The following is a 143,433-nucleotide window of genomic DNA, read 5'->3' on the forward strand; positions in this document are numbered from 1 at the left end:
AACATACCACGATTTCTGATTTCGGCGGATCACTCCCAATTCATCACTTGAATATGACAATATTCTTTCCCTTTCACTTAACTTTTTCAAACCCAAATCTCATTAAAAAAACAACTAATTAAGATTTTCTTTTCTCTCGTGTATAAGTCTGAAAATCAGTTTAAGTATATCTAGTTAGACATTTTTAATATCTTTATGCTTTTGGCTAGCCACTGATACTAAATTAAAGTCTTTTTTTGAATTTCTTTATAATAATGTTTATTACTAAAAATAATAATACTAACTTTATTTTAAGGTAGGTAATAGATTAGTAAATCACAAAAATAAAATATTTCAGTTTAAAATTGCACAAATATATATCTTAAATTATATATTGGTAGTTTTTATATAAATCGAATCAAATATGCTATTTACATATAAATTAAATTAAATTAAGTTATTTTTGACTTGGAACACATTTATAATAAATCGAATCAAGTTATATGTAAACAACATAAATTGATTCTAACTCATTCTAATTTAAAATATGAAGTAGTTTTGTAATTTTAAGTTGGAATTATTTTATTTGTATGATTTACCCTATTAAAAATCCAAAATTAGAGTAACAAGATATAAATATAGTATAATAAAGAGAAACAACTCAAAAACAAATAATAATAATAATAATAATAATATAGTCTAGCTATTACAACTAAATATAAGGGAAAGTATGAGAAGCCAATGAAATATTTGTACAATGTGTATAATAGAAATTTAGGGAGTATTAGAGATATAACCATTAGTGTTACCTTTTTTATCAGCTGAAACTTTTGGGATGAGTAGTATCATAACATGGTATTAGAACTCTAAATTTAAAAGGTCAAGAGTTCGATCCTTGGTGAACCCAAAAATCAGTTTAAGTTTTTAGAAAGATGTTTATTATCCCTACTACTCGAATGGTTATTCTAGATAGTATGCTCATACAGCAAAAATAAGTCTTATAAATTATAACTTGAACTTGTAATTAATTAATGAGAGAGTATTACATGGATGAGTAGGGTGGAAAAAAAAAAGGCTCCATCAGCATCTGCTGTGCACCACTAATTGAAAAACAAAAGTGGTATACACAAAATGCACCTTACAAAAAAAAAAGGGCATCATCACTCCCATTGGGAAAAGAACAAACAACAACGATAACATATCATAAAAACAGCTTAATATACTAAACATGTATCATTATTATTATATTAGTTAATAACGTAGATCACCATCAAGACCGACCAAATTACTTGTGGTTCTAACAAAATCACCTTCTTCATATCATCTTATCTTATCTTTCTTTCTGAAAATGAAGTTCAATTGAGGCGTAGAGCACAACCAGTAGTTTTGGCTTTGCAACTTAGCTTTGAACTGATACAAAACTTTGGTAGTGGTAGGCTGCTAGGTGGGGGAGACAAAACATTACTTGAAAGCATGGCATGTCCAATAATATTGCATGTGGTTGGTGTTGAAGCCACAGGGAGAGGGGGAGTAGTGAGAGAGTGTGATGAGAAGGAGGAATAATAATGTGTTGGTCTCTTGTTGGATTCAACATTGTGAATCATTGTGGTACCTGGTTTTGGTAGCAAAGGGTAGTGAGCGTGTGTTGGAAGAGGAAGAAGAGGTGGTTGTTGAAGAGAATAATTGGAGATGGATTTGCTTCTTCTTATCATGCTTTTCTTTGGGTTGCTATTTCTTTTTTGCTTGTAATAATTCGGAGCAAGTGTTTGATCCATTGAATGAGAATGATGCAGTTAGAAGATGCAATTCAACAATAATTTACCTTCTAATAAATCAAATTAAATATCATTCTATCATAACAAGATGCTTGCATAGGGTATATATATATATAGCTGGTGCAATGCGGCAAACTCAAGTTGGAATATTCTACAATTAGTATTAAGATTATAATATTAAGTCCCGCTAGGGACCATCCGAGTACTAGAGATAATAAACATCTTCCCAAAAGCTTCGGATCTAGAGTTCTAATACCATATCATGATACCACTCATCCCAAAAACTTCAGCTGATGAAAAAAAGTAACATTAATGATTATATCTCTAATACTCCTTAAACTTTCATTGTACACATTATATAAATATTCCATTAGCTCCTCATACTTTCCCATATAATATATGCATGGATCAGAGATGGTATTGATAATTAAAATAAAAATAATAAAGAGGGGGGATGGGTCAAGATTTACTCGTAAATTAGCAAAAAGATGTGGTGGTCGGTTACTTCTAAGACTGGGCGGCAACCGCCGGAGTGATGGGAACCGTTGGATTATGGTTTTAGTAATAGCCGTTTAGAGGATCGTGACCAACGGTTCCAGTCTGACTTAGAAAATATTTCGGCAGCTAGGGCTAGGTGGATTTATTTATCTTTCATGGCTTTCCCTTTTTTCAAATCATAATGCACCATAGTTATAGTAACCACCATAAAATCTACTTTTCTTAATAATCACCCGTAATTTTTCCAAAAAATATATATAATTAAACAAGTATCATGTCTAATAGAATTTAGGTTTAATTACTCTATTTGTCTCTATAATTTCGCGAAATTTTTAATTAGGTCTTTATACTTTTTTTTTCCTTTCAATTTAGTCCTTATTAACGTTAAACGTCAAAAAAATGTTAGTGAATTGTGAAATTACTTGTATACTCTTAGGGACCCAATTGAAAAAAAAAGTATAGGAACCTAATTGAAAATTCGATAAAACTATAAATATTCAATGAAAGATATTCCTATAATCCATATTTAATGATTCTACAACAAAAAAGATATTCTTATAATCCTTTTTATTTTGTCACTATCATTCTTTTGCTTATTTATATATAAATTATACCAAAAATACTTTCTTTTTTTTTAACTTTCAAAATATCTTATCTTAAGAACATACTAAAAAAAATTGAATAAAATGAAACAGAAATAATAATAATAATAAATATATAAAATGAATTGTCAAAATTATCCCCCAAAATATAACAAATCAAATTTTATACAATACAACAAGATAAAGAATTTATTAACGTAACTTTTTCTAAAGAAAGAATTATATATCACACAGAAGAGTATATTCTCATTGCTTTGGACTCCACATGTTATTGATGCTTTAGCTCTTACTTTCTTCAAGTACCAGATACCTGCTCCAATTCTAAATATCCCAGCAACCGAAATGCTAGTTATTGTTCCTGCAGATACAACACATTACCCTCATTTTTAACTTGAAAAAGTTTGCTATGAACAATAATCAATACACCACTTCAATTGACAGTAACAACCTGCAATTATATGTGCCCTCGTATTGTGCTGTGCAACATTATAATCTGTAAAATAACATACAAAATTCAATTCATGATTATTACTTTACTAAAAGGGCAGAATTATATTATTGAGGTTGTAAGATACCTTTGCAATGAGTAGTGGAATTTCCATTCTCACAAAGGCACATGAAACTCTCTGTCTATATATCAAATCCACAAGTTCCACCTCCTTTGGAAGGATCCTGGCAAGACACTCATAGTGAAAGAACACTCCGGCATGGCAAGACACTCATATAAGATCTTAATTCTAGTTGTTATTAGTTAACAATAATGTATAGACTAAAATAAAAACTATTCTATTATATGATGATGAAAATATAACTAAAGATAAGGACATCAATCCACATAACACAATGGAAGGGCAATTAAATAGATAAACATAAGCATGAGTTCAGCAGTATATATCTCAACTTCAATGGCACTAAATCCGAATCCAAAATTCCCTTCAACTGCAACAAGTCAATCGGAACAAGCCACTGCAGCCGCAAATTTGCCTTGGAAATAGATAGACCAAGTATTACTCACTGCAGCAATAAACGCGGTTTTAGAACCACTGTCAAACGGAATAAACTGCAAATTTGTCTTGGAAATCTCTCACGACCTGGGCAGCAGGATAGGGACCATGATCTCTGAGAGTCCTGTATGCCTCTATGACAATGATCAATTAAACTCATAATCAATTAATAATAGATAAAATACATAATCAAAACTCATAATCAATTCAACTCTCTCAAAGGCATTTAATCAAACACCTTATCTCCAATCTCACCTCTTTTCTTATTTCTAACATAATCAATTAATTACTGATAAAATACATAATCAGAATTCATAATCAAAATTCTTTAACATAATCAAAACTAATTTTAGCAAACTAAACTTTACAATTAGATCAATTGGTTCTCCTTGTCATTCAGGATGCTGGTTACCTAATCAAATAAAGTCAAATTACATACGAACAGCAACAAAAAATAAGCATAAGTAAAATTAGAGGTATTTAACAATCAAGATTTCTCAACATTGTACCTGAAGCATTAGAATCGGGAGAGGATGCCGTTTGACTACTAGTTATTTTAAGCATAACATTTCTCCTGTTCTTAGTGTAGTGGGAAGAAGACATTATCGAGAAGAATTATTACCCAACACTGACAGAAACCCACATGTTCATTCTACTCCCGATCTTTGCAATTCAAACAAATGAAAGCCATCTGACTAGTTTCCTTCTCACATGCCACCTGGTCCCTTCATCTCCTCCGATCCAACAGTTGAAAAACTAAAACAAAATTCAATTATCACCTATTGTTGCAGAACCAATCCAGACAACAAAACGGAGTCGAGGAGCGGCAATTCGAGACAAGGCACCCGAGGCGCGGTGAGGCAAGGAGGATGCAATAGGCAAGGCGGACGAGCGGAGCAGAACAGAGCACCCGTGGGCGACGCAGAGGGACGACGACCACCCAGCGACGGACAACGACGACGCCATGAAAGACAGCAGTAGAATGCGACGGAGGAGAAATCCAATTGAGAACTTAGGAGAATAACTTAGGGGTAGTTAGAGTTCTCAGATTTTGGGGGACAAAATATAAAGGGTATTTTTGGTATTTCAAAAAAATAGAGATGTTTTTAATTAGGTTTTTTAACTAAATTATGAGAATATTCAATTTTTTGATGGAATATTCTGTTATTTCAAACGATTTTATGACGATAGGGACTAAATTGAAAAAAAATTAACGTATAGGAACCCAATTGAAAGGAAAAAAAGTATAGAGACCTAATTGAAAATTTCGCGAAACTATAGGGACCAATAGAATATTTATACAATGTGTACAATGGCCTATATGAGTTAAAAAATGAACATCACCCATACTATCCAGAATAACTATCCGGATACTAGAGATAATAAACATTTCATCCCAAAAACTTAAACTAATTTTGGGATTCACCAAGAATCGAACTTTTGACCTTTCGAATTTAGAGCTCTGATACCATGTCATGATACCACTCATCCCAAAAACTTCAGCTGATGAAAAAAGATAACACTAATGGTTATATCTCTAATACTTTCTTAAACCTCCATTGTACACATTATACAAATATTCCATTGGTTCCTATACTTTCTCTTTTGCTAAAATATTATAATCATTGCTGCACATCATTTTCTATATATGTCGTTTAGAGATGTGTAGGAGGAATCAATTTTTGTGTGCAATATTTTGGCTGTGTTGTGTTTGGACTGTTGCTTAAGACATTGCTGTCAAGCACTTTCAGGTGAAGGAAAGCCACACAAAAATCTTCGCCAATATCGCCACATGCAACAAATACTTTTTGGGATGGCCTTATCATCTCACTTCGGCCTTTAACTTTTAAATCTGTCCAATATTTAACACCGTCAAGAGCCCGTTCCATTATACCAAAAAAAAAGCCCGTTCTATTTTTTTGGCAAATATTAATTTGCCTAATTAAAAATTTGATTAAGAATCTCGCTTTGTCTATGCAGCAATTTATTTGTCAACAATAAATCTTTAGATAGAGTTTTGTTGAGCTTGGAAAACTAATATTCAATTAAAATAATGAACAAACATTATTAGAGTATTGTTAACTATTAAGTGTTTATTAAAATATGACCAATTGTTTGTGTGATGTATTTGGTGTAGTACTATGCAGCAAAGCAAATTAAATTTCATGTTGGTTCAATTAAACAAGCTCACTTATCAATAAACAAATTCAGCTTTATACCAAATTGATTCAAGACTAATGGCTGAAGAAAGAAAACAAAAAGGGCCCAAAGAAATAAACCAAGCCCAATCAGTAAAGTAACCTAAGCTTCATACGGTCATCGGAAGAGTTTTAAGTATATCGAGAATACTTATATTCTAGTTGTTTTAACTGTTGATCTGAATTATAAAAGATATATATAATATAATTAATTAAAATCAATAGTTAAAATAACTGGAACACCGGTGTTTTCCTTACACTTGAAATTTTTCTTACGGTTACCTACTTCCATGGTTCAAGCAACTTAATTCCCAAGTTTCAATTCACTTTAATTTCCTTGAAATTTCCATCGAAAGCCATCACTTTTCTCTCTTCTCACTCTTGCTTCGGTCACGTTAATCAAAGAAGAAGAAAGAAGAAAATGAAAACCACAGAAGAATGGTGAGGAAGAAAGGCAAAAAGAGCTTTGCTAAATCAAAACAAGAAAAAGAGTTTACAACCAAGTAATTAGTCTCACTCGGTCAAAGCACATCAAAAGTATCTTCCCTCATTTGTGCTACACCGAGGAACCAAGAAGAAAGCCACAAGGTCTCAAGTACAGAAGAAGCAACAATGAAAAATGTGAAGTCAACTTGGTTCAGAAGTTCATCAATGCTCAAAACCAAAACTTGGAGCCAAAGTCAAGCTCAACAGTCAAGATTGAAGAAGCTTGAAGAAAAAGGATGAGAGAGAATAGATGAGTTGCATGCAACAGATTCGAATTTCTCTCTCCTCTCTAATGAAGTCGCTGCTAGTATCTGATGTTGGAGAAGAAGACAGTGTTAGGGTTGAACCTGATTCAACCTTGAAACATTCATTCTTCTATATTAAGGGTGAACGGCCAAAGGTTGAAGGCAAAGAGAGTAAGTGAAAAGCACGGAGTTCACTTTCATAACTACCCAAACTGTTTGAATCCTTCTTCTTCACATAGTTCATGTAGTATTTTCTTTTTCTCAGTTTATTCTGTCTGAGTCTCATTGAAAAAAGCAAATATGATGTGGTTTGTAAGAAAAAATCAACGAAAGGTAAAAGACAGTGAGATAAACAGTGAGAAAAAGCCATAAGCTGTCTCAAGTTTGCTTTGTACATCTTTTCTGTTTTGTGTCATGATTCTGTAGGGATTTTTTTTGTAAGTTGGGTTAGCACTTTGCAGTTAAAAGTAAGGTGAGTTCTAGTCAAATTCGGATTGTGTTAGAATCTGGATTTGTTCCATATAGGATTGGGTAGATCCTAGGGAAGCATTGGTGTTTGTATTCTTGAAAAGAGATAGTGAAATTCCATCATAGTTGTGACAGAAATTGGATGTAGGCTACATTACATTAAATATCTGCTAAGTTTTTTTGAAAAAACAAAAGTACTATTCAGTAGAAAAAGAAGCTAAGATTCAACCCCCCATTCTCTTAGTCATTGATAACCATCAAGTTCAAATCCGTAGAAAATTAACTTCTATCTTGCTAGGTTAGAGGATAAAATTTTAGGCAGCAGAAGTCTATATATTATCTTAATTATTTTCTAATATTATACCTTAACATAGTTGTTGATGAAATCACAAATATTAAAAATCTAAAAATTCCTATAAAGAAATAGAACATTTTTTATGAAAAAGAAAATAGATCGAGTAGTCTAATGACTATGAGATACATCCTAGTCTTTAGAGTTGAATCCTCTAGTGTAGTGTTTGAGTTGTCACTAAAGTTTGGGCCATATTGGAGGAAAAGGACAAAGAAAAGCTGCAACTAATTATAGGCAGATATATCTAAGCAAGATTTTCACCCTTGCTGACCTTAATAGAAGGAAAAAGTACAGATTCACAATCTTGGATTGTTTTTCAGGTCCTAACGGATGAGAGAAGAACTTAAAAATCAAAGTACATAGCACCGTCCCTTTGACATTATGATTAAGCTTGTGAAAATGAAACTTGAATGACAGGACAATATGCACCGGATTTTTTTCCCCTCTCTAATTCTTTTATTTTAATCCATAAGCTGATTTTTACATTAACAAAAAAAAAAGGGACTTGGATCATGGAATTGATAGAGACAATAATGTTATCAATAGCGTTTTTTTCTTGTGTCATTACTTTATTTTTTGTTAAGAAAATGTTGGCAATAGCTTGTAACGAGATAATACTTAATTTGGTCCCTAAACTTATACGCGAGTCTCAATTTAGTCCCTGAAATTTCAATTGCCTCTATTTAGTTCCCGAACTTTATGAACATAACTAATGTTAGTCCTTGAAACAATTTTCAACGTACAAACGTTAACGGAACACTGTCGTGACAGCCGGATGTCATACTAAACTTTATAAAATGATGTCGTTTTGGTTTTGGCACTCAAATAACCTAAAAACATCCTAAATGGTGTTTATTAAAATTTTACCTAATAAAATAAGTAATACGATGTCGTTTTTGAGCTATTTAAATGTCAAAACCAAAACTGCATCATTTTACAAGTTTTAACGTGACATGTGATAGTCTACAACAGCGCTCTATTAACGTTTTTATACTAAAAATTGTGTCAGGGACTAATATGAGGCACGTTTATAAACTTCGGGGACTAAACAGAGGCAATTAAAACTTCAAGGACTAAATTGAGACTCGCGTGTAAGTTCAGGGACCAAATTAAGTATTATCTCGCTTGTAATTGGTCTTGGATGATGATGGACTTGTCTTCATGAAATAAAAAATAAAATAAAAGAAAAGAAGAAAGGTTCAAAAGATCTGGCAAGTGGTTCTGTTCCCAGCATTAATGCATTGCATAATATTGTCTGTGTTGGAAGGTGGCCCAGGCACTTTTTCATTTTATTCTTTTACAGGAATTATGTATCCACTATCCAGTAAGAATTATGTATACATGCAAATGCAACACACTGAAAAGGAATGATGTGGGAAGCACAAAATTATAAGGAAGCATTATTAATAAATCAGAAAGTTTGTGAGTTTTGTCTCAATTACAATGGACACAGAAACATGTGCTAGAGGGAGAGTGGGACCTCCATCGTCTGATATTTTGAGAGAAAATGGTATTCATAAGTTTACCGTAGATTATCATATATTTATGAATGAATGCAGTGTAATAAGATCACTGGCCCCTACCTCTCTGTCAAAGAAGAAAAATACATATCTGAAAGAGCATAGAGGACCTTACCGACACTAATTAATTGCCACCTCACGCGCCTTTGCAAATTTCGTTATCAAACAGTTTTGTGTGGATCAAATGATGGTTGATCTTACTGGCCACTGGTTTTCAAGGGAACGTTTTTCTAATAAGATATACAAATTAAAGATAGGTTCTTGTCTTTTTCAGGCACACAAAGTGAGTGAGTTCAGGTCTCTACTTAACTACTCACAGTCTGTTATTTTGCAAATTTTAGTTAGCTTCACTCTCCTTTTTACACATTGAACAGACAAAACTTTCAGCTAAGATGGGTTTTTTTAGTACCATAGGTACTTGTTTTGGCTTTGGAATTGGAACTTCAATTGGTGTGGTCATTGGATACTATGTGTTTATATACTTTCAGCCAACACATGTCAAGGTTAGTTTCTTCCTCTAAACTAATTCAACTCTTCTTATTAATTTGCCATTAGAAGACTTTTGCATGAAACTAAAAGGTACCTCCTTGCTAGGTGTATATGCTATATAGTAGATTTTTTCTATGATAATTTTTATTGATGAAGATTGTTTTTGTCTAAAGTAAGATGCCAAAAAGCAATACTTAGTTTTCATATAAGATGTGTCATAATTAAGGTTCTAATCCAAGGAAAATGCAGTACTTGGTCTGCCTTTTCTTCCTTTAATCATGACTTATTTGTTGAATCTAATATAATTTTACTATATCAGCTTTAATCACTACTGAATTTCAGCTGAAACACCATAGTGGGGAAAGAGGGTAGCTTCAAAGTTTTGTTATGATTTAACTATAGACTTTAGAAGATGCTATTCATTACCTTATCTTTTGGTTAGTTAATTAACACTTTCAGACTATGACATTCTTAATTTCAGGATCCCATAATTCGTCCTTTGGCCGAGCAAGATGCCAAAACTCTGCAACAAATGCTTCCAGAGATACCATTGTGGATAAAGAATCCAGATTTTGATCGTGTATGTTGTTACACTTTACCCCTTGTATATTTCTTGGGTTTCTAAATAAAAGTTTATCATGTTTTTCTTGTTTGCAGCTTGACTGGCTCAATAGATTTGTTGAGCATTTGTGGCCTTATCTAGACAAGGTATGCAATCTACCAAGATTGTATACTGTGGCCTTATCATAATTTCTTATCACATTTTTCCAAATAGTAACAACAATTCAATCTTCTTAGGCAATTTGCAAGACTGCAAGGACTATAGCAAAGCCCATTATTGCTGAGCAAATTCCCAAGTACAAGATTGATTCAGTAGAATTCGAAACGCTTACCTTGGGTTCTCTACCTCCAACTTTTCAAGGTTGAGCTCTTATTTGTTTTCAATGTTACTTTTCTTTCTCTCCATATGTTTAGGAAGGAAAAAGTGAAAATCTTAGAATGTTAGGAAGAAAAAAGTGAAAACAATGAAAAGAACAAACTCTTTGTGATTTTTATGTGGTTCTTATTGTGACATGTCAATACCATCAAGTGTACAGAACTGAGCTAGTAGTAAACTGGTTAGTTTTATTTACATGTAAGATTCTTTGAAGCTAAGGTTGGCTGCTAAAAGATAACAGATTATAAATTATTGGTACCTTGTCACTTAAGTAATGTCAAAGGTCTTGATTGCACTGAAAAGATGAAATCATTGTGATGGATTGTTGTGCCGTTATCTTTCACAATTCCAAAGTATTTATTCATCTGATCCATGGAGACACAATTTTGACCCATAAATTTGTCAATATATTCAGGAATGAAAGTCTACAATACTGATGAAAAGGAGTTAATTATGGAACCATCAGTAAAATGGGCTGGGAATCCTAACATTATAGTTGCAATCAAAGCATTCGGCTTGCGAGCCACAGTTCAGGTTTGTATTCTCTTAGTATCTGAAGAACAGAAAAAGAAATGTTTGACTTATGATTTTAACATGCCAGGTTGTTGATCTGCAAGTATTTGCCTCTCCACGAATTACATTGAAGCCTTTAGTCCCAAGTTTTCCTTGCTTTGCAAATATTTATGTGTCGCTCATGGAGAAGGTGTGTATGATATATATCAAACTCTCTAATGACTATTTTCATTGTGATTTCTAGTGATAGCAAAAATATCTGATACTTTGGCCAATTCTATATAAATTACAGAAACTAATGAGCAAAATAATGGTCACATTGTGTTGTTAAACATTCTTTTGATTGCAGCCACATGTTGACTTTGGATTAAAACTTCTTGGAGCTGATGTCATGTCTATTCCTGGTGTTTATAGGCTTGTCCAGGTATCTAATACTCATATTCAAATTGGTCCAACATATTGGCTAGTCATCAACTTGTGTTTGTGAAGTTCTAGCACTGATTTTTCAGGAAATCATCAAAGAACAGGTTGCAAAAATGTACTTATGGCCTAAGGCCCTTGAGGTGCAGATAATGGATCCAACAAAGTATGTTTTATTTTCTTCCTTTCATCAGTTTCATAACATTATTAGGTGTTAGAGTGAGCTAATAAGTTTGCTTGGTTTGTTTTGTTAGGGCCATGAAAGTACCTGTAGGAATCCTCCATGTGAAGGTTCTTAGAGCAACAAATCTCAAGAAGAAAGATCTACTCGGAGGAGCAGACCCGTACGTGAAGCTTAAACTCTCTGAAGACAAACTTCCTTCAAAGAAAACTACTGTGAAATATAAGAAATTGAATCCAGAATGGAATGAGGAATTCAATATGGTTGTCAAAGATCCGGAATCTCAATTCTTGGAACTTAGTGTTTATGATTGGGAGCAGGTAATTGTGTTTAAAAGATTATATGTAACAAACTTTGTAAGACATGTTTCTTAAACTTTGAATTGCCTAGATTGGGAAGCATGACAAGATGGGAATGAATGTGATTCAATTGAAAGAGCTTACAGCGGACGAAGCGAAAGAGCTGACTCTTGATTTACACAAGACTATGGAGCCTAATGATCCAGAAAATGAGAAGTCAAGGGGAGAGATCACAGTACAAGTTCTGTATAAGCCTTTTAAAGATGATGAGTTGGCTCAGAATTCAGAGGACCCTAATGCAATAGAAAAGGCTCCTGAAGGAACACCTGCCACTGGTGGTTTGCTTGTTATTATCATCCATGAAGCTGAAGATGTTGAAGGGAAACACCACACAAATCCATATGCAAGACTCATTTTCAAAGGAGAGGAGAGGAAAACCAAGGTGTTATTTATTTTCTTATTCTATTTAGAATGAACACAAGTTTTAATTTGAGTCTTAACTTTGCAGCATGTGAAGAAAAATAGAGATCCAAGATGGAATGAAACATTTCAATTTACACTGGAGGAACCTCCCACCAATGAGAGGCTATATGTTGAAGTGCTTAGTGCCTCCTCTAAACTAGGCCTGCTTCATCCCAAGGTAATGATCATTTTTAAATCTTGAGTAACTAATTTGTCCGCTCTATTTATGATTATCTTTTTGCATGCAGGAAACCTTGGGTTATGTGGATATAAATCTATCTGATGCTGTTAGCAACAAAAGAATCAACGAGAAATATCATCTCATTGACTCAAGAAATGGAAAGATTCAAATTGAGCTTCAGTGGAGAACTCCTTGATCATCATACCGTGTTTATAATTTTGTAAAGAAAATTTGGAGCATTTTCTTGAATACATTAAACAAACAACTTCAATAAGTACCTTAGGAGTTACTCTTCATAGAATGTTTTGTGAATTACTAATTAGCAACACGTGGTTATGAGACATTCAAATTCCTTTTAATTTAATGCAGAAAACGAATATGTTCTGCAGCAAGTGCAAGAATATTTAAAGTGGTTTCCAAAAAATATTTGAAGGTATTAATGAAACCTCCATATAAATATACAAGTGAAGCTAAGCAAATTAAAACTTCTTAGAAAATTTTTTAATAAAGTTAGATGAAATAAATTGTAATATAATAGGGTTATATGTGTTGTATGAATGACAGTGCCCTCAGAGTAGATTAGAGTAGCGTGCATGTGTGGTTTGGTCCTGATTCAGACAGAGCAATGTTAGACTGTTAGTAAAGCAATTTTTTTTTAATCAATATCAATTAAACTTTTACAATTTTATTTATCTTAAATTTTAGATTGTACATTGTAAATTTTTAACTCTAACTTCCAATTTGTAAAGTTTTAATCCTAAATTCTTCAAAAAAAATTAATTTAAAAAAACTACTAATATTAATTAATTAAAAATTAATTTTTTATATTTTTTTAGCTATTACGCATAAATTTCCCCAATTAATAACTGATCTCATTTGTTATAATAAGAACCAATTTAAAAAAAGATTTAATTAATATATATTTTAAAAGTACAAGTTAAAATTATTATTAATAAAAATTTAAAATATTTTTTTATTTTAATAGATAAATAATAAATACATTAAAAATTTAAATTTTACATATTTATTTTTAATTTATAACTTTAGTTTGTAACCTTATAATATATATTAGCTAATTTTTTAAAAAAATAATTATTTTTTATTTTTTTAATATTATTTATATATTAAAATTAATTAATATATTTTTTAATTTATTTTTAATATATATTTTATATTAATAATGAATTTTAATATACTTTTTTCCGGTCAAAGTAAGAATAGTAAAAAATTGCATACATTATTATTAGTCCACACTCACCAAACTCTAACTATTTGGTCCCCACTCTCGTTAATCTATTTCCTGCATAAATTTCTGATCAATCATATACAATTATATATTATACTAGCAAAAAAAAATCATCATCTTTCTAACTACGTATTTAATGTATAATACTTTTAATTATACAAAATAATTAATAAATTCATTATCATTATCTATTCATATAAATTCAATTTGATCAGCTGTTATATTGCAAAGTAGGTATATATACAAATTTAACTATACATATCGGAATTCATAATTTAAAAAAAATAACAGTAATTAATTTTTTTTAGTTTTTAATTAATAAAAACAAAAAAAATAAAAAAATATATTATATATTTAAACTTATGTATTTTTATATACTCTTATATATTATAATTAATTACTATCAGTATTAAACTAATAAAAATAATATAAATAACATTAACATATCCAAATGATTAAAGCAGTATAAATCTAAGAAACTACAAGTACATCACCGACAAGCCACCAAAAGAAACAAATTAAAAGCAGAAGCCAGTAAAACATAGCAAAAAAACAACATAAACACTTGTATATATGTATGCTTAGAAGACTAAATTTAAAATTACCGTTTCCCTATCGAAATTTGACATCTCAGCGGTCACTATTCATAATTTGATTCGGCATAAGTATGTATATATTATAAGCAAAAAGATGTATCTAAAGTGCGAAGTGAGGTGGTGTTGTGTTTGGATCAAGTGGGATAAGTAGGAAGATGGTGTGGGAGGCTGAAACGGACCTGAGAAGCGGGTGATCGGACGGCAACACCATGCCAGCAGATGCCTCCTTTACATGTCTTGTGAGAACGATGGTTGTTTGTTGTAGCGGCCGAGGCGGCAAATGCATACATGGCCTTGCGTGATAGGTCCCAGGCGAGTGCCAACAGCAAGATGAAAGCCACGAAGACGGAAGAGAAGAAGATGAGAGCAAAAGCGCCTCCCAAGTTTTGGCCACACGCAAAGTCGTACACCTTCATACATGCGATCACGGCCACATAGATGCTTGTGAGGTTGCTCACCACTCTGTCGCTAATTGTTGTCATCATTGATATCAAATCTCTAAGAAAGAACAACAAACACCGTCTTTTAACTTTTGATTTTCAATGTACAATGTTGAGTCTTTCTACGATCCTCTTCTTTTAACTTTGTTTTATAATTTTTTTAAAAAAAAGATATAGATAAACTATGTTTAACTAATCAATTTTAAATCATTATAATTAATTATTATTAATTTTATATTTTAAAAAATAAAATTTAAGTCATTATTAATTAATAATAATTAATTAATATAAAATATAATTTAAAAATATTTATTAATTTATCATTGGTATAAAATTGTTTTTTACATAAAATTAGGGCACACAAATCACTGTTTATCATTTTATTATTGAAGAAAATGATTTTGATATTCTTATTTTTTATAAAAAAATATTATTTATATACTAAAATTAAATATTAAAATAAATTTTTATGTATCAAGATTTAATTTTATTCATCAATTAAAAATAATGGCTTAAGTAAATTTTTATTCCTATAAAATATTTATTTTTTATTATAATCTCTATAAAAATTAAAATATTTTTATTTTAATTTATATAATTAATTTGTTGGATTAAATATTGATGTAACAAGTTAAATGATAATGTTATCACATGAGTATTATAGTCACTTAGTAGAATAAACTAACCATATATTTAAATCATCACATAATGTTTGTTATGTAATTTTTTATATAAAGGTATGGAATATCATTATTTTTAACATAAATAAACAGTTTAAAGTAATTTTCAAGTTTTTATAATTATAAAACTAAGCTAGTGAAGAATACAAGATATTACATCCATCATGAACACATCTTGCTCATTCTTGTCAATTACTAAAACATTCCTAAACGGCTACTTCCATCTCCAACTTATCATTCCTAAAGCCTTGTGCCATATTATGTTGCATGCTTCAGTTTTATGGCTTTGCATAATAAGGGTCTGCGGTGGAAACAGTGACATGGAAGCGTTGTTAAAGCTCAAGAGTGTCATGAAGACTGGAACAACACCACGTCTTCTGATTCTCCCTCAGCACACTGTTCCTTCTCTGGGGTAATTTTACAATAGCTATAATATGACATTTTTAGAGCACATTTAATATGTGTAGTTAATAGTTATGAATGTTGGTAGACAAGTCTTATCTTTCCAAAAACTGGAGAGTAATTGGCCTGAATGTTTCCTAGGTTCCTCTGTTTGGCACCATTCCAGCAGAGATTGGAAAGTTGGAGAATCTCATCAACCTCACCATAAGTCAGTGCAATCAAACACTTGAACATCTCCCATAACCACTTCAGGGGCTATTTCCCTGGACAAATCACTCTCAACATGACCAAATGATAAAACTCCATATTCTACAATGAATTATCTAAGGCTTTGTACTTGACACAGGACCACTGCCAGCTGAAGCAACTAAAGTACCTAAGACTCTCAGGAAACTACTTCTCTGGCACCATTCCAGATAGTTTTGGTGACATCCAAAGCTTCAAACACTTGGACTCAAGCACCAACAATTTAAGAGGAAAGTTGCCTGCAAGCTTTGGAAACTTGAAGAATCTGCAGAACACATGTCATCACTTGAAGTTCTTGACATGGCCAAACAGTTTAAGCTCTTTTAAAAACCTGAACAAATTGTATCTGCAGATGAATTATCTCACTGGCAAGTTTCCTTCTTGATTTATCTTATAACAATCTCAGTGGAGAGATTCCAGAGAGTTAGGGTTAATTCCTCCAAATCTATGCACAAGTGTTAAACTGAAAACCCTGATTCTAATGAACAACTACTTCTCTGGTTACATTCCCATGGAGCTTGGGAACTGCAAGTCCTTGATAAAAATTCGGATAGCTGATAACTTATTGGGTGAATACCCATCCGCCCCTGACAATTATCTCGAAAGGACAACGAGGCTCCCAAGAAAAAAATATCCAATTCGATCTCTGATATATTTTTTTTGGACAGATTAGCTCTTGTGTCAAAAAAAATAACATTGACTTTTTTTTGGCACAGAAGTCCTGTTGTCCTTTTAAAATAATTGTCAGGAGTCGAATTGAATTTATTTTTGTTAAGGACCTCGTTTTCTTTTAAGGTAATTGTTAGAGATTGTTTTGAGTTTTTCTCTAACTTATTGAATGGTTCGACTTGCCTTCTTTGACAATTCTCGAAGCCTCCAACAACAACCTCTCAGGATTTGATTTGCTGAGGTTGAGAGAGTTGAACTTAAATAGCAATAAAATAAAATGAGTGGTCCTATTACAAATTCAATTTCTCAATGCACTTCACTCATGTCATTGGATTTGAGCAGTAACATGTTTCAAGTATTGCAATGTGACTATTATTGCAAAATCCATTACTACTTTTGTAATTACATTGCCTTTGATTAAGGTACATTAAGTTTGTTTAACCACATTATTGCAAACAACTACTATATTATGTGTACATAAATCAGTTACTAAATATAATATATAACATCATTTTAATATACAAATAATATTTTTATATTACAAAATTCATTAACTTGTTAGCCAATGGCCTTTAGGCTAATTTTCTTATTTGAAAAAAAATCAAAAGTAGGTAAGTCATCGCTGACTCTGATTCTGCTAGTTGCCACCATGGACTACGTAACCATTGGTAATTGGTATTTAGTATTTATCAAAAGTCACTGTTGCTATTTAGAAATTTTCCTTCCTCAGAATCTTATAAAAACCATATTGGAATCCGCATTTTATATGCTGTGGCCAAATGGCTAATTCAAGGCCAAACAAGTTATTATCATACGCAACACAAGGGACCCCTGATTTTTAGTTATGTCTGATGGGTCCTAATCAGATACGTATAATTAATAAAAGACAACACACCGGAACATATAATACAGGGTTCTGTATTTTGGTTGGTTATACCGTACAAGAAATACAACATGGATGTTAGAATCAAGTATTATCTTTTGTTTATCATTAACAGTACTATATATCCTCCAAAAATAGTCACCAAATTAAAACTTCTTAGAAATTTTTTTAATAAAGTTAGATGAAATAAATTGTAATATGATAGGGTTATATGTGTTGTATGAATGACAGTGCCCTCAGAGTAGATTAGAGACAGAGCAATGTTAGTAAAGCAATTTTTTTAATCAATATCAATTAAATTTTTATAATTTTATTTATCTTAAATTTTAGGTTGTACATTATAAATTTTTAACTCTAAATTCTAATTTGTAAAGTTTAAATTCTAAATTCTTCAAAAAAATTTAATTTAAAAAAATACTAATATTAATTAATTAAAAATTAATTTTTTATATTTTTTTTAGCTATTACGCATAAGTTCCCCCAATTAATAACTGATCTCATTTGTTATAATAAGAACCAATTTAAGAAAGGATTTAGTTAATATATATTTTAAAAGTACAAGTTAAAATATTATTAATAAAAAAATTTAAAATAAATCTTTTTATTTTAATAAATAAATAATAAATACATTAAAAATTTAAATTTTATATAATTTTTTTAATTTATAACTTTAGTTTGTATCCTTATAATATATATTAGCTAACTCTTTAAAAAAATAATTGTTTTTTATTTTTTTAATATTATTAATATATTAAAATTAATTAATATATATTTTAAATTTATTTTTAATATATATTTTATATTAATAATTAATTTTAATATATACCTAAAATATTGCTTTTTCCGAATATGTCAAAGCAAGAATAGTAAAAAATTGCATACATTATTATTAGTCCACACTCACCAACTCTATCTATTTAGTTCCCACTCTCCTTCATCTATAATCTCTCATCAATCATCAGTTTTCACTTGGAATATACTATTAGCATACTATGCTAACAAAAAAACCAGCATCTTTTTAACTACCTATAATATTTTTAATTATACAAAATAATTAATAAATTCATCATCATTATTTGTTCATATAAATTCAATTTGATCAGCTGTTATATTGCAGAGGAAGTATATACACAAATTTAACTATACATATCGAAATTCTTAATTTAAAAAAGAAAAAAAATAATATAACAGTAATTAGTTCTTTTTATTTTAAAAATTTTAAATCAATGAAAATAAAAAATTAAAAAAATATTATATATTTAAATTTATGTACTTTTTATGTACTCTTATTATAATTAATTATTATCAATATTAAACTAATAAAAAATAATATAAATAACATTAATATATCCAAAGTGGTTAAAGCAACATAAATCTAAGAAACTACAAGTACATCACACACACCAAAAGAAACAAATTAAAAGCAGAAACCAGTAAAACATAGCAAAAAAACAACATAAACACTTGTATACATGTATGCTTAGAAAACTAAAATTAAAATTACTATTTTCCTATCGAAATTTGACATCTCAGCAGTTACTACTCATGATTTGATTCGGCATAAGTATCTATATATTATAAAGAAAAAGATGTGTCTGAACTGCGAAGTGAGGCGGTGTTGTGTTTGGATTAGAAAGTGGGATAAGTGGGAAGATGGTGTGGGAGCCTGAAACGGACCTGAGAAGCGGGTGATTGGACGGCAACACCATGCCAGCAGATGCCTCCTTTACATGTCTTGTGAGAACGATGGTTGTTTGTTGCAGCGGCCGAGGCGGCAAATACATACGCGGCCTTGCGTGATAGGTCCCAGGCGAGTGCTAACAGCAAGATGAGAGCCACGAAGATGGAAGAGAAGAAGAGGAGAGCAAAAGCGCCTCCCAGGTTTTGGCCACACGCAAGGCCGTACACCTTCATACATGCTATCACTGCCACATAGATGACTGTGAGGTTGCTCACCACTCTGTCGCTAATTGTTGCCATCATCGATATCAAATCTATGAGAAAGAATAACAACAAACACGCCCTTTAAACTTTTACTTCTCAATATACAATGTTGAGTCTCTGTACGCTCTCTTCTTTTAACTTTATTTTATAATTTTTTTTTAAAAAAGATATAGATAAACTATATTTAACTAATCAATTTTAAATCATTATAATTAATCATTATTAATTTTATATTTTGAAAAATAAAATTTAAGTCATTATTAATTAATAATAATTAATTAATATAAAATATAATTTAAAAATATTTATTAATTTATCATTGGTACAAAATTGTTTTTTACATAAAATTAGGGCACACAAATCACTGTTTATCATTTTATTATTGAAGAAAATGATTTTGACATTCTTATTTTTTATAAAAAATATTATTTATATACTAAAATTAATTATTAAAATAAATTTTTATGTATCAAGATTTAATTTTATTCATCAAGTAAAAATAATGGCTTAAGTAATTTTTTATTTCTATAAAATATCTATTTTTTTATTATAATCTCTATAAAAATTAAAATATTTTTATTTTAATTTATATAATTAATTTGTTGGATTAAATATTGATGTAACAAGCTAAATGATAATGTTATCACATCAGTATTGTAGTCACTTAGTAGAATAAACTAACCATATATTTAAATCATCACATAATGTTTGTTATGTAATTTTTTTTATATAAAAGTATGGAATATCATTATTTTTAACATAAATAAACAGTTTAAAGTTATTTTCAAGTTTTTATAATTATAAAGTTAGTGAAATCACATACACTGCTACAAGAATATAGTAGTCTTCGTATTTTATTTTAGAATTTAGCTGATACATTCTATAACGTTATCAATTGAAAAGAATTTTATAAAAGTATATAAATTTAAGTTTTTAAATATTTATTAAAGTATAAAATTAAATTTAAAAGTTCTTACTAATAATAATTTAAACATATATTCTAAAAGTCGATCCTTTATTTTATATATCTGATTAAATTACCAAACTGGGTCCCTAGTTATATATTGGTTGTCTGAAATGATGGAAAAGATAGAGAACATTGATTGCCACATCGTGCTTATCTTCATTTATCCTTTCCTTTCCTTCGAAAACAATGCAATTTCAATTGGAGAGTGTTATAAATTAAAGTGAAGTGCAACAGAACAAAAATAAATTAAAAGCCGCTTTCTATTCGGTATGGAAGACAAAACCACTTTTTCATTCTTCTTGTTTATAAATACTATATCCATTCTATCTTGATCCACCCTCTGGAGTTTTCCTTTCATAACATATTTTCATTTTTATATTCATCCTCTCTTGTCTATAAATAGTTAAATACTATAACCTTTTCTAGAATATACTTTTCCAACCACGCTAACCAAAATCTGCAACAAAATATTAATCCTTAATATAAAATACGTATTAAAATATAAAATATAAAATATATATTAAAAATAAATTAAATTATATATATTTATATAAAAATATACAATAATTAATTTTAATATATAAATAATATTTTTCTATCATGTTTACATTCAAAAGTTAATATTTATTTTAAAATAGAAATATATTAATACTTTTAGAATTAATTGGAGATTATTGAAGTCAAAATTTCAGTAACGATATTTTGATAAGAATATCTACAAAAATATATAACCATGTTTATCTTAATTTATTAATTAAATGTATTTTGCTAATTAAATAAAATAAATTAGGCAGGGACTGTATATTATTATTGATAGATAGAAAAATTTTAACAAACTGTAAAAGGTTATGAGAACTTTGATCACGAAAACAAAAGAAGTTAAAAAATAACGAAATACTAAATATATTTACAAATAATAAAAAACAATAAAATAATTTTAGAGATGATATTTTAATATAATTTTTTGTAAATATTATTAAAAAATAATTATTTTATTTTTAAAATTTAATAATTTTATGTCAAATAAATTTATTTAAATTTTTTTATTGTAAATGACTAATTTTTTTAAAAAATAAAAAATATACATAGAGATCAAATTTTATTTTAATTTTGTTCGTACTTTCTAAATATTTATTCAGATATTGTCGTAAAAATTTGGATCAAATAAATAAATTATTTGTTTAATATAATAAATTCTTTTATTATATTTTTAAATTATTTAATAATTATTTCATCAATAACATCTAATAAAATTTTTTTTATCAATGTGTAAATCTTTTATATTGGAATTAGTAATTAACTCTAACCTGACAATGCAAGTAATTAGGGCAATTTTCTTAAATAAATAAAATAGGTTTTAAAATTATCTGAGATGTAATTGTATTTTTTCATGAATTTATAAAAATTACTACTGCCAGCAGTGGATTAGGGTCTAATGTAAATTGCTGCTGGCAGCCGCGGTTTATGTGCACTTGGAGTTAAACAAAAATCGCTATAGGCAGCAGCGGTTTCTGTAGAGCACGATTTGACCATAAATCGCTATAGGCAATAGCGGTTTATGCATGGGAAACAATAAACGTAAACCGCTATAAACAATAACAATTTACGTGGAAAGAACGTCTATAAAAACCGTGGCTTGCAGTCGCAGATTTCATTTGTGTCATTTGTGGGGTTGGCTTGAGAGAGAAAAGTTGTAGAGAGAAGGAGGAGCACTTAGAGGAGGGTTCTTGGATTTTTTTGAGCGCTTACCTTTAGGTAGAGATCATGGCAGACGAACAGAACTTGTACCGACTGAATGGTGTTGTCCATATTGCCGGTGCCATTGCCAATGAGGTTAGCTTTATTTTATTTATCTGAGCATTAACATTTGTTAGATAGGTTATGGAATGTAGGGTATAGGAGTTAGAATATTAATCTAAACCTTATACTTGAGTGTTAGATCTTACTTAGGATGTGGAATGTAGTGTCGTATATGCTAGGTTAGACGACATTGGAATAATAGGTGAAGATAATTTAATTTTAATTTTAATTATTCGGTTTAAAATATAGCTAAGAAACTGGTATTTAGTCAGAAATCGATTCAGGTTAAGAACGTGTTTATTTTTTATGTTCCCTTGGTATCCGGGATTTGAAGTTTATAACCGGTTTTTGAAGTATGTAACAAATCAAAGATTTAACAGTTTGAATGTATAAGTGAATAATAATTTAATTAATTAATTGTTTAGTTGTGTCGTTGTGTGGTAATATTTATTTATTTATTCGGTCGAATAAGCTAAGATTTTTCCGTGTTGCATGTAAATTTGAACAATGTTGTGGATGTCTTTCGTGTATGGTGCAACCAAGCAGGTGTATCTACAGTGTGAGGCGGCAACAAAATATGTCAATGCATAACATAATCATACCTTATTTAGAGAGGGCTGGTTTGTACCACTTGGTCAGGCTAAACAGCGTTGGTTCTGGTTGGATGAGCCTATGGTTAATGCGTTCATTGAGAGGTGGCATCCCGAGACGCATACTTTTCATATGCCTTTTGGAGAGTGCACAGTGACACTGCAAGATGTGGCGTTTCAGCTTGGGTTGCCTATTGATGGGAGGGTTGTTAGTGGTTGCCTTGCAGAGTTTGAAAATTTCATGGAGGGTGGCCGACCAGCCTGGGAATGGTTTCAGGAGTTATTCGGTGAGCTGCCTCCACCGAATAAGGTCAAGCAGATGACCGTCCATTTCACATGGTTTTATGAGAGATTTTGGGCGTTGCCAGAAGATGCAACCGAGAATACTGTTTGCATATATGCACATGCCTACCTCATGATGTTGTTATCCACTCAGTTATTTGGGGACAAGAGTGCAAACCGGGTTCATATTCGGTGGTTGTCCTTTGTGGCGAATCTTGATGACATGGGAAGGTATAGTTGGGGATCTGCCGCGTTGGCATGGTTGTATCAATGCATGTGTCAGGTAGCGAACAGAAATGTTACGAACTTGGCGGGTCCTCTTCAGCTGCTACAGAGTTGGATATTCTGGCGGTTTTCCTCATTGCGGCCCTCTGGGTTTGATAATTTTTCATTTCCGTTAGCATCCAGGTATTATTTATTTGGTGGAATTTTGAAAAATATTATATCTGGTTTGACGCATTCAGTTTGTAACGGTTGATTATTACTCAAGTGGGCTGCCTACTTACCTCCTAATGATGGAAAAGAGTAGAGGGTTATCAAATATCGCCTTGCATTAAATCGATTGACCGCTCGAGATGTAAGTATCATGGTTGTGGTTCATGTTGCTGCTTATATGTGCATTGTTTTATGTCTTATGAGGATGTCCAATTTTTAGATTGTATGGGAACCTTACTCCTCACTCGACGTATTTGCTGTGGTTCACCCTGAGATTCTTACGGAGGAGCATTCTCGGTTATAGAGAGCGGTGACCAGCTTGATATATTTTGCTGTGATCGAGTGGTATTAAGTTGATAGGATAGTGGCACAGCTTGGATGGGTTCAGCATGTTCTCGAGAGGACTTTGAACATAGACTGGCTGCATGCTAAGGATGGGAGAGGCGGAGATAGGTGGTTCCCCCATTACTATCAGGTATGGCATTTTGAACACGATCTGGTCCAACCTCATAGTCAAAATTGGGGCCACCACCAGGCACACTAGCAGTACCAATCGCAACACATGGAGGATCGTGGATCGGACCGGAAGGTGCGACCACCGGCATTGACGTGGAGGCACCACCCATCGTCGTCGACTGAGGATTTGGCGCAGATGCCCCAGAGCTGTCGACGCCATCTTCCAACTTCGCAAACAACTCGGGTATTCTGACCTCCGAAAAACTCCGTCGACAGTGAAACAAGACCTGCAAGTCTTCATCGGACCCTATCACAAACGTCTTATACTTCACACCGGCGGACACAACGGCAATGAAAATCTTGTAGAACAATTTTTTAACCCACTTTGTCCCGCACACACCCAGCTTCTGTAATATGCTCTGTTTTATCTCTGCCAATGTACTTGACAACCGAATAAAAACACTAAGGGGTTCCCTATCTATAAATTTAACCCCGTGCCTTTTACTTTTTTATTTTCCCAGAATAATGCACCAAAGCCACAAAACACTCATCCTCATCCATTTGTGAGAAATGATACTCTTCTCACCTCAATAATGCCTTGGAGGGGTATTTATAGGCAACTAGCCTTGACGCACACTCCACGTAAACCGCTACTGCTTGTAGTGGCTTATGTTCAATGCCCCCATGCATAAACTGCTGCTGCATGTCGTGTCTACAGAAATCATTGCTGCCTATAACGGTTTATGTTTAACTCCAAGTGCTCGTATAAACCGCGTTGTCAGTAGCAGTTTACATTATACCCTAATCCGCTGATGACAGTAGCGGTTTCTATAGATTCATAAAAAAAATAGAATTGCGTCTTCCTTTACCAAAATGTGTAATCAGGTAATTTTGAAAGCCATTTTATTTATTTAAGAAAATTGCCCAAGTAATTATGACAAAAGAATTGGATTTTTTATTTTAATAAATAAATTAATTATAATAATTACTGAAATAAATAATTTAAAAAATATTTATCGAAATAAATACCACTTTCTTAAACGAGATAATTTTTCATAAATCTCGTTTATAGTGTAAACGAGATATGTACAATTTTTAAATTTTCGTATATCTCGTTTACAGTGTTAACGAGATAAATGTATTTGTAAATATAAAAATATATTTTTGAGAATAATAAAAAATATTAATAATATCAGTAATTCAATTGGATTATAGATCAAATTGGATTGATTTAAAAATAAAGAATTCGTACGATGTTCAGGTTCCATGATGAGAATAAATACGCTAATTGTGCCCACTCCAACAAATTGAGAGAGAAAAAGCGCGAAGTTGGTGGATAAATAAAATAGAAAAAGCACGAGGAGATAACCGTTTTAAGTGTGTGTTAGGGAGATAAATAAAACAGAAGAAGAGTGGAAGATAATCATTTGCCAGGTTGTTGGGGATCAATAAGAGTAGGAGATAATCGTTTGTATCGTTAGGAGAGGTTGATGGGAATAAATAAAACAGAAAAAGAGTGAGATAACCGTTTCAATTCTCTTATCATCTTTTTCTGTTTTATTTATTGTGCATCAACTTCATGTTTTACATCCTTTAAATATATTTCCATACAACAAATGAAATTTAAATATATTTTAAATTTTTATAAACTCCCATACAACAAATAAAATTTGAAATATAATTATATTTAAATTATATTTCAAATTTTTATGTATTCCTATATAACAAAAAAGATTTGAAATATATATAATTTGAATTTAAAAATTAATATTCAAGAGAGTACATAAAAAATTAAAAAATTTTGTCAATTAGAAACAAGTTAGAAAAAAGATAGCTGTATTAATAGTGGGCAATTTAATGGTGTACTTGTGCTTTCCCGTAAAAACGTGCTTATTTTCGACTTCTTTGGTTTCATTTAAAATGTACGGTTTATCTTTCTATTATTTAAAATTGTTCATCTTTTTTATTATTTAAAACGTTTTATTTTTAAGAGTTTTATCTAATTTAAATCATTAATATTTTTTATTATTTTTAAAAATTATATTTAATTATTTATAAATACATGTATCTTGTTTACACAAAAATTGAAAAACTGCACATATCTTGTTTATTCTGTAAATGAGATATATGCAAAATTATCTCATTTACAATATAAACGAAATGATAAAGTAATATTTATTTCGATAAATATTTTTTAAATTATTTATTTTAATAATTATTATAATTTATTTATTTATTAAAATAAAGAATCCAAAAAAATACCTTCCAAATGTTTGTCTGAAAATATATTTTTTTTCCTAGTTTGTTACGTTATTGGAATATATAATAAACACTATCAAGTATCAAGTACCAAGCAGCCGATTTTTTGTAACTCCAAGAAGCACGCGTCTGATCAATCTCTCATTTCTCTTGTATTATGATTTGAGGTAGGCAAAATGTTGCTTATTTTTCGTTTGTCTTCTCAAATATATGAAAAAATAGATATTAATTTTTCTGATGCTAATATTTTATTTGCTTGGCGTGTAGAGAGGGATGAAGACAACTGAAGCGACTGATACGGGCAATTAATTAATAAATTTGAGTGTTGGTGATGACTTGAAGAACACAGCACCGCCTTACTCGTTGATGAAGAATATATATCACCTTCCAAAATATCATATCATATCACGTCGTGATCCATGCATGGCTGCCTTATTTATGAACTCTGAAAATGAACTAATACAAGACACTCACATACCTACACCTCACACTTTATTGTGTCGAGTCATCAAAAGCATGCATCTTGCTCTTCCGTTTCCCAACCTTAAAGAAACTCTTATTTATTCACCCAATCCATTCACCTTTCTTTACTTTTACCATTTATTTTTTTTATCACGAGTAATTACCTTTCAATTCAATTATTAAGTTTAATATTTTTTTTTATTTCGTAAAAAAAAATGTTGCACTATTCCATATACTTTTATATATTGTAATTTTTCTGTACTATATTTATTAATTTTATATAGTTAAATACATTCAATATAGAATTAAAAAAATAGAGAATACATTTAATTTTTTTGTTACTGTTTGAGTATTATTAATTAGTTTTGTCCCTTTTAACGCAAGCTTGCAATATATATGCATTTGTGACTAGCATTTACGTGAACCTAATTAATTAAGCTGATAATAAGATATTTAATATTCCTAGAAAATTTGTCAAAGAATAAACTTGCATTTGGAGATTGTAAATTTTATTTGGTAGCAAAGGAATGGTTTCTTGATTATGATTCGAGATTACAGTTCATGCATGCATTGGTTCGTTCTGTGATCACTCATGAATCAAATTCATTACAACGCAGTGTCTAGTGTTAGTGGTCCTCCTCAAACAATCCAAAACGTAACTTACTTTTATTGTCTTTTCCCTTTTATTTATTTTTTTCAAGTCAAAGACTTTTTTACTCAATTTATGAAATTTCTAAAGAATTAAAAAAGTACATGGAGTAGGTTAAATAGTGGAAAGAGGATATTGTCAATTTGTTATTTCTCAAATTCATTATATATCACTCTTATTTTTTTTAATAAGAGAGTGGAACACAATAAGTGAAACAAAAACAATAATAAAAAAATTATAAAAAAATTCATCAACTATTGTTTGCGCTCTTTTTTTATAGTGTACTCCTGATTTTGTACTCTTAATTTTGTACTTGTGGAAACATCTCTACTAGCTACTCCAATCTTTACTAAAACTATGTCAATTACTAAGTAGAAGTCCATTGGTTACATATCTTCTTGACTTCTTGTAGGGGTGTGCATGGTCTGGCCCGGTCCGAAGACCCGGCCCGGTCCCGAACACTTTAGAGGCTATTTTGGTGTGATTTCACCGGGTCTAGGGCCGGGTAAGGGTCTCAAAAATAAACCCGGTCATTATTTCGGGTCGGGTCTGGGCCATGACTCGAGTCACCCGAAGTCGGCCCGGTGGCCCGGTCATCATACACAATTAATATTTTGTGTTATTAGTGATGGATGATGGCTATTCTTATGTGAAATTTAAGTATTGTAAACCTTAATATTGTGTTATTAGTTATTATAAAACTATAAGTTAATGTTTTATGTTTAAAATGCATAAGATTTTAGATTAATACATAATATTGTGTGTATTTGTATTGAATTAAATATTTGGTGTTATTAGACAATATTAGTATTGATTATAGTTATGCTTTAATTTTAGAGAAGAGTTGGTTATTGTTATATTTTTCTAAGTGAATTTTACCATATCAAATAATGGTTGGAGTCTTGGAAATTTGGATATTTTCACATGCTAGCTTATAAGAAGGTATCAAGGTAATATAATGTTAACGGCCTGATTTTCACCCGATATTTACCCGGTATAATCGTGGCCGGAAAGTGTATAGGTTTCATCGGGTCTAGGGTCGGGTTCAGGTCTAATAAATAGGCCCGGTATATATTTCGAGCCGGGTCTGGGTCACATCAAACCCGGTTTCACCCGACCCATGCACACCCCTAACTTCTTGTATCCAATTTTTACTAAAACTATGTTAATCTAACATCATCTTTTCTTCTTTCCAATTGCATAATCTCGTTGAAATCTCCCATAGAAACTGATATAACCCTACAATATAACTCAATTGCTCATACACAGTAGATTTCTCTTCTCTTGTATGAATTCCATACACCAAAGAAAGCATAATTGAAATTATTTTTAATAAGACTCCTTCAACACACAACCAAAACTCTCCTTTATGACAGAAACTCATTCTAAACATTATTTCATCCCAAAGTAATAGTAAACCACTTAAGGCACTCTCCGACTCAACATATTCTCATCTCGCAGCATCACTCCTCCAAAATCTTATTACATCAAACTTCATCACTAGCTGCCTCTTAGTCTCAAACAAGTCTAACATATTCAATTTAAATTTTTTCTTGAGGTTTTTGACCATGCTCAATTCTTCGTTACCCCTCAACCTCTAACATTCTAAGAACAAAATTATTTTAATAAATTATTACACACATTTTTTTTGGACATGTAGCATCTTGCTTTCTCTCTCTATTTTGTCAATCTTTTTTTTTCTGAACAATTTTTTCATTCTGTGCTTGGAGAATATCCATAATATCATTATGATAGTGATCATAATATTAAGAGATAAATATTTTATAATTTAATCTAAATTGTTCTTGGTCATAGGATTATTAAAAAGGACATTATAATCCGGAAAGATTAATAGATCTTATTAATTAAACTATATATATAAATGGTGCATATAGAGATATGACCATTGAACGGATTCACTTTGAGAATTTCTAATGGTTATAATTAGCGCATATTTGTCAATAGGATATTCTCAAGATGAATATAGTAATAAAGTTTTCTTAGCTTTGACCTGCGACTATCATAGTAATTAACAATATATTTATTATACTTTGATTACGGACACCTAATACCCTAGGGTATTAGTTGAAGGATATTGGGTATGATTTAAATATTTGTAGAATTAATGATTAGTCAATAAAGAATCCATTAACTCTCGGTAAAGAGTTTGAGCTCTATGATTATAATGACTGAGATGAATAAAACATTGGCCAAGGGATTGAATGAATGAAGAAAACAGTTTCTTAGGTTATTCACAGTTCATTATAATAATGGTAACAAGTTAGAATTTGACAATTAAACCATACTCTAAGGGTTAACCAAGAGTTGGAAAGATGGAAGGAATTATACTTTGTTCTTCTGAGGTTCTTAGTAAAAATATATTACTTCATACTATCGGGTTGTTAAGGAGTGTTGCTAGAAGCCAACCTTGATTAGTAAATTTGGTATCACTAATTTACTACCCACTTAGAATTGAACTTATGGGGTCACGCACTAACGAGTGTTCTAATCTTTGCTGTAGAATTATTTAATTATTATTTTGATTTGATCAAATAAATAATTATATTAATTCAAATGGAATATTATTATATTCTTTGCTAGCACCAAGAATATAATAATAATATGATAATTGAGAATTTTAAATGAGATTTGGGAATAATTAGTTATTCTATTTCTAAATTTGAATCCTAAATTTGGATGAAATTCTAACTGATTCTGTTTCAAATTGAGTTATGATATGATTCATAAATTTAAAAGATTCAAGTTTGAAATAGTAAGATATGTTTCAAATTTGAATTGATATTCAAATTTAAAATCAATAACAAATCTCATACTATATATATGTATGCCAAGAGTAGAGGAATAAAAGACGAGAATAAAACACAAGGATTTTATTCCTTTACCTCTACACACATAAATGTATGTGAGCTTGATTCTTGGAGAAGAATTTTATGGCATGCAAAGAGTTGTAAGAGGTTTCTCAATTTAGATCAGATGTCTATTGGTCAAGGAGCTGATAGTAAAGGTTGGTCTTGGTGTGGATACGCATAACGCCTTCGTACCATCGAAGGAGAAAGTGATTTTTACTAGCGTACACAGGTATTTAGATCTGATATATATTATATTATTGGAATAAAATTTAAGCACAAAATAGATATTTAGGATTATCTTCTTTTCTTCCGCTGCGTGTTGTCAATACATGGTAATCCTTCATCAACAACCCTCTTCCCAGCTACTTATTTCCGACAGCTCCCCCTGTACCTTTGTTAATGTTATTCCCTTTGTGCCGGAACCCGTGCCACTATCATTCACAATGTCATCCCTATCACCCTCGTTCCTTCATCAACGTCTTCTGCACCATCATTAACAAGAAAACAAAGATAAGAAAATGAAAAAATATGTATTGAAGTTGTGTTTTACATAGTCATGCTATTTATAAAGATATTTCAAACTAACCTCATACATATTTATCTACCAACTACTTACTCTTAACTATTCATCATTACTCTAACACAACTACTCATTATTACTCTAATATGCCCCCACAAGCTGGAGGATGAAAAATGTCAAGAACTCCTAGTTTTAAGAGATTAAGATGAAAGGGATGAGGGGACAATGGCTTAGTAAAGATGTCAGCTAATTATCCTAAAGAAGAAACAGGAAGAAGTTTCATCATTCCAACTTGAGCTTTTTGATGGACCACATGACAATTAACTTCCAAGTGTTTAGTTCACTCATGAAAAATAGGATTTGCTGCAATGTGTAGAGCGCTCTGATTATCGCATAAAAGAACAAGAGTGCGATCAGTTGGAATTTGAAGAAAATGCAACATATTCATCAACCATTGGAGCTCACAGATGGTGTTTGCAAGAGCCCAGTATTATGCTTCCGTTGAAGACCTGGTAACAGTGGATTGCTTCTTTGTTTTCTAAGAGATCAAAGACTTTTTCAATAAGAAGTAATAACTAGTTAAAGAACGACGAGTATATGGACAACCCGCCCAGTCAGAATTACTGAATCCACATATATGAACAGAAGACTTCAAGTATCTCAAAACTCGATTTGCTGCACGAAAATAGAATTCAGTAGGAGAAGCCATGAATTGACTAAGCTGCTGTGTAGCATATATAATGTCAAGCCGAATAGTAATAAGGTAGTGGAGGCGGCCAACAAGACGACGATAAATTAAGGGATCAGGAAGCAATGGGCTACTGTCCTTATGCAACTCTGTAGAACTGTCCATGGAACATATGATGGTTTAGCACCCAACAAACCAGAGTCTTCTAATAAATTAACACAATACTTTCTTTGAGATAAATAAATTCTTTTAGCAGAATGAGAAACTTCAATACCAAAAAATATTTAAGAATACCCAAGTCTTTGATTTTGAAATGCTAATTTAAAATAAATTTAATGGCAGTCATCTCAGAAATAGAATTGCCAATGAGAACAATATCATCAACATATACCAATAAGATAGAAACTTCAGCACTAATAAATTTGACAAAAAGACTGTAATAAAAGAGAGTGCTGATATCCACAAGAAATTAAAATTTTGAATAATTTTTCATACCACATACGACTTGATTGTCGCAAACCATATAATGATTTTAACCGTTTACAACATCGATTTGGATTACTAGAACTGATGCCAGGAGGCAAGGTCATGTATACATCTTCAAATAAATCTTCGTGCAAAAAAGAATTGTTAACATCTAGTTGATGGATAGGCCACCTCTTCATGGAAGCCAGAGCTAATACAAGTCGGATGGTAGCTGGTTTCACTACGGAAAAAAGTCTCGAAGAAATCTACCCCTTCTGTTTGAGTGAATCCTTTTGCTACGAGATGAGTCTTATAGTGTTCCATAGAACCATCAGGACGGCGCTTGATCCGATACATCCATCTACAGGCAATGGGTTTTACACCAGGAGGACAATCCACAACAGATCAAGTTTGGTTCAAATCCAAGGTAACAAGTTTATCTTTCATAGCACTGTCCCAATGAGAATATTTGTTGGCGTCCTAAAAAGACTTTACCTCAATTTCAGAATGCAAGGATAAAATGAATTTCTTATGAGAAGGGGAGAGAGAAGTAGGGTACCTCTAAGTTGAAGATGGTGGAGTTGGAGCAGCGAGAGAAGAGCCGCAGATGTAATCAGCGAGATGATTGGGGGATGTCTTTGACAGAGGCTATGACGGATGGTAGGCGGAATGGTTGAGGACAGTGTAGGACAGATTATGCCTGATTGGGAAGTAGGGGACGTGGGCAAGGATTGTGAAGGAGCGGAAGAGATGAATTGAGGTGTATTAAATTGATGATGAAGTATAGGTGGGTCAATGGGTAATGGTTCAGGCCTAATGGAAAGGAAAATGGGTTGTTCCGTTGGTGTTTCATGAAATTTGTTTGTTATGGACATGTGTGGGTTTGGTATGTTTAAAAGTGATCTAGTACTAGTAACAAAAGGCATTACCATTTCATAGAAAACAATGTTCCTAGAAATTTCAAATTTTTTATTATCCAAAGTATAAACAATGTACCGTTTAATTCTATTTTTAAAACCAAGAAAAATAGCTTTCTTTGCTCTTGGATCAAGTTTAGAACAATTAACCATAAAAGTTTATACATAGCATAAGCAATAAAAAATCTTCATATCATTGTAGTTAGGAGATTTATTAAAGGAAAAACTACTAAAAGTATCCATGAAGTTTACGAACGCTGACAAAAGTACCCATAAACTAAGGAAATTAACGTTGTATCCATGAAAGATGGATTCTGTATGACAAAAGTATCCAAATCTTAATTTTTTGTTGATTTTTTAATAAAATTTCTAAACTACCCTATACTCAATCTCAACTCACTTTTTCAACCTTTCATAACTCAATTTGCACTAACTCTTGCCATGGAGTCTAAAACTACTCCTACAACAAACCAGACCGAAATCAATGGTAGTGGTGGTGGTGGTAGAGGATCGAACCTCAACCGATTCACTCATAAGTTTATAATCCATACCCAAACCAAATTAATCAAACACCAAAAAATAATCAAAACATAAAATTTTTTAAATCCATTCATCCAATTTCAATTCACTTTAGCAAAACAAGAAATAGAAAAAGCCATCAACCATAAAAAATCAACAAATCTATTCATCCAATTTGAAATTTATTTCAGCAAAAATCAAAAGTAGAAGTAGCCATCAACTGGATCTTCTGTAAATCAATCTCAGCCTTCATAAAAAATAGAAGCAAATTTTAAAAAAATAGAACAATATCATTTTAGTAGTAACTACATCAATTTCTGAAAAGATGAAAAATAAAATAAAAATGTTTAAAAAAATACATTTTTCTTCGCCGGCCGAGTGTAACATCGTCAACGGCAGAACCTCCATCCACAGTGCCGCCTCCCTTTCTTCTATGATTTTTCTTTACCGAACCCGCTTTCTGCATGCAATAGTACCACGACCCCTCTCTCTTCTCAGATGTGCGATGACGGTGTTCTCCTCGGCTGGGTTAGACGCGCCACGACGATGTTCACCTCGGCTGCAACAGGCGTGCCACGACAGCATTCTCCTCAGGTTGGGTCACAGGTGTGCGATGAAGGTGTTGTAGTCACCTTAATAGTGAGAGGGAAAAGTAGTGAGAGGGAAAGAGATTGGCGGTAATGGAGTATGTGTGTGGCGGACGGCAATGAGGAGGTAGGAGGAGAATTTATGTGACTCTGTGAGGGTTTTTGAGGGATAAGTGAGGAGAGAGGAAGAAGAGAAAAGAAGGAGTAACGGTAGAATGGGGTTAGGGTAGGGTAGTTTAGGAATTTTATTAAAAAATCAACAAAAAATTAGGATTTGGATACTTTTGTCATATGGAACCCATCTTTCATGAGTACAACGTTAATTTTCCTAGTTTATGGGTACTTTTGGTAGTTTTTTCTTTATTAAATAAAATTGCAAAAAAAGTTTTAAATTATTTACAGAAGAATGGACTCGATTAATTAGATAAATTGCATGTTTAAAATATGTTAGTGCTTACGTTCTACTCTCCCATTTTTTTCGGGTGTTTTAACACAACTACATTGATAAATTATACCCTTTGAAGAAAAGAAATCATGTAAGAGAAATTCCGGTCCATTGTCAGAACATATATACTTAACTTTGGAGTTAAATTGCGTTTCGACCAATGCAATAAAATTCTTGACATGATTTTTCACTTCGCTTTTTGATTGCAATAAAACTACCCGAGTGAAACGGCTAAAATCATCAACAATTAAAAAATATTTATGATTATGAATTGAATTTTGTCGAAACGCCCCCATGTATCAAAATGCAATAATTCAAAAACTACATTAGCTCTATTAAAACTTAGAGAGAATGAGAGTTTCTTTTGTTTGAAAAAATGACAAACATCACAAGGCTCATCATAGGGCATAGAAATAAAGGAAAATTGTCTATGTAAAAAATTTAATCTTTTTCCAGAAAGATGTGCTAAACGAAAATGCTATAAATTGAAAGGTGTAATGGGTGTTGAATGAGTATTGGTATTTATTGTATGAGTAGGAAATGGATTATTTGTTGTGATGGAGGTTTCAAGGACATACAACCCTTCTCTCATGCTACCCAAACCAGTCATCTTTAAATTGTTGTCCTGTAAGAAATAAGAAGAGTGTGAAAAAGTAACTTGATAATTGATCATTAAAGTTATTTTTGAAATAGAAATAATATTAAAATTAAAGTGGAGTAGGTAAAGAATATCATGAAGAGTTAATGAAATTAAAAATTTGATAACACTTTTATAAAAAGAAGTTACTTTAGAATCATTAGGCAAATGAACAGTAACTGGATTAATTCTAGAAAAAGATATGAAGCAAGATAAATTGGAAGTAATATGATCCGTGGCACCAGAACCAATGATCCAAGTGTCTGTAAATTTATTTTGAGCAGTAAAATTATTTAAAATAGAATAAGTGTAGAATGAGCACAAATAATAGGTACCCAAAGTTGGGTTAGGAAGAAGTCCAATTTGGTTGGAGGGTGAGAGACTTTTATCCTTGTTGTCTGAACATTGAGATTCAACCTTTTGTAAAAGTGCTAAAAGAATGTTGTGTTGGGCTGGAGTGAGGTCCAAAGCCTGCTCTATGTGTATTCTCTGATGAGGAGCCCTTTCTTCATAAACTAGGACATGAGAGGGAATTGGCGGCGTGGGAGGGCCAGGAGGCGGTGTCGGCACGACGGCATTAAGGGAGGCAGAGGCACGATCAAGGAATCGTGGTTTCCTTGGGTGACGCGGGTGGCCGGGAAGGTAGCTATGTTTGTTGCAATTGATGCGTGAAATATTGTATCGCTACAAAATTCTCTTCGCCAAGTATACCGAATTGTCGTCAAGTAATAACTCACAATAGAGTGAGGTCGAATCACACAGAGATTAACGGATTAAGCAATCAATAGTTGATTAATTAGTCTAGTTAGACAAGCACAATTGGATGATAAGCAACAAGAAATTGTAAATGACGTAAAAGTAAAGGAAAACAATAAAGTGCAAGAAAGTAAATAACATAAACGAAGAGTACAAGAAAGTAAAGTGCTCGAAATGTAAAGTGCAGGAAGGTAAATAACTATAAAGTAAATGTAAGAACTAAAAATAAAATGAACATTGGGATAGGGAGATATTGTATTCTCCGAATCTAATGCTCTCATCTCTTCCTCAATCCATGCAACTCATTGATCTCTTGGCAATCTTAGATGATTGAATCATAATTCCTTGGCAATTCAATCTTTTTTAAGCTTGAACAATTACCCAATTCTTTGATCTAATTGCTCATGGAAAGAGATGAAGTTTGGTCACTGATTATACCACACACCTTCATAGATCAAAGTATTGGTAGGATTACATATTACTATATCCTTCCAACCCCCAACCTAATCCAATGTGAGAAAGATTTTAAGCATGATTCTATGATTCCTCTTCCAAGAGAATCATAAAATCCAAGTACATTTAATTTCTCTTCTGAGACAATTGAATGCTTGAATGAAAAACAAAATCTTTCTAGTAAATTAAAGAGAGATGAAAAGAAAAAGAAGAATAAAAACAATTTAATCTATCAAATAACAATAGAGCTCTCTTTCTCAATGGAAATATTTAGTGATTCATAACTAAAATATTTACAAGTAAGAAAATGGAAGAGGAGAAGAGAATGGTGGGAAGGAAGAGTCCGAAGACTCTCTCCCTGGGTGAATGTGCCCAGTACAGTATATTCCCCCTTAATGTAGAAAGTAAGGCCTTTATGGCGAGAAAGTTGGGTTTTGAAAAGATTGTAATTGAGTCTGATAATTTACTGATAGTTCAAGCTCGTTTGATTGGAGAGGTTGAGCCCATCTTAAGTGACGTGCTTGATTGGAAGAAGGCAATAGATTGGTGTGTAACAACTATGGAGCAGGAGCGAAGGCCCAGTAGATCGTGGGAGACAACAATCCATGTTGATGGAGGAAACGGTTATCATTAATAGAAGGCATGGTATCCATGCAACCACAGGCAGGAACAATTACAGTAACTTATCTATCTTTTAAACTTAGACAAGGTTGTGAACAATCGCTCTTAAAATTTGTTCAATAAAATAAAAATACACTACACTCCCAAATTATTCACCTAAATCTTAATATTAGGATAACTATTCGCACATCTAATGAATTGAATATCCGACATATCTATTGTTCATATTATTTAGTATTTTCATTGTCTACCTATACTTTTCTATATGAAAACACAACATTTTTCAAAGTTCTTTTTTAACCATGTTGCAAAAATATATTAAATAAAACTAGTATGCTACCATGCCAACTTATTTTGAGTTATTTCAAAAGATATTCACATAATCTATGGTTATCAAAATCATAGGCAATGCTAGATTAACGGTGTCGCAGATCAAAATTAGACATAACCCAAAATGAGTTGGTACCAAACTTCAAATTCCCGCAAAGTTGTGTTACTTTGGCTGCCTAGTTAACATAGCTAGAGACAGTAGTGGCCACCACAATTACCAACCATATTGCTCCAATTCTAAGCCAAGCAACGCATAATCACTTCTTTTTATATATAGTGCTCCTAGATCAAACCCCTCCAATTCAATAATTATAATCCCTCACTAAAGACAATAATTATCTGATATTCTTAAATATGATACATTCAATGGGGAAAAAAAAAGTAACCTTAAAATGCATGCACTATGAGGATTGCAAATTGAGGAAAGTTAGGATAGTGAGAGTGGCAATGAGTAAGGTTGGGGAAGAGTAGGACTTGGGCGAGAGTCCATAAAAAATATCAGAGAACCATGAACTGTTCACTATCATAGGCATCTCCCCTGTTCCTGTTTCAGGTGGTGACACTCTTGCTGATTTTTGGCTGCATACAAAGACATAAATAAATTTAATTTACAACTTGTGGATATTCCAATTCCATTTATAATCGAAAGTGGTAATCAAGGTAAACTAAATAATAACATGCATGTAGTACAGATAGGATAAGTCACAAAGTGGCAACAAAATTAAATAATAATGAGAATCTACTTTATTGTTGTTAGTTACCTTGTGGTTGAAGGGCAGAATGTGATGGTATAATCAGCTCCCGTACACGTAAACGTACTCGTAGGGTCGTCGTATGCGTAGCTATACGATTTGGGGCACGCGCTCTTGAACATTGTGGAGTAAACCGAAGGCTTGCATGTGGCAGGTGAAGCGTAGGTGCCGCTGCAGCAGTATTCAGCCCTCTGAAACGCTTCACACGCGCTCTTGCATGCCACTCGGTTACTAACCCTCAACTCATTCGGGCATTGCCGGTTCAGGTCAGCTACGCAACCCGTTGACCCACATTCACCCGACCCGCCACCCGCATCCACCATCATAGGTAGATTGTATCCATCAACCAGGCTGACGTCGTAATAATCCTAATCAATTAAAAGGTTAGTCATAGAATATCAATTTACATAGTAGGAAATTCTAAAGACAGGCATACCTGGGATTGGGAACCCGACCCGATTGTGAACTCGGCTAGTGTTACGGGTGGGTCTGCCCCGGAACCATTGCATTCAAGTTGGTTGGAGCCACAATCCCCTGTGGTGCAGGTGCCCTGTTGGGTATTGGGGTCAAAATTGCAGCCGGTTCGGCCCCAAAACCTGCCTGACCAATTGGGTGGGGCTTGAAAGCTCCTCGACCCGCCGGATGGGAGGTGGAAGCCGGTGGTATCCAATGCGGAGCTGCCAGCATTGGCAAGAATCCCAGGCCACACCGTGTAATCACACTTGTTAATTATTGTAAACTTGGCCCCTAATGCTCCTTTATCTATATTCCAAATAAATAAGAGAAAAATCCAAAATAGCCAAAATTACTTCAAAAGACAATGAGGCCTTTAAAAAAAAAAATTCAATCCGGTCTCAGACAATTATTTCGAAAGGACAACGAGACTTCTGTGCTAAAAAAAATATCAGCAGCTGGATTAGGTATTTTTTTTTTTCTTAGAGATCTCGTTATCCTTTCGAGATAATTGTGAGGGGCCGATTAAGATATTCACTCATTAAATAAATATTGACCATTTTATTTGATGAATATATAAGATCAAGTAGAAAAGAAAGGAACGAGAGAACCTACCGAAGCAAAATAGAAACAAGATGATTGCAATGTGTGAAGAGAAACAGTAATAGGAAAACAATAAGGAAGCCATTGGTAAGAGAAGAATGGAGGTTGTGACACTGTTTGGGCTCCACTGCCCATGCATAAAATGTAACAACTAACTTGTGGATATAAAGTTTTAGATTTGATGTTATTTGAACTTGTTGAGAGTGTGATAAATGGAGTGCAAATGAGAGGAAGAAAGTTGGGAACTAAGATTACAAAGTGTGAATAGATACATATTTACAAATGGATTGGAATATTACTTTGAGTAAGACCCACTATAACTTTGCTGCCTCATTCTACATTCTTCAACAACCAAAACCTGTAACGCTAGGGGAAAATCACATATCTCCTCACCATTCACCAACATTATTCTTCATCTTGGAAAAGTGATTGCAGATTTTGGAGGCCCAACTTTTTGTATTCTTTCTCTCTCTTCCTTTGTTTTTATTGCAAGAAATTCAGATTACAGTATTACACGTGTTTTCTTTTGAAACCTGTGCTATGTAAAAAACACTTTTGAAACTCTTAATAAACGAATTGAGAGGGTTTAAGCGATTAAATTTTGCTACAAGTAAAGATCACAAATTATACTATATATTCGAACAGTGTTGTCTGCAATGAAATGTTTCAAACCATTATTCTTTATCTTCAGTGGAAAATTTAAAAGAATATGAGATATGAGAGAATAAAGTACATGAAACAAATAATCTTCAATTAAATTTTCCACCTTTGGAATTTCAAAAACCAATACAAAGCATCTTACGGCGGTTGTACTTAGCTCTCAATTTTGCCTAATATGCTCGGAACGACATTTCTAATTAGCAATCTCTTCCTTATAAAATTCTACAGCATATGTGATATATATATTCTTTCTAGTGTCAATCAAATTTCGGATATTAGAATCATAAATATCTGTGTGAAATTATTCAAACAGCAAGTCAGGATGGCCGAGTGGTCTAAGGCGCCAGACTCAAGTTCTGGTCCTCTAACGAGGGCGTGGGTTCAAATCCCACTTCTGACATTTTGTCGCTTCTGTTCTTATTACAAAAGTTTTCGGTTACTGCTATATTATATGATCTGTAGTGTGCTATGACTAATATGTGGCTGTCTTATATTATTTTATCAAAGGCTATTAAAGAAGGTTACTAAAGTCTATTTCTTAACACTTGTTATCTCTTTGGTGACGTTGGTTCCAACAAGGCAAAATACTCAAAATAGAGCAAAGTGAGGTTGACCATTCAAGCCAACCTTAGTAGACTCTTTTAAGTTTTTAAGCACACATGCGGCTAAGTAGCTAGCTTTCCAGTTTAATTAGTTTATATGTCGTGTACCTACCTAAAATTATTGGAGATTTGAGTAGTTCTTTTCAGATATTGAATGCTACATGCATATACATAAATAAATGCTTAGTGATTTGAAGTTTGAATCAAATTACATTTGTTGCTATGCATTGACCATCACCATCGCCACTAACAGATGTTCTTTTGCAAGAGTTACAGCAACTTATTAATCTGTCTTTGTGAGATGCTCAACATTTTTGGTTTTTTGCTCAACACTATTGATATAGGGCCTTTCTTAAAATAATATTTTATCCGCTACAATAGAAATTGTAGATTGTTCCAAAAAACATGGGCTTCCTTTCTTAAAAGTCTACTAAGGTTGTTTAGGCCCAACAACGATTAAGGGCCTCTTTCACACATGATATTCTCAGCTGTGGTCCACTACTGGCTAGCACCTCAATTTAGGGGTGTCCGCGGATCGGATCGGATTGGATATGGCCGAAAATTTGATCCGATCCGCACAATTTTTATCGGATCGGATTGGATATGATATCCGTACTTTTTAGTTCCGGATTCGATCCGATTCGATCCGCACATTTGCGGATCGGATCGGATATCGGATATATCCGCATAATTAAATCTTCTCTTTTTAATCATATTTCTATGTAAAAAAATTCGATAAAAATATTCATTCCATACTTTTAAACTTATTTATTTCTACAATATTTTTAATCAAACTCTCTCTAAATAACAAAAATAAAATAATACAATATATGAATAATAATTACTAACTAAAACATACAAACAAATAAATATAATACCAAACATATATATATTTATTTATTTTTTAATTATTATAGTGCGAATCTGCGGATCCGCGGGTCGGATACGGGAATATAGAGCAGATATCCGCGATCTGATCCATAAAGGGTGCGGATCAGATCAGATTCGATCCGATCAATTTGCGGATCGGATCGTATCCGCAATTTTCGGATCAGATGCGAATATTTACCGCGAATCTGCGGATACGATTCGATCCATGGACACCCCTACGTCAATTGATGTGTCTATGCTTTATAAGGTACAATTTCGATTGAAAATGATACTCGGGATCTCTTTCCTCTCTTCCTATTTTTTTTTTGAAACAAAGGAAGCTCAACACATTAAAGTGGAGCAAATAAAAGAAAGAAGAAGACACATAATCAGTTACCAACAAATAAACCAACCCCTACTATCCCCAGTACTCTCATCCTCCCCCAGGATCACCACCACTCCATTCCGTGTAGCTCATCAACGTCCTTGTGTGTATGACCTCCAGGCTTGCTCTTGCATTCTTGAAGATTCGTGCATTCCGTTCCAACCAGATGTTCCAAATCACTGCAAAGAACACTGACATCCACATCTTTTTCCCCTGTTGTCTATTATGCATTCCATGCCAACTCTCAAACATTTCTTTAACAGTTCCGAGAATCACCCACTCCCTTCCTAGTAGCCTCAGCCACTTGCACCACACCTGCCATGTTACCTCACACCTAAGGAATAAATGCTCAACAGATTCTAAAAGAAAAAAAGGGACGTACACACTTACAACGCTTTTTCACTTCTAATTAGTAATTAAAGCAACTCATCTTAACCTTGTGGATAGAAACGTATATATGGAATCCTCAATTATAAATTTTCAATCAATATAATGTATATTAGTGCAAGTGTGCAACTATTATGAACGTGATGAGTGCTTTAATTTGTGTTATATGTGGGAATTGAATGTGACACCACTTACAAATTTGGTTCATTGGTTTGACAAAATGAACATAATCAATATAATAAATGGATTTCGTGAAGCACAAATAAACATTTGAGATTGAGATTCACGTAGGAACACAAGAGGGGATCGGAATGAAGCAGCGGGTCAGAATACGCTATTCACACATCCCATCATTACATTAACATATCTTATATAGCTTCTTTTATTTTGTGTATGGTTGCGTAGGAATCAGGCCTGAAATGTGACGCCTAATTAATTTGTTTGTATTCATCGACTCATTGTTAACTGTTAAGTCAGTATGTAACCCATGAATAGACAGAAACAATTTTTACATGAAACATTTCCCAACAATAATGTTAATGTTTATTACTAGCTATTGATCTGTGTAGCTTTTATACTTAATCTCATACTCTTGATCAACGTGTGGAGGAAAAAGGAAAGTAATGCATAGCAAGAAAATATTAGATTAAAAAATGAAAGAAAAATACTTTAAATAAATAATAGACATATATATTATTAACTGTTGTAATGTATGTGTCTATTTATTTTTGAGAAATCGTTATATAAATAATAATTTTTTAACTGAAACTTCATTTGTATTCGATAAGATTCATGATAAATAATAAAGAGCAGTTAATAAAAATTATATAAAATTATATGAAAACTCAAAAAATAATGAATATTTTATTGTCTAAAATTACATCGTTTTATATATACTATCTATTATTTATTGTCGTAAAAGATCTAATTGATATTAAAAAAAATTAATTAGCCCAAAATTAAAATTCTTGAAGATGTAATTGTCCCTTTATTAAGTTATATTATGAGATGAAAGACTAGGTAGCATCAATATTCATCTAAACTTCAACCACTCCATCGGTGATTCATGTTTACAAAGTCAAAGTATCATCATCTTATCCATAAAGCCAGGCATCTACCATTTTGACATTTATATCACTTCATTCACATAATACTGCTAAATTAGGTTATCTAAAATATGATGCCCATAAATTAAAAGTTGAACTACTCGCCGATGCCAGGACTGCTACATACATATATACTTAAGTTTGCCATACGATTAGCCTCACTCAGATAAATTGGAACATTAAGAAAGATTATTAGTCAAATTATCATTTAGTTTTCTTCATGCATAAGCTTAATTAAATGTTAACTCAACAACCTGGTGAGTTTGACTTTTAAAATCGTGCCGGCGGCCGAATCTGGATTATAATCGTGCTTCTAATTCCGTTGAATTCAAAAACCACGTATAACCAGCCACCAGGGACGGACTTACGGGGCGAGTGGAGGCCTCGGCTCCTAACTTTTTTAAAAAGAAATTAATAGTAATATATCATATTAAATAATTATTATAAGGTTTTTTTAAGAAGCCAAACAAAGATAGAGAACTTGTAAAAAATAAAAGATCGTTACGTTAAATTGGTTATTGTAGAAACTTAAAACATATACTTTTTTCTGTTGAAAATATTTCAATTAAATGAACCGTAATTAGAAAGTAATAATAATGAAGAGCGAATTTCAATCCAAGCTAGCTATAACATGATGTTGTCGTGGATGGAGAATAAGATATAGACGCGACCCACCAACAAGGCATGAATGATAATATAATAATGTGAAGGGGAAATAAAAGGACTAAAAAAACGCTTGGTTGGAGATTATTGCTGCATTACACCACTCACTCTTATTATAATAATACAAATTAATCCATCTGTGGCAAGGGGCACACCACTCTTATGTATGTTCATAATAATTGCAATTGGAATGGTCCCATTAGTAGATGTTGATTATTCATATAAAAAGGCCATAAATTTAGATATGCAAAATATATTAGCATTTAACCTTCTATATCAACATGTATTGGAATAAACTAACAACAATTATTAAGAATAAAACTATTTTTTAATAAAAACTAAAACTAAAAATGAATTAAAAACTTTTCTCTTGCATAAACTCCAAAAAGAGCAAGCTATTGAAAAGACCCAAAATTTCTTTTTCAGTCGCTAGTCATTCATTCTTATAATTGCTCATTGCTGGTGTCATCATTTCTTTGTGAGACCTAGCTTGAACATAATTTATGTTATCCATTCTTATTATTTTGGCACTTTTTTTACACGACAAGGTTGGTATTGTATATTGAATAAGTCTCACACGGCAACAAATAGAAGAAAGTAATAATATACCAATCCATCTAATTTCTTTATATCTGTTCTCAAATACCATAGCCTCCCACATTACATAATGTATTAATGTTCCCCAACCAATAAATGAATTGCATTGCCCACAATAAAATGAATCCAATATTAGTATACCCAATTACCAATTGATCTAACCTAGGGAAAATAATTAAAAAAAAAAAAAAAACTTCTCTCAACTACTTTACCTATATTGCTATATGAATACACATGGAGTAATTAATAATAATACTCTAGAGTGGGATTTGGAGGGAAATAAATAATTAAGTGTGGTAGGATATAGGCCGATAGGGTGAGCCTTTCGCCTTTCTCTCCAAATGAGTCATGTCCTCGTCATCACGGCCTAACGAATGTGGGCCCTAGCCAGCTCACATGGCCCATGCTGGTCTTACCATTCATTTTGGGCCAAAGAACATGGAAGCATGTGTGTATCTTACAAGGTGATGGGCCTCGGTAGTAGTAGTTAGATGAGCTGGGAGAAGCGCCAAACTGCCATGGTGACACCAACAACGGCGGCGATTGCTCGAGATTGGAACACATGGGTGCACGTGGCCCATGAGATCTCGCTCTGACCGAAGCCTTGGTACACCATTGTGCCATTGTCCAGTAAGGATGATGCAGAAGAACCACCTTCATTTGACGCTTTCTGACTGCAAATCAGAAAACAAAACAAACAATTTTATCACTTCTTCAAATGGAAGCAGTAACGTGTAACTGTCATGAGCTCCATAATTATTACTACTATTATCAACTGGGCACTTACTTTAATGCCGGTAGTACCAGTATGGTGTGCTATAGTTTTCAATGGATAGATGACAACTTTGACTCATATAATCAATCAAATTATGTGCATGTTAACACCTTATTATGTGATCATAATACACTAAAATAATATTTATATACAGCTAAGTGTGCACTTGAAAAATATGAAGTTGCGTGATTTTACAAAAAAGCCCCACTCGTATGTCAGTTAAGTGAAAACAAAGACGTTATAGAAAACAACAGAACGGTAACTGTACTTGCAACTTGCAATTGCAAGTGTCCAAACCCAACGTTCATCTTCACAAATCTCAAAGCCAGTCAGTAAGTAACAAATAGTGCACCTACATTAAAAGGACTAAACTACCCTTTAAAACCATAAAGCTTTAAGGAGTGTTGCTGATTACTAACCTTGTACTAGGGGCAGGGCAAAAGGTAATTGTGTAATCGGCATTGGCGCAAGTAAACGTGCTGGTCTTGTCATCGTACGCGTAGCTATAGGCGCGTGGGCAAGCGCTTTTGAATATTTGCGAGTAACTCGATGGCTTGCAAGTATCCGGCGTCCCATACGCGCCGCTGCAGCAATATTGAGGCGAACCGAACGCTTCACACGCGCTTTTACACGCGACTCCTTGTTTTCCATCCTCACTCATAACCCTCAGCTCCGAAGGACACGCGCCGTTCAAATCTCCGACGCATCCCGTGGCGGTGCAGTTTCCGGCGTCGGATCCGCCGCTGGGTGCCACCAGCATGGGGACGTTGTAGCCGTCGACGAGGCTGACGTCGAAAAAATCGAGGCCGCCAGAGCCGTCAAGTGTGAACTCGGCCAGCGTGGCCGGTGGCGTGGCGCCGTTGCCGGAGCACTCAAGCTTTCCTGAGCCGCAGTCGCCAGTGACGCAGGAGAATTTTCCTGTGGAGTCTTGGGAGCAGAGGGTTCGGCCCCAGAAGCGGCCGCCCCAGCCAGCTGCGGCGGTGACTGGAGTGGACTGGCCGGGTTGGAGAACGAAGCCGGTGGTGGAGAGAGGGGAGACTCCGGCGTTAGATAGAATTCCCGGCCATACTGTGTAGTCACATTTGTTAACCAATGTGAATGTGGTTGCAATTACCCCTGCATAATCAATATTCAATTATTCAAAAGTGATTATTTGATCCTAATGAAATTGGCTAATGAATTATAACTCAAATGACATAGTCTCTCCATACTCAATTAAAAAGTTGCGAGTTCAAGTCTCTTATATTAGTAAAAAAAAAAAAAAAGAAATTGCCTATCAACTTTAGTTGTAATGTCAAATTGATATCTGACTAGCACTTAACCATCAAAACAAAAATAAGTCTAAAATTATTGTCCCCTAACATTCCTCGTGTCAAATTATTTTACGGATTTAATGGTCATTCGTCTACTTCATTATTATTGTTAACATGTTAATCTTTTTTGGTGGATTGTATAAATCTAGGTTGCACTAACAACGTACAGTGCATAAAGTCGTAAAATAAATATATGAAATGATTAATAAAGGATGAAGAACAAAGATGGGTGGGAGCATGGAGGTGAGATGTCCATGGTTGGTGTGATTTAATTACCTGATAATGAGAGATGAAGTGTTAATAACATGGAAATGAATACTGAGACTTGACGATGATCCATAATACAAGGTGGGTGGGTTTCGGGAGAAGAAGGTGATGAAGCAAGTTGTTGCTGCTTCTTCAAGTTGATGAGATGAGAGAAGAATGGTATGAGATCCAAACATTACTTATTTATAGACGTTAGAGTTAGTTTATTCAAAAGGGATTACAATGTAATTCATTCGTATCTTACTTTATTTTTACCCTTTCCCTTTGTGGGTCCCTCCACCAGCTGACCAAAGTAACGTTCTTTCTTTCCTTCACTTCTTTTTATTTCTCATCATTAAACGCAAACATTCTTCTATCTCACTCCATAATTAACAACTAGCTACATACTAGTTAATTACTCTGCTTAATTTAGATAAAACTTTTTTTTACTTCGTATTAGCAATAAAATAGTTTTTATATTACTCTGTTCTCTTTTCGTTCTCACACACGAATTAATATGTTCTAAGACACACAACGTAATATTATAAAAGTGTTTATCATTGTTTTGTGACCTAAAAGAAAAGAAGAAAAAAAAAGAAAGGGGGAACGGAGGGGCACTTTTGGAGGCTTGTTGTATTGATATGCTCAGAAAAAATGTCTTCCTTTTATTCAATACCATTTGACTTTTCTTTTCTATTGTTGCAATGATATAAATAAGACAAACCAGATATAATATACTTTTATTATAGTTAGCTTCAAAGTAATAATCATAGTTTAACATATACACATACAAAATAGGCTATATACTTTTTTCCCTTTCTCAATTAAAATTAAAGTACGGCATCATATGGCATTCTATTGTCCTATATATAGGTGCAAAAGAAATTTTCAAAGAACGGAATTTCATTGCATTCAATGAAACAGAGTATACATGTGTATCTCATTTGATATGTAATTTCTCACCTGACGAAAACCCATTGTAGCCAAACAGATTCAATGTTAATTTCATGGGTTTTTTTTTCCTTGTCTCTTAGCTGAATTGAACATAATAAGATATGTTGCAATTGATTTACTATGATCACATGCACGCATGTTCCTAGATATTAATAATACGTGGTGGGTCATTGCTTTTGTTTTATTTTCAATAAATAATAACGAGATATATTTGATTATTGACACAACAACTGAAATTACAGCTGAAAATTATTGTCGTTACATGAAAATTAACGTAACGGCTGTTTTCCTTATAGTCCTGCTTAGGGGCGGCAAGCGGGGAAGCCCGCCCCGCCCCGCCTAGTGAGGCGGTCCCAGAATCTCAGCCCGCCCCGCCTAATGGTGGGCTGGCGGGCCGGCGGGCTAAGCCTGCCAAATATCCATTTTTTTAACTTTTAACTATTAAATAATATATATAAAGATATAAAAAAATCTCTTCTATTTTTTACTTTTAACTATTATAATTTCTAAAGGTATAAAAAATTATATTTTTTATATTCATAAACATTAAAATTTTTGTAATTATAAATATCTAATAAACATAATTATAAACCAAGTTTTCATCCAAAACATAAGTATAAATATTCTCTCCAAAACAAAATAAACATAATTTAAAATATAATTATAAATATTGTCTCCAAAGTAACATAAACATAATTCAAACCACTCAATTTTTATCTTCATACTCTTGTAAGTTAGGTTTGGCAAAAAAAATTGTAAAAATACCCCCTCACTAAAAAAACACAAAGCCCGCCCCATCCCGCCAAAGCTCGCCAAAGCTCACGGTTTAAACGGTGCCGGTTAGGCGGGTTTTTGTTATTTGGCGGTCCCAATTTTTCAGCCCGATCCGCCTTTTTTGGCGGGTTACGCGGGGCGGCCCGACAGATTTAGACCCGTTTGCCACCCCTAGTCCTGCTATCTCAATATCTCACCCATGCACACCTGGTCCTAAACTCACTATACTTAAAAAAATAATTTAATAATCGTAATTTATTAGTAACTTAAAATTCTTTTATTAAAGTATCACTAATTATAAATACCAGAGTAGCTATTTAATGTATTATTTTTTTAAATATGTTCAGAAAATAATAACGCGTTAATTATATCATTTACATGTTGTTAATTCTATATGTTTATTTTGTCTTTGAATTCTATCAATAGCAGGTATAAACGAAATTTTGTTTCATTATCCAAATTTAGATTTAATAATTATTTTATTTTGAGACGTAAAGGTGTGACTGCACAGCTAAACAACTATTGGCTTTGATGTTACAGTGGAAAGCCAAAGGAACCCACCGTACCATTGATTGATATGTAAATATGCCAAGAAAAACGAGAAAAGGGTTTTGAATTTGGATTGAAATTTTGGTCAAGTGTGACTTCATTCTAACTTGTGAGTAGCCCCTTGCTAATTGCTAACCAAATGGATAAAAAAGTTATTTAGTCTTATTTGGCAACCTTTTCAATTTTGACACGTTTTACATCATCTAAAAAATGATAAATTATTTTTTTGTTTGTCTCAAACGTGTATACTTAATTTTTTAACTTATTTTGATCTTTTAATTTCACAAGCCATTTTATTTTTAATGGTCAGATTTTATGATTTGTAGTAATTAATTAATCATTATTAATATTTTTAATAATGTAAAATTATATTAAATATAAAATTATTTATTTATTTTTACTTATTAAATACTGACCAAATTTTAATAAAAATACTAATTTTTTAAACTTTTTTCGATTATATATTAGCAATTAAATTAATCAGTTGAGTTGCTGAGTCTTCTTGTTGAAGTTAAGCTTCAACTTCCCAGATTTTCTATCATTGTAAAAATTCTTGCCATTGTTGAACTGCTTCAGTACTTGGCTATATAATCATTATGTATTTAGGCTTAATTATTAGGTAATTGTCCTGAATATTAGTTTCACCAGAAAACAACCACTCATCAAGTCACATATTCAAACATCTAATTCACATTAAATTCTCTACTCTTCTCTTAAAAATATCCAAAAGTCAGAAAAAGCATACCCTAAATTAAAATATCTGGGTTTTGATACTGATATAGGGGCTGAAAAATCAATTCAATTTAGTATGAAATTAAATAATAACAGGGCGTTTGAATTATCACAAATTCATAGGTTCTTAACACATTTAATTAAGTAGCTATCTACACAATATTATTTGGGTTTGGGCAGTTAAGGACGTAAGTTCATGTTATTGAATAAGAGTGTGCTACGAAACATTGACACTTTGCTGAGTTGTCGTGTCTGTGTGTTAGACATATTTTGGACACGACACTTATCGACACTCGTCCGACACACGTGTCTGCTGTGTCTAAACCGTGTCACAATAAAAATTAAAAAATTCTTCTCTGGAGACACTTGGACACACTTAAATACCATCACGTGTCAGCGTGTCCGGTCTTATTCTTAATATATATTCTTAAAATAAATTTAGATATAGTATATATTATTATTTATTAAAACAAAAAATATTTTAAATACTTGATATAGTTAAAATAAGACATTAAAAATAATTTAAAAAATAATTTATATTTTAATATTAATAAAACATTAAAATATCATTTCAGTTTATCTAAAAATTACTTTATATTTTATATGTATGCGTGTCATCGTATTATATAAGATTTTAAAATTTGCGTGTCGACGTGTCCCGTGTCCATGTCAGTGAAGTCCGTACATCATAGAGAGTGTGCATGTTGATATATAGAGTTAAGATTATTAGAAAGTTAGAAACTAAACTAAATAGATATTTTGTGACATGTTCTACCAAATAAAGTTCTATTGGGCAAGTGTCACTCGCCCTGTTTTAAATGGAAAAACGTACCCATGTATTTAGGCAGCGACGGAGATTCATGCTATGAACACAGACAAGTTTTAATACATCAATGACAAAAGTAGTCATTTCTGACGTCATATATAATAAGAAAATTAATATGTCCATTTTTGCAGTTGTCAAAGATTAATCAGTACAGTTATCATTTATAAATGGATAAGTAGTACTGTTTTTATCATCAAAATTTATAACATTTTGGATACTTTTTACAATAAAAAAAGAATGGAGATCGACAATTTGAATTTTTCACAAAAATATTAAGAATCTGTATTTTACTGTTTTTAAATTTTAAATAATCCATCACCACAAATTAGACTCCACTTATTTTATAACCTTTAATTTTAAGTGTCTTTATTGGATAATAATATTATAATATTTTGTGACCCTTATGCGAGGGTTGTCTAAAATCGTCACTGCGCTTAAATTATTAGCAACAATTTTATAATGGTTGCAAAAATATTGTTTTGTTGTAGTGACTCCTTTGTTTCCAATATTTTTTTAATAATTGATTAAATGTTTGGCACTATTTTAAAAATTTTTTTTTGAAAAAGTATAAATATATGACTTTTTTACTTTTGGATAAGTCATTCTACCACTAAATTAAAAAAAAATCATTTCAAAACAAAAAAATCTATTTTTCTTTTTGACTTTGTGAAAAATATTGACCTTTCACCACCATTTTTACGCAAGGTCTGCTAGAAGCACTGGCCTTCCACCATCATTCTCACGCAATGTTTCAAACCTTACCATTTTCACTTAATGATTCATCTGATAGAAGTATTGATCCTCCACTACCATTTACAGACAATATTGCATCTGAACAACCTACTGCATATATTCCTTCTAAGTATTTTTTTATTATTTTATAACTCTATTTTTTATTATTAAATTTATATTTAACTGTAGTATGAAATTTCAGTTTTAATTTTATTTTTTTCGTATGTGATTTTATAGCTTGTTATTATTTTCATAGTTAATTATAGCAAGTTTTTTACCTCAATAAAGGAGAAGAGAGTTCTAATAGGAGTAAAAAAATAAAAAAAAAAGCAACAAAATATACATTGACACACATTTTATATTTATTTTTTATTTTCACCTACCATATCATACACAATATTAGTGATTAGGTTATGTAAAATCAACATTTAATATTGAAAAGTATTTGTTATTATCGTTATTTTAATATTCATTCTCTTCTGTAAAAAAATTTATTTTTTGAGTTATTTATCCAAACGCTACAACTTTAAAATAAGTACTTTTATAACTAAAAATCAAAATACAAAATAACTTATTTATAAGCTGTTATTAATAAAAGTTCTTATCTTTTAATTTTTTTTTTCCAAAAAAACTTATTTAAGTTATTTACTCAAACTGGGCTTATGTGTACATCAAAATTAACTATCGAAGTGAACCATCAGTATAAAATATATGTTAAAATATAAATACATATTAAAAATAAATTAAACTACATATATATTTATATATAAATATATTGGTGATTAATTTTAATGTACAAATAGTATTTTTGTTGAACGTTATATGCTTTTTATTTTGTAAGTTCATCTCTGATCTTTAATGTTCTGGTGAAGGCTTTGTATCTGTTATTCTGTTCCCTTTCGGTGCTATAGATGTTAGAAGCAATGACGTTAGCAATAGGCAAATTAGATTATTGGATCTACAAACTAGTAACAAGTAAAGTGCGTGGGGAATTCTAAATTTCTAAGCGAATCTATCAATTGAAAATATCTACGTACTTCTCCATAAGTGACAAAACGGCTTTTTTTTTAATAAATTAAAAAAAGAAAAAATCTAGGGCCAGCACTATTTTTGTTGAAATCTGGCCAACACTTAACCATAAAAAAAAAATCATTAATTTTACACTATTAAAAATATTAATGATGACTAATTGATGGCTAAACATCACAAATTCTGCTAGTTTTCTCCCTAGCACTCCTCTTAACAAAAATATATTTATCGTTTTTTGTAGTATTTTACAATTTCACAGACATACAATTTCGCAATTAATATCTGCAAAATAAAAAAAAAAATTAAGTTTTCTATTTTAGGACATTCAGTTCAAAATTGAGAAATACTGCGTAAAATAGTAAATATTTGTATTTTAGTGTAAATGATAATTTTTTTTATTTATTAAAAAAAAGGTGACAAAATCGATAACATTATTGTCAGTATAATTTTGTCACGTATATTGAATTGTTATTTCCCAGGTATACATAACAACAATATACAAAATAGTGTGCAAGTGTTCTTCATCTTTTCCTTAAATTTGTTTGGACATGCATGGAACTCTCAACGAGAGACAATATATAGTGACTTTGCTTTGAAGTTTCTACTTAATTTATTTTAGTAGTTTCATTTTAAATTCCATACAAATTCTGTAGCGGTCATGGAGAAACTTTCAATACGTTACATATGTATAAGCAAGCCTAGACCTTTGGTAATGAACGACATGAAAAAGGAATCATATATAAAGAAAAGTGACGAAATATATAATTAATTTCAAAATTAAAGTGCTCTTGATTTTTAACTAAATCATATAAAGAAAATTCATACAAGCTAAGTGATGACGTTATGAACAGCTGTCTTCATTTCTCCATTCACAGGAAACTGGATTTGACATCATAAGGAAAATGATAATGTCGTATTTAGCATGCAAACGAGTAATAGGACCTCTTCTTTTGTCTTTTAATTTAATTTCAAACGGCTATTACTGTCAGTAGCATTTAATTTATCGGAAAGTTTGATTTATACTTTTTGTAATCATATAAAATCACACTTTCTGACAAATCAAATGTAACTTTCATTTCTCACACATACATAATTTGGACAAAATAATTTAGTCTCTCTAAATTTGTTTTCATCAAACCAGAATTGAAGATTATATATTATACTTAGCTTTAATTATATATAATGTATGTATTCAAATTTTGTTTGTCAAAATTGCAGCCTATGATCACAGGCTCGTAGGATTTAGTTGACTTGTTTCACCAGAGGAAATTTCAGAAACAATACTCAGCTACTATATATTTAATAAGATTATACTCTGAAATTATTCTTCTGTTTTTTCCCCCTAGAAATTAATGCACAGGCAAATTAGATGCAATTAATATGGTAATTGACAGTAGTTGATATCCTTTATTAAAAGCACGATTATTGATTAATCCATATTTCTAACAATTCTTGCATGCATCCTCATTTTACAGGTATACTATATATACAAACTTTTTTTGCCTTACAAGTCTTATAAGTTGGCACAAGCTCAACAAAACACACGCGCATTACACTCTCACATTCAAGAGTAAATACACGCATGTTACTCAACAACTTCTTCCTGTTTTTAAAGCGCGCTACTTATCATTATGAACGACTCTTCTTCTTCCTCCTCGATGAAAACCACAACTGTCATTTTTTTTTCGAGTTTTTCCTCCTCCTCCTCTTCCTTCTTCTCCTCCTCCTTCTTTGTGTTTCTCCTCCTTTTTCTTCGCGTGTTTCATCTTCATCGTCGTGTTTCTCCTTCTTTTTCTTTTGATTTTGCAACATTATGTATTTTTTCTTCTTTGTTTGATTTTTTCTCCCAAAAAGAATTATGAGAATATGAAATAAGAAGATGAAGAAGAAGAAGCAGCAGAAGATGAGGAGGAAGAAGAGGAAGAGTTCTGAATTATACAGAACTCATCAGAATAAAAATTCACCCAAATATCTTCGTTTTTACTCCCAAATTTGCTGCAGATATAGAAATGAATTATGTTACGTGTACACTAAAATCAGCCACAAAAGTAAGCAAGGGCTGCAAAATACACTACAGAAGAGCTGCAAAATACACTCAAAATACATCATATTAAAGCAAGCATAAACTATAGAATGCAAATACAACTATAAAATCATCATAAAAAATCACAAAAACCAGATTCATGAATCATAACTAAACAGAAACTAAAACAATTCAACTAAAAGAATAAGACAGTTAACCCTCCATCAGATGAAAAGTCATAAACTATAAATACACCCAAACTTTTATAAAAATACACCCAAATATTCCTTATCTACACCCGAACGTCTGATATAAAATGGATAAGATTATATTAATTCTAATCAGAACTAGTACATTAGGTTCAATTCAAACAAAGAATAATTAACATCAAATTTCACAAGCAAGGGTTCATCTGACAATCTGAAGTTGAATTATCCATTATCTTCAAAAACGATTTCAGAGCTTAATGTAAAAAAACAATGAAAATCGAGAATAACGAAAAAAGAGAACAGAGAAAGAAAAACACGTAAATAAAAAAGGAGAAAGAGAAGACAAGAAATTTGAAAAAGGAAACGGAATCCTTTCAAAAATTAAAAATCTGTTAGAGGCACGTGAAACATATGTGCATAACAAACGCATTTGAGCGTAATATCAATTAGAGAACTTGTAAGACTTGTATAGCAAAATTACTTGTATGTAGAGATTAGTCCCTCGTTTTATTGTTATGATTAATAATTCGATCCCTTCTATCAAAAGAAATGAATATTAATTCAGTTCATGCACCTATCTACTTAATGAGTTTGAAGTACAATAATACTTCCCTTCCCTTCGCATCGTGGCTAAAATTTTTATATATGAATAATTTTAATGTGAAATACAAAAATATTTGATGATTTTGGTGTTCTACAGGGTTGTGGTAGTAGCACAAAACGTCACTGACGTTTTGCAATAAATTTTTTTTTTAATCATCAAAGAACAAAACTTCACTGACGTTTTGTAATAAAAAATATTATTTTAATTATTAAAACAGAAAACGTCACTGACGTTTTGTTAGAAAAATATTATTTTAATTGAAGAAACACAAAACGTCATTAACGTTTTGTAAATGGCCATAGTTGTGTTTAACACACAATTTGGTTCATGACGAAGGATTTCACCTCTAGTGATACAATATTAAAAAGAAAAAGTTCTCGCATCGTACACATAACACAATGTACTTCGTGGTTAGGCCAAGATGGAAGCTATAGTAACTTAGTCAGACATAGTCCCAAACTGAATAAAGGATATAGAAAAATTGTATTAGTTCATTCCCATCAATATAATGAAAAACTTTCAAGTGCACTGATGTTTCAGTATTTTTAAAATTATAAAAATATATATAATATTTATAATTAAAATCATCGATTAAAATTTATTGAAATACTAATATATCGATATATTTAAAAGCTTTTTCAATATATTAATCAATAAAACACTAAAAAGTAAATTATTTGTTAATTATTAATCAATACTATATATATGTCTATATCTAGATTCATTTTGAACTCAGATACATTGATTTAGAATATATATTTTTTTTAAAAAGTTCAAATAAAATCTCATTGTAAATTTGAGAGAGTTGTCGAGATTCATTGTATATTTGTATCTGACAAATTAAAGGAAGGTTTAATTATTTTGTTAGTTATTATAATTTTATTGAATTTTTAGTTATGTTTTTATATTTTTTTAATTGAGTCTCTATGTTATATTTTATTTTATAATTAAATTTTTGATGTGATAAAAATGTTGGAATTAATAGAATATTTTATTAAACAAAATGAATATACCTAATATTTAACTGAATATTTAGTATAGTTTAACAGAATATTTCATTAATTTTAATATTTTTATTATAATAAAGATTTAACTACAAAATTTGATATGGTACAGAAATTTAATTAAAAAAATATATAAAAACTTAATTAAAATTTAATAAAATTATAAACACTAACAAAATAATTAAGTCTTAAAAAAAAGTAATTTAAAAATTATAGATAAATATAAAATGATAGAATTAGCTAAAGGAGTAAAATTAAAGCAATGATTGCCAATGAAATTTGAATTCCAAATTCCTTATTTATTGGATCACATCAATTTTTTTTGGTAGTATCTCATAGGCTACAAAAAAATAGATCAATGATTAATTCATAATAGATTCGAGTTATATTTAATAATTTATTATTAGCTAATAAATTATTATATTCATAAACTCACCTTCAAACTTTTAACATTTAAACTAATAAACTAATTACTAGAGAAACCTAAAATATTGGATTACATCAACTTTATTGATAAAAAAGATAGAAGGCCCAATTTAGTTAAGATCCATATCCACTATTCAAGTACATGTATCTTGCAAACCTTATCTGCTCCCTGCCTCCCTTGCAATATTATAACCGTCTAAATTAGATGACATGAAAAATGCAACCATGTCCATGACGTATATATCAAGGAAAAGTATACAACACTAATAATATTTGGAATAAGCATAAGATATTAGATATTTTATAAAATCAGTAATTTATGTATTTTTAATTATTGCTAATAAATTCTTTGATTTAATTTAAAAACTTTTAATTCTTGAATCATAAATTCAGATGAAATTAAAATGTGTTTGTTTGTTATTGAGTAATCAGAATTGGAGACTCAAACTTTATAAAATTTATGAACAGTCATGTTCTTTCCATTAAAGAACAGACCAACTACCAATATAATTAATTAATAATTACAACACCACCCAAACTAATTTCTATATTAACAAATTAGACCACAATTAGAATAAAAAATTATAACATAAGAAACTAATTTTTAATTACTATGAACTATGAAGTGGGTTGGAAACTTGGAATGACACATAACATAAGGGGAGCGTTTTTTCTACACTGAATAAAAATAGTATATATTATATATTATATATAATGAACAAGCTAAGACTATCATTTTATTCTTGCTTAGCTAGGTACATATATATATCATCAAATATCCATCAATGTAAACATGGCCTAAACAGTTTAATTAAAGAGGGGCACTTGACTGAAATTTCAAAGTTAGCTAGCAGGCTAAACTCGAAATGGAAGTAGTCTTGAGATTTGAGACACTGCCATCATCAATTAAGATTTAAGACCCAACAAATGCCAAATGTACACTGCACATACATGGGATTTTCTAGCCAAACGATATCAATATTTAGGGGTGTCCGCGGATCGGATCGGATTGGATTTGGCCGAAAATTCGATCCGATCCGCACAATTTTCATCGGATCGGATCGGATATGATATTCGCATTTTTTAGTGCCGGATCGGATTGGATATCGGATATATCCGCATAATTAAACCTTCTCTTTTTAATCATATTTCTATATAAAAAAATTCAATAAAAATATTTCCTTCATACTTTTAAACTTATTTATTCCTAAAATATTTTTAATCAAACTCTCTCTAAATAACAAAAATAAAATAATACAATATATGAATAATAATTACTAACTAAAACATACAATATATATATATATATATATATATATATATATATATATATTTAATTATTATAGTGCGGATCTGCGGATCCGCGGATCGGATACGCGGATGTAGAGCAGATATCCGCGATCCGATCCGCAAAGAGCGGATCATATCCGCAATGTTCGGATCGAATGCGGATATTTACCGCAGATCTACGGATACGATCCGATCCATGGACACCCCTATCAATATTTTCAGTATAGACAATTAGGCTTAGGCACAATGAAAAATTACTTTACATATTTTTGGTAGGACCTTTACATATGTGGATCAAATTTGTGTCAAGGAATTAATCTCCTTCAAGAACATCAAACGTATATAAGTATTCCACCTAACTAGCTTCAATTTCTCTACAAAAAATAACTTAGAAAGCATACAAGAAATTAATTAATAAGATCACTATAAACCTAGCTAGTATTTTGTGTTTATGTATATATAGAAGAAGAAATTCAATGTCTTAAACCATCTATGAGGTCCAAAACATGTGAATTCTGGTGGTGAAATCCAAATAAGCCCTTATTAAGAGGTGAACTCCCAACACTCTTGCTATAATGCAAGAAACCACTGTTTGCATATTCCTTCTTGTTGGTCAATGCAAGGTTCTCACTCTTGCTAACTCCAGGGATCCTTGTCCTTGCAATTACCTCTTCCAACAAACTCTTATCTTCTTGTGAAAGTTGTTGATGAGTTCCTATGTTGTTCCTATCCCTCTCCAAGGTTGTTATGAATTGCAACATCTTTGACTGAAAGTCAAGACCCTTCTGAGGACTGTTACTTTTGCCTTGCTTAGGCTTGATGCCATTATTACTACCACTATGATGTCTATATCTTACAAATGTAACCAAATGGTTGAGACATGTCAACAATTCAATTATGTAAGAATCTATCTTATGCCTCTCAGCATAATATAATGTTTGGAGGCGAATTAGATTACTCTCCTTGGCTGTGCTGTCACCAAACTCATTATTATTCCTGAATAAATAAATAAGAATATAATTTTATTATCATATATGAATGAATGAATGAATATAAAGAGGGAAGGTTCATCATGTTTGTAACTAACCCTCCATTTGCCCATTCACCAACCCATCCAAACCCTTGGTGTGCTCTGCCAGATACATGAATATGACATAATTATTTTAAGAAGATAAAAGAAAAAAAAAATTAAGATATGATGCAGGGATATTAGGCTACGTTTGTTTACAAAGACAGGATATTGAGACAGGGACACTGAGACACAAAATCGTGTTTGGTAGAGGAGACATGGACAGAGACAATGTGTCAAGAGACACTGAATTAGTGTATTTTGTGTCCATCCTGACAGGAAGGATACGGAGACACTAACAAGAGACACAACTTATTTTTTATTTTTTCTTTTATTATTCTTATTAATTTTTCATAATTATATTTTTTATTGTTATATTTTCATCTCAAATTTTTTGAATAAAAAAAATGAGAATAAATTAAATTTTCATAATTTGTTCTAGTTTATCACCAAACACAATACAAAAACACAAAATTTTATGTCTCTATCCATTAGTATCTTATCCTGTCTCAATGTTTTGTCCTGTCCTGTTCTCGTAAACAAACGTAGCCTTAGTTATTTGAATCATTGCATTCTCTATGTCTTACTTGGTCGTATTTGTAGCAATTGGGGTTAGCCATTGGAGAGTCTTGTCCATCTCAGCTTTGACCTGAGTCATGGAAAGCTACACAAAAATTTTCCACTTAGCATATTCCATTAAGAAAAAATAATATTCCAGTCTTCATGGAGTAATTAATTAATTAAACACCAAGATTGAATATCATACCTCTTTAGTGATATCCATATTTTGCAACCTAGATTGAAGGATACTCTTAATACTATTGGGCAATCCATGATATAATGTGTCCCTCATATTTGGAGGAAATGCTGATGGCCGAGATGCCTAACACAAATTTAGAAACAAATGTAATTTTATAAGCCAAAGTGGTTAATAATAAGATATATTAATTAGCATATGATACAAACTTACCATCATATTTATCTGATTGATAATGTTAGCATAGTGCAATGCAAGACCAGCTTCACCTAGTCTTTGAGAACCATTGCTGGTAAACTTGACAACAGTTGCACCTGCTATAAATTCAAATTTTCATAAAATTTTACAAGATTAATAATCAGAACCACAAACTTTAGTTTTTAAACTTTTCTCTTATTAGATAGTTTAAAGGTTATTGCATATTAGTTGTCTTTGTAAGCCTATGTAAGATTTATTTACATGTTTTTTATTTATCATTTGGTAAGATTTTAATTTTATACTTCTTTCTAAGACTATTTTATTTTCTGACTATCATCATTCTCAATATGGTATCAAAGTATTTTATGAGTTAAGATTTAGAAATTCATGTGAAGATCCCATACCATCATTTCCAAGGAACTTAGAAATTGATCGATGCATATAGGTAATAATATCTACAAGCTTTTCAACTACCTGAAAATGCACAAGCCCAAACAGAACATAAGTCCACTGTTGTAGAATTTGCATAAGGGAAATGATGGTGAACTTCACAATGACACATTCTTCAAATTCTTTATAATTTCAAGCTAAATATTGAATTCATAATAATAATAAGGTTAAATTACACTGTTGGTCCCTACACTTTCAGTGAAATTGCAAATTGGTCCATACACTTTAAAAGTTTATAATTGGGTCCCTAAAGAGAATTAAAATTTGCAATTTAGTCCCCGTCGTTCAAAAAGTGTTTGATTTAACAGAATATTCTCAGCATATTCTCTATTTTAACAGAATATTCTCGGTATATTCTGAGAATATTCTGTTAAATCAACACTTTTTGACCCGCGGGGACTAAATTACAAATTTTAATTCTCTTTAGAGACCCAATTACAAACTTTTAAAGTGTAGGGACCAATTTGTAATTTCACTGAAAGTATAGGGACTAACGGTGTAATTTAACCTAATAATAATTTACCTCCTCCAAATTTCTGGACCAGAGAGATTTCCTTTGCAAGTTCTTCACAATCTTTCTTTGATGCTTTAGCTCACTCTGAATAATTGTGAGACTCTCCCCTATAATTGTGGTCCAAAAATAGTTAATTATGAAACTACAAACAACTATTTGATTATTTCAACTGAGATATATATAAGACAATAGTTTATATTGCTACTTGATAAATATATACTAAAGTAAAATCATTGAAGGTAAAATCACAGTAAAAAGTTTCTAACCTTTTAAAGGAAGATTTAAGGACTCCATCTCCTTAACCTTTTCTTGATAATCTTGTTTAAAACGGTCATAAGCACTTAACTCATGGTACAATTCCTGCACCGAAAGAAGAACATATTGTTATTTCAAGTAAAACCAGATACAATAAAATGAAAAAAAAAATTTAATGGATGCATCATGCATGTGCTTTATTCATTGAAACAAAACAAAATTAAATTAAAATTAGAATTTTCTTACAGCAGTATTGTGACCTAGTGTGATCAACTCCTGCATTGTCTTTTCTGCCTCTAGCTTAAGGTCTTTATTGCTCAAGACATCCACACCTAATCTGAAGTTATTTCATAACATGAAAATAGTAACTAAAAAAACAAAAGAAAAAGAAAGTTCAAGCTGAATTTCTTTGTAGTCATCTAAGATTGAGTTAGCATAATCTTGACACATAAAAGTGAGAAAATAAACTCACCTTGAGAAAAATCTATCAAGGTTATGCCACTGATGTTCTTTGCACATATTTCCAAATCTAACTACTTCCTTGGAGAAGGCATTGAATTCTTCCCTACAAATTCCCCACAAAAGGATTCAGATACAAAGAACATTAGGAGGAGGGAGAAAAGCAATAAATAATTAAAAGCAAAATGCAAGAACCTTTTGTCAGCCTCAACAAGACTTAGTAACTCTGTTGTATCAGTAGAAACCAATTTTTGAACTCCTTCTGATTGAAAGATCTCTTTTTTAAGGAACTGAATGTTTTCTTCAGAGAGTGAATGAAACAGAATTGCTCCTTTGTTTATTGTGTTGGCTACTTCAAAGGCCAATATACATATTTTGTGCCCTCTATTAAGATTCATGCCAGAGATAAATCCATCACTTGTGCTCAGCTTTGGTATGCTGCTTCCAAGTGTGTCCAGAACTTCCACCGCCCTCTCCCCGGCTCGGCCGAGCAAGGAGCCACGTTGCGAGCCCTGCCAAAATCGGACACAACTTCATACATATTTTCATTCAGATAAGCACTTGGGCAACCAAATTCTACCAAAGAACTCTGCAGTGAGGATATTTGTTTGGTATAAAACTTTTCAAGTGCTTTCTTCAGGATACTTATTGATGGTGTTATTATTACTTATTAACATCAATGATTAAGCAGAAAAGAAATCATGAAAAATTTGGGTGACATAACTTTGAGTCAAAACCAAGAATGAAAAAAATACATGATTGTATCTAATCATTAACTTTGCTGAGTTTTCAACTTGAATTTGATATAACATCTTATGTTCCTAAATGTCTCAAAATCTTAAGAAGCAACGAATTGTTGGTGCAAGTAAACATACCTGTTTTGCACGTGATGCAGTAGGATTATTCGATTTCTTGAACTCAGTTGAAAACCGAGTCTCTTTGTTCTTTTGTTTTGTAACACCATGAATAGTCCTTGAATATACATTATTCCTGTTAGCAACGATCTTGTTTTTGTTCCGAAGCTTCCAAGCACACCTTATAGTCTTCTCTCCATTAACAACCTCTGCATTCTTCTTCTTCTTCTTCTCCTCAGCCATGCCCGATGAACAAACCGACCCCATTATTGTTAGTTCTGATATGAAGAAACGTTCAACAAGATTGATTGAGAGTAATAGACCCTGCAAATTTGAGCTATGACTTAGGAAAGTAAACACAAATATAAAAGAAAAAAAGATTCTCTATCTAACTGAAATTTGTCCTTGTCTAAGCAATGTCATATTGACAAGATTTTATTTATACATAGCTTTATTAATTGTAACATGTTTACAAAGAAAGAAGGGTAAACTACACAGAAATTCATGAAATTAGACAATATTATATCGATTTATTTTAAATGCCATTTGTTCCTCTAAACTTTGACTTTCTCTATTCTTTTAATTTGACTTCTGAAATCATCAAATAATACAAATATATATAATATATATCATTACCTCTTAATGAAAAAAATATTATTATAATAAACGTGCATGTGTAATATATGTTGAGGAGTTAATGTAATTAGTAATTAGAACAAAGTTAGTATACAATAATAATGACAGCAAACCGTACGGTAGGTGGAATACATAAAGTGTGGTGAATGGAAGGCCAATACCTCCGAGCTATGAAGCACGGACACTTCGCTGAGTTATAGCGTCCGCGTGTCAGACACATTTCGGATACGACACTCACCGACACTCATTCGACACACGTGTCTACTGTGTCCAACCGTGTCTTAATAAAAAATAAAAAATTTTTCTCTGGACACTTCTGTATACACCTAAATACAATCACGTGTCCGCGTGTCCAGTCTTATTCTTAAAATATATTTTTAAAATAAATTTAGATATAGTATATATTATTATTTATTAAAACAAAAAATATTTTAAATACTTGATATAATTAAAATAAGATATTAAAAATAATTAAAAATTTTAATTTATATTTTAATATCAATAAAATATCAAAATATCATCATAATTTATCTAAAAAATACTTTATATTTTATATATATACGTGTCCGTATACTGTTTACGTGTACGTGCCTCATAACCTACAAGAGATTAAGAGAATACGCAATTCCAAAATGGAAGCTGAGAAGTAGAATTTGTAATGAAGTAGCTGGGAAAGTACGACTATTGTGTGTGCCTTTGACTGAAATATGAAATTGGAATGATGGGTACGTTAATCATATTCATATGTTTATGTTAGAATTTAATGTAAGGAATTATATACCAAAAAGTTTTTTTTTTTCTTTTTTCTTTTTATAAGAAAGACGCGTTTGTGGACTTGCAAGAATTGGGATTAGGAAATTTCGTGGCATCAAGTGTGAGTGTGATATAATTGACGAGAGATATGTACAGACAAAGCTCCTTTATTTACCTCATGCATGTGCTTTAATTTGCTCCTATATATACTATAATAATAAATAACTTTGTTATATCTTGTATGAATTTTAGGGAGGCATGAATGGATGATGTTAGATTCTAAAAGAAAAAGTTTATAGTGCGCACACTTTTATTAAATTTTGATCAGTATTTAATTAATAAAAAATAATAATTTCATACTATTAGATATAATTTTATATTATTAAAAATATTAATAATAATTAATTAATAACTACAAATCACAAAATTTAATATTTTTTTAATATTTCTTATATCAAAATATGTGTGCTTGATCTTCACATGATGACATGTTATTATCTTGTGTATTATTACTAAACATATTATAAAATTTGTATATTTTTATATTTATGTATTTTTGTGTATTTATATATGTGTTTATGTATCTTAAAGACACTAACTAAACCAACCTAAGTAATATTAATATGTAAACTCATTGTCATAGTTGTATTATCATTTTCTTTTACAAAATAAATAAGAAAAAATTTCGCTCCCCTCCGCGTGACTCTGTGAGATACTAAAATGACACTCTCCTCCCCTCTATTTTATAAATGTATATTTTTCTCCCTTCTAATTTTAAAAAAATCTCCTCTTTAATCCATTTTAAATTTTTTGTGTTAACTAATATTAATTTTATCCATTTTTTAAGGAAAATAAATTATTTTTAAAAAAAATACCCATTAGCAAAAATTTTATTTTTTATCATTAAATTTTTCTTATCAAAATACCCTTTAATAAATTATTTTTTTATTGATTAAATTGTATTTTTACCAAAATACTTTTAAAAAATTAATAATTAAATTATTTTTTTCTAAGATACCTACCCTTCAATAATTTTTTAATTATTAAATTTTAATTTTACCAAAATTTTTGTTAACAATTATTTTTATATTTTACTATTAATTTTTTGATATTAATATTTATTATTTTAACATTAAATAAAAAAATCTTACCACTGTTAATATGTATAACAATTAATATATATTGATATTGAAAAATAATCTTATTAAAAATTTTTATTTAATATTAAAATAATATATATATATCGAAAAATTAATAGTAAAATATAAAAAATTGTTAACAAAAATTTTGGTAAAATTATAATTTAATAATTAAAAAATTATTGAAGGGTATTTTAGAAAAAAAATATAATTATTAATTTTTTAAAAAATACAATTTAATCAATAAAAGAATAATTTATTAAAGGATATTTTAGTATACAAAATTTAATGATAAAAAAAAATTTGTTAAGGGATATTTTTTAAAAAAATATTTTTTTTAAAATGAATAAAGTTAACATTAGTTAACACAAAAAATTTAAAATGGATTAAAGAAGAGGTTTTTTAAAAGTTAGAAGGGAGGAGAATGTACATTTATAAAATAAAAGAGAAGGAAGTATCATTTTAACATCTCATAGAAGAGGAAAGAAGTAAAATTTTCTCTTATTTCTTTTGTAAAAGAAAATGATAATACAACTATGAGAATGAGTTTACATATTAATATCACTTAGGCTGGTTTAGTTAGTATTTTTTGAGATACATAAACACATACATAAATACATAAAGATATATAAATATAAAAATACACAAATTTTATAATGTGTTTGGTAATAATACACATTACACAATATATATATATATATATATATATATATATATATAAACTAAATGTTAATTTTATTTTCTGTATCTTATGTATTGTTTTTTATGTATTGATAATTTAAAAAATAATTAAGAATAAAAAGATTAAATTTTGTGTCCTATACTTTGTATCTCAGTTTTAAAAAAAAATACTAAATAAATATATTTTATGTAAATCTACATATACCAACGTATCTATCTAAATCTATGTGTAAACTAACAAACAACAGGCATATATCACCGTATTTAATAATTAATGTCCATATCTCAAGAAACAAACAAAGCCTTAGCTTACATCTGAAATTATGAAGAGAGGTCCTAATAAAATAAGGCTTTAAAGAAGGGGGAAAGAAATTGAATAAAAAAAAAAAGAAGGTAGGACTAAGTCATCGTTGATATTAATTGGGGTGTCAAAGTCATGGACTAATACGTATGGAAGGAACCGCCCACAGTCCCCACTACTCCCTCCCTTTCTTGTCCTTCTTCATTTGTTTTAGGCCACCCTTTCTGTCCTTCTGACTTTACTTGCCTGTATGCAATGTGTTTCTTGCGTAACGTATCTTTGAATGTTCTTTCTTGAAAATAACATTTATTATGTCATTCATCAACATCAGTTTTATTGAATACAAAATTTATTCTTTATCCAAAACTTGAAAACCAATCATTTCTCCGCTATATAAGTTGTTGTCCCAAGTCTTTATAGTATAGCTTTTAACCAAAATATTAGTAGTAGTTTCGAACTATAACTTTATTGGACAGTCTTTTATCGAAAACTCTTCCATTTATCATTATGATTAGAGCGAATCGTTACATGTGTATGAAATAATAGGAGAGTAGTATTAGAAATTATGGAGTAGCATAAAAGCAACTAGAATTTTTGAAGTGTGAAGTTGTTGGCACAGAATTTGAACTCGACTAAAAACAGAAATGTCGACCTCAATAATGGTGAGTTTCGATATTAATTTTGTTGATAAAGTTTGAAGACATTCGATTAAGTGAGATATAAAGTAATAGATGATGGCAATTAAAACACTAAAAAAACACCTATGTATAGACAATCTTATCTAATTACCACGAATGTGGGGGAAATGAGAAAAAATATACTTGAGAGAATAAAGTGTGATCTCTCACCTTTAATTCTATAAGTGAAACTAAAATTAAATAAGAGAGAGAAAACAATAAAAAGTTAGATTCAACACTTGACAGCATTCAGTTTTTTTTCCACTGCAAAAGATCCACTTCCCAAATGTGGGAGTATTACTTGACCATCAAGCTGCAGCGAAAACGTAGGTGCTTGTTTATGAGAAATAAGTAATGGAGAAAATATGGGTAAAAATAACCATAAAAAAATCTCAGTTTAAAGTTCTCTTCTTGTAAATATGAGAATCAAAGGAATGAAAAATAGACTTTCATTCAACATCACAAAATTACACTGAAGTTCTATAAATTTTCAATCACATTAAGACAACAAAAGATTAATTATGAAGTGTAAATGCATGTGAATGTGAGGAGACAATTCATTATTTTATTTATTTCATTTGTCTAAGTATTTCTTTTTTTAGTTTAGTTATGTTGATTCAACTTTTAGCTTTGTTCTTCATTTTACTTGTTTGAGCAATTTTTTTCTCTTTCGCTTCTTAATTTATTATAAGTCACTGATTTTATTCTAGTCTTTGTTCATGTTAAATATTTGTTTATATATTTTATTATCATTAATCTAAGAATTTCAGTATTTTTTCATTACTTATAAAGTTTATTTTGATATTAAAGCTGACAAGTTTTGAGTCGAATTCCTTATTTAGAGAAGAGTCGTATCTACTTTTTAAATTGAGATTATTGATCAAATTTGATCAACATCTGTGTCAAAATCAAACAAAACAAAAGAAATCTTAAAATATATGTCATTTGTTGAGAGGTAGATGATAATTTATATAAATATTTGATAGTCGGTACAATAATAATAACTATTAAAATTGTTGGTTACAAATTTAAAATAGATACACATTCAAACCAAGTTATAATAAGTCATTTTGAGTAAGAACAATGCTAGGAGACTAGTAACTTTTGTGATTGATAGCCATCAAATAGCCATTAATAATGATTTAATGGTGTGAGATTGATGTGAGATTTCATCTAATGACTTACCTTTCTCTACTGGTTATATGTTGGCCAAAATTCAATAAAATTGCTGGTCCTCTAGACTTTTCCTATATTATAAAGCCCATATGTACAATTTTTATTGAAATATGAACATTTGTTTCAAATTGCATACCAAGTTTTGAAAAAGCTTATTAATAGTAGTATTATTTTGTACGTTTTTAAAACTGACTAGATGAAAATTCACATAAAAGAGAATTTTCAAGAAATTTCCTTAAGGCTTAGGTCAATGAAAAGTCATGTTAAAAAGTTTGAAGTTTGAACTAATTAACCACATGCAAATTGTCAATTAACATACACAGAACAATACACAGTCATCTTCCTTTAAAATACCACATGGATCACCTTCTAACAATTCTGAATGGATCCTATACCAACATGTTGATGCATGAATTGTTGACTAAAATGTTAAACGAATTAATCTTATTAGGATCCCGCTAGGGAGACAATGAATTATTTGTACAATGTATACAATGGGCTATTAAGTTACAAAATGAACATCAATGAGCTATTAAGTTACAAAATGAACATCTCCCATACTATCTAGAATAACCATCCGTGTACTAGCGATAATAAACATCTTTTCAAAAGTTTAAACTAATTTTGGGATTTACCAAGGTTCGAACTCTTGACCTTTCGGATCTAATACTCTAATACCAAGCATGATACCACTCATCCCAAAAGCTTCAATTGATGAAAAAAGGTAACACTAATAATTATATCTCTAATACTCTCTAAATCTCCATTGTATAAATATTTCATTGGCTCCTCATACTTTCCCATCTTATTATTATACTATCTTATCTACAGTATATATATAATGGCCAATGGAATCAAGCAACAACTTAAATCGCTCATAAATCATATATCGATTTAGGGGTGTCAAAAATCTCCAGTAGGTGGGGATCTCCGTGGGAACCCCCGAATGGGACCTAATGGTGGGGAATTTTTCTCGTGGGTGTGGGGATGGGGAGCGAAATTCTCTCGAGACAGGCGCGAGGACCCGAGCGGGGATCTCCGCCCCATCCCCGATAATTTCCCGAATTTTTTAACTTACTTAATAACCTTTACTTTATTTCTAATATAGGAATTTTTTTAGTAATTTCACTCATTGAAAATTCTAACTCTATTGTTCAAGATTTTATTTTATGAACTATGATTTGGTATGTTATATTTCTTGACTTATAATCTTGAATAATTGAATAAGATATGTTTGTGTGTTTGTAATAATATTTTATAGTTTGTTTTTTAGTTTTTTTGATATTTTTTATTATAATTTTCATATGAACGTTAAACATAGGGAGATGGGAAATGAACTCCGCGGAAAACAGTCAACGGGAATGGGGATAATTATTCTCCCATAACTGAAAATGGGACGAAAACGGGGATTAATTCTGGGAGCGAAGACGGAGAACAGGGAGGCATCTCCCGCCCCCTGCTTCGCCCCATTGACATGCCTACATCGATTACGTTTACATGATAGATTACAAAGATGATCCCTACTGAGACAATCAAATGTTCGGTAAAATCTGTGACAAAGTATTCTTGTATAAATAAAACGTAGCATGTGACAAATGGCAGCAGAAATAGTATAATATCTATAAAGTCGTATCAGCAAAGTTTATAAATAGGTAAAGAAACATTGTTGTGGTGATGAGCAACCTAAATAATGAATGGACGCTTAAAAATGAGTTGAACATTGAAATTCAATTCTTTACCTTGGTATCTATACTTGACTGGTAGTGTAATACCGAATGTCTAGTAAACATTTAACATTATACGCGTCATCAACAGAAAAAGAAGAAAAACCACATTAAGAAAAAGCTAAATTTGAGGTTAGTTTGACGCAAAAATTTGTGTCATGCCAAACCTAACCAATAAATAAATGAAAAACTATACTATATGTTAATTTATAGGAGCATCGGTTAACTTTCGTTTCTATCAAATGAACATGTCTTAATAATTAATTTCAGGTTCACCAATTCACAACCACCAAGAAGATCAGTAACCATTTAACAGCAAGCCCAATCTCAAGTGGAACATTAGTACTATGCTTAATTTTCTAGTAAAGCAGTTAATGATGTCCATAAGAATTAATCCTATTGTAAAATGTGATTAATTAGTCTTCATTGACTTAACATTTATCGTTAACACGCCCAAAGTAAAAACTAAAGAACATATGAAAAACCATGTTGCCTTGCAATTTTTAATTGATTGTTTTGTGATAAACTGTAATTCAATCGATTGAGTTATAATTCAATAGATTGTTTTGATAATCCAATCGATTGGTTTTCAAGAAAACACGATTTTATGATTCATCACGAACGTAACGGATCAAATATAATTTTTTAATCGATTGGAATAGCCAAAAAGTTTATTAGGATCAATGAAAGATCTAATTTGTTATTGTTTTTGTTCTTGATTGTTAATAAACATGATAGATTTATGATAAAATAATTATTTATAAAATAAAAAATAGTTTTTATGATTAAATAAAATATATGGAATTAATTTGTAATTAAAATTTTAAAAAAATTATTTAGCAGTTATTAAAAAAACTTAAAAAATATGTTTTATTCTGGGGTCATTTAATGATCCAAACTTTCTGGCACCATCGAATCCTTAGACCATCTCCAGTAAGGAACTCATCTCAGTCCCTATTTATGGCCCACCTGTCATAAAAAGTAACTCCACATCAACTTTTGCGTCATAAACGGTAAATAGAAACTCAAAGCATCTCTCTTTTCTCCATTAGGAGGAACTAACTTTAATCCCTGTTGTGGTCCCACTTAATTAATTAATTAAAATACTTAAAATTAATGTAATTGATTTTTTTAATAATATTATTTAAATTTATAAATTTAAAAATAATTTACTATTAAAAGATATTAATATTAAATAAATTCATATATAATAATAATACACAATATATAATTCGGGATTACACTAATTTATAGTTTGTGTTTACAATTGCTAATTTTAATAATATCGTTAGCATTTTAAATTTTAAAAGTAAAAATAACTAACTCAACTAAGAATTATTTTATAAGGTGTAAAAATTAAATTTATTTTTTAATGTAAGTAAATTTAATTATTTATAATTTAATATAATAATATTTAATATTAATTATGATATAAAATCTAATTAATTATTTTTTAAATAATTAATATAAATCATTAATTAAATAAAAATATAATTATTTAATATAATTTTTATTATAATTATTACTAATTTAATTATTATTTTATTATTTAATATAATTATTTAATTATTTCAGATTTTATATTATTATTTTTTTAAAATAATTTGCCAAATGACAAGTTATTATTGGTTAACTTGAGTCTCTGTTTAGAGGGACTCCCTCACCTTAAGACCCGTGCAGAAACTCATTCCTTCTCTCCTCCAATAGTTAGAGTTCCTATGTGTCAGAAAAAAGTGAAAAAGGCACCATTGTAGATGCTCTTAGCCTACTAACTATGCCTACAACAATGAAGACTAACCTCATTAGTCATTACTGAATTTTCTCTCTCTCATTTTTTGGTCAATAAGGCCTCGGTACTTGTAGTGGTCAAAGAATCAAGAACTACACACCAATTGGGCTAGGCCATAAATTTGTTTAGTCTAAACCCAATACACTAAACAGATGGGGCCTTACACATGTAACGCTTGCTTTTTACTCCCATTTTCTTTTTTAGTAAGATTCAATAAAATCAATGATCCTTGACCCATAAAGGCCATGATATGATAAGGCCCAAAAAAATAATTTTTGATGCTGACAAGGTATTTCTTCACAAAAACGTGCTTATTATTTATTATATTTTATCAATTTACTAATGGACATAGTTTTTTTTTTTAATCTAACTTTAATTTCACTTTACTAGTAGTAACTTTTAGCTTCTTTATGCTTGCCATGATGCCTGATGGTATGGATTTATATAGACATTAAATAGATGGAGACCTGGCAATCACAGATTGACAACCGCGGTTTTTATTAGCACCATCCATCCATGTACTCTCTTTTTTATGCCACTAGTATTAATTACTTTTGAAGGTTTTTTTTAATTTAGTGTTATGCTATTCGCATCAAGGTTAACACAACAATAGATAGGAGGTCAATTTCCTGTGTTGAACTATCATATCAATGTGTTTGGTGAAGAGATGGGAGAAGAATGATTAAAGGAGCAAAAGATTTTCAATATTATTATTAATGTTCATCAGATTCAAAAGGTTAAATTGGCGGCTCATTGGACATAGATAAAATTATTATTATTATTACTACGCCGTAGTATACTTTCACGTTTATATAATTAATTAAATACAGTACAAGCTGTATACCTTCACGGGGTCAAATCCATCAAATTAAGATAAACATCGGTGGCCACGTGAGATTGGATTCCAAGTTTCAATAAATCAACTCAATTTTACAAATTGTTAGTATTAGCATTAGTATCATGAAACACATGAATGAAAGAATCTTTAATTCTTCATCAACTATCTCAAAGTTAAGCTTAGGTGTGATTTGGTAAAACTTTGACAGTTTATTAAAATTAGTCTTTTAAAGATAATTTATCAAATTTTAGAATAATTATATTTGATAAAATAAAACAAAAGTTATTTTTAATAAGTTTATAAAATTGCATAATATTACTAAATGACTGAAAAAAAAAAAAAAAGATGGTAGTAGTGGGGAGTTGGGGGCTTGGGGCAGTTATTGGGTGATACAGTTGAGAAAAATCCCGCCATTAACGTTACACATTTACCATCCTACCCTCTGAAACCGCACTCCATAAATCACACTACGCCCCCACACACACTCATCGCTCATCAGTCATCACACTCTTCTTCTACTTCTTGTCTTGGCTTTATCGAGAAAAACAGAAAGAGGAACAGAATGAGAGAGATTCTTCACGTTCAAGGAGGTCAATGCGGGAACCAGATCGGTTCCAAGTTCTGGGAAGTCATCTGCGACGAGCACGGCATCGATCCCACCGGCAAGCACCAGGCCCCGGCCGACGCCAACGACGCCGCCCTCTCCGACCTCCAGCTTGAGCGCATCAACGTCTACTACAATGAGGCTTCAGGAGGCAGGTTCGTCCCCAGGGCTGTTCTCATGGATCTTGAGCCCGGAACCATGGACAGCATCAGATCCGGTCCATTCGGTAAGGTCTTCCGTCCGGATAACTTCGTTTTCGGACAGTCCGGCGCCGGTAACAACTGGGCGAAAGGTCATTACACTGAAGGCGCTGAGTTAATCGATTCCGTTCTCGATGTTGTTCGCAAAGAAGCCGAGAACTGCGACTGCTTGCAAGGTATATATATACAACAATTGAATTGCGTTTACTCTAATTTGACTTTCGATTCTTTGAATTGCGGTTTTCATGTGACTATAACAACTTTTGAGAAATGAGTGAAAGTGAGATCTGTAATCTGTTTAAGGTAGATAGCATTGACGGGATCGCAGTGCTTCTTTAACTGGTATACAATCGTCATGCGAAATGTAGAACTGAAACTGGCTGTTAACTAACTCTGATTTAGTTTAATTGCGACTTTGAATTTGAATGTGTTAACAAGTTCAGAGAAATGAATAAAAATGTGAGATCTAGTTTCGGTGGAGAACATTGAGATTGATAGTAGTGTAGTGCTTCTGTGTTTGCGTGAGTTCTAACATGCGAACTTGTAACACTGAACTGATCTTAACTGTATTAAAACAATTTGATTAACTTCGTTGAGCAGCAGTTTTGGATGGAATGCCATGATACCATCGTTTTGGTTGCTTGATTTCCAGTGGTTGTTACAGCGTAGTGATGAATGAATTGGACGATGAATTGTGCGTTCATGAGTATATTCAGTAGAAGGAAGTGGTTTTGGATAATGGAAAGATGGTTATGAATAATGAATCAAATCATGTTTTCCAATTCAAGGGATTTTGTGCCTTAAGTTCAATTGAACCATATTGTAAAACCAGTGCAACTAATGATTAGAAATTCTAAGTTGAAATTCTGTGACGGAGAAAACAAAGTGCTGAAAAAGTTTTATATCGTGATACAGACAAAAGAAATATCAAATAAACTTTCATAAGGAAAATTGCTGAGTTACTACAGTGTTGACTGATGAACTGGTTTTCTGACAATTGTTTAATGGAACTTTTAACAACTTTATTTTGCGTTGTATCTTCGTTCTGAGTTCTGACTACTTTTCGGAGTTCTTTTTATTTACTATTCTTTGTTACTATTGTCTTTATTCATAGATCTATTAGGAAAAGGAAATCGCAGTAGTAGATCTGGATTTTGGAACCAAGTTTTCAGGAACCCGTTCCTGTTAACTTTCCATTGCAATAATTGATGCTTCATCATCATCATTGTTAATTATTATTGCTTATTTGTATTTTATAGTGTGACCCAAGGCTACCAGATTGCTTATTTTGGAGTAATTACAAATGCTGAGTTGTGGTAGCAGGTCTCCTGTTGCGTACTGCAAAGACAGGCAGGGCCCACACGGGGCTTGCTTTTTAATGCAGGGCTAAATTGAATATCTATAAGTCTATATCGTATCTTTCTTTGTTTCTTATTGAGATTGTGATTGTGATTGCGGAAACAGTGTCTCATAAGTAGGCACCGACGATGTGGTTTTACATTTATCAATTTACTAAAGAATAAATTACAGTGTCTATTCACTCCCAAATTTGTAGATATACCATAAGGCAGTTGCAAAATTGTAATAACTACATGAAATTAAGTTGAAGTTGCTGAAGGAAACATGTCTTTCTGTAGTGTTAGATGCGGACGGAAGAGAGAATCTTTGGAATCTGGAATGAGAGAAATTGAATTATTAATGGTGAAGAACTTTAGCCGTGATTTATATACATGATTTCAAAATTTTGATGACTCGTTAACTATATTAACTGCTTCAACTGTTGAGTTCCAAAAAAGATACTTGATCATGAAAAAGTTATCTTACACTCATCCTCTATTCTGATTTTATATGTGAATCTTTTGCCAGGTTTCCAAGTTTGTCACTCACTTGGAGGAGGCACGGGTTCTGGCATGGGAACACTCTTGATATCCAAGATCAGAGAAGAGTATCCAGACAGAATGATGCTCACGTTCTCCGTTTTCCCCTCACCAAAGGTATCTGACACCGTTGTAGAGCCATACAATGCTACCTTATCCGTTCACCAACTCGTGGAGAACGCAGATGAATGCATGGTTCTTGACAATGAAGCACTTTATGACATCTGCTTCAGGACTCTCAAACTCACCACTCCTAGTTGTGAGTATAAAGACCATAGCCGACCCTTTATCTAGACTCTAAGTATTATTTTTTTAAGCGCTAATTTAATAGCTCAACACTATTATTGCTGCACTGAATTGGCAAACACCAATAATTTGCATGGTACTAAAAGAATAGCTATCTAAGAATAACACCATGTAATGTAACCAATAGTATTAACTTGTCTATTTACTCTTAATTGTTTAATTTCAGTTGGCGATCTGAACCATCTGATTTCTGCAACTATGAGCGGTGTGACCTGTTGCTTGAGGTTCCCTGGACAACTGAATTCTGACCTGAGGAAGCTGGCCGTGAACCTTATCCCATTCCCTCGTCTCCACTTCTTCATGGTGGGGTTTGCACCTCTCACCTCTCGCGGCTCTCAGCAGTACGTCTCCCTCACCGTCCCAGAACTCACACAGCAAATGTGGGACGCCAAGAATATGATGTGCGCCGCTGATCCCCGCCACGGTCGGTACCTCACCGCATCAGCCATGTTCAGGGGAAAGATGAGTACAAAAGAGGTGGATGAACAAATGATCAATGTGCAGAATAAGAACTCCTCGTACTTCGTTGAGTGGATCCCCAACAACGTGAAGTCCAGTGTGTGTGACATCCCACCCAAGAATCTGAAGATGGCATGCACTTTCATCGGTAACTCGACATCGATTCAAGAGATGTTCAGGAGAGTGAGCGAGCAGTTCACTGCAATGTTCCGCCGAAAAGCTTTCTTGCACTGGTACACAGGTGAGGGAATGGACGAGATGGAGTTCACAGAGGCAGAGAGCAACATGAACGATTTAGTGGCAGAGTACCAGCAATACCAGGATGCAACTGTGGAGGAGGATGAGGAGGAGTATGGTGAAGAGGGTGAAGAACAGGTTTATGAGGAGCAGTAGTAGCTGAACCAAAACCAAAAACCAACTTTGGTAATGGTAAGCAACTTGCTTGTGTTTGTTTTACCAGATTTGCCATGTGTGTAATTTGTGACCAATATGTGTACTTGTTCCTTCTTGCTATCTGCTTTATTTTCAGCGTATGCCATGCCCTTGATATTGGTAATTTTGTATTGTTACCCTTGAGACAACATTTTTGTTGATTGCTGCATATTGTGTTCTATTATAAATGTACGAATGAGAAAGGAGGCTGTTTGTTGTTTCTTTTTCATTTTATTTTATTTCGGCTTTGGGTCAACTGGAGATAGACCTTTCCTTGATGAGGAAGATGAACAAAAAGTTAAAAATCACAGGGTTCAATATTGGGCCGTCTTCTTGAGCAATGGATCCACTGCCTGAGACCATTTTTTCAGCTAACAATCCACCCATTGGCATGGCTGTTAAAACTGAAATCAAATATTTGACAATAAATCTCTCAGGTAAAAAAGCCCAAGTCAATAATTGAGTTGTAGCCTTTTCTTTGGGCCTCAGCCCTGTTGATAAACCAAAAACATGTTAAAAATAAAAAATAGATGACAATAAAAACTAATTCTTTCTATTACCAAAAAAAAAACTAATTATTTCTAAATTTGACCAGAAACAATGTCAAAAGAAACTAATTCGAAATTTCAAATTAAATAAATGTATGAAATGTTATTTGAAAAAATTAAATGGAATTTGCAAACTTATTTTAAATTGGGTGCAGCATGTGGCGTGACATTTGAAATTCGAAATGTTTCCTTTTTTTTTGCTCCTCTTTAGTTCTTTACTTTTATTCTCGACGGGGACACTTTTTTTTTTCCCCCTCTATAATGGCTAGTTTTAGGAGGGGCGATGTAAGTGTGAGATTTCCCAACTGACCAATGAAGAAAGAATGAAACGTATTTATTTGTGGAAAGTGATCATAATCCCACCATGTTGGGATCATAAGTCATAAACGATTGCTTCCAAATCTGATACGAAATCTCCAAAAAAACTAGGAATCTACAACGTTATTATCACATGTTGTTTCCAAATTTATGCCATTCACGATAATCCGACCAAAAACTCAAAGGGTTCCTTATATACATTCCAGCAAACGCTACACTAACAAAAAAAGGAAACAACCCTATTACCATATTTAGGATTCTATAGTATCTGTCAAAAAAAAAAGGGGGCTATAGTGAAATTGCAACTCAAAAATGAGCTTATCTGATTATTATAATTCTCGAACCAAAATTACTTTCAAGAAAGAAAATAAAATTTTAGATGAGAGAAATTAAAAGAGAAAAGAAGCATACTAGTATCATCTACAAGAATATCGTGACTTAGTGGCTGTAGAATTCTTGAGCCTGTTTTTCTGAAGCCTCATCTGCCTAGCTTGAGCTGCCATAACTCTGCTCAAATCCTTGTTTGCAGCAGTCGTATCCAACGGCTGGTAAGAGTCCACCTGAACGAAATCTTCAGGAAAGGCGTTGAGATCAGGAATCACTGGTTGCACTATGTTACTATTACCATTATTGTTGACAATAGCCAATGATGAATTTGGTGAAGATGAAGAAGGTGCTTCCATTTGCATCAATTTTTTTGGTAATTGATTAATTCCCTCCCTGCTACACAATTGGGGTGCCTCAGAATGGTTATTGACCCTCAGTCTTATGTGATGTGGTGCGTTTGGCGCTTGTAGATTATGCAATTCATGAGGCTTATTGTTTTCTTGATATTCGCCCATGGAATTTGATGAGTTCCTTGGTGCATCATGGCCCAATTTTTGTTGCATTTCACACCCAATTTCCATGCTGCTATTTTTGCATTCACTTTTGGGGCCATTATTTAGCTGTAAATTGGAAAAAAAAAATAGAAATTCCATCAATCAAAAGCTAAATAAAGTTTTGGACCCACCATTAGACAAGAGATAGAGTCATAACTAAATGCTAATACTATTCTACAATCCTCTCTTTTTATTTTTTTGGTACTATTACTATATGCTACATTAAAACAAAAACCCAATAATGGTAGTATGAAGTATGAACCAACTGATATAACTCATTGGATTCTAACTCTTTAATAGATAGATATAATATTTTTTAGAGGAAAATAAAAAAAAAAAGGATGAAGCGAGATTAATATAAAAGTACCTCTAGTTTTCTTTCTTTCAACTTCGAATTGAAGGCCCTCAATCGGTCACGGAAATTCTTCACATTTTCTATCTCCTGTTTGAATTCCAAAAATGAGTGAGAAGAGAGAGATTTTTAAAACAAAAAAAGGAAATATAAAATCAACAAATGCCCAAAAACGAACCATTTAATGAGGAGCGAAAAAAAGGGTAAATAGAGAATCTTACCTTATTCAGCGAAGCTTGGCTCTTAGTCAAATCTTCTATAAGTTTTAGATAATGTTCTCTCTTCTACAAGTTTTGATAGAATAACCCAGCAAAAACCCGGAAATCAGAAGATGGGAAGATAAACCAGGAAAAATAAATAAATGAATAAACCACGTGTATTTTTTAAAAATTTGTCTACAGTAATTTTGTTAAAAAAAATTCCAGACCAATAATTCATTATTAGCCAAAAAAAAATATGGAAGATAACTTAGACCCAGTAAAAATGACAACAGTAACATAACATTAACAGAATCGATCAGAAGAACACATTATGGATCAAACAAGAACTAACAAAATTTGATGAATGAAGAAAAATTAAATACTAATATTAAATTAAAACAATTATTTTTTTATTATTTCAATTTAACTCCAACAAGAGCTCTTCATCAAAGGGGTCAAAAAACACTATTAAAAAAATTAGAAAAGAAAAATGAGAAGAGAGAAGATAAACATATACCCTTTTGAGAGAGGCTTTGGCTCTTAATATGTTATTGGGCTTTTCGTCAGATTCAGTTAGCGATAAGGACAAAGGAGTTGCTGGGCTTGGAGCTTCTCCTTTCACCGCCGCCGCCGCCACAACACCGCCGTCACCACCACCGTTACTCACCGGCGGCGGAGAAGAAGAGAAACGGCGGAAAAAGCTAGGTTGAATTGCAGATCTCTTCTTCTTTCGTCCCCATTGGAACGGTATTCGTACCTCTGATTCAAATTCCAACACCATGTCATGCAATCTCACAAGGATGTCAAAAACCTCTCTCTCATCTTCGGTCAACTGCGTTGACCTCACACGACCACCTGAACCGTTTTCACCATTGCTCTGTTCCATCTCTATCTTCTTTCTCTGTTTCAGTTTCGTGGTTTGGGGACGTAAGTGAAAATTTGCATTGGGGTTTTAGAAAAGAGAAGATTTTTTATGAGCGTAGCGGCAAAGGAGTGAGGTATGGGAATGGATTGAGGAGGAAGATAGAGAGGATTAGAGAGAGAAAAGAGAAAAGAAGAGAGTGTGCTGCGTTGTTGTGTTGTTGCTTCGATTTTATTTCTCTCTGATAATAAGAATTAAAAAAAAAAAAAAAGGAATTGGAAAATCAGTGGCTAGGTTCTGGCTTCTGACACGTGTCATCTTTGCAGAGATTGGGGTTGGCTACCTTCTCTGCTAGGGTTTATATACCCTCAGCATGCTGAAATTGTTTAGCTTACACATTTTTAAAAGGAAAACAAAACACGAATTAATATTTTCTCTTCTAAAATAATTCATTTTTATTAATAAAATATTTAAAGGAACAACATATTGAAATTTAAATATTATTTCATACTTATAAAATATATTAAATACGAACAAATATTTGAAACATAATTTGGAGTACAAGAGCCAATAAACACCACATTACAACAATGCACAACAAAATAGACCATACAACTAACTAGACATGCATGTAGGAGATACTATTGCCCAAACAAGTGACTACATTTGTTAAGCTCTATTGTTTTTTCCATGGTTTTGATAACTAGATTGAATTGGTTAGCTCAATTAGGTCAAACAGAAATTGACTATCGCACCAATTTGATTCCGAACAAAATTAATTACAGACAAATAGGTTAAAATTGAACAATTTAGTGAACCAATCAAATTAATTTAATTTTTTATTGATTAATCATTTTTTTTATGTCTAAACATACAAAGAAACATAGCAAACATTATCTTGTATCCGAGTGAATTATTTGTTGGAGATCAACACAAGGCTCAAATCAAATAACATTATTAGAGTTACTCTTAACACCATATTTAGTCATCCAATCTGCAGCTATATTTATTTCTCAGAACACCCACTCAATGTGAATAAGTCAAATATGAGATAAAAACTCCTGAATATTGTGAACTAAATTTGTTACTTTAAATGAATACCCACTTGTAAGGTCATACATGATGGGCAGAATGTCAAGAAATTCGTTTCACATATAATATCTCTCAAACCGCAATTCTAAGCTAAAACCAACCCCCTCCAAACAGCAAATAATTCACATCTGATAATAAGTTAGTGGGAATGCTTCTAGAGCCGCCCGAGATCAAACCTCCCATAGAATCTCTAATAATACACCTGAACCCTGCTAAATTTAAATCCGGATACAAGCTTGCATCACAATTAACTTTAAACAGCTGCTTACCAGTGGTTCCCAACACAAGCAATTTTGGAGAGACTTAAAGGCATTGTTTCGATTCCTGTAAACCTGTAAGACCTTGACAGTAATTTTGGCCAAGTCAACAACCTTGTGGTCTGTCCAAGGGTCGTTAGCATTGAATATGTCATTGCACCTATGTCTCTATACCCACCAAAGTCCTGCACTAAAAGACGCCTCATTGTTAGCCAAGGCCTCCCAAAACCACTCTTCAAGAGTAGTACCAGTCGTCGAGTCCAAGATACTAAGATCCAACATATGCCAAACCAAATTGTCTTTGATCGTTCCCAGTCTCTAAGGCAATGCTCCATTGGTTTCTGCCCTTGTTACATCTCTTACACATATCTAAAGAAGCTAAATGCCGCTTGAATCGAAAAGTCTCAGTCAGTACAGCATTATGTAAGCCAAGCCATATAATGAATTTGAACTTCTCCGAAATGTTAGCATTTTAAAACCAGTTTCAGTTGCTATTGGCTTTCCAATTCAAGGTTTTCTCTAATAACCATCTATAACACTCCCTTGCACTATACTTTTTTGTTGTTGCAGGTCACCACTCCTACTGTGGCTCCAACTCATTCGAACTAGGATATCTCAGACCATGAATAAACTGCTTAATCTCATGCAGAATAGGCATGGTAAGACTATCAACCTCCCCAAGATACTCCTATCCACAAGTTAGCCACTATAAAATCTGATTCGCAAATATGCATATAAGGAAAAAGGTTGCAAAGCTTACCAAAATGAGTCCACTCATCATACCAAACTAATTTGTGGACATTTCCAACATTCTAGCGAAACCCTTCCTTGAGATGCTCATAGGCATTAACAATGTTCTTCCAGGTAGCTGATGAAGAATTTCTACTGTTTTTGTTCATATCAGACTGATTTCTGAGATATTTATGCTTCAGAACTTGCTCCCACAACTTTTTGCTATTATTTAGATAATTCCATACCAGCTTTTCAAGAAACGCCATGTTAGCACAGGAAGTATCCCTAATACCCAATCCTCCTGCCCTTCTAGGAGTTATGGCAACCTCCCATGTGACCAGAGGCAGCCCTTTCCCGATCGCTTGGCCTTTCCACAAGAACTGTCTCATCAAGAAATCAATTTTATTACATGCATATTTCGGGAGAAGAAAAATTTGCATGTCATAAACCGAGATAAAGGCCATAACTGACTTAACAAGATAAAGCCTCCCTACCTTATTCAGCGGGCATCTTTGCCAACTGGAGAGCTTCCTCGAAATTTTTTCAATAACCTCTTGAGTCGTCCTCCTGGAAGCTTTGGCATGGCCGATGTTAATTTCTAGGTATTTACCCAAATCATTGCAGAACCGGATGTTAAAGACCCCAGAGAAAACCTCTTTCCTCCTCTCTGACACCTTCTTGGAACACTGGGCCTTCGACTTATGAAGATTTACCTTTAGACCTAACTCTCTAGAAAACAAGTCCAGGCAATGCATAACCTCTATTACTTGAGCTTTCGATATCTTACAGAAAAGTAAGAGGTCATCTGCAAACATCAAATGAAAGAGTCGAGGTCCATTTCTAGAAACCGCTATTGGGTTCCACGAACCTTGAGAAACTCTATGAGAGATAAAGCAAGCAAGCATTTCCATACATAGTACAAATAGATATAGAGACATAAGATCTTCTAGCCTCAACCTTCTCTTTGGATTGAAATTTTAGAGCCTGTTCCCATTTCACAAAACTGTCAGCGAAGAGGAAGTCACACAATTTAATATAAGATTAATGGTAGCCTTTGAAAATTTAAATCGGTCCAAAATAGCCTCCAAAAAATGCCAATCTACCTTACCATAATCTTTTTTCAAGTCAATCTTGAATGGCATGGTCCCTTTTCGAGACTTGGTGTTCCTCATGAAGTGTATAACTCCTAAGCAATGATAATATTCTCTATGGTTCCTTTCATTGGAATGAACCCGCCTTGCTAAAGACAAATGATCTCCGACAGAAAAGGTCTGAGCCTGCTAACTAGAATCTTTGTAACAATTTTATAAATTACATTACATAAGCTAATAGGCCAAAACTCTCGTAAGAAAGAAGGAACTTTCACTTTAGGAATTAGAACAATGAGAGTATAAAAAATAGTCTCATTCATTGGCTCACTCTCAAAGGCTCGTTTGACCAGTTCACACACATCATTGCCAAGAGAGTCCCAAAATTTTTGTAGAAAATTGTTCGAAATCCATCTGGTCCTGGGACTTTAAATAAACTCATGGTCATCACAGCTCGTTTAACCTGTTCCGACATCATTGATTACACTAGCTTTTGACAAACCACAATACTAAGAGACAGACAGGAAAAAGGCCCCGTGACATCCAGGTCAATATCCTCCCTTGTAGAAAAGAGTTTTTGAAAGAAAGAATTTGCCGAGGTTTCTAAAGTCGAAGTCTCCGTGACCCAAGACCCATCCTCCAAAAATAACCCATGAATCTTGTTCCTCTTTCACTTGATAACCGTCTGCAGATGAAAAAATTTGTATTTCTGTCTCCATATCTCACCCACTGTTCTCTAGATTCTTGGTACCATAACAGCTCTTCTCGAATACGAACATAATTCAGTTTCTAATGCAAAAATTGCTCTTTGATCCTAAGCCGTTGATCCTTCCGACTCTTCAGAGTAATCTAAACGTCATTCAAAAGCCTCTCAAGCTCCCTTTTCTTAACAAAAATGTTGCCAAAAATCTTTTTATTGAAGCTAATTGCATCTTTCTGAACCTCCAACAAATATTTGACCACATCCAGAGCTTCTTTATTCCAAGTTGTATAAATAACATTCCTAAAAAGAGGATGAGTCATCCATGTAACTTTGAATCTGAACGGACGATGGCCCTTGGTAGTCCTCTCTGCCATCTTGCACCTAGTGAACAATGGGCAATGATCAGAGTGAATGCACACCAACACCTCAGTATAAGCCTCCAAAAATATTAGTTGCTAGTTCTGGTTGATGATTGCTCTGTCAAGCTTCTTAGCCACCTGAACCTACGTCTCACATTCCTGTACCAAGTAATCTTCTCCCAATAGCACCCATATTAAACAACCCACAATCCTCTAATGTTTTCGAATATTGTTCAGCTCTGGCAAGACTGAACTGCCCCCTCTAACTTCTCTCTGCAACAGAACATTATTAAAGTTCCCTAACACGATTCAAAGTCTGTGGATCATATTAGCAATCCTTGTCAAGTCAACCCACATATCTTTACACCGATGTATATGCGGTTAGCATACACCACACTGTAGTAACTAGAAGTATTATCTATAGTGATTTCAAAACTGGTACATTGATCAACTACATCCAACACTCTCACAGAAATATTTGAATTAGAATATAAAACCTAAATACCCCTACTATGACCATTAGCCTCAACAACACTAACACGTCGATAACCTAGATTATTCCAAAAAGATGTCCTCCTCTTGAAAAGAATTTGGGTTTCAAACAAAATAAAAAAAGTATGGTGAATTTTATTCACTAATTCTTTACTATGAACCCGAGCCAATTCATTAGAAGTTTCTCTAATATTCCAAAATAAAAAAGCTTAAATCTGAATAATTCATAAAATACTTGTACTGTTAAAAGGACCAACCTCAACCGAAGTGCCATAAGGAGATGATGAAAATCTACCATCATATCCCCAAAGACTTGTTTGTCCTTACCCGGTTGTTGCTCGGTTTGTCTGTATCCCTCCACAGGCAACCATTCCAATTCGTTGATTTGCTGCTTGCTGGTGTCACCAAGGCAGTCAACAGCGAATTTCGCAAAGAAGAAGGGCGCAACCTCTTGTGCCCGTTTTTGATAAGGCCAGTAAAAGTTGGAACCGGAACGGAGACAACTTTGTCCTTTACCCCTTGTTGTTTGGAAGACGCTGTGCAAGCTTGAGAGAAAAAAAGAGATCCGCCAACCGACCCGGTCTTCACCTCTGATCTGACTCCTCTCATACTCGGTGTAAAGTCACGATTTTGGGCCAATTTTTTATTTAAGTGTAACGACACTTTGCCTTTAGAGATTTGTTGGGCTTTGTTTGATTGGCCAAATTTTCCTCTCCTTTTACCGCTGACTTTGGTCCAGCCAGCCAAATGCTGGACCCTACTTCCTTCCCATGCAACGTACCAGCCAATTCCTCCCTAATATCCGCAACTATCACTGAATCTTCGGGATTATATCCAAATTCAAAAATTTTCTCTTTCGAATCTTCATGTGGCTGCACCACCCGCACTGCCGTCTCGGTCACTAAGGTTCCCTTTCCATCCACCTCTCTTGACAATATCGGAGTCTTTGGATGTCCGAAACAATTGCACTTGTCACAAATAAGATGTAAAAATTCATACTCCACCTTATATTCAAACTCATCGACAATCACACTTTGAACCATCGGCAAACCAAGATTAATTTTTACGCAAACTCGAGCAAATTGTCCCTGCCAATTTAGTAGCCAGATCCAATTGGTCTTCCCAACAGCAGAAGCAATTCTCATCATGGCTTTATCCCAGTAATACCATATGCTCAAATTTAAATCCAAACCATAGTCTCCTAAAAATGTTCTCACAAGGTTTAAAATCGGGTGACCACGGCTTAACTGCAATATAGTGACGGAAGATTATCTATGGCCTCTTAGTAAAACCTTCTCTCGATCCTCCATAACCCTTCCGTTTGTGAATCAAGATTGTGTAACTAAGGTTTTTTTCAAGAACCTTAATCACAATTGCCTCCTTGTATGGTTTAGAAAGGATGTTTGTAGCCTCTTCAGAGAAGCAAACTCTCGAAGGCATAGGATCTCTTTGTTTTTTGATGACCACTGCCATTGGAATCCTCATCTAGAGCCTTAGCCCGGTCTATTCCTGAGATTATCGAAAAACCAATCACCTTATCACAAAAAAAATCTTAGAAGTCACCCTAAAATTAATACAGTGCTTACCTGATCTCTCCTTCACACTTGATGCAAACTTTCCCACGCTCTCCTCCTTATCTCTTCCTACGGCATGGTCATCTTCCTCAAACGTTCACTCCCGTTCTCTTTTTCTCTCATTCTCTTTGAGTACGGAGTACGTACTCTTTCTATGCTAGGGTTTTATATTTAATGTGAAATAAATTATGAGATATTCTAAAAATAAATATTTGCGTTTTTTTGCTAAAAAATAATAATTAATAAGGACTAATTATAAATTTTTATATAATATCAAAATTCAATTATAAATTTTAAAAATATAGATATATAATTAAAAATTTGGTAAAATTACATAAATTAATAGAATAATTTTTTAAAATTTTTTATAATATCTTGTAGCTTAATAAATCAAAGATTAATTTATTGTTTGAACTCTATTTAAGAATTTATCGCTTACTAATAAATTATTGTATTTGCATATACAAAGTATTCATTAGTCCAACTTAAGTTGGTTAACTAATAGAATAATCAAATTTATTTGTTTTTTTGGTCTTAATCAAATTCATATTTTTGGGAAAGAATCAAATTCATTTAAATTACCCTCTAGGCATGAGAAAATTCAGAAGACTTGATGGGCTCACTTCTGTAGTTCTATTTTTGTTATTAAATGAATTTTGCGGAAGTCTCTTCTTCGATCAAGGTAATGCGTTTAGAATATTTTTTTTTTCGGTGAATATCGGGGCCAACGGCCCATTCGTTTAGAATATAATTGGGCCTTCCGCGGTTAGCCTTTTCATGAAAATGCTAGGAAGCACATAAGATACAAAAATGTTCAATTGTGTATGTGGTATAACCAACATAAATTACAAAAAAAAAAAAAAAGAGTGGTTCACCTTAAAAAAAGTCAATAAAATGATGCAAGTATTATGCATTCATCAGAGGCCCAAAATGAAAAAAAAAAAACCTCGTGAAATGCAAATATATAAAAAGGATATGAAAAGTTTGGTGTCCAATTTTAATTTTTTCATTTTAATCCTATGAAAAAAAAAAAAACTTGTGAAATGCAAATATATAAAAAAGATATGAAAAGTTTGGTGTTCAATTTTAATTTTTTCATTTTAATTCTATTAATAAAGAGTAATGGATATAAATTTTATTTTAAAAAAGTAATTATTAATTAACTTTTCTTTATTTATGTTGCCGTAACTTTTTTATTTCACGCATAGTTTCTATCCATATCGTTCTCTTTCTTATTCTATTTTTTTGTTTCAGATCTTCATCTACTTTTATTAATTCTTTTTTTATCTCTCTATATCTTTTTTTTTTCATTTATTAAATTAATTATGTATTAAAATAATTTTATTTTTTTGTCTCCAAAAAATACAAAGAAAAATGACTCATAATTAAGCATACCAAAAACTCCATTACAAGTTATCATTAAAAATTTTATTTTTATGATAATTATAAAAAAAAAGTGGTTATAACTGTTTAATAATTTATGGGTGATGTTTATGAACAATATATAAAGTGGATATCAAAAATTTAGTGTCCAATTTTAATTTTTCTATTTTAATCTTATTAATGAAGAGTAATTGATATATCTTCCATTTTAAAAAAGGTTAAAAAAGTTATTATCAATCAACAAAGAATATATATTTTTTACGATAATATGATTTACATGAATAATTAAGAATGAAGCAATTTTTAAGGAAGAAAATATATTTTAGTGAATCTTTGACTGAAAATAAATTATTTTATTACTTGTGGGATTTAGAAGGGATGAGTACAAAAAAAAATAGTTTTAATTTATATGATTTAGTACTTATTATATACTTTGTGATACACTTTACTCTGACTTATAATTTGGCTTTAATTTTTAACAAATATAAATAGAGAATTTATTGTATGTATATATGTATTTTTTAAAGAATGATATTATAAAATGATAAATTCAGTTTTTGATTTATAATATTATTTAATTGATATATACTATTAATCATTTGTTTTGTAGTTTTTTTAGATTAATATATTAATTTTACGACTAATTTTTATATATCATATATTTAAAGATAAATTAAAATTATCCCATACAATATTAATTGGTTAACATTAGTACTAATTATACTATAGCGCTTTTATTTTAATGAATTATTTTTTTATTCATAACATCTTTTATTTTATTAGATCACATTGTATTTTATATTATTCTTGATTCTACTATTTGACCACAAATAAATTAATCATTTTTAAATTTTGTTTTAACTGTTAGTTTACAATTCTTAATTTTGTTTTAATTTGTAATTTTTGTTTAGTTTATTTTTAATAGAATTTGATTTATTTATTTATTCTAAAGTCTTGTTATTATATTTTTAAAAATTCTTGTATGTAGTTGATTTTTGTGGTAGAATTATCGCACTAATGTTTGAAAATAAAATTGTAGCAAGGAGAAGGAGAGAAGGAGTTGTAGTAAAAAAATCCAATATTAAAGATCAAGTTGTAATTACAATCAAAGTTTTGTTTTTTTTAATATATCTTTTTTTTTCCTTGCATAAATAACAGTTAAAAACGGTAAAAATTTAATTTAAACTTTTAAATGAGTAACTAAGTCTAATATTTCAACTAAGAATTTGCTTTTACTTGTATTTTTTTTAACCTACTTTTGTACTTTTTTTTAAATACAACCAAACCACAACATTTATAAAGTGAAACTGTACAGATATATTTATATTTATTTTTAAAAAATTATTATTAATTGGTTTTATGTAGATCGTAAATCAAGACATTGTAATATTTGATTGTTTTACTAAAATTATTTTAAAGTTTTTCTATCAATACTTAATTTGTTATTTTTCTAAATTTAAAATAACAAATCATATTACTTCATTATTCATGTGCAAAATTATTTTTATTTTAGGTTCTTTACGTATTCAAATTATAATTTTATTATTATGTCTATAATTCAGCAAATGTTTGAAAATAATAATTTATTTCTTCTTGATCAGATAATGTACTTATGAATAAAGAGAAAATCTCTACATACAAGTGTTTTGTGTTTACAAGCTTTACAAGTCTGAAGAGAACGAAACCCACTAAACACGCTGCTTATGTTACGTGCCTCTTTAACAGACTTTTAAATCAATTCAAATTAATTAACGCGCAAATATATAACTTCCATTTTTCAAAAGATTTCGTTTCTTTTTTTGAGTTTCTTGCCAAATTTGTTGGATCTCCTTCGTGCGTTCTCTCTTTACTTCGTTTTTTTTTTTTTTCGATTTTCATGGTTTCTGAAATCAAGCTTTGAAATCGTTTTGAAGATAATGGAACTTCAGAAATATACCCAAACGATTAAATAAATACACCCAAACGATTATAGAAATACATCCAAACGGTTACATAAAGGATTACAGAATACACCCAAAGGATTACAGAAATACACCCAAAGAATTTAAGAAATACACCCAAAACAGGGAGAGACAGTATATTTCTTCTTGAAATCTTTTAATGTTTTGCTGGTTAAGGATGCACATGGCAGAGACAATTTAAAAGAAAAACCTAGAAGAACAGTAAAACAGTACCTTGAATAATGTTTCTTCGTTTTTCGGGTGATTTTTTATGGAGATTTGTATCTTTTCTTCTTGATTTCTTCTACTCTTCGCGAGGAGTTGGAACGTTTCTGCAAAATCGTAGTTTGTTTTGAATGTCCCTTGAATCTTGACGGTTTGCGTTTTGATTGAGGAAGAAGAGAAAGAGTGAACGTGTTGTGGAAGGGTGATTAAGGCGCGTGTGTTGGACACTTGATTCTAAAAGCGTGGTGCGCATGTTTAGATTTGGAGCAACTTGTATAGCTTGTACGCCAAAAAAGCTTGTATGTGTAGCAAGCCTGATGAATAAATAGCTTCAATTTTAAAGAATGATATTTTATTACTTACTTTGTATTTCATCTCTTTAATTTTTATTTAATTATCTTTAATATTATTTATTTATTTATTCGAAGATTCTCTTCAAAAACTATCAATTTAGTATTCAAATTATGTTATAAAAATATCTTTACATATATTTTTAAATTACAATTTCTATATTTTTGCTAAATTCTATACTATTCAAGAGGAATAACCCAATAAATATTTAAATTTTTTTCTCCTTTTTTTTACTATTTCAACTCTTAAAATTTATAATTATTTTTTACTCTTTTTTTATTTTTTTGTAATTCTTTATTAACTATTCTAATATTTATACTTCTATTTACATAATATTTTATGTACATGTTAATTCACATAAGACTTTTGAATTTCTTTTAATTATTTTTAGAATGTTATTCACTTTTAAATGTAACTGAAATTAATAATTTAATACAAATTGATAAATTATTTTATTTTATTAATTAAAATTATGATCGTTATTGTTTGTTCATTCAACTAATTATAATAATACGAAAAGTTTTTATTTTGCTGAAATTTTAAAAAATTTGGATGCAATGACCTTTAAATTATATGGTTTAAGATTCAAATATAATTTTTTAAATGAATATTGTTTGAAACTAGAAAAAATATTATAAAAATATTGTATAAATATTAAAAAATATGTTGATCATATATGCTAATTTAGATAGTCAAAATAAAAAAATAAATAACAAAAAAATATAAAATTTCACCTTTTGTTTTGTGGTACAAAAATAATATATAATAATATAATAAATTGTAATATTTTGATATAAAAAAAAGGCATGAAATTTTTAAGATAAAATGAAAAGATGTCACATTTTATGTTTTAGATAATTTAAAAAATATTCATTTTAGAGAAAGTTAAAAATATTCTGACATAAAAAAAACTATTTAATAAAATTAAGGTAGAGAAAGAGAGAGAGTTGAAATTTTGTAACTAATAAAAAAAATCACTACCATCAACTTATTAAATTTGAGTAATATCAAGTGAAAATTAAGAAACAAATCAGAATGATAAATTTAAAAGTTTTCTATCTCTCTTTATATAGTGTTTTATTTTAAGTAATTATTTTTTATGGATAGTATTTAAATGACAAACAAAATAGTAAAAAAATTCGCATTAGTTATAAAAATTAATGTTATCCTTATAGTATGATTGCATTATTTCAAAACATACAAAATGAAATAATAAAGTGTAGTTTAATTATTGTGTTCATACGTAAAACTTATATAATAACAGTCCAATATAAAAAACAATGATAATCTTCTGTTCTAAGATATTATATTAACTTGTAACTTAAGTTTATAATTATTAATTAAAAACTTACAATAATATACTATTTTTATTATATTAGTTAAAAATAATATATTTTAATATTATTTTTTAAGATTATTAAAATTAAATTTTGATAATTTGAACAAAATTTTTTAATGTTTTATGTATTAAATTTTTTCTTAATGGAACAATAAAGTTACTTAACAGTTACATAAAAAAAACTATTATTCTTATAAAAAATGTTATTTGTACACTAAAATCAACCACTAAAATCAGCCACTAATGTATTTGTGTATAAATACATATATGATTTAATTTATTTTCAACGTGTATTTATATTCTAATATGTATTTTATAATGGTGGCCAACTTTGGTGGCTACTTTTGGTGTACACTTAGCATAGTCCTATTTTTTATACATTTAGATATTCAAAAGACAAAAACGAATTCTTTTAATAACACTTTAACAACTCATAAAAATTAACATAATGGATGGTTATAGATCAAAGTGATAGACAATATTGAAAATTATAATAATAGTACTTGATGATAATTAATTACGATTGGGTGAAGAGAAGGTGGGAGGAAAAAAACGAAAAAAGAGAACATGGTAATATGAAAGTTGCGGTACAATGACAGATATGTGTATAGAGAATAATAGTAAAAGAAAATAATAGTGTTCGATACAGTGAAGGAATATAATAAAAATATAAATCAATAATTTTGAAAAAATAATAAAATTGAAGATAATTTAATAAATTGAATATAAAATTTAGAATTATTCATGAAGATAAAGAATTTATTAAATATAATGTTTTATCTTTGCTTCATAACTCAAATAACATAGTCTCTTTATCTTTACCTAAAAATCTCATATTCGAATTTCAATCTCATCGGTTGAAAAAATAAATAAATAAACTTATATAATGTTTATAAATAATTACTTTATAAATGTTTATCTTGATTTTGTTATACGTAATAATATTATAATAAAATTTTTAATATTTTATTTAATTTAAATTTATAAATTTTATACGTTCTAAAATTTAAATAATTTATAAAATTTTTATATTTATTTTTAATTTTTAAATTATTTTATCAAATTTATAATTTTAAAAATAAAAATATAAAAACTAATCTCTTAAAAATAATAATAAAAAAAAAGCTGAACAGACACTATTTATTAAAAGCTATTGTACTTATTGAACTGTTAGTATATTATAACTAGAGTTATATTACGTGTACACTAAAATCAGCCACTAAAATTAGTCATTAATATAAAATATATGCTCAAATATAAATACATATTGAAAATAAATTAAAGTACATATATATTTATAGATAAATGTATTAGTAGCTGATTTTAGTGACTTTAGTGTACAAGTAACATTTTGTATAACCCAACATATTAAATTACAAACCTGTCAAGTGCAAATTATACGTAACCTAAAACATGAAGAATGGTGCAAAATTAGTTGAGCAAGGAACTAATGAAATCCAATCCAAGAGCACGTGTCCCGCCATGCATGCACTTGAAACCCCCACTTAATTAATTTTTGTAAATCGTGTTAATTACCATACAAGGCTTCTTAATTGAGATAGAGAAAGAAGGAGATAACATAGAAATAGAATAGAATAGAATAGAAGAAGAAATTAATCAAAGGCAAGAGAATAAGATCATGAAGGCGACAAAGAGACCGATCCACACCGCATCCACATGGTTTCGGCGGCAACCGCCACAAATGAAGGCTTTTCTGGCCGTGGCTTGCGGTGTCATGGCCTTAATGTTCCTCCGCATGGTGGTTCACAATCATGACAATCTCTTTGTGGCTGCCGAAGCCGTTCATGCATTAGGAATCTCCTTACTCATTTACAAGCTCACCAAAGAAAATTCTTGTGCCGGTTCGTATAATTAATTTCTTGTGATTTAATTGAATTGATGATGTTAATTAGTTTTAATTGAAGAATGCATATAGAAATTAATATCCTTAGATTTGATTTTGGATTTTGTGTTGGGTGCAGGACTTTCTCTAAAATGTCAGGAACTAACAGCAATGTTTCTAGGAGTTAGACTGTATTGCAGTTTTGTGATGGAATATGATATCCATACATTACTGGATTTAGCAACATTAGGAACAACCCTTTGGGTTATTTATATGATGCGCATCACACTAAATTCCACTTACATGGATGATAAGGACAACTTTGCAATTCATTATGTAATAATACCCTGTGCTGCCCTTTCCTTCCTCATTCATCCTGCAACAACACATCACATTGTTAATAGGATTCTTTGGGCCTTTTGTGTTTATCTTGAAGCTGTTTCTGTTCTTCCTCAGTTAAGGGTCATGCAGAACACTAAGGTCCATTCTTTCATTCATATTCCATGCTGCTTCTCTCCTTCACACATCTATTGCATTCTATTCATCATCATGTTTAATTAATTTCAGATTGTTGAACCATTCACGGCACACTATGTATTTGCCCTTGGAATAGCAAGGTTCTTGAGTTGTGCACATTGGGTTCTACAGGTTATAGATACCAGAGGCCGTCTTCTAACAGCTCTAGGATATGGATTGTGGCCTTCTATGGTCCTCCTATCCGAAATTATTCAGACTTTCATCCTCGCTGATTTTTGCTACTATTATGTCAAGAGGTTAATTCATTCATTCATTCATTCTTTCATTATTCCTCATCTTTCACAGCAACTTCTTTTCCATATTCATTATATTACTATTTTCTATGCAGCCTTTTTGGTGGACAGCTTGTTCTTCGCCTTCCTTCAGGAGTCGTGTAAATTAATTAAATCTTTCATGGATTCAACATCAATCAACACTATTCAGGATGTATCTAGGACTTTAACCATTATAGATCACAAATTTCGTATATGTACCTTCAACAAACTTTTAATTAATCCATATATATAAAGTGCAAGTTAATCAAATTAGTTGACACCTCATATATTTTTTCTTCCAACCTAGCTAATATATGTAACAAATAGAAGGGTAGTATACATTTACATCAGTGTATTGTTGCATCCTAACTTTATAGCAAGATATTAAATACATATATTTTGTGTATTAGTGTGTACTTCTAAAATTTATGTCTCATCGAAAACAAACATTAAACATACATCATGCATTCATATTTCTGATATAATAGAGAGCAAATAAACACAACACACACAACAGCAGGATTTTCAGGAACTACAAGTTCTCACAAAAAGGTGGTGTGTACTTCATCCGTGTCAATACTCAATAGCTAACCGCAATAATTTGTTTCTTTTTAAAACTTCATTTCGTATAGATAATTAACCACATTACAACTAGTTGTTGGTAAAATCTAGAAGGTGATATGACTTTAATACAGAGGAATCCTATTGGTATATATAGCTGGTTTTCTCTTTAATTATATATAAATTTGATGCTTATCCCACTCTACCTAACCTTAAACAGTTCTACTAATGATTGGTTATGAATATTAAATTAATTATGTGCTTTTGCATTATTATTTTGCACATTTTGTCCTCTTATTATTGTTATAAATTGCCCCGCACCTCGAATGAGGAATTGTGAACTGGAATTGCCTTTCCAATGCACAAGCTAATAAGCTTTCATTGCTTTTCGAATTCCCATAGCCGCCTTTCCCTTATTCAAATGGCTTTCCACACACACACACATACATATATATATATATATATATATATACAAGCAATCATTCTCTTTCTCATTAATGTGAAATATATACTCTAATTGAGAAACGCAATATAATCCTCGTGCATTTTCGATAAATTAACAAAAGAGTAATCATTATTAGAACTAATTCATCATCTTAATTATCCTTTTCAATATTTAAATGAATAAAATTTTAAATATATGTTATCTTTTCCTTTATCATGACTAACACCATCAGATTTAAAAATAAAAAATAATTACATGACATGCATATATATGGTAATCTAGTTCACTCTTCTAATTTGTTTATTTGAGTTTTTTTTTTTTTTTTTTTTTTTTGTGACTAGCCAAATAATGAGTTTAATTTTGATTCATTATAAGTATAAATAGTTTTACATAATTTTTTTGGTTTTTTATTTGTTTGAGAAGTCAAGAATTAATTCGTTACAAATTTAAAAATAATAGATTGTTATATGTACAAACTGAAATTCAAAATTTCAACACTTATTTAAACAAATTAATGAATATATTAAATATCTTTTAATGATGTGTTAAATGTCTATATAAGTTATAAAACTCTTTTATGAGATATAATTCTCTCAACAAGAAATAATTAATCTATCTAATAATATACCAAACATTCCACTAACTAAAGAAGAGTTTGTTACTCTAACATGCATTGACACTTGCTTGTTGAGTTAGCACAAAAACCCTAAAGCTATATTTGGAATTTTTTAAGAGGATAAACCATAAACTTTTGGTTAAAAATAAATGAACAATTTTATATACCCAAACAGGGATATTTAATTTGTTTATTCTTCATAATTATAAAACTGCTAGCCATAAAAGATGTATAGCAAATAATTTGTGATGAATATTGCGAGGTGCATATAGGACTGGAAGTGAGTCGAGTTGAGTCGAATTGGACCAAGTTCAAGTTTGACTCACTAAAATTAAGCTTGGCTCACGGCTTGATTTATTAATAATCGAGTCTATTTCTTAAGTTCAAGCTCGACTCACCAAAAACTCACGAGTTAGTTCGAGTTCATGAACTGACTCAAATAATAAGAATATAATCTATAATTTTATATCAATAAATTATAACTTATATATTTTAAAAAGATCAATTTTATATATTATTTATCTATCAATAAATTATATATAAAAAATAAATATAAAATTTTAAACAATTAAGATCATTAATATATATATATATATATAATCGAGCCAGCTCATGAGCTAATGAACCGAGCTTATCTAAACTTAAGTTTGGCTCATTTAATTTATGAGCTCAATTTCAAGTTCAAGCTTAGCTCATCAATAACTCACGAATTTAGCTTATCAAACTATTAACGAGTCGAATTCAAATTGACTCATAAATTGACTTGACTCACTTCCAACTCTAGGTGTACATACGATAATTTCAATCCATTTCAATATTAGTTATTTTTAGAATAACAGTTAACAATGCTACATTATTGCACTATTATAGCTAATTCATACTTTTACCACTATCCGGTACTAATAACAAACACCACAATTAATATATAGTACAAAATTATGAGCTAGTTTGATATAAGATAGAAAACAAAGGCGGAACGTTTTTTGTATTATTAGTGATTAGCATATCACAGCTGGGGGGTGGTGGCAACTGCATACAGCTGTCAAAGGTAGGCTAATAATACTTGTTACATAGTTCATCCTATTATTCCACATCCTTATATTGCATCCAATTTCATATATCACCATCTCTCCAAAGCCAAACTTGGCGGCAAGCCACTTTGCTAACCTTACATTCATGCATTCACTCTCTTTAATTTCCCTCCTCATCAATAATGCAACTCAGATTCTCAAATCAAATAATACTCTAAATGTAACACTTCAGATATTGTCGTATTTGATTTGATTTCTATTTGGTTCCACATATGTATACATATATATAGTCAACTCGGTATTTAATAATTAAGTCATACTCTAACTTCATTATTATAAATGTACAAAAAAGAATATAAGGCTATAGTTATTTTTTCACCCTTAGACCTAATAATAATAATATGACCCTGTAATATAATGATATGGTAATAGTGTTATAGTGCAGTAGGTGGCGATGGCTTAGATAGACATGGGATATATAGAGCATAATAATGCATGATAATCTCTCTCATGACCCGCACCAGTAAAAGCCAAGATAATAGCTGCTCATATAACACGGTCAAATGTCATACACGTAAAGCAACCTCTTCAGTCTTTGATTGCCATAAATGTTTCTTTGTTTCACGCCCAACTCTGTGTTGTTTGAGTAATCAAATACTACTATTCTCGAAGTTATCCACAATTGACTCGTTATTTTCTACTGGATATATTAAGGAGGATTATTCTCCAACTGAAAAAGGGACTATAATTATCGTCTCACACCCCATAGTTAAATAAAAAGTCTCGCTAGAGAGATAATGGACTATTTGTACAATATGTACAATGGGTTATTGAGTTATAAAATGAACATTTTTTATACTATTTAGAATAATAACTAACTCTAATACTATGTCATGATACCACTTATCCCAAAAATTTCAACTGATAGAAAAATGTAACACTAATGATTATATCTCTAATACCCCCTAAACCTCTATTGTACATATTGTACAAATATTTCATTGGCTCCTCATACTTCCTCTTAAATAAAATATACAAAAAATGATTACTAGCATGTAAGCTTAATCACAAAATGCGTGATATTAATATTCAATCTATCCTATATATAATTGTTAAAAAATAATCAATTAATTATTGTTAAATAAAAGTGCTTTAATAAATAAATTAATTCTTAATTATAAAGTGAGTCATAATACAAACATATTATATAGAGCAAAATATATTAAAATTAAAATTTATTTTTTTAGTTTATTATTTATGTTTAAAAAAAATATTATTCTCCTATATTTTTTTAGATGAAAATTCAGATGCAGTCAATTTTACGTAAAGTTGATATCTGAAGCTGAGTTTCCACCACTTTTTTAACTTAATCATACGTGAGTTTGGGTTAGGCAAATAGAGATAAGACACGTGGGGTTGGGAAGGAGGCTTGTTTAAGAGATTAATAAAAAGAAAAAGGCTTGTCTATGTGCTTTGCTTATCTATGCGCATGAAAGGCACTTGGATCCTCCTTAGCCAACCAAGCAACCTCTGCCTCCAGATGCTTCTAATGCTCATCTGCTTTAAAAGTTTTCTTCGAATTATGTGAAATTATATTTGGTGGAGGGGTAACTAAGACACCAAACTTTGTATCAAAATTGAGGTCTCTATTTGCGCGTATATATCACATCACAAAAATTGATGTCCCCACTTGTTGTATGTTTACATCTACAAATACATATATTCCCATACAATAATTAATTAATTAATATATACTCATCATGATGCTAACAACTTCATAGCTAGAGCCCCTGCCTCATCAACTATAAATACCAACTCCGATCCTCTGCTTCTCATTCAACACATACATACTTCTTCAAATAAAAATGGCTCTCTCTAAGCTTCTACTTGCTTCCCTTCTTGCTTCTCTTCTCATCATTCAACTTGTTCATGCCGATCACCAGGTCTTAATTGCTTTCAACATTCATCATCCTCTATCTACTTCTTTAATTTATGGTTTAACTAATTCATGCACTTGTTTATTCTGAAACTGCAGGCATACCAACAAACGCAGGGTTCTCTTCAGCAGATAGGTATACAAACAAATTAAAACTAAACATATAATATTTTACACATAAATATATATATATATATGATGTAATTGATTTGGATTAATTACAGACTGTAGCGGAGCATGTGCTGCAAGGTGTCGGTTATCATCTCGTCCAAACCTCTGCCGCAGAGCCTGTGGAACTTGCTGCCAGCGTTGTAACTGCGTGCCGCCGGGCACCGCCGGCAACCAGGAAGTGTGTCCTTGCTATGCTAGCTTGACCACTCACGGTGGCAGGCGCAAGTGCCCTTAATTCCAACCAATTACTTAAAGGTAAAAACTCAGGTGCAGTTGACTTCACGTGAAGTTGATAGCTAAGAATCGTTAGATGAAAATTTAGTCCAATCAATCAAATTATCTAACGACTCTCAGTTATCAATTTCACATATTTCACGTAAAGTTGACTGTATCTAAGTTTTCACCTTACTTAAATCCATGCATGTGTATATTACTCCATCACCACGCTCTCAATAAACTTATGGAAGAATAATAATTATTTACTCGTTTTTTTTGTTCAATCCTTGTTGAATCAATAATCATTATTGTGCGAATTTGGTGGTTTCGTTTTCTTTTTATTTTGTTTATATATGTACCTTAATTTGCTGTACGGTTGTATCAATTATGTTATTAATAAAAGAGTTTACTATTTCATGTTTTATAATTATATTATCTTATAGACATTATTGATATATATCTACATTTACTTGATCTATTGTGTTTGATGGTTAACAATAATTATTAGAACTAAGTTTTAGTCTTAAAATATAAAATTGTAATTTTTTAATACTTTCAAAAAATAGTTGAAATAGATATATAGAACTAAAATTTTTAAAATTAAAAACTATAATTTTAATAATATTTTAAAAAAAAATTATTTAATTATTTAATTTTTATATTTATTTTAAATTAAATATAATATTAAAATATAATTCAGTCTAATATATTTTATTCTAAATATACTACAAAAATTTAATTTAATTTCAATTTCTTAATTTATATTTTTCAATACCAATTTCAATTTCTCTTTTAAATACCATCTTCAAATTTTTTGGTTTCCATACCATCTTCAAATTTAGAAGAGGCTTTATAGTTTATAGGTCAACAAACATATTAAAATCTCATTAATTTTAGAACATTAGTAAATTATGTTATACTATGAGAAAATCTCATTACTTAGTAATTTTTTCCCCTATGTTTCTAATGCAATAATTAAACTAATAAATAGAAAATAATATTTTTCCCCCTCTTATACTCGGATAATATAGGTAAGGTACTTGGCATAGGTGACAAAACAGATGTCTCTGTCAACACACGCCAACAAACCATATTTGTACTTCCTCTTTTGATTTGTATGCCGCTTTGGTTTTTATGCACATAACAATAACATGTTTAAAGTGGTCCACTTCCTATACCAAAAATAAAAATCCACTACTATAATATTCTTTTTAGTTTAAAATATAATTCACTTCTTTAACATTAAATATATAAAACAACAGTGATGTGTATTATAAGTTCGGCAAATACAAATATTTAAAGCATCTGTAAGATAAGAATTTCAATTTGAAATTAAAATTCAATTTAAATTTTTAACAAAGCAACAAATTAAACAAAATTAAATAAGTTCGATTCAATATGTTGTTAATCATATCATTTGAACTCCTATCATTATTCTTCTAGAAAAATTCAATATAAAGGTAACCTACATGAACAATTTCTTTAATTTGAACTGTCAAAACAAGACAAAGTTGGTATTATTTATTTATTTATTGAAACTCAAGTGTAGCGTTGGCGGAGAGATTGAGACCGAGAGATTTAGACAGAGAAATAAAGACTAAAATAAGTTTTAATATTGTATTTTGTGTAAAATATAAGACAGAGACTAATAGAAGTGAACACGGGTCGGATTGGTTCGGGTTTAGGGTGAAATTAGAACCAAAGCAATTGAATTATAATTGGTTCGGTTTGATTCGATTTATGTTTTTTGTGTATGTATTCGAACCAAACTAAACCGATTAAAAACGGATTAGTTCGGTTCAAATAATTAGGTATCCGATGAAATAGAAATTCATAAAAAAAAGTTAAAAAAACAAAATTGTTATTTTAAAAATTGTTAAGTACAATAAACATGTAAAATTAATAGAAATAATTCAAAGTTCAAACGTGTTAAACACCAAATATATTATCTAAACACATTAAATATATGAGAGTAGCTGCACTTAGAGAAGAAGTGCTTCCAACAACAGTATCACTTACAGGTAAGGTGAGGTTTGAGAAAACTCTGTTGGGATTTATTCCATGGAGTGAAAAAACCGATGCTAGTGTTAGGGTTAGTGGGTGAGAAACTCAAAATCATTAAAAGGCATATATATTTTTTAAATTATTATTTTTTTATTTAATTATTATATTGTCGGGTTTATGGGTTGGTTCGGGTTCTGCACTTCCAAAACCGTTACTCGAACCAATTACCAGAGAGAGGTATTGGTTTGGTTCAAGTCGGACTCGATTATCCGTTGGTTCTAAAACCAATTTAATTGGTTTGGTTCGGATTTAGACAGATAATCAGGTACCTGCTATCCGTGCTCATTTTTAGAGACTGAAATAAAAATAAAACTTTAATTTAATTTGTACAAAAATAAAATTAGAATTAATTATTTAAAATATAAATATTTTAAGTATAAAATGTTATTAAAATTTCAATTTTTATCCTTAAAAATTGTAATTTCTTGTATTTTTATTTTTTAAAAATACTAAAATATTAAAATTTCAGAAATAAAAATTAAAATTTTAGTACTAATTTTCATACTAACAAATATAATACTAACTACTAAATCTCAATTTCCAATTTTCGTTTCAAAATCTCAAAACAAGTACTACCTTCGAGATAAGACTATAATAACCTAAGCAAGTTATGGTTCTCATCAATAACATTGATTCATATATAGGCCCACATACACAAGAATTCCATGATGGTTACTTCAATCTTAACCTCATTCAAACATGATATGTGTATGTTCATGTTGCTATCAGAATATGCCAGCTGTTTTCGAACTTGCATTGTTTCTTTCCTTCAAAATCAAGGACAGTAATGTAAACTTCTCCATTATTTTACCCTATCCATCACCAAGTTTCATTAGTTTCAGGCACCTTATAATAAGTAATTCAAAAGACCAATGGATACTCTACTTAATTAATTACTTGTTTAATAATCTAAGTCACTCGTGCTCGTGGTATTTTTCTTAAGGATATTTATAATTAAGCTCATTTTTTGGGAACAATAACTTATTAAAAATACGACTATATGTCAGTCACTAATATAAAATATATATTAAAATTTAAATATATATTAAAAATAAATTAAATTACATATATATTTATACACAAATATATTAGTGACTGATTTTAGTATAGAATAATATTTTTGTTAAAAATACATATACTATCTTTTTTAAAAATAACAAATTATACCCGCCTCCCGGGCATGAGATATTTTAAAAAATTGTATATTTTCATATTTATATAATTTATTATTGATTTAATTATTCTGTTAGTTCTTATAGTTTCATGAAATTTTCAATCAGGTCTCTATATTTTTTTTCCTTTTAATTGGGTTTATGTACCATTTTTTTTAATTGAGTCCTTATACTTTTTTTTTTCTTTTATTTGAGTCCTTGTACCTATTTTTTTTAGTTGGGTCCCTATACAATTAAGTCAATTACTATTAAAAAGGACTTAATTGAAAAAAAAAAATTAGTACAGAGACCCAATTAAAAGGAAAAAAAGTATAGAGAGCTAATTGAAAATTTTACGAAATTATAGAGACCAACAGAGTAATTAAATCTTTATTTTTACATATTACTGAAAAAACTGAAAATGTCCCTCGTAATATATATATAATTTTTTAATTTATTCTCATGAACTTTAATAATATTCACAAGAGTATTTAGCTGACTTAACTCAACTTAACATGGATTAGTTTAATTGGACTGTATTTTTCCCGTAATTGAGAAAATTGAACATTTCTCAAATAAATTAACGTAAGGCAACGCAATGCAATGCTCTGAAGGAAAGAAAAGAGTGCATACCCAACAAGCAATTCCATTCAACAGAATTCTTGTGCGTGAAAGAATAATCAAAGTTCTGATCTTATGCACAATCATTTTAATATTTCCATAGTGCAATTTTATGCATATTTACATTTCTAAGCCCATTGAATTTATTGTTGCACATTTGCATTTTTCATTAATTAACACCCTATTTAGAGCGTTTTCTAAAGGCTTGAGACTAATTTATTTGTGCTATAAATACAAGAGCATATATTTGTGTACAATACCTTGAGCCAACTACCATGGCCATCTCCAGAACTCTTCTTGCCGCAATCCTTATTTCTATCCTCATTCTTCAGATAGTTGAGTCAGCAACAATCGGTAAGAATTCCTATCTTAATTAATGTATCATTTGAAATTGTTAGTGTTTTAAGTGTGAGGATAGTTGAAGTTAGTCGCACATCAAAGAAAACAAGGAAGAGTGAGGAGTTCATAAAATGAGAGACCCATTAACTTGACACCTTAAGGTTTTGAGTTGGATGTGGTGTCTTTTCATCTTATGTTCTCTCGTTTGATTTCTCCCCAAAATCTTCCCTAATAAAATAAAATTAAAGTAGTAGAGAAAGTGTTTAACATTATGCATGACACATAATTCTATTTCATATAAATTCAAACAAAAAAAATGGTTATTCAGAGAATTTGGAATTGAAAGTAATTTAAATTTATGTGTTCGTGAATGTAGATTGTGATAGTGAATGCAAGAGGAGGTGTGCATTATCATCAAGGCCGAACCTATGTGAGAGAGCTTGCGGCACTTGCTGTAACCGCTGCAATTGTGTGCCGTCGGGCACTTCCGGCCACTACGAGGAGTGCCCTTGTTATGCCAATCAAACCACCCATGGCGGCGTACACAAATGTCCTTAAATTATAAATAAATTAATTGTATTATTCAATAATATTATTTTATGTATAATAAAATTCGGGCTTAATCCCTTCCAAATAAAGTCTTACTTTCAATAATTTGGTAGGCAATGTCCTTAAATTTCGATACACAAATGCCGATTGTATTATCATGAACTCTTATCTCTTATGGTTAAGAATACTATCTTCTAAGTGTTCTTACATGAATATGAGAAATATGCTATAGTATGATATTTGGGTTGATAGCTAAATTTGTCCTTGAAAGATCATCGTTACCAATTTTTTAAATTAGTCCTTAAATTATTTTTTTAGTCATATTTATCCTTAAAAGATAAAACGTAAGTTAAATTAGTCTTTCCGTTAGTTAGATGATGACGTACCACATTAAAGTTAAAGTGTTGCTTGCATTTAATTTCAAAGTAATCAGTAATAATTATTTAGCGAGTTAATCGCTAGACCCATTTAAATTAGTTTTAAAAAAAAGTTAACTAATGAAAAAGCAATAGGTATATATCCACGTTTATTTTATTTATTTATCTAAATTGTTTTTGGTTTCTCACGGTATTCTTAAATCTGGCAAATCAATGACTAATTCGTTACGGCATCGAACTCCATTTAAGGGTTTGTCTTTGCCCAATGGATTACTGCATGCAAGAATTCAAAACCCCGACAATTATTTAAGTAAACTAATGAACTAACCACTAGATTAACCCAATTTAGTTATATATCCATGTTTATTTGTGAACTGAAAGAAAAGTATACGGGCAAGTAGTCCAAAGTGAAAAAGAAACCAAAGCCCAAACTTTGTGAAATTTATATTGGGCTATTTGAAGCCAGCACCAAAAACTTATATTGGACTGGGCTTGTGCATGGCCTAATTGAGATGCCCAATATATTTGGTTTTTTCTAAATATTTGAAAAAAGGCTGAATTCAAGCTCATAGTTCATGGTTATTGACTATACCTACCAAAGAAACTGTTCTTAAATAAAGTATGAAATGAAGTGAAATTAAAGCTTGACAAAATTTACAACCCCATTGATAGCATGAGGGTGTTACTCGTGATCGAAATGCAAGTACAAAAGGAGAGAAAAGCTGCAATCAAGAATTTTGTTTTCTATATCCATTTTTTATTTTCTTTTTATACAAACCAAAGCAAGGAAACTATCATTATTCGAACGAATTGATGTTCATTCATTCAAACAACATAGAACAAAAGAGCATAAGGCTACTAATAATTAACCAGAACAAGAAAAATTTTATGCGTTTTTTGACATATGATTGTAGTTGAGTTGACTAGGACTTGAGTGTTATTAAACACTACGAAATTGTGAAAGAATGAAAAGATGAAAAATGTAGTTGTTGAATTGAATAGCCACACATAAAAACATGCAATTGTGACACTTGCGTAGGATTCATCTGTGAATAGCTGCCTGTCGGATTTGGATCCTCTAAAATTGTATTGTCATTTTAAAGATAAAAGTACACCGGTAATCACCATCGAATTACGATAGTGGGACTCACATCTAATAAATATTACAAATTCAAAGGTGATTAAAGTATCACTTTAACATTTTACTAATATTATTATTTTAACGGATCTTTTCTCCTGTCAAACACCTACCCCAATATATATTGGGACAATGTCAATCTCTGTTATGTCTCACAATATTTTTTATTTAATTTTATATACAATAATAGTTGTCATTGAGAGTCTTAAATTCTTATTTAAATTTGCAAATAAATAAGATTTTATATATCTATATCTATTATATATAATGGAGGTATGAAAGAAACTTGATGTATACTTTTTTTACTAAGATATTCTTCATTGTATATAATTTATAAAAAAATATTTTACAATGTCTAAGATTTTAACTTATGACTTTTTAGTTTAAGCATAAAATATTTATCATCTTAACTAGACTAGTATATATAATGTGTTTGCTTTATTATGTACAATTATAACATATAAATTTACGGTGTTTAATTTATAAAATTTCACTTTATACGAACAATTGAATTAAAATCAATATTTGAGTCAAATTTATATTTGACCAACAAAATTATTGAAACAAATTTAGCATATAGTAAGTAATTAAATTATTAATGGTAAATCTTAAATCTTACATATATAATTTGGAAAAATTTTCAAGTGTGCCGTCGTACCGGTATTTCAGTGATTTTTAACCGTTGATCTTAATTATAAAAAATATATATAATATATATAATTAAGATCAATGGTTAAAAATTACTGATATATCGATATAACGGTACACTTGAAAATCTTCCTATAATTTGAGGTAGACTATCCTAAAAAAAGAAAGTTAGACTCTATTGATAATTTATTTATTTTTTAAAAAAGAAAAGAAAAGAAAAGAATTAGTGACATCATGGTGAATGATGATTGGGTGAGTAACTGAATATGAATGGGAGTGAATACAAAAAGAGGAAGAAATAAACTCAGAGGTTTGCAGGTTAGGAGACAGAGAGCACAGAACAGAACAGAACAGAACAGAACAGAGATATGGCAAATTGGAAAGAAATGAAGTGCCTGAATTCAAATACAGACCTTACTTTCCATTACACAGATATGATCTCTGCCACTACCTCTTCTACTTCATGTTCACTCCAAACCCATTCTCTATTTCTTTTCTTTTTTACTTTTTTGGAAGGTAAAATTCTCTTATATATATCACCATGTATTATGCTCTAGGACCATCTTTTTTGTGGAATAAAATTATGATAGCTAATTATCTTGGTTTATAACAAAATAGTCATAAATTATTTTTTCTCCACTCAAAATTTGTATTCAATAATGATGAATGAGATGCCTTTTTTTTTTTGTAATATAAGGCCCTCAGTCTATGGAAGAAGATCCTTTTACATTTGATTTATACATATCATGTCTAAGGATATTTGTTTCAAATCAAAATAAAATCCAGAAATATCAAATTCATGATATTTGTTTCTTTTCAAAATAAGGAAACGTAGCATGTATGTTTAGCACATATCACATTTGAAAAATACATGATCACTCAATTAGATTAATTAATCAAAGTACCATAAGAAAGTAAGAAACTTAACCAATGGCCAACAACTGTAATAAGAATAATGATCTCCCTTACATTAATTCAGTGCATCTAATAGTTGTACTATAGTCTATAGGTATAAATTCTCTTAATTGATGTGCTTGACATTCTTTTTAATTCAAATTTTCAATCCTCTTATTGAGTTGCCCTTAAATGTTATGTAACTTACAATTTATGCTATTCTAAGTAGAACTTTTAAACTAGAAATATTTAGACAAAAATGATCATATCAAAATACTATATAAGCAGCATATCAGTTAATCAATTTTCATCTCATTTGTTGGATGAAATATAAAGTCAATTTAACTAAAATTAAAATAGAATATGAATGAATACCTAACATTTTTGACACATGAAAGCTTGAAAATTGGATGTCCCAAAATTGTTTCTCACTGGGATGATAATAAATGCTGATACCAAAAATTCTCACGGGCTATTTCAGAGTGTGTCTTTAATTTTTCTTGTTACCCTTTTCCTTTTCCTTTCTTGTGAGTTAGATTTTTCATTTTTCTTAACCATTTTCATTTTCATTTTCCTCTTTTTGGCTCCATCCATCCCCTTTACTTTATTTCAACAAAGAACCTGATTCTCTGAACACGAGGCACGCAGTCTCACTTCACTTTGATTTGAAACATTTTTAGTTTTTTTCTATACAAAAATAAATAAATGAATCATTATTTTTTTATTGTAAAAAAAAAAAAAAAGACACTCACAACAAACACAGAAGACATAGTACAACAGCACCACCACAATACACACTACACTCTAATTCTCATGTTGCTTTTTGTCTCTCTTTAAACTCTCTCTCTCTTCACACACAAATCGCTGGTTTTCTGTTTCAGTAGAAGATCAACACAACACAACACAACACAACAAAACCAAGCTCAGAGAGATTTATTTCATAGTTTCATCACATTCAATTCACCTTCACCTATATATTTATCACTTACTCTTCTTCCTTATTTCACAAAGTTTTTGATCTGATATTTGCTTTTTCATGCAATGATGCACACACCTAAAAGGGTTGGCTGTTTAACTATCTTCATTGAATGCACACAAGAATAACAATAACCCAAAAAAAAAAATTGTTTTTTTTCATCTGGGGTGGTGGTGGTGCTGGTTTTTCAGCTACAACAATATATGATCTATCTATAATTCTAGAAATGCAGAAATGGACAAAGCTCGAAACTTGAGGCGTGGAGCTATCAGATTCTCAAAACCCAACAACAAGAGACCACACATGAATCATAAGCAATCTAAAGGACACAAACTCTTCGGTGAGTGTATTACAATTTTGCTTCCAAAAAGTCATCCTTTTCTTAATTTCTTCTTCACAAAGAAACAAAACCCATTTTTAAAGAATTGTCTTTTTCTGTGTTTGTTTCTTTGTTCCCTTTTTTTTTTTTTTTTTTCTCTCTTCATATATCTAAGACTTTTAATTTGCAGATAATGCTTCTCTCACTTTCTCCCTTCTTCATTCCCTTGTTATCTTCATATTTTTCGTTCAATAAATATCTCTCTTCTTTTCTTCCTTTTTTTCTTCTTCTATGATTTTGTGAGTGACAGTTTTGAAAGCTGCTATTGGTGGTGGTGGGGACCTGAAATTCTCTGAGAAATCGAAGAAAGGAAAAGTGAGAAGCTTGAGTGCTGTTGGAAAAGCATTATCCAACTGCCAAATGGGTTGCCACGTTTCAGAAAAAGAAGAACAAGCACAAACACTAACACATGACGACCCTTCTTCTTCTACCACCACCATTATTGCCACTAGCAAGAGACTTAAGGTTCCTAAAAATGTAAGTTACTATATGTTGTTATTATTATGAATTATGATACCCTTTTGAATTTATTTAGTTCTTAAACTAATGGCCATGGCTTTGGTGAAATGATTTGTTTGGACAGTTTTTGAATGGTGTTCAACATGCCTCAGTCCCAAGGAAGCTACGTTCAGGTGAGTTTCTGTGAATTTTTTTTTCTCTTAAAAGTTTTCATAATTGTTTATATCTCCAACTGGATTTGGGTTGCTACCTTATTATCACGAATTCAACTTTCTTTTTATTATTTTTATAAATGTTAATTGGTGGACTTTAGATTCGGTCCCCTTTTTCATTTACTCTCTCTATTTTGCAGTCTCTCTAGTGTTATGTACTTTCTGAAAAACAATAAGTTTGTGTAGTTTTGTTTTTATGAATTATCATAAAGCTGTGTCTTCTCATGTGTTGGTTCTTGTAGGGGAAGGGAAAAGGTGTTTTTTTTTTTCTTTTATTATCTTTTTCCTTTTTTCTCTTTGGTTGAAATAAAGTTTAAGTAACTTTATATTTTTCCTCTTTGTTAAATTGTATGTAGCCATGAAGAAGCGCAGCCGTGAATCCATGTTATTTGATTCAGAAAAGGTGAACCATAAGATCAATGGAATATTAGAATCTCCAAAAAAGGATGGAATAAAGAAATCCAAAGTGAGTGTGGTGAGTTATGCAAGTTTCAAATTTTGGAACTTTTTTTTGCTTGGTTCTTCTAAATGGATTCGGATCCTTTCTCATGTTCACTTCTCCACCATTGATTTATTTGGTTTAGAAAATAAAATAAGATAAAATGTTAAAATGATAATAAAAGATCAATGGTAAAGATATGAACATGACTCGGGCATTCGGTCGAATCTCTTTTGAGTATTTCTATCTAACTCCTTTTGCTTCGAATTTTCGCCTTTAGAAAGAAGAAAATGGGGAAGAATGGTCCCAAAGGGAAGGTGTATGTGGCCCCATAATCACAAAAGATGAGGAAGAGGTTGCAGAAACTCTCTATGCCTTGGCTGGAATGTTCCCTGACAATGGCATGAATGAAAATAGTAAGCAGCTACATGAAGAATCTTTGTTAAAGAACACTTCTGTTTTGGAGGACTTGAAGGAGAATGCTAATGCTTCTTCTGAAGGTTATAATATTTTCATCTTCAGCTATTAATAGTTCATTTGTTCATTCATTTATTTATTTTATTTGTTTTGTTATATATTGTAGCCTCAGGAATTGCTCAGCAGGAAAGTCCTTGTACTGAAATATCTGCTAGAGAAGTTACAAAAATCAGTCCCTCACATGAAACTGTTCATCAGAAGCATCACCTTGATTTTCCTAAAAAGGAAGAGGTATTGATGGCATCTCATAGCACTTCTCCAATGATAGATTTTCATTCCTTGCCTGTAATGGAAAATAGGCACACAAATTCAACACATGGTCCTGAGTTATGTCTAGCAATGGGGTGAGTAGCCTTTTCTTTTTGTTTCAATGTTTCGGTTGAATCTCCATTCATTTCAAGTTCCTATGGTGTATTTACATGTTTTCTTACAATGTTGCAGATTAAATATGTACAAACAATCACAAATTGCACACATGGAGAGGAAGCCAGACATGGAATTTGAGATGGTAGGAATTTCAAGTTTCTTACAATTTTGTATGGTTGTTTAATAATACTTCTTATTGGCTTATATTTCAGGCCAAAGATGTTGATTGTAAGCAAGAACAACATAAACTGAAGGACAGAAAAGAAACAGGTACATATATCATATATGATGAATTTTTGTTTAAATGACCAAAGTATATTTTACATTATATTTGGATACTTTTGGTTGTTCTAGAAGAAGGTCTTGCATTCTGGCCAAATTTATCAAGAGTACCAGCAGCTAACAAGGGCCCAAATTGGTTGGAAGCTGCCATATGTTCCTCCAAACACAGTTTCATGGAAACTTCTTCTAGTGGAAAGGTAAGGGGCTTGTGTGTTTGATTCTGTTTTTGTAAAATTGATTGGTAGAATTAATCTCTTAAAGTGATTTCTGACAAAAAGTAAAAAAAAAAAAAACACCTCAGATTTTCACCAAAATTTTCTGTACTAATGATGAGTTTTGCTAATTCCATATCTATTATGTCAAAATTTCTTATTCCATGCAGAGTTCAGAAGTTGCAACTCAAAAAACATGGAAGAGGTGTGCAGTTCATGTTCACATCAGCCATATCATCCACAAGTTGGAGGTTTTGAAAAGAGGAGTTATTGTTGAACAACAACCTAAGCTTCATGAATTTCATCATCAAATGAGATCACATGATGAAGGGTCAAAGAATGGAGTTCTTATGGAAGTACCCAACTTCAATGGGATGAGAAATAATGGAGTTACTTCTTCTTCTGCACCTGTGACATGTCAAGTTGAAAATTTGAGGAACCCCCATCAAAGTAAGAATGGTTTTCTTCAACAACAATGCCATTACCGCGACATACAACATGCCATTCCAACGCCATTTGCGGCATATGGCCCTCAGAAACAAGTAAGTGTAACATTATTATTTCCAGGAAAACCACCCGAGAAATACTTGCATGCTCCTAAAGTACATTTAATCCATGAACCAAGACATTCACAACCACTATAAAAAACTGAGATGTGGCTACAAATGTTGGAACGTGCAAATATTTCTACTCTCTGAGTCTCCCTATCAGCAGAATCGGCTAACCCGAATAACTACTGTCTTTATTTTGCAGAGTTTCAACTTCTTGTCCTTGTCAAGTGGAAGTAATGGGTTAAAGGTGGACAATAGTTATGATAAGATTGGAACTAGGTTGGAAGCATTGTCAAAGTTGCAACAAGTGCCTTATTTTCAGACACTATCACAGCAGAATGGGTTCATGTCAATTCCTACAACACCTCAAAGTCAATATGCATCAGCTTCTTACCTTGATCAGCTTCCTGTCTCAGGACCACAGGTATCACTGTTTACCTTTTTCCTTTGTTGAACAAGCAACACAATCAATCCAATAAATATGGACCCCAAAATCTTGGGGGGCCTTAGTTTGAAAAGATAGCTTAATGTGATCATTTTTCAACCATGTACTAAAATTGATAGTGGCAAAAAATTAATGCTATCCATGAATAAACTACTCCCAAAGTAATGACGTATAAGTGGTTGATTTGAATATTTTTAGAATATAAAGTTCAAGGAATAAATTGCAATTACAACTAGCCGTACTAATTATTGTTCCATAATGGTTCAATTGACTGCAGGTTCGGCTGCAGCAACCTCATTATTATGGTAACCCGTTATGTGGAACTCATTATGGTTCTTCAACGGTATCAAATAAACAACAGTACCAACAAAACTTTTGGGCAGTGCAATTAGCAGCACAAGGTGGGTCGGCGGCAAATAGCAACATTATGAGGACTCAATATCCTAATTCGCAAAGTGGAAGACATGAATATGCATTGAGTCAATGTGCACAAGCCATTCTTCCTCGTTCCCCTGCATCACTTGAAGCACTTGGATCCAAGATTACTTCAATCTCTGCCCAACAACAACAGCTCATTGCTTCTATACAGGAAAAATGGGCTAGACCTTCTTCATCTCCCTTCTGTAAGTGAAGAAATTTGAGAGAAACTCCCAAGTAGGGGATGTTTATGGTGCGATTTGGAAAAATCAAACCAATCCGATTATAGCCTACAACCTCCAGGTTTATGTACTACACACTTGCGGATTTTGATCAATGATAACACAAATTGTAGCAAGAACTAAAAGGATCTCACTAACTTTTCAGATGCTTATGTTATAATTCTTTAGTTATTATTCAATGATAGAAAGGTTATTAAAGAACATGATATTTGTGAAATGACTTCTTTATATAAACACAAGCCAACAAAGCCTAGGTTGAAGGTAGGGTACTGATTTACTAAACACATTACTCAAGGAAAAATATTTTCGGAATTCTGTATCACAATTGAATTACAAGAATTATGCTGAGATACATGCGCAAATCATCAAAATCTCCAAACTGCCAATGTATTGTAATATTTTACTCAAGTTTTTCTAGTTCCCCCATTCTCTCTATGATAGCCTGCAAAGCACAAGAATAGGTTTGAGATGGAATCAAGAAATAGCCACAATTGTCATATGGTAATTATAAGTCTAAAATCTTATGGCACTATAAGGAGTTGAAAATTACAGAAATGGAAATCGGATGGTAGCAACTACATGTCAAGAACATAACATCTTAAAAAAAAACATACCTTTTTACTAGTTTCTTGCAATTCACCCGCTAGAATGAATTCATCAAGTATAAGATATACCTTAAACACGGATAGGTAAATTCATCAGTCAAGAAATAACAAAAGCTGAATCTTAAGGACAAAACATATCAGAGTGTGGCAAAGTTCATGTTAAATACATAACAAATTTTTTACTGGTGGATACTAATGTATAACAGTGATGAAGTTACGTTTGAGGCATGCTCAATCACAGAAAATGAATAACGGGTCATGTAGAAAAGTAGGAGGGAGGAAAAAACTGAAATTTTCAAGCAAAATAATTAATGTAGCACATTGATCATTGCAAGCTATGATTTGACGATTCTCTAATATAAGCTCAAGAACAATGCATAAGAAACCAAAATCTGGAGAACCGCCCTTTAACCAGAAACTGATCCATATCGAAATGTAATTGTGTTGTCGACCTGGTAAAATTGTATCACCTCATAATAGAGTTTGGACTGCTTATATCTTATTTGGTTAAAATTCAAGCCCGTGCTATGCTATAAACAATTCTAGTCTTCCAAAATCAATATCAGTTTTAGAGGAACCACGAAACATACATAACTTGAATCAACATCAGTTTCTAACTAAATCAATCATGTTTAGAATTCATTCTACCTAAAATCAATTCTACAAAAGCATAACCAAACACACAAGAAACAAAACAAATACATTTACTTTGTTTCGTTTTCTCAAGTATAGGAAATATGCTTTACAGCTAAATCGACAATCAAAGACCAACATAGAACACATTCATGAAAAGTTGAGCTGAAATCCAAGTACAACAAGAAAGATAAGTGATAAAAAAAACCATTAACAAACTAACCTTATGGAAGTTGAAGACCAAGTCAAGCTCACACACATTGCTAAAGAAGTGATCCAAAATCTCCACAAATAGATGGATGCACTCCAAGTAAGCAAGCTCATTATCAGTAATGTCAACACATAGAGAGAAGAACAAGCCAGCATATCTCCTATATATTACCTTGTGAGTCCTAAACTGCATCAAACAAAACAGTTACAACCAAAACCACAAAAAAAAAAAAAATGCTGACAAAAACTAACCAAAGAGCAAGGTTATCAAACTCTCGAATTAGCTTGTAAACTCTTACAACTACCAGTTTAGTTCCCAAAATCGAGTTTACAAGTTTAGTTTGCTATTCAAATTGCAACAGCAACAAATATGAGAACATTAACAATAAACTTGTGAAATTAATGAATTATATGCAATTGAAAGACAAAAAAGAATTGAACTCTGCGAACCTCAACGAAGTTAGTGTATTTGGGGTCTCGATTAACAACGAGGCGATGAACCTCGTATTCGACCTTGTGCTTCTCGGAATCCTCGAGAGGGACATAGTATTTCGCCAAACGGGTTTTCCCCTGCCTGTTCTGCAGCAGAATGAATCGGATCTGCACAATTTTCCCATGAACATATGAAAATGAGGAACAAAAGAATAGCAAATTAATATCGAAATTAAGAACACAAAGTTATGAAGTGAAAGAGATGGGATGAGATTGATGAATAGAATGATTACCATGTTGAGCGATGTAAGGAATTTGAGAGAGGAAGCAGTAGAAACTCAAAATCTACGATGAGAAACTGCAATTGATGAATGAAATGAAACTCACTTTACTTTCCAGCTCGTTTTTTCTTTTTTCTTTTCTCCTTTTTAATTTTAAATTTTTTGGTAAATCAATTAATTAATTGAGTGCAGCTACCGAACCGTGTAATGACGGAGACGACCCTGGACCGTGGCTACGCCGTTGCCGTTTATTGACTTGAAATGAAAACTACCCTCTTTTTTTAGGATTTCTCTAATTGAATATTAGTAGTAACTCACGAGAAACTTTTCATATTGAAGCACAGGTTTTAGGCTCAATTTTTTTGTTCCTTATGTTTATATAAAAAGAGAAAATTCTCCCCTTTTATTTTTTTTTTGAAAGAAAGAAGGAGCTCAACACTCAAAGTGGAGCATACATAGAAAAGATAAAAATGAACAACTACCCACTTTTATGTCATATCCGACATAGCCATCAACAACATGAGCTAGTTTTACACCATTCAGTAGCACAAAGCATCGATTGTATCGCACACTCCACAACTCCTGCTGTTTTGTTCTGGAAGATTATACCGTTTCTTTGTAGCCAAATATTCTATATAATTGAAAAGAACCCAACTAACTAGTACTTGCGTACCTCTTTTCTCATAGGCGTGGATCTCCAACTCTGAAAGTGATCTTTCAAGGTGTCAGGGGCTGTCCACACGAGACCAAATTCCGTGATCCATACACACCACACCTGTCAAGAGAACTCACAAGCAACCAACAGGTGATGAACACTTTCAATTCAACTGCCTTTTTACATGTGTCATGATATTATTGGACATTTTTATTAAACCGGTTATAATTTATTTTTTAATAAACCAAAACAAAATCGGTTTATTATAGCAAAAATAATAAACCTAATTGTCCGCACTATAATTATTAGACCCGATTTGATCCGACCGATTTACACAATTTAAACCGAATCATGTTTAAATTTTTTTATAAAAAGATAAATATATCCCTGATTTTTGTTTTAAAAAAAATAAAAAAAAAAAAACCATGATCCAGTAGGTTATGTAAATTAGTCGGTTCGACCGAATCTGATAACAATTGAATTTATTGTTATTGTTATAAAAAAATTGGTTTTATTCTAGTTTGTTAAGAAATTAAAAAATAACTAATTCATTAATACGTCTAATAATAATGCGACTAAATATCTTTACAAAAAGACGTTTTGGGTGTCTTTATGGGAGCATCCTCCAAAAAATTTTAGTTTCAACTTTCATCCTTTTTCGTTCAGTCACTCTAGGCTCTTTATCCTCGCCAAAAAGATGGGTAAGTGTTGTATATTGATTGCACTCTTTTTTCAATTTCTCACTCTTAGCTCAATGCTTATTCAAACAGTTCCAACAGTTAAACAAATAATATTTTACTTGAACTACACATATTTTTATTTTTCTGATACATGCTCCTACCATAAAATTTGTTGAGGTGTACATTCAACAAATATGATTTGTGAGAATATTTTGGATTCGTTTAATCTACGTAGTCGAACTTATCAAGTGAAACAAGGTTTGATTATTGTTGTAAAAGACAAATGGTTCTAGAAGTCATGCTTGTACATGGAGTTTGAAGCTGCCAAAAGAGCAGCACCTATGCCAGATCCATCTTTTGAATGTTCAATTACCAAATTGTTTGACTTCTCTGATCCTATGAGCTCTTTGACCGAATCTTGCATATATGTCCTGTATTGAGGGTAATTTTCATATAAGCCTCCATCAATGGCCACAACTGTTCTCTTCCCAAAGATCACTCCTTTTGAATCCTCCTCCATTTTTTGCAGAATCCCCACAATTCCTGCACCTGCTAAGCTTCCACCCCGCTTCACAATTGTGTCACAAACCTCTAAAACGGTTTTCCTTGCACTAAAAGTGGACTCAACCTGAAGAAACGTAAAAAATATTTATATAGTATCATAATCATGTAGCATATGCATTTACAATAATTACATAATACATTATCATTTTCAAAATCACAATCTACAATTCTTCCTGCTACTATTACAGCATTGTATTATTTTATCAAGATTCTGAATAAAACATATTTGGAAGAATTGTTTTCTCCAATCTATGTTTATACTATTTGGGAGAAGAATCATACCCTTGCTTTATCATAGAGGAGGGACCCAACGCCTTGTAAATCACCTGAATTGTCCTGCTGCATGGCACATAGATCTGGGGTCCTATAAAAAATTTATGAAGAGGCAGTTTATTCTGAGTAAATCTCAAAAGATTTCAATTCGAGATAAAATGATAAGATGAAATATGCTTAAAGTTGAAGAATTGCATGTATAGAATACTTGTTATATACCAGTTCCCATGTAGTATTTGGAATTCTTAACACTCCATCTGATATACTCCTTCTCTTCCCTTTTGTCTGTCACTATCACATTTTGAAACATTTTTTTTTCCATCAATGTATCTGATATATTGATCCAAAAATGTATCGAAAAGTGATAGTGAATGATGACAGAGAATGGAGGGAAAATATGATTAGAGCTTATAAATATTAAATGAGTTAATAGGGTACCCAAGTATGAAAGGCGTATATAGATTTTCTGGGATTGATTTCCCAAACAATTCACCAGTTGCAGCCATTTCCAAAAGCACTAGTCTCACAATTTCCCCTAGATACATTCCTGAGATTGTCTTTTCAAAGATCTGCAGAGTAATATAAAGGGATTTACCTTTTTGTTTTGATTGCTAATTTTATTTGTTAGGAAAAGAACTTTACAATGGAAACGGTACAAAAAAGGCATACCTGCTCACCAGGGTTGATACTAGCAGCATCCATCGCTCTATCAAACTCAGTTAAAGGGAGACGTTTTGAGAATGCTCCCCACTCAGTACTAATAATCTGAATGAAAGAGTGTTTTTCCTCAGATTAAGACAAGCAAATTTATTCCCAGCATTTCGGCAAGACATGAAAATAAAATAGAGTAGTAATACAGCATCTCAACATTCTTCCCAAACTTATAAATACTAATCGAAATCTTAAAAGACAACACATTCTTGCCATGTGTAGTAATTAGGAGGATCTATTAAGAAGATAAATCATTTCTCTTAAAAGTAATGAAGAAAGAATGGTACCCTTACTAACCATTTTCCCAGAAGAGGAGACATGACCTTGTAACTTAGGAATGGCATCAATTTGCTCAACATAGCAGGCATTGGTTCCGGTACCTAAAATGATAGCAACCGCAACATCATTGTCCCAATATTCTGCTCCAGCTAATGTTGCCACAGCATCATTCACCTATATATTAGGAAATAGGCATTTACTTCAACCATACTACCATTGCATTGATTCAAACTTTACCAGTTTTACCAGAATTATTAAAGTAACATACCAGCGCAGAGACTCGCATATCTAGTCCTTGCCTCTCCATAGCCTCATTCAAACAAGCAACCACATCTCTTCCTGCCTGCATAAAGAATTTGATTTTCCTCATCATGAGTAAAACATTAACATAATGATTAATTATACCAAGGCAAATACGCTAAATGCATTGATAAAACCTCAGACTCAAAAATTAAAAACAGCATGCATTGATCAAGTTATAGCATCACAGCAGCAGGTGAGATAATCCATCAGTTACTGGATGTTAAATGGAGCTGTGTTATGTTAGGTCACGTAGAACAATTAACATATCCTACATTTTAACACTGTTTAATTAAGCCACACTAGTATAATTTCATGATAACATTAAATTGATCGGGTAAACAAAGCACCACTAAATTTCAAATGGTCATTACCAATATTATGATACACAGAAGCTAGAGAAATACATACTGCTCCACTGACTGCAAAACCTTTGGTCCACTTGACTAGTATGCCGGAGTCAATAGATGTCTGCCTCACTGGAAATGAAAAAGTGAACCCGATTTCTCCCTTCTTTCCAGGCGACAAATTCAATCTATCATCATCTTTTGCCGCGAGTTTTGCTAGTCCTAAAGCAATGAAATCAAAAAGCTCCTGCAGAGAATGTAAGTTGGCCAAAGATGTCAATTACCATAATGCATGTTAAAATTAAATAACATGTCTCTGAATTAAAAAAAATAAAAGAACAAAGCTAACTTGATAATCATGATGAGAAACTTATCAAAATAACACTTGATCTAATCTAATTGATCTACCATCAATATTTCCTTGTTGACGGCATTGCAGTTAGAAACCTTGATGAAGGATTTTATGCAACAAGCAAAAGAAAGATACCTCACATGTAGCAGACATAAGCTGAGGAGGTATGGACACTTGGTCGAAGTCGGTGGCGACGACACGCTCATCCTTTCCGCCCAACTGCACCCTCAGCACACGGAAGTTGGTTCCACCAAGGTCCAAAGCATAGAACAATCCCTTCTCATTCCTTTCATTCTCTCAAATTAAAACAAGTAACCATAAGAAAACAGTAAAAATAAGTTAATAACCTCAACTAGTGCATTGTTAAATTAAGTAATTATGGTTCAATTAAAAAAATTACAATAGAATGCACCAATGCAAAGCTAAGTATGGTAACTTAGAAAATAGTTATTAGTTACCCAGTGGGAAGATCCTCAACGAAGGAGGGTATCATGGGAAGGCCGTGTGCGGCGGCGAGGCCAGCTCTCATGTCAGCTGACATGGCATCCGCCACTTGACGAAGTACAGGAAGAGGCGTGGCGCACTCTTCCTTCAGCTTCCTCAATATGCTGCTTGTTTCTGCAACCGATACAGCGTCGGATCGGAGAGACACCATGGTCGTGAAGCGAGGCTTGATCCTCCGGTACGGCGGCGGTGGCGGGAGGAATGATCCAACGGCAATAACTGACATGTTTCCCGGCGACGATGACTATGTTGTCTGTTTTTGAAATTATAATATATTATTAGTAAATAATAAATAATAAATAATAAATAATAAATGTTAGGTAGTTAATGTAACGAGAGTTCCGAAAGAAGAAGAGAATTAGAGAAGTAAGCAAGGAGCAACGAGAGTTTAAAGTGTTTGGTATGAGTGAGTGACACTTGAGTCCATTTTGGGCCACATGGGCCTGTGCTTACGAAAGCTTCTTAATAGAGAAGGCCTAGTCATCAAGAAGAATTCCTATATTGCTCAACAGTCCTCTTCATTCATATATTGGCCCACAAATCCACCCACCGCCCTCACTCTCGAACAATAACAGAATTCTATTCAAGTTCACGTCAAGTAATTAACCAACCATTCTTTCTCTCTTCTTTTCTTTTTCCTAATCTTGCAGGACTATTTTTTATTTTTAATATTAAAAGTAATACTTAACAAATCATATACATTTATACTTAATCATGCGCTAAAAAATAGTACAAATTAACATAATTCCTCTAAGTATATTTCTCTAGAATTTAAGTAAATAATAATGTCACTATTTTCCCACCTCTCTCTCTCCCAATTTGTAACTAACAAACCAACCGCATTATATATTTTGATTGCCATCCCTTTCTTTCGCATCGCAGCAATGAGCATGGAAAATGGTGGTGTGATGATGGTGGCTACAAGAAAGGGAGAGATAGATACAAAGCCTCCCTTTCGCTCTGTCAAAGAAGCTGTCTCTTTATTCGCTGACAAACTTCTCTATGCATCTCAATTCAAACAGGTCATTCCACCATCATCTATTTGCTTTCTTAATTTTCTACTAATAATTAAGAACTACACACTAGTTAAGAATTTGTTATATACAGCGGGTAATGATAGGTAGGCAAAAAAAACAGCTAGAACTTGCCTTATTTAGCATTAATTAATTGTCGCAACAATTAATGAATGTTAAATAAGACAAGTTATGGTTGTTTTTGGCTGATTTTTTTTTGTTACCAAATATTTCCGTATGCAGCTATACCTTTGTAAACAACAAGTAACTAACAAACAATAACCACTACACTTTGTAATAATTAAAATTTGTATGTGTGCTAATAAATAATATAATGTGCAGAAATTATGAAACCTCGCTCTTTAATTTGGCTTCACTTTGTAACATTTTTGGGAACAAAACTTCTTATGCTCATGCTTATAAATTACACCTCCAACTTTAACTTTATTCTTGTTATAGCCTCACATGCATTTTCGATGATTCAGACTCGCTCATAATAATAATTGTATAGGAGGTCTCTCTTACCTTTTAATTTACTACTTTTATAATGTATCATGTATATTTAAATATATCATTAGACAGTAATAACGCATATATTTATTTTAACAAACAAGATGCAGGTTAATTTATATAATTATATTATCGCTATTTCTTTATATAATTATATTTTGTATATAAACACTTGATTACGTGAGACTTAATTTATATCAGATTTAGTTTTAAGATAATTTATTTTTGGATATTAATAATTAGCTAGAAATCTTGTAGTATTAATTAGTAAGTCTAAAAATTTCGGATCATTATTATGTTAACTAATTTAGGATAATCTAATAATTAATTTATTCATCTGTAATTAAATAAATATCTAAAATTTGAATCTCATTTTATATATATATAATAATTTTAGACAACGACAAATCTTTAAATAAAATTTAAATTTATGCTAAATTAATTCTTAATCTATCATACTAAAAACACTAAAAAAAATAATAAGTCTAACCATTTATCAATCTAGTGATTTATAAGAATTTTTGAGACTAAATCTAACTACTATAGCCGAATTTAGCCTCCAAACAACTAGTTAGTTACCACCGAATGTCATTAATTAAATAACCAAATACAAGCCTAAAGCCAATGACTCACTATGGTGGTGTAAGCAAAGAATTAGTAAATATATCTTAATTTTCTAAAAATAGATTCTCATCATGGATTATATAAATTTTGGTTGGTATGTATATCTATCATTTTTTTCCCAAAACACTAACGGAAATGTTTGGTAACAAAAAAAAAAATCAGCCAAAAACAATCATAATTTGTTTTATTTAGCATTCATTAATTGTTGCTACAATTAATTAAGGATAATGCTAGGGAGACAAAAAAAAACAGCCAAAACTTGCCTTATTTAGTATTTATTAATTGTCGTAACAATTAATGAATGCTAAATAAGGTAAGTTATGACTGTTTTTGGCTGATTTTCTTTGGTTACCAAATATTTTCGTTAATTAATGCTAAATAAGGTAAGTTATGGCTGTTTTTTTTGTTTACCTAACATTACCCACTAAATATTGTGATTTTGTGTATGCAAAACGTATTGATGCAGAGTGAAGCAATAATGGAAAATAGGGTTATTATTGATGAGCCTTTGAGCCTGAGACATGAAGCCATTGAAGCTGAGCTTGAAGAGACAAAGCAAAACCTTCAAAAAGCTAAAGAAGAAACCATGTCAATGGCGCATTGTCTTTCTTCATTGCAAGAAGAGCTTGAACTCACAAGGCAAGAGCTTCAACAATTGAAGCAAGAATCCATGGGCAATAATAAGAAGCATCATCCCATAATGCAAGAAGAAGAAGAAGAAGCGGTTATTATTGAAGATGTGAAGGACATGGAGAATAATAAAAATAAAAATAATGTAACAAAGTTTGATGATGATGAATTGCAAAAGAAAAGGTATGTGACTTTTGCAAATACACCCTCATTAACTCATATTATTTCACCGTCACCACAACCGCTTACACTTGAAGTTGAAAAATTGAAGAGGCACCATTCATTTGGGAGTGAGAAGAAGAAGAATAAGATCAAGTCACTTATTCCACTCATTGGTTTTGGAGGTGTCTTTTCAAAGAAAAAGAGAAACAATTATTAAGAGAAAAATAATGCTTTTCATAGACACCTTGAATTTTATAGCTTTCATTTGTGTATTGCAAATTGTGTCACCTGCCAATTAAAATTCAGATAATAATAATGTAATATCACTCATGTCAAAATTATAGGAAAAAAGTAAAAAAAAAAAAAAAAATTGACGGTCTACATTAAGTAGTTTTTTTTTTTTCATTCTCTCATGTGCTTTGTATTGTATTTTATATAGTAGAAGCAAAATTAAACTAATAATATTGAGTGAGAGTGAAATTGAATATATATGGCATATGATATGAATATACTTTTGGAAGAGTTTCAGGTATAGCAGGAATACTGGTATTTCAGTTATTTTAATCGTTGATCTGAATTATAAAAAATATATATAATATATATTAATTAAAATCAACGGTTAAAACAACTGGAACACCGGTATTTCCGGTATACCTAATAACTTTTCTATACTTTTTCAACTTGGTCTTGTTTATACAACTGCACCCTTTCAGAATATCATTACTTTGAGTGACTTTCATGCCACTTCAAATCATATATAATCAAGCTTAGCTTGTACTTATTATATATTAAATTGGTAATTAAATCTGCATATGCGCTGGCTTTATGGAGCATGAAGGGTTAAATGAAAAAATTTTAGTGTATATACCACATTTGCATTATTGCATTGGGCAAGAAGACTCAAACTCAAACTCATTTTAACTTTATACCTATTTACTTAACATATCATGTGCCGGAAGGGAAAAGAAAAAATTAAAATATAGACATAATAATAATCAAACATATAGGTATATATATATATGGCAACCTTATATTAAAGGACATAAAAGGGTATACGTATATGTTTAGACTTTAGACAACATTAGTAACATCTGATTTTCGACCATCCATGTTGCCATCTTGAGCTGACTTGTTGAAGAACTCGATGCAATCGGCAATGGCCTCATTGTAATGAGAATAAGAAGAGTAATATGAGCTGCATGATGTCTTCGGCGGCTCGAACCGCTCCGAGCTCCTATGGTGCCTTGTTTCCGCGGTCGACTCGCCTCGACCGCGACCAGAAGGCACCGAGGAGAACACGAACCGCATTAGAATCTTGCGGAATCGATGGAAGAGCTTCATGGCTGAGAAGTTGAACTTGATAGAAGGAGAAGAAGAAGAAGAAGAGATATTACTATTGTTTGTGTTTTGTTGAGGAAGTAGATGAATAAGGGAACGTTGATTATTGTTATTAACAACACAATTAGTATTAGTGTTGCCACATATTTGTATAACAAAGCTTTGATTTGAAGAAGGTAGACCTAGTCTTCCTCTTTGTTGTTGGTTGTGCATTTTTTTGCTTTTCTCTTCCTTTGAAGCCACCGGGAAGTGTAATGCTATGATGGATGTCGTTTGGTTCTTCAAGGTATATATAAAATCAATACTTCTTTCTTAATTTCTTGTCTACGTGTAAGATTTAGGGACACTATTTTTTATGCAATACGGTTGTATAAGCTAATTAATAATAATATCTATATCTAATATATTACTAATTTACTATAAAATATTTGAAATAGCTAGCCTTCTCTTAACTACTTTAGGGTATACTATATATTATGCATTCATCATTTTACCCTTATTTACAAGTAACTAACTAGGTGAAACTATATATGAGAAGTGTTAGGGACAGTAACTTTTGTGTTTTGTAATCATCAATTGATCATTAATAGTATTTTTAATGGTGTGAGATTACATCTAATAGTGAGAGATCACTTACTTTTCTTTTGATGGTTAAGTGCTAGCCACAAAACATCAAAATTATTGGCCTCTAAATTTTATCATTATATATATCATAAAACTATTTTTTTAAATAACTTAAGTTAATAGAAATAAAGAGTCACATAAATAATTATATCTCATTTTAATACATTATTTTAAGTAAGAATTTTTTTTTAAATTTGTATGAATTTGTATAGTTTTTTTTCTTATGCTTAAATTCTTTTTTATATATATAGTAAATAAATGTTGAATTCTAAATTTTTAAATTATAAAAAGAATTATGATATTATGTCATAAAATTACTTCTTTTTTTTTAATTTAGATTTATAGAAAAAACACATAAATAGTTATATCTAACTCTAATAGAATAAATTTAACATTCTATTAATAAATTTAATGATTTACGAGAATCGTAGATAAAAATAAATAAATAATTTTCATTTAAAGTGATAATAATACAAGACGTGGCTAGCTAATTTGTATTTTTAAGAATCGCCCATATAATGATGTTGAAATATTAGATAATTAGGCAATATATAAGGATTAAAGTTTTTTATATTATTACATAGATCGATAAAATTGGTTTGACGTTACGCTCCACTTGAACTCTAACCAACCAACATTTTAAGGTTTGAAATATTTAATAATAAATCTATTATTCTCCATGTGTCAAAAATGATATGTGACGTAAAAAGTAAGATTTCTTTGTATGAAAAAGGTATAATGTATCAAATTTAAGGATTATATTCCTTATTGGAAGGCCAAATGAGATGTTAGCCAAGGAAGTCCCATGTGGCCAAATCATTGGCATGGCTTTCTCTTGTCCTCCTCAAAATATTTTTTTTTATGGTTTGTTCATTACATTCAATTAATCTCACTTATGTACAATAATTAATTAGTATCATTATTAATATGATTAATTAAATCCATATGACATAACATAACTAGAGCTTATTACGGAAAATAAAAATTGGTAATCATTTCGAGTTTATTAGTATAAGAGTGTGTAAAATGATGATGAATCTACATTGTACATATATATATAAAACCTTGACGAATCTCCAACAATAATCATTTGCGAGCTATGTGGAACCCATCTTTAACATGCCTAACATTAGAGCGAATGATTTTGTTGCAAGTCTTTTTCTCTAGGTTTTCATTTTATATGCAATTCCCTTATCCTTAAGGGATTTTTTGTCCTTTTTTTTTTTTGTTAAAGTAATATGATTTATAGTTGGAGATCAAAAGCCAAGCTACAATGATTATTGCCAATTTGTAGTTTAATTTTTTTGTGAGACGGACAAGTTTTAGCGTTAAGAATGAAATTCATCAACGAACATTAATAGATAGCAGCATTTTAAAACTCAGTGTATCTTCTCCAAAATCAAATGGTTTTGAGTTGGTTGAAGTGTGCCTAAAATATAATCTTCACTACTAGAAATTAAAGATGGGTAGATCTTTGTGGCGGTCAAGATTATAGTAGTTAAGAATGATTAGGTTTTGACTGACCAATAAACACATAACATGTGAAGAGTTGGGTGAAAGTTATTAATTAGAGTAATAGGCTCTTATTGTTAGTGATTACTGTAGGACAAAACAGTAAATAAACTGACTAAAATTATGTGTATATCATGTGGGCTTTTTTTTTTTAAAGAAAAAAATATGTTAGTATTTTTTAAGTGGATAATTCCAAAGGTTTAATGATTGAGCTTTAGTGTGAAAACCTATTATAATGCTAGAACAATAAAAGGTCATGAATTATTAATAATGAGAGAAATTAAAAAAAAAAACAAAAACTAAATTATGTAATATTTATGTGAGTTCTTACTATTAATGTATTTGTGATATGAATTATATAAGAGTATAAATTTATAAAGTGTTAAAATTTTATAAAAAATATTTTTATTTTAAATAAAAATAACTATTAAACAGTATTGTTGATATTATCATAGTTATTATTATTTTTGTTCTTGTTATTATTTATATTATTATTATTATTATTAAAAAAGAAATAATAATTTTACTAATGCTATGTCCTAATATTTTTAGAATCACACTGTATGACTTTTATACATTTTTTATTATAATTATTTGTTATTTTAAAATTTAAAATGTAAAAAATTTATACTAAAATGCCATATTAAAAGGTTATATAGAGGTTACTTTTTTCAAAAACAAAATTTATAGTTTAAATTTATATGTTCGTAGATATGCAATTTTATTTAAGTTCCAATTAAATACAAAATGTGAATTTTAGTTTTTATTAATTTTTATTCTATTTTTATCTTTTATTGTAATATGTAAGAGACAGTAGTGACCTCGGCCATTCAAAAATTTTAAAGAACTATATCTACATATGGGATATATGTCTAAGGAAATAAAAAATATTATGTAATTTAGTAGCGTTATATGTATTAATTTTTTTATTATGTAATAGATTTATATCTTAATTATTTAGCTCTCTAATATTTTTACTTAACCAATTTATTATTATAACTCAAATTTTTGTACTTATCAAATTAGTTTTTATATATTTATCTCTATATCTATTTTTTAAAAAAATTGTTTATTCTTTTAATAATAATATATTTAACATTTATATTAGGGCAATCTACCTAATTAAATAAATTTTGTGAATTGTTTACCTGAATACACAAAAAAAAAAATCTCTTATGTACATGTGCAATTTCAATTTTATGTAAACCGTGTAAGCTAACCACGGTTTCTAGTTTGTATGTAAATCGTTGGAGGCTACAATGTTTTATGGTTGGAAAAGGTTGGACATAATCCGTGGCTACCTCAGATTATGAAGGAAAAAGTTAAGACATAAACCGTGGTTGCTTCCCACGGTTTATAAAGAGGAGGACTTGAACGAAAACCCACGTAGGTTCCCATGGTTTACATGCAAAATATAAATTATATGATCAAAATTTTTTAAAATCAAAATTTTTTATTTTTTATTCTTAAATTATATGATAAATTTTTTTATTTAAATTAAAAAAATAAAATAAAGTCCACCAATATCTAGTAAACAACGGATCTGTAAATTTATTATTTTTTTAATTTTTAAACTAAAAAAGTAATTTTTTTTCTAATATTAAAAAAATAAAAAATTCTAACAATATACAAAAAATAAAAAAATTTAAAAATTTAAAAATTTTAAATTAATTTATTCTTAATTTATGAACAAGTGCAGCTAAAAAAATCAATTGTCCGGGTGTAGCATTATCCGGTGAATAAAAAAATTAAAAAATATATTATTAAAAAATTAAAAATTTTAAAAAACTAAATTTCTTATTTTTGAATTTTTAAATTATATGATTAAATTTTTTTATTTAAATTAAAAAAATAAAATAAAGTCCACCAATATCTAGTAAACAACATATCTATAAATTTATTTTTTTTTTTTATTTTTAAACTAAAAAAATAAATTTTTTTCTAATATTAAAAAAATAAAAAATTCTAACAATATCCAAAAAATAAAAAAATTGAAAAATTTTAAATTTTTAAATTTTTTAAATCAATTTATTCTTAATTTTAACCAGGTGCAGCTAAAAAAAGTCAACTGTTTGGGTGTAACATTATCCGGTGAATAATAAAATAAAAAAATATTATTAAAAAAATTAAAAATGTTAAAAAACTAAATTTTTTATTTTTAAATTTTTAATTATATGTTTAAATTTTTTATTTAAATTAAAAATATAAAATCTAGTCCATCAATATCTAGTAAATAATAGATCTACACGCCGACAATTGATTTTTTTAGCTGCACTTGTTCACAAATTAAGAATAAATTAATTTAAAAATTTTAAATTTTTCAATTTTTTTATTTTTTGTATATTGTTAGAATTTTTTATTTTTTTAATATTAGAAAAAAAAATATTTTTTTAGTTTAAAAAGTAAAAAAATAATAAATTTACAGATCTATTCTCTACTAGATATAGCTGGACTTTAATTATTTTATTTTTTTAATTTAAATAAAAAAAATTTGATCATATAATTTAAGAATAAAAAATAAAAAATTTTGGTTTTTAAAAAATTTGATCATATAATTTTTACTTTGCATGTAAACCGTGGGATCCTATGGGAGTTTTCGTTCAAGTCCTCCTCTTCATAAACCGTAGGAAGCAACCACGGTTTATGCCTTAGCTTTTTCCTTCATAATCCTTGGTAGGTAGCTACCGATTATGTCCAACCTTTTCCAACCATAAAACCTTGTAGCCTCCAACGGTTTACATACAAATTAGAAACCGTGGTTAGCTCCCACAGTTTACATAAAATTGAAATTGCACATGTACGTAAGAGGTTTCTCTTTTGTGTATTCAGGTAAACAATTCACCGAATTTATTTAATTAGGTAGATTGCCCTTTATAATATTATGATATAAAATATTAGTAATGACTTACATAATTATGTTCGAGTGATTATATTGTGTATTTTAAATATTATTTTCTTGTAAAAAAATACTCAGTTTTTCGTTTAATTTTACATTCTTAAAAAAAAAATTTACCTAACTTTTTTTTATCTTAACTTATTTAATTCCAACTATCATTTTATTTTGATATTTGTATCTTATATTTGATAACACGTATTATAACTTTCAAGTAATTAATAATTTATGATTTTTTTCAAGTAATTTTAATTAATAATTTTTGTAACTAAATACACTATAAATTTTTGATCCATTATAATTTTATAATATATTATTGATATTGTTGTCTCTTTTATGTAATTGTCATATCAAAAATGATATTACAAAAAATAATTTATAAGATTTTTTCTTTATATTTGAATAAAACCAATTCAATAACTATATATTATTCCTAAAGTGCTTTTATATAATGAAAAAATCTAAAAAAAAAGTTAAAAAATTTGTCTATAATTCGAGCCCTTCATATTAAAAATTTTAGATCCGTCCCTGATAATCTAAATACAAAAATATTTTATACTCTATTATGATTAAAATATCTTTTACTGTAATTTTATATAAATATCCTAAAAAAATACGAGTGACTCTTTTTGTTTTATAGTTTTACGTTTCGTACTTGTCAATATCCATTTCTTCTTTAGTTTTAAAACTTATATCATGGAATTAACAAATAATATGTATAATCAAATTAAAAAACAAAGAATTTTTAGTTAAATAAAAATTAACAAATTAATATCTTAAGAAAGCATAAACGTTGATAAAAATTAATAAATTTACTTTACAAATCGTGGTGGTTTTGCAAATTTTATATTTGTTTCTTTATAATTTTATACAAGGACCACGTTGTATATAAATATTGAGAGGAAAAACAATCTACTATGATTAATTTTCAATTAGTTTATTTAAGTAAATTATAGAAGGTATGACATTATGAATTTAAGATTTACGGATGCCCAGTTTTAGTGGATTCACAAAGTAAAAAAGTAAATCTTATTAATAAATCTATTATAAAGATTTTTAATAAGAAGAATGCTATATGACTAACAAGTATTATCATTTTTTTTTCCGCACTTAGTCGGTACTAATTTGTATCCATATTTATAGAAATTTTGTACACAATAAACATACAGTTTACACTTATGTTTATTAAAGTTTTGCACATGCATGAATCATTACCATTTACACTCAAAATTTTCAAAGTTTGAATACATAAATTAATAAAATTTATCTGTTAAAAATAATTTAGTATTTATATTTACAAAAAATAAACAAAACTGCTAAAAATTACTAATTTTCAAAATTTCTCTTTTAATAATAATAATAATATCAATAATAACAAGAACAAAAATAATAATAACTATGATAATATCAAAAAATAATTATTAATAGTTATTTTTATTCAAAATAAAAATATTTTCTTACAAAATTTTAACACTTTATAAATTTATACTCTCATATAATCCATGTCACAAATACATTAATAGTAAGAACTCACATAAATATTACATGATTTAGTTCTTGTTTTTTTTAGATTTCTCTCATTATTAATAATTCATGACCTTTTAGGCTGCGTTTGTTTCTAAGAATAGGACAGGACAAGCCACTAAAAATAGAACAGGACAAGACATTGATGGACAAAGACACAAAATTTTGCGTTCTTGTATTCTGTTTGGTGATAAACTAGAACAAATTATGAAAATTCAATTTATTCTCATTTTTTTCATTCAAAAAATTTGAGATGAAAAATATAACAATAAAAAATATAATTATAAAAAATTAACAAGAATAATAAAAAAATAAATAAAAAATAAGTTGTGTCCATTGTTAGTGTCTCCATGTCATTTCTGTCAGGATAGACACAGAATACACTAATTCAGTGTCTCTGGACACATTATCTCTGTTCATGTCTCCCCTGCCAAACATAATTTTGTGACTTAGTATCCCTATCTCTGTAAACAAACGCAGCCTTATTGATCTAGCATTATAACAGATTTTCACACTAAAGCCCAACCATTAAAATTTTAGAATTATCTACTTAAAAAATACTAACAGATTTTTTTTCTTCAAAACAAAGGTCCATATAATATACACATCATTTTGGTCAATTTATTTATTTTTTTTGTTCTGTTACTCATTAACAATAAGGCCTATCACTTTAATTAACAACTTTTATCTAACTCTCTACATATTATGTGTTTATTGGTCAGTCAAAATTTAACCACTCTTAATCATTATATAATATTGGCCACCAAAAACCTCCTATTAAAGATACTTGTGATTGCATCGGTAAATTGTAGGGGGTTGCAATTAGTAATATTCATGAGAATATATATTAGATATTTGAATAATATATCAGCGGTCTTCAATTCCTAGAGAATTTTATTATCATTAGTGAAGGAAGCTTTGGGATAATCATTATTGATTCCAAAAGCATGATGATAGTGTCTTATGCTTGTTTCCTTTAAACTAAACAACTTTAAGATATTTATATGAAGTCATTTCTTGAGCTGAAAACACATGTAATTTAAATAAACTGAGTTTCTCAATGATTAAAGAGAACACCCTGCTGATGAATCCCTTCAATTTTACATGCATTTGTCCTTTTTCATAAACAAAGTAAACTACAAAATTAACTGCGTATATAATGATTCATAAACCAAAGTTGATGATTATAAATTATTATAATTTTTCTTTTCTTATTACTCGCAGTTTTTTAATTTGTGATCTTATTAGTTTGATCTCTCAAACTAGAAAAGAATTTTGTTGGAAGACCATTCTCTTTATATAGGCTCTCATTTCGGCCGAACTAAATTGAATTGATAAATTTTTTATCGATTATGCTATGTGTACATTAAAATTAGCTACCAATATAAAATATATATATTAGAATATAAATATACATTAAAAATAAATTAAATTACACATAAATTTATATATAAATATATTGATAGTTAATTTTAGTATATAAATAACATTTTTAATTTTCTAATAATATAATTGGATATAAGATTTTAGTTGATCACCTCATAAATGAACATTTTTAATTACGAAAGAGAAGTATTACAAATTTTATTATATCTTTTAAGAATATAATTTTTAATGTGATTCTAAATTTTAAATATTCTACTCATCAGTAATATCATATATTTATTGAATAAATCAATGATGAGGACTTCTTTATTTAAAAGAATTTGCTTTTGACTAATAAATTATTGTATATACTAAAATTGCACAAGGCGGATTTTCAACCACCAACTTTGTTAATTTTTTTTTTTGTTTACCTAAACGATATCCCTTAACCCGACAGGTTAAAGACTAATCCATCGCGGATCTGAACAACCACCAACTTTGTTAATAAACAAACTACTTAATCCACCTAGCTTGGTTGCCATTTTCTAATTGTTATCTGTATTTTTTGGGAGGGTCATAAAATGGTAATTGGGCTTGAATTTTGGGATGTATATTCTGGGCCGTCTCTTCATACATTCAGTTCTCTTTTTTCAATATTCGTATTAGTATTGGGCCATATATGGAATATATAGACCCACTTCTTCCGCCATTCCAATATTCCATTTTCTTTGATCCATGAAATTTATTTCATTCCAATATTCCAACCTTTCATTTTTATTGCCAATGAGTTATAGTTCAAATGGCATAGTCTCTTCATACTCAATTAAAAGATTGCGGGTTCGAGTCTCTTATCTTTGGTAAAAAAAAAAAAAAAAACCTTCCATTTTTATTTCAATATTTCCCATCTATTAGATTTAAATTAGTGTTTCAAATAGATATTAAATTGAAATATACAAATAACATGCATAAAAACAAGGCACATTTTATAAGCATATAATATATATATATATATAGGGGTGATTATCTTTAAATTCTTAGGTATAAATGTAGCCTTTTCAAAGCATTATTTGACCAGACTACTACAAAATTATGAGACCAAATTGTTCATACAACGTTAACAGAAGAACTAGCAGCCCAACTAACCTAAATTAGCAATTACTTATATATAAGCATCTAAGCTAATTACATAACATAGTGGCATAGTGCGATGTTAGATTCGGTGGCAAGTTGGAATTTCCTAAATTCCAAAGGCAAAGGGACAGTAAGAAAAGCAATGAATATGACCATGTATGTGCTAAGTGCTAACGCACATAATCATCATCATATTCATATATACATGTGTTCTCCAATAATAATAATAATAATGCAATGCTAAGCTTCTTCATCGTGTCCCCTTTCTTCGAAAAGTGTTCGTTGTTTGGTCAATGACAATCCAAACAAAATACCTATCACTCTATCAGGCTATCCTACAGCCTAACGTGTTTTTTCCCCCCTTCCAATTATTGCAGAAAATTCTCCTTACTTTGACCACCATATATGATTATGTCTCTAACTCTCTAAAACATGTTTACCTAGCTATAAACTAAATTAACATAGTATATGTAGAACAAACAGAAGAAGAGGAAGAATTTGATTTGAACAATAATGAGAACGAATCTAACTAAGTTTATTTATCGGGTAGAAATGTTATAGATGAAACAAATAAAGAGAAGAGTTTTGCTAATACGATGTTTTAAAAATTGAGATACTCCCAATAAGACGCGTAAAAGGTCTTTTTGTAATGTGTCGCATTATTATTAGATGTATAATGAACCGATTATTTTTGAATTTCTTAACAAATTAGAATAAAACCGATTTTTAATAACAATAAACTCAATTGTTATCAGATTTGGTCGAACCGACTAATTTACATAACCTATTGGATCATAGATTTTTTTTTGTTTTTTTTTAAATAAAAATCAGAGATATATTTGTCTTTTTATAAAAAATTTAAACATGATTCAGTTTAAATTGTGTAAATCGATCTAATCAAATCGGGTCTAATAATTATAATGCGAATAATTAGGTTTATTATTGTTGCTATAATAAATAAATTTTATTCTGGTTTATTAAAAAATAAAATTATTAACCGATTTAATAAAAATGTCCAATAATATCATAACATACGTAAACCTTTAAAAAAAAGATATTTTTTGTGTCTTTATCGAAGTGGTCTTCTTTAAAAATACCTTTTAAGATAAATTATGTTAATTATTAGAATATATTTTTTCTTAAAACTTGAAGGTTTTTTATGTGTCTGAGGGAAATTGTTAAACGCATTATAAATAGTTGATTAGATGATATATATATGTGTTCAAATTAAATGTGTCCTTAAAATTTTATGCTGATATAATATAACTTTGCATTTCATATTTTATCTATTATCTATTTCTACTACTAATATATTTATTTACCTTATTTATTTTATGCTATGACTGTTATTAATTGGGTTAATTAAGCTATTATATATGCACAATGCTACTAATAATGTTCTCATGTCTTGCAAAAAAATTACCCCTTACATTGTTTATAGAAATTATGGAAAAAAATTCCCGGGCATGGTTGCGTCATAGTGTGATGGAAGGATGAGGGTCAATGTTAGGTGCATGTACACCTACTTTTTTAATTTATGGATATTGTCTACGTCACATGAATAGTCAACTCCTTCAAACTCGAATAATTTACTTTGTAATTTAGTAGTTAATCTTTTACATCTTTTAAATAATTTATTTTGCATGGCCGAGCAACAACCAAAATGCATCTCTAGTTAACCAAAATATTTAGTAATAAAAAAATTAATAAAAAATTAATAGAATTTATTTTATCATTATTAATAAATATTAAATAAAATAAATTCTATTAATTTTTTATCTTCTTAATATTATTGTCTAATTAATTAGTTTTTATAATCGACTACAACATAGCAATTAATAACATATTAACTTAAAACATCAAAATGTATTTATTATTATCTTATTTATTGTACATTTTAATATCGGTCATACTACACATCCGTGTAATTTTCCATCCAAATTTATCCAAGCTGATCCAACACAAAAAAAAACTCAATTCCATTATATGAGTGTGTATTCACGCGCCCAAACCCCAAAACATTTAACATTCATTTGCGCCTTTATTATGAAACAACGTTTCTTTTTCAACCTCAAAACCGCCACTGGAGAAGTTCAAACCTCTCTCAAAATCTCTCAAACCTCCATTATGTTCTCTGCGGAAATTGCTCCTACTCCAGAATCGCATCAAGCTTTCGAAAGGAAGAAGAAAAAACAAACAAAAATAAGAACAGAGACTCCGCAAGGTATGAGAAAAAATGTCGTTATTATGTTCATTTAATTTCTCTCAAAACTCGCGTTTCTCCTATTTCGATTTAAGGTTTAGTGGATTGAGTTGCTTCGTTTAGTAGACCGGCTTATTCTAAATCTATTTTTATTGCGTAACTAGGGCATACGAATAGAAAATGTGTTGTTATTTTCTTCCTGTGATATATTGATCAGTTCATTGATCTTGGTCATTTTGATTCACTTGATTGTTAGTGTGTTCAGTTGAGTCTTTGTGCATGCAGAAATATTTTTCTTGATGATTAAATGTTTATCACGTTTTATTCAGCACATGAATATTGTTCGGTTTAGTAGAGTTGCTCATTTTGATTCACTTGATTGTTAGTGTGTTCAGTTGAGTTTTTGTGCATGCAGAAATATTTTTCTTGATGATTGAATGTTTGTCACGTTTTATTCAGCACACGAATGTTGTTCGATTCAATGGAGTTGCTCATTTTGATTCACTTGATTGTTAGTGTGTTCAGTTGAGTTCTTGTGCTTGCAGAAACATTTTTCTTGATGAATGAATGTTTATCACATTTTATTCAGCACATGAATGTTGTTCGATTCAATGGAGTTGCTCATTTTAATTCACTTGATTAAAATGTGCATGTTTGTGCTTGTCAGTGTATTGAGTGAATTATTGACCAAATTGTTTTGTCCTTTAAGCAAAAATGAAGAAGACAACAGTGACAAAAAAGGGGAAGTCGCGCTATAACATAAGCATATATACAAAATGAGAGACCAAGTGATTCGGGCATTTGAAGCAATAAGACTCCCGAATCCATTTGCTACCCTCTCCAGCCCTTATTGTAAATTCACACCTGGGAATTTAGATAGTAAATAGAATATATTTTGTTTGACTGGTTGTAATTAACAGTACTATTTTTGTTTAACTTGTTTAAAAAAAATAAATACTGCTTCTTTAAATATATATATATATGAATATTAATGTAAATGTTATTGAAAATCTAATGTTAATGTATATATCTGATTTAAGATGGAACTGTCTGAGATGTTAATGTATATATCTGTTGGAACTGTCTGACTGCTGTTTTATTCCAGGTTCACAGTGAATGGAAATTAGGGTATTTATCAAACATTAATAGCCCTAAAAATCCAAATAAACTGAAATTAATACACTGGATGGACAAAAAAAAAGTGCATATATCACTGTTAAAAAAATATTTCTATCAGTATTCAGTTTTAAAACAACTTTCTGCATAATGAATCGAACACGTTATTAAGGTGAATCAACTGTATAGTACTAAATGAATGGAACATTATACATTATATAAAATCAAATTCAAAACAGTTTTCTGCATAATGAACCAAACACGTTATTAAGGTGAATCAACTGTATAGTACTAAATGAACGGAACATTATCCATTATATAAAATCAAATTCAAAACGGCTTTCTGCATAATGAATCGAAGACGTTATTAAGTTGAATCAACTGTATAGTACTAAATGAACAGAACATTATCCATTATATAAAATCAAATTCAAAATACATACGTCTACAATTTAGAGATTATCAATTTAATTCAATTAAGAACACATGCGTACATTCAATTTAATTCAATTCAATTTAGCAATTGCATTCTATTCAATTCGATTCAAAAAATAATCCAAAAGAGTGCTTGGATGGAATTTGAGAGAAATAAATTTATGAATCTAATACAAAAGACTTTACTTATTGGGAAGCTTGGAAAAGGATAGCAACACAACAAAATTCAATGAGAATAACGTAGCGCAACTCATAGAAACTAATTACTTTGACGCGCTTGCTCCTTGTGTGCATATAACAGAGATTATTTGCAATAAACTAGTGGATCACTTGGAATTGAGACTTGGGAGAAAAGATATATATTTGCAATAAACAGCTTTCTCCATAATAAACTGAACACGTCATTATGGTAAAATAAATGTATAGTACTAAATGAATGTAACATTATCCATTATATAAAATCAAATTCAAACAGCTTTATGCATAATGAACTGAACACGTTATCATGGTGAAACAATTGTATAGTACTAAATGAACGGAACATTATCCATTATATAAAATTAAATTCAAACAGCTTTCTGTAGAATGAACCGAACACGTTATTATGGTGAAACAATTGTATAGTACTAAATGAACGAAACATTATTCATTATATAAATTCAAAACACATGTGTCTACAATTGAGAGATTATCAATTCAATTCAATTCATAACATATGCGTACATTCAATTCAATTTAACAATTGCATTCCATTCAATTCGATTAAAAAAAAAATCCAAACCTCGTTCGCTTGATTCGTTTCAGAAGAATAATCCAAAACGCTCTCATTCAATTGATTTGAAGTTGAATCATTCATTGTTTTGATGGAATATTGAAATCTGAAAAGGAAGAAGATAAATCCACAAAATCAAAGAGGAAAACAAAGAAGAATAAGAAGAAGAAGAACGAGCAGCAGAGAAAAACAACAAGCAGAAGAAAAGAAAAAAGAAGAACGATGAGCAGTAGGGATTGCAGATCCGAAAATTACAATGCAAATCGTTAATGTTGAAGAAGAGAAGATGAAGAAGAATGTTTACGTTGAAGAAGAGGTTTATCTATTACGTTGATAGTAGGAAGAGAGGGGCGCGCATATATTTCACCTAACTTGGGGGAGGGGGGAGGCGCGTTAATGAAAAACTACTTGGATGACTTGGATAAGTATTTTATATGGATGTGGAACATTATTGTTTTTGTGCTTGTTTGGGCGCCATTATTTTGTTAAAAAAAGATATTTTTTCAATGAAAAAAGATCTTTTTTTTATTTTTTAGTGTGTTTGGCAAATTTCTAGTAGTAAAAGTAAAAGCACTAGAAAAATAAAAAAAAAACATATTTTTTGAGAAGCTGTAATTTACATCTTTTTTTAAAAGATCTTTTTTTCTTAGAAAAAAGATGTTTTTCATGTAATAAATAAATAAATAAGTACTTTTATATTGTTATACCCAAACATAATTGATAGATAAAAAGATCTTTTTGTATGAGATATCCAAACATAAAATTACTTTTACTTCTTCGTAAGATATTTTACAAAAAGATAACTAAAAAAAAGATCTTTTTTAAAAACTCACCCAAACAAGTCCTTAATATAATGAATTATAAAATTTTAGAAAAACTATTACCACAAAAAATTAACTATTACCATAGAAAAATCTAAAGTATAAGATTTTGTCTCTAGAGATTCATAGTATTTAATTAGTGATTCACTAATATTTTTGCATCTAATAACACTTATAACCTAATTAGGACCCCAATGAAAGATATATAGTTAAAGAAAAAGTATAAGTAGACAATGAAAATATTAAATAATGTGAACAATAGATATATTAGATGTTCAATTCACTAGGTGTGCAGATTGTTATCTTAATATTAAGATTTAGGTGGATAATTTAGAAATATAGTATATTTTTACTTTATTGAACCAATTTTAAAACCCATTATTCACATTATTCACAAAAACCATTATCTATCTCCTTAGCCAAAACACTTTTTAGTTTATACATGATGTTACATACATAGTTATAGTAATAAGAGACAATATGACTTTGATCAAGACTTGTAAGATTCTTTTATACACATTGTTACTACAAATTTCTCACATAGTTAATTTTTCACCATCTAATCTTAATATAATGTAAAAGCTAAAACAGTAATAAAGATACAGGATCAAGTGATGTACGAGCAAGAGAATCCTGCATTTCTCTCCTTCCAAATTTCAACAAGAAAGCACCTTGTAAACAACCACAAAACAGGGTAGGATGGCGCGTGGGTTGAAAACAACCAACTCTTCAAGGTTAGAGTAGATCCCGGCACTGCCTGCAAAAGAATCATAGCCCCCACTAGCCGAGACTCCGTCGTCCTCTGGCGGCGCGTCCTCTGGCACGCGCCTGACCCTGCCAGCAATGACACGGCAAACCAACATTGCCCTTGGGGCGCCACAATGCCCTGCCAGCGAGTCATGTGCCCTACCGCTACTGGCCGTGGTCTTCACCCCCTTTCCACCGCCTTGAAACCCGTGCCTAATCATTAAAGTTGGTTAGTTATAAAGTTATAGATTTATGATATTACTGAAAATTTTTTAATATTTTTATTTAAATAAAAACTCATAATAAAATTGATAAATGAGAGATTATTAAATAATTTGATTAAATTTTTATTTAATAATTTTTAATTATTAATTTCACGTAAAATTTGTTATCATAGTACAAAGCATTTAGAAAAAAATAAAAATTATTTTAAAAAGTATAATTTTTATTTATATTTTTCATCTGTAATTATAAAATTTTTGTTAATATATAGATAAAAAATATACTAAGAGTATGCTCGTTATAGAATAATATCTTAATAAATTACATTAATTTTTTTTTAATTTTCTTTGATATTTTCCTCGTTTTATTCTCTAATTATGATATTATAATAAACTTGACTATGCAAAGATTGATAAAGCCTAAAGTTATTTAGCAAAGGAGATTGAGTTATACCTTATGACAGTGCATACGCCACAACCAGGAATGGCAGTGCAAAGGGCAGTGGATCCCTGTGCCCCAAGTGGGCAGGTCAATGTGGTGCAATGGAACCTCAAGAGTTCGTTGCCATCGGCTGCGCACCTGGGGTTTTTCTTGCTACTATTCTGTGCACGCGACTTCACGCTGTCCCTGCACTCCTCAAACCGTTGGATGGTGCGTTGACTGTTCTGAACCTTCAGTATCCGTTCGATCTTGCATATCGAGTTGTCCTTCTTTAGCCAGCTTGATTTGAAGATTATTTCCACTATGTTCCGACCTGAATCCTCTGGACCCAGCTCCCAAACTGTTCAATCAAATTCAATTTTATGAATCACATTCACATGCCCAAAATAATTTGAATTTTTTACTGCATTCAAAATGTTACATAGTTAGATAGAGTTAAGATAAGAAGACAAAATGATATGATTATAAACAGAGTAGTACTAGATAGTTACTTGAATTAGCAATGTATGACATTTGTCAGGTTCGCAATGAAGATATGGCATTTGAATGGAAGCAGATCATTTAATTGTGTTACAGAAGACAGCTGTGATATATGTATCATATTAGTGTATGTATCTGTATGTGTGTGTGTGCACGTTAAATCACTCATTCAACGCTTTTAATGCTCTCAATTGGTGTGAGAGGCACAGCAATAATAATAATAATAATAATTTATTTTTCTTTTTTTTTTTCTTCTAAGATATGATTCATGAATAGTATGCATTATGCAATAATCTATATAAAATTAAAATTGAGTGCAAGATGATCGGCAAAGTGTTGTTTAAAGCAACTCATTAACATGATGACATGCATGGAATGGTCAACCATTTAGCACCATCTTCCAAATTTCGAAGCATACTTTTGTGTTTTTAACTTTTTAATTAACCCCACAGACACGCAATTATTCACTCAAACTATTGAGATAATACAAAAATTTGCTGGCGTGCTTCAACAATTGCCACCAGATCTAATCATCCAACTACAGTTAAGTTCATTGGAATAAGAGTTTTCATTTTGCTCAGTAAAGTGAAAATTTGCATGATGAAAAGTTAAAGGGTGTGTCTTAGCTTTATGGAAATAAGAGGAGACCAGTAATTTTTGTGATTTGTAGTCGTCAAATAGTCATTAAATAGTCATCAATGATGATTTTAATGGTGTAAGATTTTATCCAATAACTTACTTTTTTTTGCTGGTTACATGTTGGTCAAAATTTAAAAAAGTTGCTTGTCCTTACAAATAATATACCTTGTTGTTGTTGTGACTTGTGATATAAAAATTTTTAATAAAATGATTATTAAGGGGTCAAATAATGAATGAGACATGTGTCTACATTTTACACACTTTGAAAGCAAATTAATTAAGAATTTGTCAATCAACTTAGCTAGCTAGGTAGCGGTGCGTGCTTGAAGGGAGAAATCAATTCGCATAGTAAATACACTTGAAAAAGGAATCAATCTTTTCTGGTCATTAAGAAGAAAACGTGAAAAGAGGGGAAGCAATTAAAGAGAAAAAGAGTAGTAAGATATGTAAGGACAAAATTGAAGAGTACCAGCATGACGAACAGCTTGATGAAGCTCTAAGCTTTCCATCTTAGGGAACACCTCTCCACACTGTGAACAAGCACACACGCTGCTCCTTGGAATTGGTAGCCTGAATTGTATTTAATTTTCCAATCGTATTAATACTATATTAATTAATCTCTTAAATTCTACTGTAATTAAAAAACTAATAAGCCACTAATAATTTTTTCATGTACATTAATTAACTAATATATATATATATATATACTGTAATTACTTAGATGTAGTTTAATTTATAAAGAAAACATTATTAATTGATTTTTTACTTAAATAGTAATAATAGATGAGATGTCGGTGTAATGTTCCATTAGTATAGTAACAGAAAAAATTGATATGTGAATGAGTTATAACTCAAATGGTATAGTCTCCTTATACACAATTAAGAGGTTGCGAGTTCGAGTCTCTTATCTTTAGTAAAAAAAAAAAAAAAAAAAAGATTGATATGATACCTGCTAGGGTCAATGATCATGTGACATTCATAACACCCAGACAGCTTCCTAAACTGCATCCCTCTAGAAGATGATGGCGTGTAGGTTGCTCCACCATTGGATTTCCCAGATGAAGATGATGATGACCTTCTTGATGATTTTGCGGCAGGTTTTCTACTCAACAAACCAGTTTCTTGCTGGCCAAGTGAGCTACTCTCAGGTGAAGAGTTATCAGCTCTATGAACAACTCTAGTGTTTCCATGAACAACATCTCTGAAGCTGCATATGGAGCTGCAAGATGAACCCATCGTGCTCTTTGACGCTGAAGGATCATGCACTCTTGACCCTTCAACTTGTTTGCAAGATATCAAGTTCTTGATTTGCTCCCATGAAGATGAAGAAGAAGAAGAAGAAGCTTGTTTTTCTTTCTGCTTCTGCTTTTGATTCTGCTTGTGTTTCTGCTTCTGCTTATTATTATTAATCTTAGTCTTACCATTGTTGTTGTTGGGAAGGGAGTGTTCAGGCAAGAGTGCTAGGAGGGCCATTAGAGTGGAGGTTAAGCAAAACTACTCCTCTCTTTTTCATACAACAGAGTTTACAAAATTCTATGTTGTTTATGTGAATTGAGCAGAGAGAATGAAAGAGAGTCATAAATTGGAGGAGGATGCAGAGGGTTCTGTGGAATGTGGTGATGGTGGGACAGAGGAGAGGGACCTTAATTAATGAATTCATTCATTATTATTGTTTATAATATATAGCATCACAAATTCACAACTTATTGTGTTATTATTATATTATACTTTTATTTGCATACTTGCTATTATAGTGACCTACCAACACGTGAAATTATTATAAGATTATGTATGTATTGCATAATAATTGAAAATACAAATACCAAAAATCACTCACCAAATTAATTATAGTATAAAATATATTTATATTTAAATATATAATAACTAATTTAATAACTAAATTTTAATGTGTATCATAGAAGTATGTTTTTTATGATCTCTCTTATCTATCTACTTTGAATTTTGATTAAGTAGATCTGATGTGAGTCTTAATTATAATATCACATGAATCTCACTAATTTTGGTATATATTTTTAATATTTTTCTTTTTACAATATTATTATTAAGAATTCGACTAATTTAGTTTAAATAATTAAAATTTTCAGAAAAAGAATAAAAATCTTTTTTACTAAAATTTTGTTCAATTCATAAGACTAATAAAACTTAGGACCTATAATAATTAATGAAAGGGTACAACACCTATTAATCTATCATAATGATCAATTCTCCGATGTTATTATAGATCTGATTATATACATTCATAATTGAAAATGTAAATGGTATAGAGTAAGTAACTTAAATTTGGATGGGGTACTGCTACTGAGTACAACCACTTCATTATTAGTCCTATATTATTGCCACTTACCCATCTGCTTTGGGTTTTAATAAGTTTTAAGTAGAATTAATGTGGAGTATTAGTAATTAGTACTGTATTTGTCAGTGAAACGCACTTTCTTTCTGGCCTCTTAGTTAGGAAAGTGTGGCCTACTCCTTCAAACACATTAACTTTCAATTCGAATTATATTTACGGAAGAGTCAAGTGTACCAAAAATACTGATATTTCAGTTGTTTTAATCGTTGATTTGAATTATAAAAAATATATATAATATATATTAAATGATATTTTTTCGTATACTTAAAATTTTTCCAATACTTTATATATTCTATTAAAAATTATTGTTATTTATATAGTAATCCTTATCAAGTATTTTTTAAAGTATTTATTAGCAAGATCATATTTATATAAAAATGATTATTTCTATTATTTCACTGTAATAGTGTGAAAATTATTATGGATGAAAACAACATTGCTTGGTGACTTAAGTAGTTAAGTTACATGGATTTTATATGAAGAATGGTTGTTGTTTAGATGGTTGACCTTCCTTTCAAAAAAATAAAAAATAAAAAATAGATATATTTGTGAAATGTATATATTATAGAAAATGACAGAGAAGCTTATGAATCCCAACGTGAATTGCATAATATCCATAAACCTTTGAAAGATGTGAATCCTCATTTATTTTTTCATTTTGACGGTGAATCATTGAATCCTCATTAATTAGACTTGATGAATAAAAGCGTAGAAGTAGGCACTTGACCAGGATTCGTAGCTTCTAAGAAGCTCTACCTCCTCATCTAACAATGCATAGTAACAACTGCATGTAACTTCAGTGTATTTTTATTGAAAAAGTATATGGAATCAACTCCAAATCAGCGATGAATAGAATAATTTAATTAATTATAAATATAGTAATTAGGTTTATTTATTTATGATTTAAAATATTAAATATTAAATATTTTATTATATTTAAATTAGGAGGAGATACGTTAATCACAGAAATTGATTCAATTAGTTTCTGTCTCTTCACCCTCCTTCTCTCTCTAAATATCTAAAACATAATAGATCAGATAACAGATTTAGAACCATCCAATTTACAAAAAAAGAAATATCCTAATGCCTAACATAAGCACTATTTACGTAGAAATTTTAAATTCATCCAGAGACATTTGGCTGATTTTTTGCTGTTCTTGATTCCCTAGCATTATTTTTATTACGTACACATATTTCACCAAATGATTTTTTTTTTAATATTATACATGGTGTTTTCTTATTTAGCATGTTTGAATCACTCTGCTAAAAATAAGTGAATACTAACTTCTAAATGAATTTTAGTATCATGCTTTATAAAATATAAAATCATTAGACTTTATAAAATTTAATATACA

The 143,433-nt window shown here is 30.7% G+C and overlaps 17 protein-coding genes, 1 long non-coding RNA gene and 1 other non-coding gene across 33 annotated transcripts; 10 read left to right on the forward strand and 9 right to left on the reverse strand.

Moving 5' to 3' along the window:
• The first annotated feature begins 9,134 nt into the window (after positions 1-9,134).
• Positions 9,135-13,001, forward strand: LOC112758320 (synaptotagmin-2). Of its 4 annotated transcripts, none has more exons than XM_025806957.3 (13): positions 9,135-9,424; positions 9,542-9,630; positions 10,098-10,196; positions 10,274-10,324; positions 10,415-10,538; positions 10,969-11,087; positions 11,155-11,256; positions 11,416-11,490; positions 11,576-11,652; positions 11,741-11,987; positions 12,058-12,408; positions 12,475-12,606; positions 12,677-13,001. In XM_025806957.3, exons 3-13 carry the CDS (start codon positions 10,149-10,151, stop codon positions 12,803-12,805), a joined length of 1,455 nt encoding a protein of 484 aa, XP_025662742.1. In that variant the 5' UTR covers positions 9,135-9,424; positions 9,542-9,630; positions 10,098-10,148; the 3' UTR covers positions 12,806-13,001. The 4 variants fall into 4 exon arrangements, with proteins under 4 accessions (XP_025662742.1, XP_072075722.1, XP_025662741.2 ...); XM_072219621.1 differs by having other exon boundaries at positions 9,153-9,414; XM_025806956.2 differs by having other exon boundaries at positions 9,225-9,410; positions 9,502-9,630.
• Positions 13,002-15,723: 2,722 nt separating this feature from the next.
• On the forward strand, positions 15,724-17,201 carry LOC140179880 (uncharacterized). The gene is made up of 2 exons (XR_011873712.1): positions 15,724-15,983; positions 16,115-17,201. It is a non-coding gene; the product is annotated as an uncharacterized lncRNA (long non-coding RNA).
• Positions 17,202-19,400: 2,199 nt separating this feature from the next.
• LOC112754446 (uncharacterized) lies at positions 19,401-19,751 on the reverse strand. Its single transcript, XM_025802104.1, has one exon. It carries the CDS (start codon positions 19,749-19,751, stop codon positions 19,401-19,403), a length of 351 nt encoding a protein of 116 aa, XP_025657889.1.
• A 2,695-nt stretch (positions 19,752-22,446) lies between these two features.
• On the forward strand, positions 22,447-24,093 carry LOC140179798 (protein MAIN-LIKE 1-like). Its single transcript, XM_072219567.1, has 3 exons — positions 22,447-22,515; positions 23,122-23,637; positions 24,010-24,093. Exons 1-3 carry the CDS (start codon positions 22,447-22,449, stop codon positions 24,091-24,093), a joined length of 669 nt encoding a protein of 222 aa, XP_072075668.1.
• A 13,412-nt stretch (positions 24,094-37,505) lies between these two features.
• On the reverse strand, positions 37,506-40,102 carry LOC112759062 (thaumatin-like protein 1). Its single transcript, XM_025807888.3, has 4 exons — positions 39,244-40,102; positions 38,612-38,937; positions 38,185-38,543; positions 37,506-38,002 (listed from the first exon to the last, which is right to left on the reverse strand). The coding sequence occupies exons 1-4, from the start codon at positions 39,368-39,370 to the stop codon at positions 37,825-37,827; spliced, it is 990 nt and encodes a 329-aa protein (XP_025663673.1). The 5' UTR covers positions 39,371-40,102; the 3' UTR covers positions 37,506-37,824.
• A 105-nt stretch (positions 40,103-40,207) lies between these two features.
• Positions 40,208-40,291, forward strand: TRNAL-CAA (transfer RNA leucine (anticodon CAA)). The gene has a single exon. It is a non-coding gene; the product is annotated as a tRNA-Leu (tRNA).
• A 4,214-nt stretch (positions 40,292-44,505) lies between these two features.
• Positions 44,506-47,473, reverse strand: LOC112756007 (pathogenesis-related thaumatin-like protein 3.5). The gene is made up of 3 exons (XM_025804392.3): positions 46,866-47,473; positions 45,696-46,392; positions 44,506-45,175 (listed from the first exon to the last, which is right to left on the reverse strand). Exons 1-3 carry the CDS (start codon positions 46,927-46,929, stop codon positions 44,989-44,991), a joined length of 948 nt encoding a protein of 315 aa, XP_025660177.1. The 5' UTR covers positions 46,930-47,473; the 3' UTR covers positions 44,506-44,988.
• A 10,751-nt stretch (positions 47,474-58,224) lies between these two features.
• On the reverse strand, positions 58,225-63,145 carry LOC112758204 (protein PSK SIMULATOR 2). 2 transcript variants are annotated; one of them, XM_025806811.3, is made up of 12 exons: positions 62,565-63,145; positions 61,885-62,201; positions 61,703-61,795; positions 61,477-61,567; positions 61,242-61,335; positions 60,985-61,082; positions 60,416-60,485; positions 60,027-60,130; positions 59,823-59,939; positions 59,644-59,720; positions 59,075-59,119; positions 58,225-58,983 (listed from the first exon to the last, which is right to left on the reverse strand). In XM_025806811.3, exons 1-12 carry the CDS (start codon positions 62,808-62,810, stop codon positions 58,461-58,463), a joined length of 1,875 nt encoding a protein of 624 aa, XP_025662596.1. In that variant the 5' UTR covers positions 62,811-63,145; the 3' UTR covers positions 58,225-58,460. The 2 variants fall into 2 exon arrangements, with proteins under 2 accessions (XP_025662596.1, XP_025662598.1); XM_025806813.3 differs by having other exon boundaries at positions 60,027-60,127; positions 62,565-63,142.
• A 9,219-nt stretch (positions 63,146-72,364) lies between these two features.
• On the forward strand, positions 72,365-76,357 carry LOC112754306 (tubulin beta chain). The gene is made up of 3 exons (XM_025801919.3): positions 72,365-73,237; positions 74,928-75,197; positions 75,411-76,357. The coding sequence occupies exons 1-3, from the start codon at positions 72,820-72,822 to the stop codon at positions 76,094-76,096; spliced, it is 1,374 nt and encodes a 457-aa protein (XP_025657704.1). The 5' UTR covers positions 72,365-72,819; the 3' UTR covers positions 76,097-76,357.
• Positions 76,358-77,137: 780 nt separating this feature from the next.
• Positions 77,138-79,671, reverse strand: LOC112754307 (uncharacterized). Its single transcript, XM_025801920.3, has 4 exons — positions 78,952-79,671; positions 78,456-78,518; positions 78,250-78,324; positions 77,138-77,948 (listed from the first exon to the last, which is right to left on the reverse strand). Exons 1-4 carry the CDS (start codon positions 79,318-79,320, stop codon positions 77,418-77,420), a joined length of 1,038 nt encoding a protein of 345 aa, XP_025657705.1. The 5' UTR covers positions 79,321-79,671; the 3' UTR covers positions 77,138-77,417.
• A 1,786-nt stretch (positions 79,672-81,457) lies between these two features.
• On the reverse strand, positions 81,458-82,288 carry LOC140179799 (uncharacterized). Its single transcript, XM_072219568.1, has one exon. It carries the CDS (start codon positions 82,286-82,288, stop codon positions 81,458-81,460), a length of 831 nt encoding a protein of 276 aa, XP_072075669.1.
• Positions 82,289-92,372: 10,084 nt separating this feature from the next.
• LOC112754131 (uncharacterized) lies at positions 92,373-93,735 on the forward strand. The gene is made up of 4 exons (XM_025801720.3): positions 92,373-92,693; positions 92,814-93,154; positions 93,242-93,447; positions 93,540-93,735. The coding sequence occupies exons 1-4, from the start codon at positions 92,471-92,473 to the stop codon at positions 93,586-93,588; spliced, it is 819 nt and encodes a 272-aa protein (XP_025657505.1). The 5' UTR covers positions 92,373-92,470; the 3' UTR covers positions 93,589-93,735.
• A 3,853-nt stretch (positions 93,736-97,588) lies between these two features.
• On the forward strand, positions 97,589-98,868 carry LOC112758069 (gibberellin-regulated protein 1). The gene is made up of 3 exons (XM_025806644.2): positions 97,589-98,061; positions 98,154-98,190; positions 98,279-98,868. The coding sequence occupies exons 1-3, from the start codon at positions 97,984-97,986 to the stop codon at positions 98,458-98,460; spliced, it is 297 nt and encodes a 98-aa protein (XP_025662429.1). The 5' UTR covers positions 97,589-97,983; the 3' UTR covers positions 98,461-98,868.
• Positions 98,869-102,413: 3,545 nt separating this feature from the next.
• LOC112754447 (gibberellin-regulated protein 11) lies at positions 102,414-103,422 on the forward strand. The gene is made up of 2 exons (XM_025802105.3): positions 102,414-102,631; positions 102,993-103,422. Exons 1-2 carry the CDS (start codon positions 102,553-102,555, stop codon positions 103,172-103,174), a joined length of 261 nt encoding a protein of 86 aa, XP_025657890.1. The 5' UTR covers positions 102,414-102,552; the 3' UTR covers positions 103,175-103,422.
• Positions 103,423-106,698: 3,276 nt separating this feature from the next.
• On the forward strand, positions 106,699-111,880 carry LOC112755469 (uncharacterized). Of its 8 annotated transcripts, none has more exons than XM_025803577.3 (12): positions 106,699-107,538; positions 107,828-108,054; positions 108,161-108,209; positions 108,605-108,723; positions 108,968-109,187; positions 109,271-109,508; positions 109,606-109,672; positions 109,743-109,800; positions 109,888-110,009; positions 110,195-110,566; positions 110,778-110,999; positions 111,298-111,880. In XM_025803577.3, exons 1-12 carry the CDS (start codon positions 107,433-107,435, stop codon positions 111,649-111,651), a joined length of 2,154 nt encoding a protein of 717 aa, XP_025659362.1. In that variant the 5' UTR covers positions 106,699-107,432; the 3' UTR covers positions 111,652-111,880. The 8 variants fall into 8 exon arrangements, with proteins under 8 accessions (XP_025659362.1, XP_025659364.1, XP_072075285.1 ...); XM_025803579.3 differs by having other exon boundaries at positions 106,728-107,538; positions 108,968-109,103; positions 109,885-110,009; XM_072219184.1 differs by having other exon boundaries at positions 106,834-107,538; positions 108,968-109,103.
• A 7-nt stretch (positions 111,881-111,887) lies between these two features.
• On the reverse strand, positions 111,888-114,297 carry LOC112755470 (AP-2 complex subunit sigma). 4 transcript variants are annotated; one of them, XM_025803581.3, is made up of 6 exons: positions 114,042-114,297; positions 113,853-113,917; positions 113,578-113,727; positions 113,141-113,314; positions 112,294-112,353; positions 111,888-112,121 (listed from the first exon to the last, which is right to left on the reverse strand). In XM_025803581.3, exons 2-6 carry the CDS (start codon positions 113,853-113,855, stop codon positions 112,080-112,082), a joined length of 429 nt encoding a protein of 142 aa, XP_025659366.1. In that variant the 5' UTR covers positions 113,856-113,917; positions 114,042-114,297; the 3' UTR covers positions 111,888-112,079. The 4 variants fall into 4 exon arrangements, with proteins under 4 accessions (XP_025659366.1, XP_025659368.1, XP_025659365.1 ...); XM_025803583.3 differs by having other exon boundaries at positions 113,141-113,309; positions 114,042-114,293; XM_025803580.3 differs by lacking the exon at positions 114,042-114,297 and having other exon boundaries at positions 113,853-114,028.
• A 977-nt stretch (positions 114,298-115,274) lies between these two features.
• LOC112758198 (hexokinase-2, chloroplastic) lies at positions 115,275-118,930 on the reverse strand. The gene is made up of 9 exons (XM_025806803.3): positions 118,460-118,930; positions 118,137-118,287; positions 117,714-117,896; positions 117,271-117,345; positions 117,021-117,176; positions 116,682-116,777; positions 116,451-116,581; positions 116,022-116,103; positions 115,275-115,803 (listed from the first exon to the last, which is right to left on the reverse strand). The coding sequence occupies exons 1-9, from the start codon at positions 118,729-118,731 to the stop codon at positions 115,465-115,467; spliced, it is 1,485 nt and encodes a 494-aa protein (XP_025662588.1). The 5' UTR covers positions 118,732-118,930; the 3' UTR covers positions 115,275-115,464.
• A 244-nt stretch (positions 118,931-119,174) lies between these two features.
• LOC112758199 (WEB family protein At1g75720) lies at positions 119,175-121,825 on the forward strand. The gene is made up of 2 exons (XM_025806806.3): positions 119,175-119,527; positions 121,119-121,825. The coding sequence occupies exons 1-2, from the start codon at positions 119,291-119,293 to the stop codon at positions 121,659-121,661; spliced, it is 780 nt and encodes a 259-aa protein (XP_025662591.2). The 5' UTR covers positions 119,175-119,290; the 3' UTR covers positions 121,662-121,825.
• A 15,838-nt stretch (positions 121,826-137,663) lies between these two features.
• LOC112758521 (uncharacterized) lies at positions 137,664-141,426 on the reverse strand. Its single transcript, XM_025807222.3, has 4 exons — positions 140,657-141,426; positions 140,177-140,277; positions 138,601-138,928; positions 137,664-138,138 (listed from the first exon to the last, which is right to left on the reverse strand). Exons 1-4 carry the CDS (start codon positions 141,178-141,180, stop codon positions 137,835-137,837), a joined length of 1,257 nt encoding a protein of 418 aa, XP_025663007.1. The 5' UTR covers positions 141,181-141,426; the 3' UTR covers positions 137,664-137,834.
• Positions 141,427-143,433: the final 2,007 nt, after the last annotated feature.

This window comes from Arachis hypogaea, chromosome 16 (genome assembly GCF_003086295.3).
Source record: "Arachis hypogaea cultivar Tifrunner chromosome 16, arahy.Tifrunner.gnm2.J5K5, whole genome shotgun sequence".
Classification (NCBI taxonomy): Eukaryota; Viridiplantae; Streptophyta; class Magnoliopsida; order Fabales; family Fabaceae; genus Arachis; species Arachis hypogaea.

Coding starts and splice junctions, on each gene's coding strand:
- LOC112754446 (XM_025802104.1), bottom strand. CDS start 19,751: ATGGCAACAATTAGCGACAGAGTGGTGAGCAACCTCACAGTCATCTAT.
- LOC140179799 (XM_072219568.1), bottom strand. CDS start 82,288: ATGGAAATGCTTGCTTGCTTTATCTCTCATAGAGTTTCTCAAGGTTCG.
- LOC112754307 (XM_025801920.3), bottom strand. CDS start 79,320: ATGGAACAGAGCAATGGTGAAAACGGTTCAGGTGGTCGTGTGAGGTCA. Junction 78,325..78,455: donor GCCAAGCTTCGCTGAATAAG/GTAAGATTCTCT, acceptor GAATTCAAACAG/GAGATAGAAAATGTGAAGAA. Junction 77,949..78,249: donor TGAAAGAAAGAAAACTAGAG/GTACTTTTATAT, acceptor TCCAATTTACAG/CTAAATAATGGCCCCAAAAG.
- LOC112758204 (XM_025806811.3), bottom strand. CDS start 62,810: ATGGGGTCGGTTTGTTCATCGGGCATGGCTGAGGAGAAGAAGAAGAAG. Junction 60,131..60,415: donor TAAGTTCCTTGGAAATGATG/GTATGGGATCTT, acceptor TTGAATTTATAG/CAGGTGCAACTGTTGTCAAG. Junction 59,721..59,822: donor ATATGGATATCACTAAAGAG/GTATGATATTCA, acceptor ATTTTTGTGTAG/CTTTCCATGACTCAGGTCAA.
- LOC112754306 (XM_025801919.3), top strand. CDS start 72,820: ATGAGAGAGATTCTTCACGTTCAAGGAGGTCAATGCGGGAACCAGATC. Junction 73,238..74,927: donor GAACTGCGACTGCTTGCAAG/GTATATATATAC, acceptor ATCTTTTGCCAG/GTTTCCAAGTTTGTCACTCA. Junction 75,198..75,410: donor CAAACTCACCACTCCTAGTT/GTGAGTATAAAG, acceptor GTTTAATTTCAG/TTGGCGATCTGAACCATCTG.
- LOC112755469 (XM_025803576.3), top strand. CDS start 107,433: ATGGACAAAGCTCGAAACTTGAGGCGTGGAGCTATCAGATTCTCAAAA. Junction 109,188..109,270: donor TGCTAATGCTTCTTCTGAAG/GTTATAATATTT, acceptor TATATATTGTAG/CCTCAGGAATTGCTCAGCAG. Junction 111,000..111,297: donor TTCCTGTCTCAGGACCACAG/GTATCACTGTTT, acceptor AATTGACTGCAG/GTTCGGCTGCAGCAACCTCA.
- LOC112758198 (XM_025806803.3), bottom strand. CDS start 118,731: ATGTCAGTTATTGCCGTTGGATCATTCCTCCCGCCACCGCCGCCGTAC. Junction 118,288..118,459: donor GTTGAGGATCTTCCCACTGG/GTAACTAATAAC, acceptor AGAGAATGAAAG/GAATGAGAAGGGATTGTTCT. Junction 117,897..118,136: donor TTATGTCTGCTACATGTGAG/GTATCTTTCTTT, acceptor CATTCTCTGCAG/GAGCTTTTTGATTTCATTGC.
- LOC112755470 (XM_025803581.3), bottom strand. Junction 113,315..113,577: donor AATACACTAACTTCGTTGAG/GTTCGCAGAGTT, acceptor TGTTTGATGCAG/TTTAGGACTCACAAGGTAAT. Junction 112,122..112,293: donor TGCAAGAAACTAGTAAAAAG/GTATGTTTTTTT, acceptor TGTGCTTTGCAG/GCTATCATAGAGAGAATGGG.
- LOC112758521 (XM_025807222.3), bottom strand. CDS start 141,180: ATGGCCCTCCTAGCACTCTTGCCTGAACACTCCCTTCCCAACAACAAC. Junction 140,278..140,656: donor ATGATCATTGACCCTAGCAG/GTATCATATCAA, acceptor AATACAATTCAG/GCTACCAATTCCAAGGAGCA. Junction 138,929..140,176: donor TCAAGCTGTTCGTCATGCTG/GTACTCTTCAAT, acceptor TTGATTGAACAG/TTTGGGAGCTGGGTCCAGAG.
- LOC112759062 (XM_025807888.3), bottom strand. CDS start 39,370: ATGCATGGGCAGTGGAGCCCAAACAGTGTCACAACCTCCATTCTTCTC. Junction 38,938..39,243: donor CTTGTTTCTATTTTGCTTCG/GTAGGTTCTCTC, acceptor TTTGGAATATAG/ATAAAGGAGCATTAGGGGCC. Junction 38,003..38,184: donor TTCTGCCCTTCAACCACAAG/GTAACTAACAAC, acceptor CTTTGTATGCAG/CCAAAAATCAGCAAGAGTGT.
- LOC140179798 (XM_072219567.1), top strand. CDS start 22,447: ATGGCAGACGAACAGAACTTGTACCGACTGAATGGTGTTGTCCATATT. Junction 22,516..23,121: donor CCGGTGCCATTGCCAATGAG/GTTAGCTTTATT, acceptor CCACTTGGTCAG/GCTAAACAGCGTTGGTTCTG. Junction 23,638..24,009: donor TGTATCAATGCATGTGTCAG/GTAGCGAACAGA, acceptor TCCAATTTTTAG/ATTGTATGGGAACCTTACTC.
- LOC112758199 (XM_025806806.3), top strand. CDS start 119,291: ATGTCACTATTTTCCCACCTCTCTCTCTCCCAATTTGTAACTAACAAA. Junction 119,528..121,118: donor ATGCATCTCAATTCAAACAG/GTCATTCCACCA, acceptor GTATTGATGCAG/AGTGAAGCAATAATGGAAAA.
- LOC112754131 (XM_025801720.3), top strand. CDS start 92,471: ATGAAGGCGACAAAGAGACCGATCCACACCGCATCCACATGGTTTCGG. Junction 92,694..92,813: donor CAAAGAAAATTCTTGTGCCG/GTTCGTATAATT, acceptor TGTTGGGTGCAG/GACTTTCTCTAAAATGTCAG. Junction 93,448..93,539: donor TGCTACTATTATGTCAAGAG/GTTAATTCATTC, acceptor TTTTCTATGCAG/CCTTTTTGGTGGACAGCTTG.
- LOC112756007 (XM_025804392.3), bottom strand. CDS start 46,929: ATGGATCATCGTCAAGTCTCAGTATTCATTTCCATGTTATTAACACTT. Junction 46,393..46,865: donor ACTTCATCTCTCATTATCAG/GTAATTAAATCA, acceptor TTGATTATGCAG/GGGTAATTGCAACCACATTC. Junction 45,176..45,695: donor TGCCCTGCCCCTAGTACAAG/GTTAGTAATCAG, acceptor TCTGATTTGCAG/TCAGAAAGCGTCAAATGAAG.
- LOC112754447 (XM_025802105.3), top strand. CDS start 102,553: ATGGCCATCTCCAGAACTCTTCTTGCCGCAATCCTTATTTCTATCCTC. Junction 102,632..102,992: donor AGTTGAGTCAGCAACAATCG/GTAAGAATTCCT, acceptor TCGTGAATGTAG/ATTGTGATAGTGAATGCAAG.
- LOC112758069 (XM_025806644.2), top strand. CDS start 97,984: ATGGCTCTCTCTAAGCTTCTACTTGCTTCCCTTCTTGCTTCTCTTCTC. Junction 98,062..98,153: donor TTGTTCATGCCGATCACCAG/GTCTTAATTGCT, acceptor CTGAAACTGCAG/GCATACCAACAAACGCAGGG. Junction 98,191..98,278: donor GGGTTCTCTTCAGCAGATAG/GTATACAAACAA, acceptor GATTAATTACAG/ACTGTAGCGGAGCATGTGCT.
- LOC112758320 (XM_025806956.2), top strand. CDS start 9,312: ATGATGGTTGATCTTACTGGCCACTGGTTTTCAAGGGAACGTTTTTCT. Junction 11,491..11,575: donor GTGTTTATAGGCTTGTCCAG/GTATCTAATACT, acceptor CTGATTTTTCAG/GAAATCATCAAAGAACAGGT. Junction 11,988..12,057: donor GTGTTTATGATTGGGAGCAG/GTAATTGTGTTT, acceptor TGAATTGCCTAG/ATTGGGAAGCATGACAAGAT.